Genomic DNA, 144,179 nt, shown 5'->3' on the forward strand with positions numbered 1-144,179 from the left:
GCATGAAGGAAAATATTTCTGTGTCAAAATACATATAAATAAAGGGGGTTGTTTCTGTTCACCTGGTGTTTGAAAGGAACAGGACAGCAGAGTGCCCGCGAGCAGCACTCAGATAAAATCTCTTCTGAGTGAAATAAGCATGAAGTATGTGGTGGGAAAGTTATTCTGCTGAAGCCAGTTGATGCAGTTCTGTTGGCTGCTCTGCACTACGAGCCATCGGAGACCCTGTTCGGAGGCTAGCAGGCATGAGAGGCTACACAAAGGTGAGGCAACTCTGTATGGGGTACAGAAAGGTGAGGGACCTTGCTTATCGCTTTCTCTGAGGCAGAAAGCTCAATCAGTTTTCAAAGTTGTAACTAAATAAATAAAAAGACACGGTAGAAAAATTGCTCACAAAGCAATTACCGAAGAGTAGTTGGAGCAAGAGAGAATAATCCCAGCTTCACAGCTGGGATTTCGAGTCTAAGCAAATATCTGAGTAATCGTCTTTAGCTGTGTACACATTTTAATTCACACCTTTCCACTCACTTATTGCTTCTGTGCTAGATACTTTTAAAAAAGTGAATCAATTGCCCATAAACGGTGTCAGATTGTCAACAATGGAAATGAAATCCCCTGCTTACTGAACAAACAGACTCGGAGCAGCCCCACAAACTCCCACTCACCGCCCAGGCAATTTCCCTCTCGTGTAACCTGGAGGGTCTCATTATAACTGGTACTTGGTCCTGGCTTGAATTGCTCCAAGCACTTCTAATACAATCTGATCCCTTCAGACCCTGCTTTACTGCCCTTGTTCAAGCATGAAGAATTCAGGCTAGAACAGGTGCAGGGCAGGATGATTAATACAATCTGGGAACAGGGAGTCTTTCACAAGCAGAGCTGCCAACACTATCAATTTATGTGGTAGACAACTGCTTTGGGCAGTAACCTACTGGATTTCCAGTATCTGGCAGCTCTGGTTTTTGGACACTTGGAAATTCAGGAGAATTTCACAGAGCACTCACAAAGCAACTTGCCATGGAATAAACAGTGAGCCTGACACCTCCCAGCTCCCTGAAGTGGTACAGATTCGTGTTTGCCACTTCTGGACCCACAAAACCATACGAGGGCAGCTTGGATTCTGACACAGAGGCTGACTGCCCTCCACGCTCTTCTTGGGATGGGAAGGAAGAAATGCCACTTACGCTAAGAGATAATGTCAGCACGTAACAGCTAACAAGGATGGATTGGCCTGGGATACAGTCAGGCTGCAAACTGGAAGATCTCACGTATCTTTGAGTATAGGGATGTTGCACCATAGCATTCCTGGAAGGGAGGGGGAGGTAACAGCCTTGCTAGTTCTAAAAAGAAAAAAGAAAAAAAAAAAAAGAAAAAAAAAAAAAAAAACAAACTTGAATGTTTATGAAAGGATTATAAAAAAGTGTCTGTGACATTAGGCGTTAAATCTGATAAGTCCAAAGATCCTGTTCTGTTTTCACTTATGCAGTAGTCCTTAGGTGTTTTTGTCATGTAAACCTTATCTTCTCTTTTTTGTCTAGTATTTCCTCTGTGTTCTTACCCACCGAGCATCAGCACTAATATGACTATGTGTTTTCCACTGCATTTTTCTTATTTAAAAGTGTCCGGTCTTTTTATTGGCATTAATTTCTTTGTTTCCTGCTTATTATGTCTTCAAGTCACAGAAGTAAAAAGCCAGAGATCTTGGCATCATTCAGCTGAGCTGACAACATGATCATTGAAAGAACTGTCTTGAAATTGAAAGACTCTCTTCCCCGTTTTCTTCTCTCATGCAACCCTCATTTTTTTTTTAAACTTTACAACATAATCATAATTGTAGTGCTCTGAAATCAGCGATGAATGAATTTCTTTTGTGTCCATGACATCACGAAGTCACTGGAAAATCTCCTGCAGATCAGAGGCTAAATTTCCAATTGAGCTTTGAGCTGGTACACTGTGAATAAAAAAACTATATAAATCCTATTAATTTCACCCTGTGAAGGCCACAGGTAATATTCTTTCCTGCTCCAGCATTCCTTGTAAAAGTACATTTGAATCTTTAATACTAAGCTATGAAGAAAAGACAACAACCTAGAACTTAAAAATAAGGTCTTTTCAATTAACGATTTAGAAACAGGGGAAGGAACCTTATGTACCTTTTTCTTATCTTTCAGATAAAGACCTCTTGGGTAAGCTTGGTAAATCCTTATCTGCTAGATAAAGGACCGCTATGATGGGCCTTATCGCTTAATTAAATCCTAGTACTATGTACAATGAAGTCAATAATTTGTTATACAAGATAGCACTTCCAACTGTGTCTGCATTGGCTAATGCATCTCTATCGGTTCCCTGTACCACAGCATGCTGAAATGGGTCATGTTCCATAACCTGCTCCTGGCAGCAAGGAGCTCATTACAGAAAAGGTGCCCAGCTTAGTTCGGACAGGCTGTGATAAATAAATCTCTTGGATCAGCTAGATAAACTGAGGTCCCAGGACGAAACTGATTTGATATGTAGGGCCTAATTCTGTCCGTGTAATTTCCTTGTAAGGAAATGAGTTGAATGTGAAAGATTTGTGGATTTTAGCCCAAATAAAATACTGATAGCGTAGATCACTAAAACAGAAATAAGGTATAACCAAATTTAATGTTAAGAGATCTTGTGAAGCCTGTGGAACAAACTCAACTAGCAGAAAAACACACGATAAGACCTAAATCCTGACCATCCTTTTATTCATTAAGGTTCACGTCACTCAATGCATTTACATCCACACATATGGGGGTGAAAAAAAGAAACTGGTCAATAACAGCTATAGCAGCTATCACCAGAGTTCGTACTGGAAAGGTCTTCCTGAATACTAAACTCAGTCCAAATTTCCACACAGACAAACATTTGCATAAAGAAGTCTAATACATGCAATGCTTCATTTCACTAATTGGCTTACTGGTAACTTGCTAGAATGATCTGTTCCTGAGCTTCATTGGCAACAACAATTTTGTACATATGGATAATCCATAAAATGAGGTATATTGTACCTCATTTCTCTGAAGGACTCCGTTATATCCTAAAACCATTACCCATTAGGCACAGCAACACAAAATGTTTTGGCCCTGCAATATGAAGATCTGCAAATCAGGAGTCTTTTCCTGGTAAATTTGTCAAATTTCAGACCTGAGATCTGCTACTGCCTTCAGCTTTGCTCATCCCTATCAAAATACAGACTATATGACTGGGATTTTTTTCCCTTCTCTTTCATCACAACAAATCTCCCGTAGCTAAGATTCACCATTTAGCCCATTTAAAGTAAAATGAGGCATCTAATGTTTAGACAGGTAGAGCTGGAGAACATTTATCCTTCCCTTGGGAAGAATCCCCGAGGAGTGCCTGAGCACGCAGTTGAAGCAGTGCTATGACACTGATGTCTGTCCATAAAAGATGGGACATGAAATTCTTGGGTGTTCAGCAAGACAAAGATCAAGACTTGGATCTTGTTCATACCGAAGATGACAATAGCTTTGAAGTGTGTTATCTTTACTTATTTCTGCCAATGATATGCTCAGAACTACACTCTCAATGTTAAGCAGAGACAACCCCTGGCCATGGGAGTAACTTGCTACTTGGATAAACAGAAGTAACCATAAAACTACTCCAGATTATGCCAGTCAAACCTGCTAGGGCTATTCTGTAAACTCAGAATAGCCTTTTTTAAATCTGAGGGCAACAAACCTGCTTCCAGGAACCACAGGTATCAAGGGCAGTCTAAATACACCGTGAGTTGCTAGAGTCGTATTCAGGAGTGCTTGGATTTCACAGCTGGGTACTTCTAGCAAATTGTACTCCTTTCTATGTGTAGTCCCTAAGGATTTCCCCATAAATGCATAGACCCAGTTCTTGCATGTCTGGCAAACTCCTCCTGTATGCTTGCCAAGTTTTAAAGGGCAAAGAATCAACAGCTGATAATTTATGCCAGGAACCAACAATGATCCAAATTCACCCCTTGTGTAATTCTAGAAAAGCCAGTAAAGTTCCAGGGGAGAAATTGTTGGCTTAGCAAAGTAAATTTTCATTGACATTTGAGGAATACACAGTATCAATTAAAGCAGAGCTAATTATTGCTACTATTATTTGCATTGCAGTAGCTCCCGGAGGCCCTTAACAGGATTATAGCCTTCTGGTATGAGGAGTTTTTAGGAACATAAGCTGTGATCTGGAAGTTCACGTATTAGAGCTAACATTTGGTACCTGTGCAGAATGTCTCTAAGTTCAAAGGGGCTCCAGAGAGCACAGGGCTTTGCTCACAGGTATGGGCCACAAGATCCTGGGCCACTAACGCTGCTTGTGATGCTTTGAGGTTTGCCTGGAGTTGTCATTTGTCTTTTCACTCCTTACAGAGTGATGTAGGCCAGCCTGGGTCCAGAGAAAGAAAGTCCTTCCAAAACTCAGCATTTGGGCAGGGCCAATGATGACTTACATTGACACCTTGTCAGGAAACCTCAAGAAACACTTCTAACCATCACTTATTCTGATGAGTTTATCATGGCGTACAGCTCTCTTGCCTAAGAATGGGACATTTTAGACATTTTACACTTTATTCTGAGTCATGCTTGTGAGGCAGGACTGCCTTATATGTGTCAGCTTCACTCTGATTCACCTGCTGCCCCTGACACCAGATGGCTTCTGATAAAACATAGCAAAGGCTTCATCAGTAAGACTTACAGGGTCCAAACTGAAAATATAAATATATATATATACAAATACAATTTATAATACGTTTCACACCTAGGATCCTCTGTAGTTTCTTGACTTCTTTTGTCCAGATCACTAAATATTGCAAAAACTGATGCTCAAAGCAATACCAGAACCCAGAGCTACAGCCTAAAGCTCCCTGTGTATGCAGATGTCCTGCTGCACCTTCCCCTTTGGTTCACAGGGAATCAGCCAAGGGATGCATATGAGACAAATGTCACGCTGAGTTAAATTTGTGGCTGTGCTTCTTGGATATCTGGAGGCCAGTATTACTTCACTCCCCTTCGCCTTGCTTGCTGGCTGCTGCTATCAAGCCCAGACTGTAATTTATATCCTTCTGCCTGGGCTGGTGCTGGTAATAATTTATATATTTTACAGCCTACTTCAACAGTGCATTCATTCTGTTGAGATTTGGATCTTTGGTGGCTGACCAGCTTTCCAGGGACTCCACACAATACACATTAATAATACACTTGACAGACACATCGCTTGTTTAGACCATTTCTCAGCACAGAAGGTCTCCTATTCTCCTCCCTAGCAGCTGTTTCAGCAGTCCTTGGGTCATGTTGCTCTGAAGAAATCGTACCAAAATAAGATGCGTCAAGTAGATTGCAGTCAACAAGGTAGATAAGCTGCAACAAGTGGGTAAATAAGTAACAAGGAGGAGGAAAGAAAACAGTGAAAATTACAGCTATAACAAAAGCTGATCTATGTGAACACTGGCTGCAGTTCTGAAACCATATCTGGTTTACACTCTAAAAGTTTCTGTTCACAATTTATCACCTTTTTTTTTCTTATATTTTCATTTTAATCCTCATACTATTCTCCTTCATGAAGACATCTATTTGTTTTCAACGTCCTTTCTATTTCTATCTCTGCTTTTGCCCTTCTCTGGAGTATGTTCAAAGAAAAGATTTATTTCATCTGCATATATCTTTGAGGAGGTACTGCAGGCTCTGAGGGCTGCTGCCTTTGCCAAAAGGTCTTACACAAGGAATGCACCTATAAGAGAGCAAATATGCTTTCACATCCCTCATTTGAACACTTTAAATGCAGAATTTCCTGTCAGGTGCAATAGAACATTTGTTTCGTTACAGGCTGAAATAACCAAACACCAGTTCAATGTCTGATTTGGAAGAATGAGTCTGAAAACAGGCTTAACTTCACACAGAGAGAGGTGCCTCAGAATTAGACACCCCTTTGGGAGGCAGGAGAGGCTCAGCACAAGAACACCACTACCCAACGCTACAAACCCATCCTCCCACACTATGGAAACCACGATGTGCAGCCTGGTTTTGCCACAACAAGTGGAACTAGAATGAAAGCTCATGAAGAGATCACTGTGGTAAAAGATAAGCCAGAAAGATATTTTCTCTAAGGAATTAGGAGCTGTTTGCTGCCGATAACACTGTTCTCACTTTCTTTATATTAAGTGTTTAATAGAATTAAACTTGGAATTGTGCTTTACTAGATTACTGACTGATGGCTTTTTAACCACTTGAGTATGTGTCTAAAAGTAAGTAAATAATTTAAATGAAAAACAAACAGATCTAAAATAAACCATCTGTTCCAAAAATAAGTTATTGAGTGTTTTGGAAAAAAAAAAAAGAAATCTCAAACTAGTGTAAATAAAACTGTTAGCATGTACTGCAATTGAAACAGCAGTTTAATATAGAGAAGTTAGGACATGCACACAAAAATAATAATTTGGAAGATTTCAATCAGAAAAAAAGAATAGTTTGGCATTACTCTCCCCATTTTTCAGAGGAAAATCTCTTGCAGCAGATGCAAGGTAACCTGCCCCAGTAATGCAGCATGTTAGTGCAAAGCTGGGTTTACAGGTTTCTTGAGTTCTGGCTCAGTTGTTTACTTAATCCTCTTGCAAGACAATCTGTAGGATTCCCAATCATAGCTGGAATTGCTTTGGAAGACATGCTGACAAATAAATCATTTTTTTTTTTTTGTAATAAATCTTCTTCAGAAGTATTTAATAAACTGATGATCAGTTCACATGAAGTCACTTTAATTCATGGATTTAAAACTTCCAGAAGGGGGCAAGAATGTCAACCCCCCTAACAGAAAGGGCTCTGGCATTTTATAGCACAGGTTAGATAGTACTGAGTTGGAGTTTTTTAAGCACAATTCAGAGCAATTATGGCACCTGGAATTTGAAAATTCACAGAGAGGAAAGTCCTGAGTGAAGAGGAGTACAGCCACTATACTTGTTTCTGTCATTGTAAGTTGGGTCCCCGTTCCACATCTGCTGATCAAACATCTGGAAATGACCACTGTTTTTTGTACCAGAGATGTACAAAATTATTTAAGGACCCATATACTATCAAATAGCTATAGTGAACTATCCTGTTATTCCTCTTTAATAGCTGTGTTAAGCATATGCAAGGAAATGTATGGTTTGATTTGCATTTGGATTGATAGTCACAAAAAGTCAAATCAGCTATTAAAATAAGCATAAATATAGAGCATTGAATACCTATCAAATATACTTTTACATATCTGAATGTCACTCAGATGCTCACTGTGCATACTGCTTACAGTTAATATTTCATTTCCTAGCCTCAGCCAGAGAGAATACAGAGAATTATGACAAGAGAGTTGTGAATTGCAACAAATCTACTTCTGAGACTGGCTGATTCTTGCCATGTAGCCTTTAAAGAGACTACAAAACTCCCTCCCATGCCAGGGAATCCTTTTGTTTTGCAAAACAGATACCCAAAAGAAAAATGGATACCAAGACGTGATGGCTGAAATCCCAGTCCCACTGAAATCACCCTAGTTTTTACCACTGACAGTAGTGTTCACATTTCACTTACTACCTCTATGTAAGGCAATCAGAACTGGACAGATGGACTATGTATTAAATTACCAGCAACTACTGATGGTCTGTTTCCTAAATTAAAGTCAGAATTTGGCTGTGAGTTTGCAGTAATATATAAAGAATAAATCTCTAGCCATACAGTTGTGAAGCAAAGCTAAAAAATGAGACCAAATGCAATGCAGAGATGAGTCCGCAGGGAGCCTGGAACAAAGTGACATGAGAACTTCTCTATTCTCATAGCGTGGGTTTAATCAGATAATGTCGATAATTTAAATACTAACATTGTTAATTATTTCCATGAGGACTTATCCACCTGGGAAAGTTTTGCCGGTTACTTGAACTAGTCTTGTTATATGAGGCTCCATTAAATTGCCTTAGTGCAGATCGGGCTTCTTCACAAGGAGTATAAACTAAGTTTGTTGTGTATTGAGGCACATTTTTATACTGTGTTTAGTGTGGTGTGTGGGTAATGCTGTGAGTTCTGTTGCCCCATTGGGAAGAAAACGAATGGCTCCTTTTGGTGGCTTACTTTCCTTTGGGATTAGGGAACTGATCCGCCCTGTAAGCACAGGAGCGCTAGGCCTTCGGAACAAGGGAGAGCACGGTTAAGCCAAGAGGGGAGCACTCAACAGAAAGGGTGTCAGAAAAGGATGTTTAGCCTGCGATTAAATTGGATTTAGCGTGTTATGACATTGAACGTGCAAAGTAAGAACACGCACAGAGGTGAGGTGTGAGTGGAGATGCAAGCAGGACCTACATGAGTGATCACTCTGTTTAACCAAGCCTAGCTTCCCCACACACTCAAACCCTGAAGGACAGAGAACCACTTGCAACAGGAATCAACCCTTTTGGGGTGTACTTCAACCCTGTTGCTAATTATTTTTCCTCCTCATGTAACGGGCAGCTGCAGACGGGGTGTCAGGCAGAACCTCCAGCCTACTGAAGCAGTGGTGTAACCTAACACAAATGTGGCACTTCAGCGATACCCCACACAGTCTGAGCAGGCCCTTGTGCCACAGAGCCGTGTGCGGGGCGAGGAGCAGCACCCGCCCAGCCGCGTCCCCTCAGCCCTCCCCACGCCCCAAGCTCCCTGCGCGCCTCGCCGCCGCCATGACACCCTCCTCCCACCCAGCCCCACCACCCGCACTGCGCATGCGCGCCCGTCCCCTCCCTGATCCTCCCCCTCCCCTCTCCTCCCTCCCTCCCCTCTGCACATGCGCACTCCCGCCTCCTCCACCCGGCCGGCTGAGCCGAGGGGAGGGAGCGAGGCGCATGCGCACAAGGCGCGGGGCTGACCAACCGGCGGCGCCCACCGCCCTCCGTGTCCTCCCCCGAGGGGGCAAGGCTGGTCCGCCGCCGTCCCGGCATGCAACGCGGCGGCGGCGACAGCGGCGGCGGCCGCCATGTTGTGGTAGTTTGTTGTTCTCCTGCGGCCGGGCCGCGCCGAGGGGCGGCCGCCGGGCGCTGAAGCCGGGCCCTTCCCCGGGGCCTTGCCCCCGTCCCAACGCTCCCCGGAGGGCGGCTCGGGGCTCGGAGGAGGTGTGGGGAGCCGGCCGGGGTGAGGCGACGAGCCATGGCTGCCGCCCTGGGAGGAGGCGCAGGTGGGTGGCGGCGGGGCCGGGCCTCGCCTCACGGAGGGGTGAGGGGGTGCGGGGCCCCCTCGGCTCCTTTCCCCTCACGAAGGCTTTTCAGCCGCCTTTTTGGGCTCGGGAGCGCCGGGTGGGTGTGTGGGGTGTGTTTTAGGCTCGTGTTTATTTAGAGGTGCAACGTATCGTGGTTTCATGCTCACCGTGAGTGTGTCCCCATCGAATAATTGATCTCTAAGCTAAGAAGTAACGAAAATTTTGTTTCGCAGACGATCCCGAAGCGGAGCATCTCGGTTGGAAGGCGTAAGGTGAAATCAGTGCTCGGTCCTAGGGTTCTTGGGTGCGCCACTGCTCTCCCGTTGGGCTCCTGCTCGCAGTATTTAAGCGACAGGCAAAAGCCAGAGCTGTTCTGGGTAGTGCAGTAGGTAGACTTTAAAATTAAAACACTTGATTGAGTGATTTTAAAGAAAAAAAGACTTAGATTGCCCACGTGACCCATCTTCAAGAGGGATGTAGTTTAGAGAACGCATCTGTTTCAGGTGCTTTGAGCCCTCCTTTCACAAGGACTAACAGGTTAGTTAAACACTTGTTAGGGTTAACAGCATCTGTCCTTGTCTGTGCTAAAGCTTCTGATAATTTTAGTTAATTTTTCTTGTCAGCAGCTATTACAGAGAACAGTGTGGCTGGTCCTCAGGATCACTTGCCAAAGTGGTCAATCCGCTACCAGTTAAGCTAACAGTGGTGAACAAAGTGTGTAAATACAGCTGCTGAAGGTAAATGTTGCGAGGAAATCCCCAAATTTCAAAATGGAAAACTTTGGGAAGAAGGCTAGAAAGGACAGCAGTAATTGGTAATATTTTGAGGATATTGAGCATTGGTTTAACGGTGTTAATTACATTGTAGTGTTTAAGTTAGTTTGCAAAAGGATTTGTGCTATTATCTGTGGTTCAGTTACTTTTGCTGTGGAAGTAAACTTTGCATATATGTTCTATATCTAGAAGTTTTTTGCTAGTACTACAAGGAATGGGTGTTTTAAAGGAAACATCACTTTCTAAGCACTTGAATTTTTGTGCTTATAATTGCTGCAAGTTGAGTGAGAGTGTTTACTTGTGTAAATGTGCATGCAACAGACAGCCTTCAACCAAGGGGTGCAGTTGCAGTTTCTAGTTTATTTTGTTTTGTGATGGAATATTGCTCATGTCTAACTGAATTAGGAGCCTTTTGCACTACATGGGTGCAAGCAGTTGTTTGTTCAGAATTAACGCTGAGCTCATCAATAAAATAGCAGTCAATTAAATATGATCCTTGCTCCATGTAAATAGTGGCGGTTTTAACCTGCACGATCACTGTGCAACACTTATCTAAATGAAGAATACAGAGGTGTCACTTCATGTTAATCTGAGTAGTCAAGTAAAATTTCTGGTGGAACTTGTTAAATACACTTCAAAACCCCCCTAAAAATGGCAGTTACACTACAATGGTACGTGCAGCTCTATTTGGAAAGAGGCTGCTATCTAAAGTCAATAGCAGTAGTAAGTGGGGGAAAAAAGGAATCCAGGAATTTGTGGTTACTTGGCTGAAGTGGTTTTGGTTAGTTGAAGTTCTGGCTTTCAGAGCTTATGTTTTCCATTTAGTCCTCAGGGTTTCTTATTTCTGTTTGTTTTTTTTTGGTTTTGGGATGGGCAAAGACTTTTAATTATTAACGTAATAGCAATAGAGCTTTCTTTTAAAAAATGGGCTTACAAGCAATTGGAAAAGAAGTGCAAAATAAATGGAATGTTAATTTGACATAATTTCAAGGTAATAGTTGTCAAAGTAAGAGTTTTGTGGATGAAGATACAGCTTAAATTTAAAGTCTTCTGTAAAGAGATGATGCAGGACTGAAAAATGAAATGGCTTTGTCTGCTGAACATCTCAAGCACATTTGATGCGATGGAAGGATTGTCTATTGGACAGAGTGTGTAGGCTCACTGGCCATTTATGTATTTTTTTTTTTAAGTTCTTGGGAAGTACTGGCTTGATTCTTAATAACAGAGTATTCGTACGTACCTCTGTGACCAGATACTAAGGACGATGATTAAGGCTATTGCAGCGATAGATTTCACAAACATAAACTGGAAAGCTTTCACCTGGTGGCCTGTGAGGTCTCTGGGAGTGATTCACAACTTCATATGAACTTGCAAGTTCCTTTGCCGTGCGGCCTGATTCAACCTGCTGCTTATTCTGGAGTGCCCGTATCGAAACATGTACATTCAGGATGCCTCTGGTAGTGATGACGCGAGACTCTGAGGGCTGATAGTTGCTCATTAGTCCATTGATATGGTTAAGGCAGCGATTCCCAAGCTTGATGCAAACTTGCGTGTAAAACCAGGACCAGAGCAAACATGTTGAGTGTTGAGTCCAACATCTGCTTATAATACACCAGCTGTGTCGTGTAGCTGCTGGATTTTTGTGATATTTAAAATGTAGCTGTAAATTGATGGTAGTAATCTTACTCAGTGAGAGGTGCTTACAGCAAAACTAAACAGCAAACCCTCAGTAAAACAAACTCTTGGTTGTCTGCCATCTGATACCACTGGAACCCTTCCAGCATGAAGCAGGGGAAGCATCAACCCTCCCTTACTGAGGCAAAGGGAAGCTATTGTAACTTATTTTCTGGTTAATTTGCTTCTGATGAACTTTCCTCTAGACTACTTTGAGTGCACATATCTTTGGAGTAAATCATGATGGGCTGTGATGGAATGTGGGAGACAGCAAAACAGCTGGAGAGAGTCCAATCCGTACGTGTCTTTCCCATGTTCCTCAGAAGTCCTATACCAAGAGGAGCCGAATGGGTGCTTCTCTACATCTGGGCCTATTATTTCTCCAGTTTGAACTCAAGCTGTCATTGGTTTAATTTCATTCAACTAATCTGAAGGCTGTTGTTGCATTCTTAGCAATGTAGTGGCTATAAAAACCTCCTGTGCTGCTGTTAATAAAAATTGCTAAAAAGCTAATACTGCTAGCACAGCAAGCACCTTCCCCTGCATTGTGGGGTCACTATCCAATTTAAAGACAGTAAATATCCTGCAGTCTGAATGAAATTGAATTTGTTGTACTTCAGGCTACTTGACAGCAGCACGCAGGGACTGGAAACAGATTCTACATTTATGCCTGGATGGAAGTGGGTAGAGCGTTGGCCATGGTTGAGTTTCTGGGTATTGCACTTGCTAGGTGGACTGATGCAACTGGGTGCTATAACTTGCTTTTGTATTGGAATGTACACACACAGACTCCAAAGTGACAAAGGCCTCCACAGTTTGTGAGATACAAATACATGGACTTCTGTATCAGCTAAGGACTAGTGCCAAAAAAACATTACTTGAGTGAGCTTGTGACAGCAGACTTTCTTTAAACATGGCAATTTAAAGCATTTTAGTGCTTCTTTGAAAAGTTTTCACTAAGAGCTACATTTTTTCTGAATATTATCTCACCAAAGGTCATCTAAATTGAACATAACCATAGCATCACTTGTTTTTAATGAAAGCCGAAGCTGAACCGTGCTTTATTGCATCAAATACTAAACCTCAGATTTTAGGTCTGATGCAACTTACTGTCTAGAATACTGAAGGTGGTGATTGTCACAGGCTCAACCCAAAAAACCTCCAGATAAGTAGTGGATTTGGTCCTGTGTTGCGTTTATTATGCGCTGCTGTTATGCAGCCTCAGTTCCAACTGTAACATTTGGTGGCTATGAGAGATGCTGGAGAGTAGACGTTTCTCATCAGTGTCCAAAGCCATTTGGGAATCAAGCTCATGTGGATTTCATTTAAACTCTTGGCCTTCATTTGCTGTTCAGTGTGCTCATGAGGGAAGGAACCATGACACTTTTAAAATGTATTTCCAAAGCAAATATATTTTCAAATCCAAGAGGGCTTTGGAAACATTTTTTGTGTTTAGATGAAGTTCTTTTTTATTTCTTACTTTCAGTTTAAGATATTTTTTTCAAGCACTGATGACAGAACTTAAGTTCCCGGTGGCACATTGTTATTAGTTCTGTTCTTGCTTATAGTTAGTGACTTGTTTTCCACCATTACAAACACTGGAAAAGATTTTTAAGAAGGTAAAAATAACTTGACTCCTGTAGAAATTCATTTTTCTACTTGATTTGTTTGAGAAACCAAACCACTATTCTATACGAATAATTTGGAAAGAACTCCTGAAATACAGTAGTGGAGGGCCGTGTTGTGCAACTACTATATTGTTACAAACACTTAGTCACTGAATTCTTAAGGCTTGAATGAGTAATTGTTTACCAATATAAAGACTACATGATGGCTGTCCCCGAACACACAACCCAAAGTGTTGGTGTTTGTCTGGTGTATTTCTGCATGTGTTTTCTTGTGCACGAGGCAGTCCAAGTGGATATGATTTTTATGATGGGGTAGTGATCTGGACTCATAGCTTGCTTCAAAATGTTTGGCTTACATCACAGGCTTCAGTTCAGGAGTTCGTGTTGACCTTGAGTTTTTACTGCTAGATGTTGTGATTAGTTACCAGAAGTTTTTGTTCTGTCAGTGTCAATAGAACTGTTACATCTCTGTCCTGTGCTGTAGACATTTCTCCGTATGACACGGCAAGATACTGATGTTGGCTGTTAGGCTTTGCATTTAAGTGGTGTACTCAGTTCCTGGAAATCTGGGCTTCACAATACCTGTGTATTGGGTAACATCTTGCAGTGAAATATGAAGAAAAACACTCTGAACAAATAAACTGCTGCATAAAGAAAGGCTGGTAAGCTGTTCTTAACCTGGGGACTCGTGCCTGTAATGCTGTTGAGCGTTTTAAATACGATGCTGGGAAATGGGACAGATCAAGATGAAATGATTGCATTCAGTGTTATATCTAGGCATAGAAAAGTGTTATACCATGTGGTAAATGACTTTTCCTTTTTTCATTTCATTTCCCCCCCCCCTTTTTTTTTTTAATAACCCCTTCTGTTCTGCCCAGAAGCAGTCCAGCATAGTTACTTTAAAAGACCTGTTGGGTAAGCAGCGTGATTCTTTTTTTTCCATTGAACTATTGGATCACTGTTGCAAGAAATAGCTCTTCTCCATCTTGCTTAGGTTAAGGAGACATCTTTGATGCTTTCTCAGTGCCTATAAGCAATAGTAAGTTTGGTATTCGTGGTAGTGAAATACTGAAGTGGGCCAAGATACAAAATTTTGAGCTGCTAAGGAGGTTTACGAGGTGTAGTTAGTGTTCCGGAAAGCGTGCAGGTGTATTTGTAGCAAGAGCAGTGCAGTCATCAACTGTTTTTCCTAGTCGAGAAGTTTTGGCCATCTCATTGCAGTAAAATACTCCATCTTAGCAACAGTTGCTATGTGGGACTACCTTTTTAGGCTACGCTGGTACCATTTTAAGATGTGTAAGAGCTCTGCTCTGCAGTGTTCTTGCTGATTCACCTCCTACGCTTGTGAGACTTGACTGTGTAGCTAAGGCTTCCATTTTACATGGAAAATTATTAGCGTAAATTTTATTGAAAGGGAGACCAGGGAGCAGGAAACTGCCATCCGTGTAACCAAAGAAGAAATAATTCTGTGGATTTCTAGTGTGGATGAGCTGTTCTTATGAAGCAGGGAAAAAATAATAAAACAGAACCAACAAAAAGCAGTTCTGGTCATACATCATAAAAGCAGAAAATAAGCTGTAGAACAGCTTACAGCACTGCTGTTGCTGCAGTAGGGTAAGTACAAAGCAAACAGAAACCTTCTTAGTGTAGGGAACCGAGTGTGTTTGGCACTCTTTGTACTTAGGTTCGCAGCTGCCCAGAGCCTGGGGAGGCAGGCGGGTCTAACAAAGCGGGCAGCATTGGGCAGTCTCTGTTCCAACTTCTCTGAAGCTTCTAAAACAGTGTTTTTCTTAGTGCTGCAGTGAGGGAGAACCAAGTGTTGGATCATTTCTTTTTTCTTTTTTTTTTTTTTCCTGCATAACTGGTTTTTCCTGCTTCCTCGTTCAGTGCTTTTTTGGTATGTGATAGGCCTTGATTTTTTCCTTACAATGTTGCCTTGAAGTTGCCTGGGGGGACGCCAGTGTATTTAGTGCTCCTGTTTGAATCCTGCTGCTGATACTCTGCTAATCCATGCGCATCTTGGTGACCATGTTGCATTGAAACAAGGAGCCATAGCCATTGCATTGCAAATCTCACCAACGAGCTGTGATGTACAGCTACCTTCCTAGCTGCAGTGATACCACTGGAAGAAGTACAAAACATTTAATGCCCTGTGATGGACATTTTCCTGCTTAAAAGACTTACGTGCATGGATTTCCCCCCTTCCCCTTTTCTCACCTCCAACACAGTAGAACTGAGAATTTAAGAAAAAAAAAGTGTTTGGCTGTTGCTCTCAGTGGTTTTGTGCTCTGCCTGGTGATGAGTTTTCTGAGCACTTCACCACGTGTGACATAAACATTGACTTCTTCAAGGAGAAACATCCATACATGTTATGCTAATTGTTGATCACTGGTATATTCCAATGTTATTTCCTACACAGAACAAAAATACAGCTTCAGAAATGAAAAAAAAAAAAACAAAAAACCACAAACAAAATGGTGCCTCTGTGAGGTTTTATAGGTATCACGCGGCCAGCAAGGCCTTACACCTGTGTAGCTGTTTTAGTGCTTGCTATCTCACCAACCACGACGCTGGAACTGAATGCTCTTTGTAGGCGCATGACTACTGTAACCTGCTTTTCTGAAGGACAGGTACGGCCTGCTTTGGGCTCTGACAATACGCAAGGGCTTAATGGCGTAATTTGTAATGCTTGTTGTCTGCGTCAGCTGTCACAGAACAAAAAAGTATAAAGCCCCAAAAGAAAAGCTGTCTCCCTTTGACCCCAAAATCTTTGTGTTGTAAGTGGGCGATGAGACAGAGAAGGCAGCAAGGAGGTGGTGGGGACGTATGTGGAGTGGTTCTCAGGAGCCCCACTCACTGCATGGAGGTCAGCCAGTTATTTCGGAAGTCTTTGTATGCATCCTGCCCAAGGGGGCTTGTGAGAAAGGCTTTGAAGGAATGTAATGCAGCTTTGGATTTTGGTAGGAGTTGCTCTTAAATAAAGAGCAGAATGGGACAGTTTAGGACAAGTTACAAGAGATGGAGGGAGGGTGGAGGTTTGTGTTGCTGACTGAGTAGGAGTCTATGCCAGGAATTTGGTTCCTCTTCTGGTATTCTTTACTGCTCGTAAGCTGAAGCACTTTTATAGCAGTGAAACTCAACTATCAGGCCTGGAAGAGTTGCGTGAATTGTATTGAAGAGCGTTTTTTTTTTTTGCTGTAAAGGCATGTCAGCAAAAAAGGAGATTTTGTTGTGTAGCTTTGTCTGGGTTTAAATCTGGCAGAAGGTCCATCTGTGTAAGAGTTCAGTGCTGAATTGAGTCACGACAGAGCTAAGATACCATCCTCGAGTTGTATTGGTTTCTAATTCACTGCTCTGTACTCCTAAGAGTGGTGCCTGGGATGCAAAATTGCAATTTCTTTCCAAGGAGCAGGCAAAGCTTAAGAAGATACTGCCTTCCAGGTGGTGGTTGTCGTCTTGAGGTATGTTAGTGTGCAAACACTCCTGCTTTGAGTTGCTGCAAACCCAGTCACGTTACCTTAAACCACCTTTAGAGGTGGTTACATCAAGTCAGTTGCTGCAATTCAGCTGTAAGAACAAGGACACTGCAGGATATTTGTGCTCTTAAAACAGCAATAGCCAAATACAGTCCCTGCAGCATGTTTCTGAGTGTAAGGAGAGCAACGTGGCATTTTTTACAGACCACAAGACTGGATAATTTGGTGTTCAAGAGAAGAAAGTAAGTGGTTGTGTATCTGTCTGACTTCTCCCTATGGTTGGAAAAGGAATAGGAATTGAAGGAGGTTGGGATATGTAGATGTTTGAGCAGAGAAATGTAAGGTTACTGTTTGTTTCAGTGGTATTAGTCCATGTAGATTAGCAAACGTATAGAAGCTTTGTTAAAATACAGAATTATCTACAGGGAGTAAGGGGGGAACCTGATGGAGGGGAATTGTTTTTTATCTACTCTTCCAGAAGAAGTGAGTTGCCATACATGATTTGTATGGCATTATCATTCATATTGAGCAGTCTTATTTTAATATCTGTGTATGATAAAAAATAAAAAATTCAGCTCTGGCAACATCATTAAACCAACAGCTTTCAAAACAGAAATTTTAATTTTAATGTCTTTTCCTCCTTTTAATTTCTTGTTGACACTTAACACCTGCTTTTTGCTTGTATGAAATGAATAGGTTTGTCATTGCATGTGAGGAATATTCAGCAAAGGATGCTGCAGCTGAGTTTAAAGAACTGAAGACTTTTTTTTTGAAAGCTCTTCAAAACACAAAGATCAGTCTATCATTGGTGTTGTATTTAGTCAAAGATTTAAGTGCAAATTGAGCCAGGAGAATGACTGGATGTATGGCATCTAAGTGTTCATCAGTTCAGACTGTAAGGCTGGAAGGGCTGGGTAGTTTGGCTTCTTGTATTTTGGAGATCGTTAAACTGCAGACAGTTTCCCTTTGTCTTGAGCATAACTTTTATTAGTCTATTTATTTGACTTTTACAAGTCGTTAAAATGGGTAAAAAAAACTCTATTTCTTGTCTGTTTTCTCTGTTGGGCTGTAGCCAGAGAATGGGAGAGTGAAGGTTGAGGTTCTGAAGGTTGTGTTGCCAATGTGCAGGTGATGAGTCAGCTGCATATCTGCACAGAGCAGATGAACTTGGCATTTCTTTTGCAGATAAACGGAAGATTTCATCTTTTTAAGTAGTGAAATTGTCATTTAAAAACTAAGCTGCGTAAGAATAACTTGTGACCTGACAAAGTAAACTGAGGTTACTTGGTGAGAAAAATATTTGGAGCAGCAGTCTCATTTTGGAAGGCGTGTACAAACTTAGGTGTACAGGGTGACCTGCTTCCAGGTTTCTTAATGCCCCAGCTGAGGTATTGGTGGTGTTTTACACCTGACTTCCCTCTTCTTTTTTTTCGGGGGGGGGGGTGCTGGTACCACCCTGCCTTGTGCCAACCTGGTGGCTGCTGCCTTTTTCTAAGTACTTTTGCAAGAGCTCAGTGTGGGCAGATAGGCTTGTTGCACCCAAGATGAACAGAGGACTGGCAGACATAATTCCCTTCATCTCCAACGTACTTGAACTTTATGAGCTTTTACACAATTTTTTTTTAAATTATTGAAACAAGTCAGTATTTATCTGGTTCTCTCATGTTAAAACAAAGTGAAAAAATTATCATTGCATCATCTTAAAAATCAAACAAAACCAGACTGAGGTTGCTTCAGAAACCTCCTTGAATTTCAATAAGGATTATTTCATGTAGTTGCCTTTTATTTTTTTTTTTCCCCTACAGATGACGACTTTGATCAATTTGATAAGCCTGGTGCAGAGAGGTCTTGGAGAAGAAGAGCTGGAGATGATGAGTGGGACAGGTGGGTAGAATATTTTCATGTTTGGCTTCTGTATTACATCGCTGCGTTTCGCTGTTCTGGCATTTTGTATTCTAATATTTACAGTAGTGCACTTTCAGATACTAATGAAGATGTTGGTTGTTATGCATGTGTCAGCAGATGCTAGACTGTGCCAAATGTATATTTGTCTTGAGGAATTTAGAGAGCACTATGAAGAGATGCCATTTAAAATTAGATAAATATAAAGCATTTGTGGTGTGTAATTAAATTTACAATAAAAGCCTTGTTTTTCCTCTAAGTCTTTAGTAGGGTCTTAATGATTAGCTTAAATAGATTTTTGTCTGGTACTTGAATTTGAGAGGTTTTAATGTTTAAATTCTTATTCTCAAAATCTGAAGGGTAATTGAGCTTACATACAGGCTGCTATTGAAAAATACAACTGCTATAAAGATTTAGAAGTATGCACTAACTTGGTTATTTTCGGGGAGAATAAATGCATATCCTTTTATGTGAAGGCACTCTGACTGCGAAAGACGAGTCTAGCTGCTGGCTAAACTTGTCTGTTCTTTCTGGTAGGAAGCTTTTCACTTCTTGTTAAACTGCTTTATTATTAGTCCTTTTTAGTAGCAGAGAAGCTTGTTCAAACTTTGCCAGTGGTCAGTGTGTTTCACTGTAAAAAGGGGGAAAAAAATTGAATTGAACTTGTCTTATCTAATAATCGCTCCTGTGACTCTGGTAAACAAATTGTACTGTAAGTAGTTTTCCACTGAGCTGAGCCCTGGGAGTGAACCAGCTACTGTACGCTTATTGTCATTCCGGAGGGATTAGTTTCCTCTTCCATGCTTTCCTGCTAGGTTAAATAGTTTTCGCTGCTGTAGGAGGTGAGGAAGAATGACTAAGGAACTCAGACAATATCTTGAATGTACAGTTTGTTCTGCTGCTCTGGGGGATATCTGCTGCACTGTCATGCCAGCACAGTTGTTTGCGAGTTGGATGGTGAAAACTGCATCAAGGAACTGATCTGCTTTGAGAATGCAATTAAAATAATGTGTTCAAGCTAGGTCACTGTACTGTGCTGCCTCCCAGCCCCAGAGCTGTGGTGTCATGCTTGAGGTAGCACAGTAAACCCCAGAATACTAAAGCCTGTATCACAGGCAAATGCTTTTAAATTAAAATACGATTTTCTGAACTTTTTGCCTGTACAACTGACTTCATGGTGTGAATAGGTGGGCTTTTAAATGTTGGTTGGTCCCATTTTTTTCAGCTGCCTTACTCTTACTGCCATGGAAAATGTGGGCGAGTCAAACAACAGTTCTTTTGGAAGAAGCTGTAAACTTGTTGCTGGAGGTGAATGCCCTGTGACAAAGCTATTTTTATAGGACTTGAGGAAGGCTGTAGGGCATTTTCACTAAGTTGAGACTTTGAAGCATGCAGTTTTAGAAGAAAGTTCTTTCATTTATGTGCTTGTTTTTGTTGCTATTATTAGCTACGTGTAATTAGAAACGATGAATAATCATGTTTTGTTTATTCTTGAGTGCAGTTGTAAGGGAAATGGTTTTAGGTGCAGTGCTAGAGATTCCAGAGTTTCATCTTGCTGATCATTTGAGAGAATATTTTTTTTACAGCTTTATCTGATAGAATATCATTTAATTTGCAAATGTGTTGGGATTATTATTATTCTAATGATAGTTCTTGCTAGATTGCGAGGCTTTCTTTTGGACGTGTTAAATTCTGTGGTTGTCTGGGCACATGTAAATGCCTTACCCCCGGGTATGTTGTTGCCCTAATGTAATTTAATTTTTTCTAACTATTGGCCTGGTTCAGTATAGGGCACACCTTACTGAATATGGCATGGGAAAAAAGCTGAATAAACACAGTAGACCTTTTTGGTTTTTTTGGGCTCTCATGCTTTGTTTTGCAACCTAAATTTTTTTTTTTTTTTTTTTTTTTTGGGGAGGGATGAGGCTGAGGGAGTTAGGCAGTTAGAAAAGAGTTGATCACTGATGTGTTGCTTTTTAACTGAGTCCTGTCTCCCAGACTTTTAAACCATTTTGGATTTCCAGCTCTCTTTTGTTCCCAAACACCAGAGGGTGATAGCTGAGAGTTGGAAGGCCCATGTTATTTTGGAGTACAAATGTAACATTGTTCTTGGAGAATTTTTCCCATTACCCTTTTTTATTACAAATTCTTTTCCAAAACACTTGTTCTTGCTACTGCTCACGTTTAATGAGGCATGCTCATGAAATCAGAGGCCAGAAAGGGCCATATAGTCTGATGTGTTTATCACGGGCTGTTAACTTAAACATTTCTCTCTCTTAAGTAGCCCAAAGCTTGGGTTTGGGAAAAATGTGCTGTTCTGGTGCTATTCTGTGAGATGACAGGAGTGATTTAGTAGTTGATTTTTGTAGAAATTTCTTTGTTCAGACCCTCCTCTGAGATAGTTCATTTCTCTATGTTTGGAAGAAAAAGACAACTTCTCCCTTTTTGTTGTTTCATTTTTCATGTTATTTTCTCATCCTGATTTGATGAGCTGAATTTATTCAGTGATGGGAACATTGAATATTGGAGGTGAGGAAGGGCAGGCAATGGGTCTGTCTCTTCTGAGAGCAGTGAACTAGATTATTCTTGTCCCATTTTCCTAGAACTGCAATATTGGAAAGACCTTTGTGTCCTGATGATAGTGAGGATTGGTTGCCTTTGGAACTGTCACAGATGTGTACTTTTATTCCAATTTAATTTTTCTTGTATGGCTTTGCGTGGTATTGGCTTCCAACCATCTGGTTTTCTCTGCTAACTGAAGATCTCTTAGTAGCTGTCGTGGTTTTTTTGTTTGTTTCTTTAAATAGATCTGGTAGTTCTGGTCCCTCTTTTCTGATATATAACTTCAGATTTAGTTATGTTAGAAGTTTGAGATGATGTCTGCTTTACTGTTCAGGCTTTTCACTGTTACTTTAATTCAAGCAGTTACCAACATTGATTTTTCTTTTAAATCATCAGTGCAAATGGTGAATACCATTGTATGGAAAACCTGTTGACATGTTGTCATGGGCTTCGTTTATGTGATCATACAAACTTTTTGGTCTGCCATGTAGCAAGCCAAAGATTTTTAAAAAATCTAGAGTATGTATGCAGTTACTTCTATTGACCAAATGTCTTAAAAAAAAAAAAAAAAAGCATCAAAGATTTTTTTAGTGATATGCTGAATAGCCATAACTATATTTAGATAATGAATTTAGTCTTTCATTATCTTTATCATTCCTTCTGACCTGACCTTCTTCCTAGCTGAATTTGCATTTTGTCTTTGAATGTTGCTACAACAGAATCACAGAATCATCTAGGTTGGAAGAGACCTCCAAGATCACAGAGTCCAACCTCTGACCAGCACTAACAAGTCCTCCACTAAACCGTACCACTGAGCTCTACATCTTTAAAAAGATGTCTTTTAAAGACCTCCAGGGATGGTGACTCAACCACATCCCTAGGCAGCCCATTCCAATGCCTAACCCACACTCTTGCTGTCTATTTGAATTTTGTTTGTGCAGCTTTATTAAAAGCTGCCAGCGGTGGACCATAGTGCTGGGAAATTTTCTCAAATCTTTGTGCTTTTGTCAGTTTTTTTTTGTCAGATTACTGATTCCGTGCTGAAGAAATCAGTGTGCCTTTTTGCTACCTCAGGTTTGGCTAAAAACTCTTCCAGAACCATTCTGTTACGTACAGTTTTCTGTCTCTGAAATAAAGGACTTAAATGCTAGCCATTTTACTCTTTGGGATGTATGTGTCGTATGTCCCAATTTTTGTTTAATATTGCAGTGAACACAGAGCAGTTGCTGGTTGTTAATGTTCAGACATTCCTGGAATTGTTTGAGATCAGTATGGAGAAATACTGTGTGCTGCTGATAATATCCTATTCAGTGATGATGTGGAATGCAGTCAGTTCTCTCAGAGTATTTTTTTTTTTTTTTTGTGCATTATCTGTGCATTAGCTAGGTCTTAAAGACATGTGCCTATCAATGTCTAGTACTAATTTATGTTTTGAGATTGGCTTCCTCAGTTGCTCCTGTGTCATTCCAGGTATTCCCGTGTCATCCTCCTAAAGAACTCTTACACATAATTACAGCAGTATGAATTTCCTCTTAGCTGCTTTAAAAGAGTAGCAAATATGCTTTTTCTTGTGGACTCAAGTATAGTGAAACCTATCTTTAGTTCCCATTCTCACTTTGGGGTATTTAATTTTTACGTAATATCCAAGGCCTGTGTTGTTTTTCTTCTTTAAGGTCTGCCAACATATGCAGGTTAAAATAGGTTCCTGTTCTTGAATTACAGCTCATATTTCAAATCTCTGCCATCTGATTTCAGAGTTAGGATGTGTGTGCTCTGATATGAGCATTTGTCAGTAATAAATATTTTCTATAGAAGGGGGAATCTCTTTATTCCTGGCACTGGACTAAAGGCAAAATGAAATTAAGTAGTTAATATCTTAAATAGTGAGACTAGTTCTTCATGTTGGATCCTCTTTATGTAGGAGACTGTGTGTGTTGGAAGAAGTTTAGTAAGCCAGGTATTTTCGTTTCCTGAATTCTTAGCCACTCTCAAAGAGGTAGTGAGCCACGTATTTGGTTTCTGTGGTCCAGCAAATGTCTGACCTTTCCTCCTCCTGAATTTATAAAAAGCATTTTATAAATTCATTTATAAAAGATGGGCATTTATAAAAGATGTAGGCCTTACCACCTCCCAAGCCAGGTGGCCTCCAGATGCCTCCTTCCTGAAATGAAGCTGGGACCACTTAGTGGCCTGTAGGCTGAGTTATGCCTACAGCATGTGACTGTCCTACCTGCTGCTTCTGTGGGGAAGTGGGAAACAACAGTTTGGACAGTATGCCCAATGGCCTTGAGGAGGAGAATCTAGCTGTGTCTTAAATGTCTGCATTTTGTCTAGGTATATGTACTGTGTCAAAATCAGAGGGATATGGAAAGGAGATGGTCTGAAAATGAAGTGTTTGCACAACGGCAGTATTAATGTGTTTCGTCTGATGCATTTAACATCCTTTCCTGCTTGCTAAATGCTTTGTTAAAAGGAAAGCTTTGTGTGGAATCAGTGACAAATCTCAAGTTAGTTTTTTAAGTCATGTGTGGTGCTTATTTCTGTTTTCTAAGTTCAACTTTTCAAAATTTGTTATTATATTCCAGTGAACTTGATGATGATTTGCTTGGAGAGGATTTGCTCGCTGGCAAAAAGGTAAGAGAGATGCGTTGAAGTGAACTGTTACAGATATTGAAATGTGAATCTTGTTAAGCTCATCCACTCCAGTTATTTGATACGACCTTTTATGAATCATATGGTCGCCTCCCTGAAGCCTGAGCGCCACCTTGCTCAGGTATCTGATCTGCTGTCTTGCCAGACACTTTCAACCCAAGGCTCTGCTGCTTTTGTAAAATACCTCCAAGTGTGGTGATTTTAATAAATTTTTAGTACTTTTTTTCCTGAGGTGGCATTTCTCCTTGTACCACACAGATCCAAAAAAAAAAAAAAAAAAAAAAAAGGCTCTCGAAATCAATTTATCTGAAGCTCAGATTGACTTAATTAAAAATAATAATAATAATACATCTATATAAAAAGTGTATGTGTTTATATATATGCTTCCTGCAGCTGGTCAGGATTCCTGATAATTCATTTCAACTGCCAGTTTGCTGGCTATTAAAAGCTATTTGTCAAAATATCAGTACTGTTGTGCCGCTCACTCCCAGCAGTGTTATACCGAGATCTGTTTGAGGTGCTCTGGTACATTCTGGGTGGTGAGTGAATGAAAAAAGCAGTCAGTGGTGTCTATTAAAGATCCACCCACTGCACTTCATTTGCTACTTCTTTACATAACAAGTAGGCAGAGGATTTTCCTTCCTCCAGTAAAGGAAGGATGTGGGAAGAGCTAGTGTTGGAGAACATAAACGAGTTTCCGTACGACTGCTTTAGACTTTCCACTCTGTGATACGTGTTTCCAAAATGGAACTGCATGAGAGATTGGATTTGTTTGGATTTGGGCCTGTTTGGATTTGCCTGATACCTGCAGGAAGAGACAGGGAAATCAAAACTGGCTGGTCACTTCTTCCCCTTCTTTATCTGCTAAATGAGTTCAATTAGAAAGTAGTTCTTAAAGTTGTAGCTGGAGATGAATAGGTTTAAGAAGCATGGATCTGGTGAAAGTTGAGTTTTAATTGATGTAGCTTCACACTCCAAATGTTAGAAGCTAGCTTTGTGAAATTATTCTGTAAGTAATCCCTGTTAAAGATAGGAAATCCTGTTGACTAGTTTACTGGTTACAAAAATGTAAGCACTTAACATTAAATCTTTGTAGTTGAAACAAAGTTGATAAAGCTACTTACTAAAATTTGACTGTATGAATATAAAGCGATACTAGATTTCTCCAATGTATTACATGTTCTTTTGCTTTTCTTAGTCTTATTTTCAGTTTTCCAGAGCTCTCAGCAGTATCTCTGGGTATGGACTTAAATGGTGGAGTAATAATAGGTTTCTCAGGAAGTTTTCCCTGAGCTATTTAGCCTAAACTTGCTTTTACTTAATCTCATCCAAGTACTTTTAGATAAGTCTACCCTTGTGTAACCTTTCTGCCCCCATTACTTCAGGGGGATGGAAATAATGTTGCTGAGCAAAACTGTAGTTATCTCTTCCTACAGTGTAATTATTTAAAACAAAATAAAACAGAATAAATATATGAAGCAACTGAAAATATGGTTTGACAAATTAGGAGTTCAGAAAAAGGCACAATATTTTCTTCTTTCCTTAATTTGCTTGAAAACTACTTTATCAGTGTTCTTAATACCATTATATAAACACTTTTTCAGTGTTCTTAATATCATTATATCATTTCTCCAGGCTCCTAAGTATCTGCTCATTAAAAAGAAGAGCAATTCAAATTGTTTTTTCCTGACTTGCCTAATGTATCAGGGTCACAGGGCAGTTAAATAATGTTAACTGTTCTCTCATCCTGGTATTTCTTCAAGTGAATTGTCATCTTTGGCTATATTTGGAAAAACCTCAGTGAATAGACTTGATAGCTGGGCAGATCTGAGTTTTGGAAATTTATGTTCAACCATCAAACATTTATTTACAGATTTGTTATCTCGAGTGGTGTATTTTTCTTGTTGAATTAGTCAATTTCGTTGAGGATCCTCATTTAAAAAACAAACAAACAAAAACTTCTGAACATTAAGTAGTTTGTATAGTTTGTATCCATATTTTATGCTCATGATTGACTTTTTCCAAAACCTAGAATCAGTCAGACTTGTCAGATGAGGAGCTGAACGATGATCTTCTGCAAAGTGACAATGAAGAGGAGCACGAATTTGGGTACCTTTTCTAAATCCTGTGTTTTGAATAACTATTATGCTATATGTATAACCTATAAGTTTTTGACTACTGATAATAACTCTGTAGTAGTTACTAGTTATATACTTTTAGTTTTGCTTCTTATTCAATCGACTACTTACTATATGTATATATGTGTTCAGTGGCATTGTTAATGTGTCAGTAAAATGATGCTTATTTATTTGAATCTAATAAAATTAACATAGCCCAAATCTATAAAAAAAAAAAAATACCCAGAAAGCTTCAAGAAGAAACCGTATCATTTCCTATGCTATTTAGAACTGTTTGTAAGTACTTAAAGAGCTCTTGTTCTGTGCTTTTTCTATTGTTGTAGGCTTTCATCTCTTATTCTTTTCCTGCCATCCTGCATTTAGAAATGTATCTTACCACCTGAGACCTTGAGGAGGGGCTCTCCATAGTTTCTGAAGCATGAACTGTGGTTTAAATATTTGTGTACAATACACAGCAGGAAATTTGTATGGGGTCTGTAGGGTTGAGCAGGGTTTTACTTCCATGGGAGTTAAGTGAGGAACCTGCCCGGTGAATACTCTGTTTTGATACAGATCCAGCGCTTAATTATGGGCATTACAAATCAAAATAAAAGTTCTGATTGTTTCACATTTCAAGCTGGACTGAAAGGGATTAGAAGATGCTTGTGATGGAGAAGTGATGTAGTATCACTGCTGCTTTTAATGGTCTTTCTTTCCTGGCCGCTTTTCCTTGATGTGTCATGCTGTGCAGGTGTATGTTCTGAAGCAGTACATTCATGTCACTCTGAGATCTCCTTTTTATCCTTGGTGTGGATTAGGACAAGGGACGTCTCCCTGTATTGGACTGATGATGGCGGGGTGAAATACCTCACCATTGAGACAATCAGTCTCTTCACTAGCTGCTCTTTTCCTCCCTGGAGCAGTGAGAGTTGGAGTATTCCCTTCAATGTGGGGAGTTCAGTTAGTCCTTGCTGTTTCTCCTCTGGATTTCTTCCTTGTTGGGCCGTGGGCTGCAGGGATAGCCATATGACTGCACTAATGCTGAGGAAGTACCAGGAGTGTGGTACCCAGTGCGGGCAGATCTCTGCATTTTTAGCAGCTTTATTGCCAGGATATGAAAGCCTTGGTCCACTCCTCTCCCTTTGTTTCCATTGAAACTCATCAATTCCTCTGCAGCTGGGAGGATAATGATAATCCTGCATAATGTTTTGGTTATTGTATTACATCTTCTCCATCTGATAGATGCACATTGCTCAAAGCTGCCTGGATCTCGTGCCCCCAGACTTATGAAAATAGTAAATAATAGGAATGTAATTTAAAAAAAATAAATAAAAATCATTGTTTTCCTTGTACCCAGAACTCTCAAATCAATAAGAGCTTTTTCTCCCTGCTTTTATAACTAGTCTGCAGTTGGTGACTCGCCCTTTTATGTGTTGATGACAGTAGCTATTGTAAACAGTCAGTTCTGAGTTCTGCTTTTTCTCCAGATAATAACCTTTCTGTTTTTCATTTTGATTGCTATTTTCATTGTCTGTGCCAGTGCTGTTACTAATTTTAAGTCTTAGGCATACATATATATTTGTAAATTTGACTATATATTTTACATTAAGTAGAACATAAAATCTGTCGTAAAATATAAGTTTGGATTCAAAGTAATGAAGAAGGAGCAATATTAATGCATTTAGTAAGAAACTAATTTACCAGTTTATTTTGAGAGATTGGGAAAACAGATGCAATTACAGTAATTTTGTGGATTTTTTGTTAGTCTTGGAATTAAAATTAAATCCAGCCTGCTTTGGTTACTGAGCAGGACTTTTGCCAGTTTGACCTGTTAAACCATCTGGTTGGTTTGATTCCCCTGGTCAAATAGCCTGCAGTTCGTGATAAGCTGCAAGACGGTATGCATTATGAAAGTATGGCATGGAGTCAAATAGTGTGTGAGGTATAATTTTGTCTACCAACTTAGAGAATATGTCTGATGGCTTTGTTTTGCTAAGTCTTTGTGAGTACACTTGACTGTTATATTTCAACCTTTGAATCTTTTTCCCCTGTACTATAGTTCCCAAGGTGTCACAGTTAGCCTCGATGCTACGTCTGGCTTACTTACATCCTACGAACTCTCTGAGACCATCAATGACGAATCAATAGAACATGAGTACGACCAAGGGGAAGATGAAATTGGTTACAAATCTGAAGCACCTGAAGAGTATGCTTCAGAGTATGCAGAGGAAGGACATTATGAAGGCAATGATCCTGAACTGACAGAAGACCAAATAGAATATGGGGAAGAGCCTGGAGAAGATGATGAAGTGCTAGACCTTGAAATCAATGAACCCCTAGATGAATTTCCAGTGAGTTTCTTTCTATTGTATCTTCAAAGATAACGTTGCTTCATGTGCATAGGGTTTCAGACTGATTTGAAATCTGTTTACATCCCTAGGGAGTAGGGGAAATTAGACCTATTATCACTGTCTGCCAGTTTCTTTATCTAGGCTGTGACAAAGTTTGTGTTGACAGCTTGTTTGGCGGTAGGTAATGCTCCTTTGTCATGCTGGAAGGCAGTTGAGAATCATGACCTTGAGGATTGTATCCTTAAGGAAGAAAACAGCTTTGTGTGGTGGAGATACACTGCCAATTGTTAGAAGTACTTAATGCAAAAGCTTTTATCCAGGCTTTAGACAAGATCTGATAAAGTCCTTCGAAGGTGAAAAGATTATTGACCTGCTAAAGACATCTTTAAGGTGCTAATATCCCAAAGTGATTGATGTCCTGCTTGTTCATCCTTTTTGTAAGTGAGAACTGTCTAAACCTGAATAAAGAGATTGGAGGTTAGTTCAGAAAATGTCACCTGCATAATTTGGTATAATTTAAACTGTGTATTATTGAACACATGGTGCCTTTAATTGCTAGTTAAATGATTCAATTTTAATTAAAACTGTATGTGATCAGTGAGATGCCTTAAAATCTCAGCAAACTTTTTCTCTATTGTTGAGAATTTTACAGAGTTGCTCAGAGTTGTACAGCATGTAACTCAAATAATTGCACAATTTTATAAGAATATTTACATTTTTGATGAGCTAAAACCTGATATTAACATATATGTACTATAGGTTCATATTTCCTTTGGAAAGAAATTACTGCAGTTTTTGGTATATGAATTTGTAATCAAAGGATATGAAATACAGAAGTAGATGGGGTAAGCAGTAATAGACAGGATCTTTATGATGACATTGCTGGGATATGAAAATGTTTTGGTTATAATTTTGGTAATATTGCAATGGTCTAGTTAAAAGGCCTGGTAATTATACTTTATATGATCTGTCACTTATAACTGAGAATGTTGATAGATACAATACTTCTCTCCAGTTCTGGTAACAATACCAATGCTTACAGACACCTTTTCTTGACAGGTTTGTGTTTCTGTAAAGTTTGCCTATGTCTTTTCATCTTCCTGCATTATTCTTCTAGGATGAAGATTACATGCAGTCATATAATGAACAAGCAATGGAAGAACAAGAATATACAGCTGATGAGGAGCTGGAAGAACCCCAGACAATGACAAATGAATCAGAAGAGGTATGTGGTGAATTTAATGGACAATCAAATTAATGATTTTTCAGAATTTGATTTTCTGGAATTGTGAATATTGGTGGGTAAGAGCTGATGCAGCTTTGCCAATGTTGGATTATTAGTGGCATTACTCTTTATGTAGGATGAGTGGTGATAGCATGTGTATTGTTAGGTATTTAAATATTTGGGAAAAAAAAAAAAAGTGCCCCTTGGGCTGAAAATTGTAAGGGAGAGCTCATAGTGACAATATTTCATCTTGGCTTCAGCATTAGAAACTTCAGGGATGCTTTTTAGTAGGAGAATGATGGTAACACTGCATCATATTTAGGTTGTCTGTTAAAATCTCAGGTGGTTACGGTGCATCATTTTCCAGACAGATAATTCACTGCTGTTAAGTGTGTATAGCTCTCAGGTATCCCATTTTGAGGAGCGTGAACATAAAACGTTCTGTATGTCAGAAAGGCAAAGATCAGATTGTTTTGAAAGAAGTTGTATTGGGACAGAATTTCTTATGAAGTTAATTTTAGTTCTTTGATTGGGAAAGAAGATGAGTTCCATCATTTGCAAGAAGAAAGCTTATGCCAAAAGCTGTCAGGTATATGTTCACTCGGTATAGTCTGAAACAACGGCATCATACCTGTTAGTAATTTGCAGCAGGCTTTTGGTGTGGATTGCAAAGGGATTTTTTTTCCTTTCCCCACCAGGAATCTGTTTTCATATTACTTTTATCCAGTTCTTAATTAAATAGGATTGAGTGTAATACCTGCTGAGAAGTGTAGTCAGAGTGTGTTCCCTCTTTGGAGCCTGAGCTCATCAGAAAATTAATTCCTCAAAGACAAAGCAGCATTTTTCTGTAAGGTTCTAACAAATGAGTGTGCTGTGATATTCTTTAGTTGCATCAAAATGATAATAAACCATCATCCTTTGGTAGAGGAACAGAGACACCTTGAAAGGAACCCACCTATATTGTTCACTCTTTTTCTGTGCAGTCGTGACAGTCTATACCAAATATACCTTAAACGTAGTTTATTTTTTAAAAATTAAATTACCCTTCCAAAAAACTTTACAGCATTTAGAGATCTATTTTTTTTTTTGTCCATTCACTGGTAAATGGTTTCTTCCTGGTGTTTTATAAGCATTCTGATGCACTTGTTCTGTCTGCAGCCACAGGCTGTATGAGATGCTGGGAGCATGGTACATTATGTAAAATTAAGTACGTAGCTGTTCTGTCAAACTGACTGCTTCAAAAAAGCACAGCTTCATTTTTAGACTATAAACTAGTCAGTTCTGTAATAAGTGTTGTCTAAATTTGTCTAATTCAGAGTTAAATTCCTTTCATTTGAAATGCACCACTAACACATTTTTAATTGCCTTAGTTAATAGAACTTTTAGAGAACTTGTTCATTATATAACGTCAAGGTGCTGGCTGCGTCTTTATTCCGTTGATCTCCATTCTGACTTCATTCTTACGGCTTGCAGATTTCCACAGTTGTTTTATTTCCAAAATAGTACTGTCTTTTAATGCCTCTGTTATTCCAGATGTATCATATTTACCCTTGTCTTTAGGCTCTCAGTTGGAGTCTTCCGATGAGGATACCACAAAGAGAACCTTTGCAAAGCATGCACTCTTGTATGTGACGCTTAGGCCTCCAATGCCAATTGCTTTTATTTGAATGTTACATAACAGGGACTCTTCATTAAATCTCATAACATTCACAGCTTGTAAACAAGGGTAATCGTTGGCATTCTCCTGCAGAAAATATGGGCAAGAATAAAGCTGTAATAGATGAGGTACAAATAGACAGCATTGGTACTTTTTGGATGCAGATTTGGCATCTGAATAATGGAGAGAGAGCTGATAGAGAAAAGTGTTCTGCAGTGTTGTATTTTAAGCAGTTTCCACATTTCAAAAACAGAGCATCTGACTATACTGCATGAAGATTTATTTTTTTTTAAGTCAAGGGAAAAGCTGACTGGCCACAGGATTGGAACTTGATGGGGGAAACTGATGAAGCAGGAAAGGGAAAGAGACCTCAGGTGGGAGGGAGGGACAGGAAAAGTTTATCCTTGTCTAGATCAGTTTCAGGGCATAGTTTTTCACTTGATATTTCATTTGAAAAGGTGCTTAGAACTTGAATTATGTAGTAATAACAGTCTTCGTGGAGCTTCCTTGAAAACCCTAGTAGTGCTTTAGAAAACGTTTTTGCCTTTATAAGGTACAAAGAAAATCTCAATATCAAGATGTTTCAGCAGCAAATAGATTTGGTAAAACTGTCAGTTACATGAGTTATGTCCAAAATACTTTCAGGAGAATGATATCGCTAATTATTTCTATGATATATTCAAAAAAATGTGACTACCTAAAATCAAATTCGCGATTTCTTTGTCATTTTAATATTGGATCTAATCTTCTGTGAAGTCTATGATGGTGGGGGGGTTCTCATTGTATAAATTTAAACCGTGTCTTGGCTTGTGCTGATAAGAAATGACGAGGACTTTGATCAGGAACATATTTCATGAAGAAATCCTGCACACTTGTTTTTTTTTTTTTTTTTTGATAAAACGTAGACAAAAAAAGCCAATGTGTGCATTTGTCATAAGATTATTCCATCTATGTTTAACCAAAACTCATGCATTTTAGTTCTTTTGTTCAAGTTTGAAGATGTTTCAGCCTGGAAGTAAATGATGAAAAAGCTTAAACCAGAACAGTCCAATTTTAAACATTCAGAAAAATATTTAGGAACTCTTTGATTTGTTTTTTATTCCCATTTTGCATCTGTGAAACGGACTTTTCCTTGGAATAAATGTAACGTTATCTTACCTGCCCTGTTATCTCTTGATCTGTTAGGACTGAACGACTGCTGCTGCCTCGGTGTTAGCAAAAAATCGGAGGCTACCATAGGCCAATGATTTCATAGAAGTTCTTTGTTTCTCATTTGTAATGTTCCATGTGGAAAGGATCTGGTTTAACCTTATGACACTCAGCCTAGTTTGTGCATTTTAGCACTCTGGCAATAGCTTGCCAATCCCACGCTTAGGATCCTGTGCTCAGATCAGCATTTATCACACTGATTAGCGTTTTCTCCTGCTTTCCTTGGGCTTTCTATGTCTGTTATCAGTCCTGCAGCTGCATAGTAAACTGTTTGGGCAGGAGCATTCATTCTTGCTCTGTAGCAGATCGTAACCCAGCATGGGGAGTTATGGTGAATAACTGGGATTTATGGCATAATTATCTAATGAGTGTGGCAGAAAACTTTGACCTTGTGATAGGGGAAAGGTCATTGTTTTTTCCTCATAATGAAAAATCAGTAAAGCTCTTTGATAGCTTAGTACAAGGTGTCATAATGGGAAATGTTAAGCTCCCTTTGAGAAGAGCTGCTAAGAAGCCTTGGCTGACTAGTCCAGTGACCTCAAGTGGCTGTTCAAGGACTGTTGATGTATATGCAGAGATATTCATGATTAGCTAGTATTAAATAGAATCCTTTAAGTACTATTAATTCTGTGCCTGTGCTCGTGTCCTTTCCTGAATGAATTTTGTCTGAATTTCTATATATCTATATACTGTAATATTGGGAAAATAACTCATCCTGTTATGCTGAAGGATAGAAAAGATGATCAAAAGAAGTCTTGCATGCTACAACTATTGTACAAATCACAGGGGAAGGGTGTATGCTCCTACACAGCTCAGATAACCTTTCCTGTAGCTATATGTAGAGAACATATGGTTGGCTGTCAGACATGTTTGTGTCTCCATCGCAGCTAATATAAATCCCTCAATAATACGTATAATCAGACTTGGACATGGGTCAGTTAGCATTCTCAACGTTGCCTTTCTTTGGTGCTCGTTTTTTCGTTAGCTCCTTTGATTTTTTTGTCTTTGATATTTAACGCCTGTGTGGCTGTTGTTTGGTTATAGGTGGTATGAGCATTATGCTGGTGAATAATGTCAGATAACACCCAAAAGACTACAGAATTTATATAAGTGGCTAAGAAGAATAAAATTACACTGGTGTAGAGAAGTTGAATAAAGATTTTCTTTATGTTGAACAGGAAAGAAGTTACCATGTACTCTGTAACAACTTGCATTTTTTTTTCAGAATGTTTTTTTTTCCTCCAGAATAAATAAATAGTGAAAGGCAGCAGTTTCCATAGGTATTTTCTGTAGCATTTCATTAGACCACGTCAAGATTTCTCAGGACAGTGCAGACCACATTAACCATTCGGTAGTCTGAGCTGCACATAGAGCCTTGCATGAGTATGTTTTGCACTCATTGATGAAATTATGTAACTGAGACCTGGCTTTGATGAGTAAAAAGTGTAATCCCAGCACAGCTTTAAAGAGGCACAAAGGTAGGAAATGGATGTGTCTGGGGTTTATGTTCTAAAGTAAAAGCAAGAGGCTCAGAGCAGTGAGAGCTTGTGTCACGAAACAGCTGCTTCGATTCAGACTCCCAAATTGAGATCCTAAAGGGAGAATCCTTAAAGATGAGCATCAGAACAGTAAAATTGTGTTTTATGATATTTTAAAACAGATTTGATGGAGGTTTTGCTACTCCTTTCCCTTCTGGGAGTCTCTCTTTTGAAAGTAAAATTCTAACACACTCTCTCCCCCTTTTTAATTGTTGTTTGTTTTTATTAAACAAAGTTAACATATCTTCCCTTTCTAACATGATTCCTTTGTTCCACAAGTTTCAACTGCCTTTCCTCTGAGGTGCTTTGATTTTCCATGGATATGTTAATCAGACCAGTTGTTCTCAATTTGGGTTTGCTTTTGAGGCTTGCATTTCTTTCAGTCTTGAAGGATTTTCTTTGCCTGCGATCCTATCTGTTGTTTTTAACTGTGCTATTTGATGATAAAGTGTGTTTATAAAATATCTCTAACAGATATAATGCTTAAAGCTTTGTGTAAACTTAGGCTATTATGTTAGCTATATCTTTAAACGTTTTTACAGTCAGGAAGTACAATGCTTGGATATGTGCTTAGAATGGATACAATACAATCTGAGATAAAGAGATGGCAGGTTGAAAACAAGGTGGGATCAGTAGCCCATTAAACCCAGTAACTAAGCACACAGATTGTGTCTTTACCAGGTAGAAGCTGCTGAAGCTTTGAGCTTGAGTTCTTAGTTTGCTGTCTTCTAAAGCTGAAACTGTCTTGCCAGATCCTCTCTCTTCCTATATCTTGTTTCCTGTGTTTTTGTGAGGAAATCTGCAGTCTCTTCTATTATTCTACTATTTATTCTCTTTCTTGGTGTTTGACTTAGTATCTGTCTACGTGACTGACACGCTTTGCCTTTTTCATATAAATTACTGCACTGATCTGGTTAATTAGAAGATTAAACCATTTCTTGCGTGTTACATTTCACTCACTTTTTAACTGTCCTCAAGCAACATAGAAGTTCTGATCTATTTAGCAGCTTTACGAAGAATTAGATTGCATGTGTAGGCTCTAAGAAATGAGCAAGTAGGCTTCTACAAAAAAAAAAAAAAAGCCAAATCTACAGTAACCAAATATTTTATGGAAAATCATACTGTATTAGAACATTCCTAATTTTCAATTCTAGAAATCAAATATAACTTGTGTAACATTCGGAGCATTAATTTTATCTTGCCAGCACAGGGCAATGACATTTATTTATATATTTTAATTTGAAGGTGAGGAATCCATTTTCATTTGGGAATTTTCATTTGAATAAATGTTCTCTGTTACAGAGAGAATTGGAAAGTAAATGAGGACAAGGGAATAGCATTCCAATATACAAGTTTAGTATATTCAAATTTTATGCAATCCTTTCCTCTTCATCATTTGCTGAATTAAAACTGGGAAATAGTCAAGGAGTGGAAAAAGTGAAGACAAGTACAATTATGTGTACCTGGAGGAATAAAATTGAGAAATGTGAGGTTATCTGTATTTTTTTCTACAACATACTACTGGCAGTTTTTAGCAAATTAAAAAAAAAAAAAAAAAAGATTTAGTGTTTGGATTACATGAATTGGGTTGTGTCCCAGGCTTGCATCTTAGTCAATTCAGTGGTGGAATGTCACTCTGTGTGCAAAAGCAGCTGCTAATCAGGTGGCGGTCCTGATTGCAGATTACCCCTGCCCTCGACTGTTGTGTCAAAGTAAGCTTTTCTAGTAGATGTTACACAGATGCAGAACATATAATAAATTGTATATGTATATTTAAGTTGCTAAAGCTTTAATATTCATTGAGTTTCTATAATACATAATACCAGTAAAATTTGTACAAAGGGGCATTTAAAAATGCATTGTCTTCTGAATCTCACTGATCACAAGAAAGTAGATTTTTCAGTTTGCATATCCTCTGTATTTTGTGATTCAGGCAGCTATTGAATCTCTGGAACTTCAAGACCAGACAAAAGAGGAATCTGATGAAGAGGAGGATGATGATGAAGAGTCTGGACGATTACGTTTCAAAACTGAACGGAAAGAAGGAACGATAATTAGGCTCTCAGATGTGACAAGAGAAAGGAGAAACATTCCAGAAACTTTAGGTGAGATTCTGTGGACTATGGTGAAGAGCTATAATAAAATAAGCTAAAAGAGGCTTTCTAGAACTTCTAGGAATGAGTTCGATGGCAAAAGATAGAATACCCTTTTTATAACTTAGACTGGCCTATACCCAAATTGTCTAAAGTCATTTGTAGTGTCTGTCTCCTTCGTGGTAATGTTAAAGCTTACAATATTCTGAAAACTAGCACAGTGTTTGTTCACTGATGCTTGTGTGGTGTCTTTAAAAGCTTTCATGTTTTGAAACAGCAGCTGTCTGATCTTTGTTTCACTGCTTATTGTGGTGGAATGCAATTTAAGGAATTCCTTTAGACTTTATTGCCTGGAAGATTTTCACTTTGTAACACAGATCTTGTTACTTCTGTTCCACTGTAAAATACCTGTATTTTTTCAATTTTTCCACTTAGGAATGTGAGTGTGTTACAAACCTATCGTGTTCCCCCTGTTGGATTGGCCTAGAGAAGTTGCAACTTGCTGATCTGCAAATGTGCTTATGGTGTTAGAAAAATATAGAACCCCGTGTTCTCCTTTCAGGTTTTCTAACGTGGAACTGTGGGAGTGTCTCCTACTGACTTGATTCTATTAGGTAGCATCTAAAAGAGTAGCTTTACTTCGTATGGGAGTAGTGTAACATAAGCTCCATGTGACTAATGAATTTGACACTTATTTCCAGAAGACGCAGTAGATATTGAACTATCTTGCAACTGCCCTGTTTTAGTTTGTAAATAGCACAGTACTGGTTTGTTTTTTTGAGAGCTCAAGACCATCTGAGAGTTCAAGACCGGTTGTGTGTCTTGGGTACTTGAGTATTTACTTGATCCTGGAGTTTTTAAAACTCTCTGACATGTACTTGTCCTACTGAGGATACCCATGTTGCCCTTCATGATGTGCTTACAGTGGTGTGGTAATGCTCAAAAAAAAAAAAAAATCAAGTTAAAATGGTGAGATGAATAGAAGTTAAGTTTTGCTTTTAGAAGGGTGTGCTATTCTCATAGTTTTGGTGTTGAGCCAAAGTATCAAATTAAAAGGTCAGATCTTTTGAAGAGAATCAAGGTATGCAAGGTATGAACTGGTAATGAAGGCACATTGTCACTTAGTTTTGGCTAATTGCCAGATATCACTGGGAGAAGATAGCTTTTGATGATATTTTTAAGCTTTGCCTGGCTGTAGGCGTGAGTTCCTCACACGTGATTTCTGTAAGATGGCTCCCATGCAGCCCATACTTGGTAGCTGGGTGCTTCTGCTTTCTTTCCCGGTGAGACAGTGCCTTTGGGGCAACGGGCATTTTGAAATTACATTCCTGGAGCACCTATCTAGATTGCCAGGACCTGTCCTGATCAAATTTTCCCTTTCCCTGAAAAGGTTTGCCTTAAAATGGACATCATTTCTAAGGATTTTTCTCTGAGTTGCTTCTCTTCCTCCTCCTCTAATTTGCTTGCACAGTTTGGGCTTTTACTGTACATGTGAAAAATGAGGAGCCTTACCTCTAGAATAAAGGTGGTGTGGCTATGAGCAACAAGGAGTCAGCTGCAAAGGCTGAACCAGCCTTTCACAGCAGTATTCCTGTTGTGCTCTGAGACACATCAGCGCATTACTTTGAATCAAGGTCTTTTAAATCTGTTTTTTGTATTTATTGTATAGTTCTTGCAGTTTCAGGCAAAGTGTGTATTGTAGGCCTTCAGTTGACTTTTTTATTTTATAAGCAGGTATTGATACTGACTAAAATAAGCCTGAAGGGAACCATCTAGAACGGTTCAGACACAAAAATAATCTATATGGGCAAGGGATATTTTAGCAGAGATGCATTCAAAATGTGTTTTCAACCGTAAAACTGTGTCTGTACATGCCATGTACAGACTTTATCCTGTTTATACAAAAGGTGCTGGTGGTCTTACAAAACAGGATCATTTAAAAACATGTTGGAATAGCTAAATCTCAGCACATAATTACAAGGTAAATGACAGTTCCATGTATTTTCATATATCTATGGGTTTACTCAGCAGCGTAACGTAAAAACGAGACTAGGCAATGAGAAACTGTACCACAGAGCTCGATTGTTAATAGAACAGCGATCAGAACAAGACCGACTTCTGAGGGTGATCAGGGATGTTGCTTTGATGTAAAAGGTGATGCAAATGTAGGTGAATCTGTAAACAGCTTTTCTAGCTGGTCCTCGCAAAAACCTTGCTGTTGTGAAAAGATTTCTATTTAGTCTAGTTTTCTATGTTATTTTCTTGGTAAGAGACCAGATGACTTATTGCCTGGTGGAAAGTTAAACAGCAAAAATACCTTGCCTATAAATATCAGCTTTTGAGATTACAGAATAGGTTTTTAGACACTACTGGTTTAAAAATGAAACTTCATTGGAGAGCTACGTCTCCTTACTTTAAAATCTGAACATAGTTGGGAAAACACTTATAGAGAAATTAACATTTCAGTTGAAGTTACAAACGTAATTTCCATCCTGTCACATTTTGGTGACCTTTTGTGACAGCTTGTCTCTATTGGAGGAGTGCATTCTTACTTGCTGATTAAAGATGTCATTTGAAACCATTTTATTACCAGGGATAGTGAAATTAATCTTGACACTTAGAGACACTAGAAAAATAATTGCTGATTCACTGCATTAAATGTGTGCATGTGAGAGAACTGTACAGTCAAGATTAGAGCAAGTGTGTGCTGGTAAAACCATGCAAAAATACAGTGTATTCGCATAAATGTAGCTGAGATTTTTCCTAAATGTTCTGTTATCCAAGATACAGCAGTGCTATAAGGAATTTAAAGGAGAGGGGTTGTAGGACACCCATGCAATTGATTTTTCTAGAGGTGCTGAGTTTATCATTTTTGACGAGAAACGTGTAACTTTCAGTGGAGGTGATTGAATTGTTGTCGAGTTGGTGTTGTAATTAGGCTGTGGATCTACTCATAAAGAAATACGAAGAAAAAGAAAAGACTTTGGCATTGCCAAACTGAATTGTTCTCTCTGTAGCTAATTAAAAACAAAAAAGCAAACAAAACCCTACACTTAGGCAGACTCCCTTGCAAGCTGATAACAATGGTTCATGTATGTGCAATTATTTCCTGTTATGTTCCGCTTAGTTTACGTTTGCTGATACCTAGTGGCTGAGATTTCAGGCAGGACTAGGAAATTAAGGTGGGTGGTTTCACCGTTACCCTGTTGCGCTGTGTGCAAAAGACCAAGATGTAACCACGTTGTAAGTCTGGATAATGGGGAGAAAAAATAAATTGGGAGAAGAGTTACTACCCCTCCCAATTCGGATGGCACATGTGCATATATATGTGAATGTGTATTTTTTTTATGGCTGTAGTGGAATGTGATTCATGTTGTAAATCTGTGCGTTACCCAGAACAACAGGGATTCCGGGGTTCTGAAGCACCTGAACTGCTGTGCTCACAAGGAGCTGCCCAAGGCAGGTGTAGCAGCAGAGACCTTTGTTCAGGGCTGGCTCAGGCAGGAACTGGTGGCCAAGGGGGGACAGGGCTGCATCCAGCCTGGCCCAACGTGTGTTGGTGGTGATGCACACAAGCTCGAAACCAGGGAGAAGCAGTGGCCTTATCATGGGAATCCCTGAGTGTGCTTTGGAAGAGACTAGAGAGGGAACGATGATCTCTTCCTCTTTCTCTAACTTCATTTCTAGGCAAACATCTGATGTTTTCAAGGAAGTCATTTCCTTGCTCCCCTCTCTGCAAAACCCTCTTCCATGCTATTTTTTCTCCTAGGTCTTTGCACGTGTGGCACAATGCTCTGCAATGGGATAAACAGCCCACCTCATAACTGAGCTGTCTGTGCTTTGCTGCATGGTGATGGATAGCAATGTAAAGAGCTTGGGGTTTTCATGGAGAATGAGTTTGGTTCCCTGCAGGAGTCTTCACTTTTGTAGCCTGTCTCTGAGGTTCTAAACCTTCAATTTTGCATGTGAGCAAAATTGTTGACAGGTACACTGTTTTGTTCAGCAGCATGTTGTGGGGGGAAATATGCTTAATGAGTTAATGCAGTTTTATATTCCTTTGTCTTCCTACCAAGTGTTTATAATGTACTTCTGTGGTCAGAGATGTGCTGTGTAATGGTGCTTACTGTCATGAATTCATGGGGATTATGTTTTGGGTTGGATGTTTTTTTCCAAGTTCAAAGTTTTCATCTGGCAAAGTGGAACTGTGTGTAAAACTGGACACAGTGGTTCTGATTTGAAGACACTGCCTTTAAAAGTTTGAGAACTTTTGGGTAAAATGAGAAGGAAAATAATTTTAGTCTTCATTTTGAAGAGTGAAATGTACATATGTACATGTAAGGTCATTGAGGCTGACTTTGACCAGGATGCTCTCATCCCTTCCCAGAGCGTAATCAGCATCACTCTCTGTCATTTTGTTTGGGGCAACCCATTCTTCCTTCTGACATTGTTTCTACTCAGTGTCCTCCAGTGTGTGCTAAAGAGGTTGAGAGACTCAGACACGGTCTTGTAGGAAGCCTAGCAGTGTTCCTGGGTGTTTGCTTTCCTCACGTGTGACTTTTAAGCTGTTTAACAGTGTTTTGAATGAATAGTGATAGGTACTTGCTGCAATGACTGAACATTGCTTTCCAAACTAACATGAGTTCAGGATTGTAGTGTGGAAAATAGCAGGAAAAAAAAAATCCTGCTAGTCCTGTTCTTGGTGAAATAAGAGAAAACTTTCCAACTGGCAACATGCCCAGGATGGCTCTGCAGGATTTGGATCCCCTCTGGTTAAAGGAAGGAGAGCTGTTGCTTTGCAGTGCAGTGGCATTATTTCTGACTAAGTATATGGTAGTCAGTGAACGTTCATTCCTGCAGACCAACTAACAGCCAGTGTCAGCCCTTTCACGCTTGTAAACCTGTGAAGTTGCTTCAGGCATGGATGGAAAGGAGGCTTGGAATAAGAGCTCTGTTTTTTCCATTAACCTAGCTTTTTCCATCCCTGACAGCAAAGGATGGATAGGGTGACTGTTCTAGGCACATCCAATGCTTTAGATTGCATTGGATGAGAGGATGGTTATCTTAATTTTCCTTGCTAATACACAGTGTGCACATTTAATTCCATACAAAGACTTCAGGGAATGTGATTCCTTGCCCCTTGTCTAAGTATGCCAAGTAAGAGGTTTTCGTGATCGTCTGGGGCTCTGCTGATCTCCTGAGGCAGTAGTAGGGCAGAAGTAGCATCTTGTAAGAACATCTGATGCAATTGTAACTTGAGCTTTTATGTCACTTAATTCCAGTGTCAGAGAGGGGAAATGAAGGGAGGCAGAGAAACATAGCACCAACATGCAGAAATGGAACAGCAAACAGGCAGATCCTGGGATTTTAGGCAGTCTGTCATGTTTGCTGTGTTCTTGGATTGTCAGCAAGTTCTAAGCTTTTCTTTCAAGAACCAAGAAGCACCAGTTTTCTCTAGGTGTTGAACACCTCTGAAAAGTGGGACATGCAAATTGACAGCTTGCAGCTCCGTTGTGCAGGTAGTACCTGCAGGTAGCCAGGTAAGAACAATTGTGGCAGTAGGACTATGCTGTTCTTACCCTTCTGTGCCCTTTTGTCAATCCTTAGCTTCAAAGACTGACTGAGATTACTTATAAAGATATTTAAGGTGGTTTTTCAGTAGCTTTGGCTATTGCACTGGCAAGAAATGTTAATAATTTTCTATTTCTGTAATTATATATTCCTGATGGAGGATGTGTAGCTGCACAGAGGTTTCATAGTGTCTTGTAGCTGCCTTAGGAGTGCTGTGAAATGAGAAGTATTTTATTGATCTTCAAATGTTGTAGCTTTTACTTGTAGTATTAGCAGGTAACCAATCTGTCCTGAAAAATTGGTCTCTGTATCCGGATTCCTTTATGAGCAGACTTCATTTTAATGGAAAAACAGAATTCTTGCACTAATTGTTACTCATATGAATTCAAAATATGTTTTTATAGGTCAGGAACGTGTTTCTTGTAGACTAGTTTAATTTTTTACTGTTAACTGCATAAGTCAGTTCAGAGGTAACAAGGGATGTGGCTGGCACATGACAAAACGCTCAGCTGCAAGTCTGGGTTCAAGTTTATCCCCCTTAAATAACCAAAACCTGGTGAGTGGCACTGCTGCTAGTGCCACAGTGTGCTTGCTGAATTCTGCTTTGGATTTTCTTTACAAGTAACTCGATTACCTGGGTCTGTAACTACATAGTTTTCTCTTAATTTTATCAGCATTGTCCCAGATTTCAAACAAACTTGGCAGTTTTTGTGGGGTGCCATCTGTTCTCTGGTGTCTGCCTGTCGTGTGGATTGGGTGGGTGTTAGTGGTTATGTATTTGACTTGAGCTGAGCACACAATTTAAAGTGTGCTCCAAGTAGCATTATCACTTGTGAAGCACAGTTGGTTCTTCAGCCGCGTACATGAGAGAAAATAACAAGCAGTTACGGCAAAAAACACCTCATCGACCAGCAAGTCCTTCTTTGGAATACGCCCATGTGCAAAACATTCTGGTGGGTAAAATCTGTTTTTATGGAAGACTCAACATATCCTTGACAGTAGAGTTTGCCTGGGCTTTCATTTTGCTGCCTGACATTTCTGCGGCTAAGTGAGAGGAAAAACAAACCTTTTTGTTCATGTTTGTTTCATTCACCTGCCAGTTTTTGCCTGTGCACCAGACACAAGTATCTGCATGGTTTTTGCTGTTGAAGGTGTCTTTAATGAAATGTTAACATGCCACCTAAAGGAGATCAAAGTGCCTGCAAATTTTGTTAAGTTGCAGGGATGCTTGTGTAGTTTTAGTGTCCTGTGTTTTCAGCTTGAAACTAAAATATTTTTTTCTTTTTTAACAGAACTTTCTGCAGAAGCCAAAGCAGCATTACTTGAATTTGAAGAAAGGGAAAGGCAGCTTAAACAAGGACGGTATGGCTCAAGGAGAGGAGGGCGAAGAGGAGGCTCAGTCATGTGCCATGGAATGGGAGAACAAAGGAGAGACAATAATGATAGGGGAAGAATGAAGGATCATAGGCCTGCTCTGCTGCCAAACCAGCCATCGACAATGGTACCTTTTAACCCTTAGTATTCTTTGATTGTACTTGCAAGGAATTATGATGAAAGGCATTCCAAGTCGTGAATCATTATGAAGGTGGAATATGGGTATTCCAACATTCCCATTTTACTCTTTCAGGGCACTGTTAGGCAAGGTGGGCTTTGTGTAAGGTGATGATGATAAAAGTATGGGATTAGTCCTGCTACCAGCTTCAATTTGAGGAAGCTCAAGGCCTCCAAATGAAAAGCAGATTTTGACTTGTGCATATAATCAGGCTTTCTATTGCCTTGCATACACGTAGAGGAGTAAGATAATTCCTTTGAGAAGTCCTCTACGTGCAACATGTGGGACTGAATATGTTCCCATTACTATTTCTTTAAAAAAAAAAACAAAAACAGTTCTGTGAAATAATTCTTGGGTTTCTATTAAACTATTTTTTTTGCTGACACTTAATTTTAGTTTTTATTTTTAAAATCTGTTTATTCCTACCATACTACTGTGGAGGCAAATAGAAATGAAGGAAAGTAATCACCGCTAGATAAATCAGTTTCTTAGGTTTTCAGATTAAATTCAACTTCACTTTTTTTTTTGTTTTTGTGCCTGTGTTCTGTATCTCAGAATAGAAGACTTTACTTTTTCTGTCCTGAAACAAAGTGGGTTTAGGATCCAGAGGTATCCCAGATTTACTTGTTTTAACTGTCTTACAGTGTACTGGAAGCTGAGATTATAGAACAAAGCTTGTGAATGCCTTTGCAGGACAAGGTCATCTGTATTAAACAGTGGGGACTTTTTCTGACAGCAGTAACTCTAGGTGCTGATCGCTAGCAGGAGTTGGTGGCTGGCTCCGTGATTGAGAGCCCTGCAGTGGAACGTTTTAAAACAGTGAAGGTGGAATCATTTTTTCTGTATTGCTGCAGTCTTTGCTACTTGTTGACAACATTTAAGATCAAAATATTTCTGTACTCATCATAATATCTTGTGCATGCTTTGTAGCTGCTTTGCTTGATGTATGTGGCTGCTGGGAAAAAAAAAAAACAGATGTCACATCCTTGTTACTAAAAGGTTGTGTGCTTGGGACTCTTCGTGCACTACGATTTGAAAGTTACTGGCCTAGGGCTGACCCATAGTATCAATGAGTTCAGAACCAGAAAAATGAACGTGTCTGAAGAAAATCTTGATTTATTTTATTTAAAAGATATTGGCTATTCATGTTTGAGAGTTCTGAACAAGAGACTTGTTTTTGTTATGAAAAGTACCTTTCAAGGTATCTGTAAAGCAGCTTGATGATACTGGGCCTCATATTTCAGTGCATCGTATTGTGGTTGATGGCAGTTTCCATTGGCATATACAGAACCTTAACCTATGAGATTAGGTAGTTTCACTGTTAGAAGTACATGAAAAAATGAATGTGTTCTGGTAATGTTCTCTATGTGCACCCTATGCACTACTCATACTCAGTTGCAAATTTTATCTTTTTCTTGCACTTTGCCATCTTCTTCACATTATTGTTCTGGACTGATTGTTCCTTTGCTTTCCTGTGCTGATGGATCTTAACAGTTCCACTTGATTTAATGTTATAGGAAAGTTTTTTTCCATTCATGCTTGGCCTCAGTTCTCCAAAGGTGTCTTAATTTTGTTCTGGTTTATGTCAGGTTATTTGAACTTTAAAGCCTATTGACTTTATTCTTTTGTCTGACTTTAGACTCATTCACAGAGGTTAATTCCAACACACCAGCAACCTGTTAGGAGTCTGTTCCAGCACCAGCAGCAGCAGCAACAACAGCAGCAGCAACAGCAGCAACAACAACAGCAGCAGCAGCAGCAACAGTTACAATCTCTGCTTCCTTTACAGCATCAGCATCATTCTTCTCCTCCTCCAGGGCTACATATGCCCCCTCAGATAGAAACACCTAGAATAATGATGACTCCACCACCAGTGACACCTCAGCAACCGAAGAACATACACATAAACCCACATTTCAAGGGGACGGTAGTGACGCCTGTACAAGGTGAGCTTTCTGAACACATTCTCAGTCATTAGCATATGAGGCATCTTGCTCTTTGCCAGGGAAGCAACAGTTTCCTTGTTTATCTCTTGATGGAAATGTGCTTTGGGCTAATATTTTTTTCCTTAAATATTTTGCCAGAAATAAGATGTGAAAAAGAAACTTGTACAAAAAAAGACAGTGATACACTTCAGCTGAGTGCAGTCCAACAACAGGAGTTGTAAAGTCTTTTCCACTTTTTTATCATTACTGTTTGAAAGCCTTTAAAGAACAATAAAACTGAAAAGAGAATGTTTTTAAAAGTAGCGGGATGTTGGTTTTTAATACTAGGTTTAGAATCGATGCTGCAGTTCAGAATTTCCCACATCATTCTAGGTTCAGCCAAGCAGTCACAGAATGACCGCCCACCTAGTTCAGTGAGAATACACAAAGACAGTCCTTGAACTGTAAATGCTGTGTGAAAGGTACAAGCTGCAGTCCTCACTTGACAAGATACATGCTTTCAGTTCTCCTTTCAGTTCCACATGTATGATTATTTGATTCAGAGCCTGCAAGTACACGCTCTTTCTGTAACTCAATACAAGCACCCTTTGGGCTACAGTTCTTAGAGCAGCTCTCAGCAAACAGAGCTGTTAATATTACTACTTATTTGGGAAGTGTTTAATTCCCAAGAGGATAAAGAAAAAGCACCTATATATCTCTGACTCGTGATTCAGTTGGAACTAGACGAAGCAAAACAAGCGGATGTGTATTTACCATTAGGTTTTCTGTATTTTTTTCCCTCCTTTGAATCAGCAGAACTCTGAGCCAGTGTTATCTTTGCTTCATTTATTTGCCCACTGAAAGGTAGGAATTTGGCAGGGTAAGATATTGCCAGTTGATAGAAATCTGTTAGGCTTCTCACAGATGGGTTCACAGTAGCTGCTTCGTAGAGATTATTTCACTTTTTCCTGTCTAATAAAATCAGTGCTTCCCATCAAATTATGCATCAGGACAGATTATCTGGAAGCAGTCCAAAAGATCCTTTAGTCTTGGATGTATGCCTTCTGTGCATTTGACTAACATTTCCAAAGCAACAGTTCTTACTTTATGAAAAGCAAAAATAGTTTTTATACTATTCTAGATGCCTGTTCTATCCCGGTGAAACAATTGATGCATCTCCTTCACCTACGTGAACAGATTTCTTCCTAATGCTAGTAATGGCTACTGGGATTTTTGTTTTTGCCCAATGTCAGAAGTACAGCAGTGCGTCTTCTTTCTTTCGTTTGAGTTGCTTTGTCATGTAATTAAGGTGCTTCAGTCTTGTCTCAGTCTTACCACAGTGTCAGTGATAAGTATGTTTGGCATGCTAGAGACCTTGCTTTATCTTGGACATAGTCTTTTCTTTCTCTATTAATTTGCCTAATTTGAACCTAATTTTAACCAAATTGCATACCTGCATGTTAATAGATCTTCAATATTGGATTTGTAGGCTGCTGTATGGGTTTTTTTCCTTTTATTTTTATAATTTACACTTGCTGACTTTGTGTGCACATTCCTTGACTAGTAGTCATCCTCTCAGAACGAACAGCCCCAAAGTGATCTGTTTTAAAATGGTAGAAGACCTGTGTGGCAGTGAGAAAGGTCTTGGCAAAGGGTTCATATGAAATGTTTTTCATATGAAATAACTTAGTGCTGTCTGTTTTACTGAAAGGATCCTCTGCAAGACTACAGAATATTTCTGCTGCTAGGTGTGCAGCGTACTGTTCAGTGCAATTGTTAAAATTCTAGTGATTTAAATCTAGCTTCTTAATTAGTGAGCAGTCAGTCTTCTGCAGCGGCTGTTAGAAGTGGCTATCTCATCAAACAGTAGTAGAGTTATGTTAAATGAAAGTATACATTTACACACTGAAGGAAAATATGTAGGGCATCAGGTTATATTCTTCAGGGAAGATGAGCATAATTCTAAAATCATAACAGCTGAATTTTTAAGCATTTTCAGATGAATTTTTAAGCATTTTCAGTGTAGGCATGCAAATGGTAGACAGAAATTCCAGAGTAGAGATAACAGTTCTAAACTTCCTCTTAAAAAATCTTGCTGAGTTTAATTCTTGGTAGCTCACAACACCAGCATGTTTGTCACGCAGCAGCATTTATTTAAGGGTAACGGGAACTATGAAGGAGATGAGAGTAATTTCATGTTCTTGATGATATCCTGCCCCTTCGCAACCAAATCTATTTCCAGATACAAGGCTTTTTTACATATCAGAGAATAGAGTCAGATACAAAGTTTATTTGGATTCTGTTGTTTAGAATGTGATGCCTGGAAGTCAAAATGCCGTGTCTGGAAGTGCATGATACAGACACGTAGATTCCCTTATTTTTAATGGTGTGCTGTCGTATTTTCAGGTAGACTGGCATTTTTTACTTCTCTAATTTTATGGCAGGAATAAGTCCACATAATTTCAATTGTCTGCACTAAGGGCATTTGTTCTAACTTGCGAATCATAGAAATATTCCTTCTCAACATCCTTTTGGCCTGAGTTCATCTTGAAATGCGTTCAGTATATCAGTATTTTCTAAAATAGACTAAAACCTGTAAATTTTCATGAAATTTTCATTCGAATAAAATAGCATATATGAGGTCTTCTGTAGCCAGCTACTTCAGCCTGAAAGTGAGTTGAAACACTCTTGAAGAATCCTTTTATTGGCTTATTTCTTTGTCTCAGTGGCAAATCTCCTTGTATCTAGGTTCAAAAAAACCCACCCAGTAGTTGCTTTCTGTCAAGTCATTTTTTCAAACAAATTTCTAATATTTTTTTAGTCTTTGAAGCTTCATAAATGATTAAGAAGGACTCAGTCGGTCAGAAACCTTAATGGTTATATGAGTGTCTGTTCACACCTGCTGCAGATAGCGTTCAGTTAGTCTTCAGCTGTGCCTTTTGTGGCATTTGAATCCCATGTCTTTCTGTTGATTACCTGTCAAAATTTTCTCTTTTCTGTGTGTCCCATTTTGTAAATTAGTTTTGAGTTGTAAGAGGAGATTTTTGGCTGAGTGCACGTCCAAATTTGAGTTGGATCAATTTACAAATATGGGAGGACAACAAAGTGCAAGTAGACACACTATGAAATACTAGTACAGGCTGTGATTTAGGTATTGAATGTTTTTTCCCCTTGATGTTTACACCACAAATAACTATTTCAAGGATACTGTGGTGCTGCCAAAATTGACAGGAATTACTGATGAGCAGTTTGTGGCAGCTCAGTGGATTAGTGTGCCATACCTTTTTAAAAACTCGCATCCTGGGAAAAATTATAATTCTTCTAAATCATTAATGTGGGAATTGCTGCTCCATCTTTTCAGGTATAGCCTTGAAATTTACAGCTAAAATCAAATTAATCCTCTTAAAATGGCATTGAATAACATGTTGTGTTTGAAATATACCTTTCAAACCTGTGGAAGATTTCATGTTGAAGAAATGAATGCCTGTTTGAGAATTCTTTGCTGCTTCAGCAGGTGTCCAAGGACTGAAAGGGTGCTGAGTTTGAACTATCTTTCATGGGTATTAAATTAGTTTGTTTAAAAATATATAACTCTCTATATGCTCCTGCCACAGGCAGGATACTGAAATAGACACGACTGCACTGTATGGATGAAGTTTCTCTGCATTTCCCACCTTACGTGATTTTTCTCAGACTTGGCTCTCTGACCTGAGCTATTTTAGTCCTTGGGTCTGTCAAGAGCATGCTGTCAATTTTTTTAAGTGGTCATGGCTGTGCAATACTGACAGATGTTCGTTAGAAACCACAATGAGACTGACTAATTTTCTCATGTAACCTGATCAGAAGTTTGCACACAGTCCTTCTTCTTGCACACAGAGCTGAAAGATTGGTGCACGTAGTTTACCACTTCAGCCCATGAAGCAGTAAACTGCAGGTAATTAACAGTGGATAGAAGGCAGACGTGAACATGAGCTAAAAATAGTTGCTAATGCATTAGCTCTTGTGCCTGTGTTACTGAAGAAAAAGGAATTTTTTGAGGTATATTAGAAAATTGTGTTGTGAAGTAGAGCTAGTTAAGGGAGAAGGGTACATCTCTTAACACCTTTCCTGCTCTCAAGTGTCATGCAGTTGTCTACAAAGTCAGTGTTTAACCCTGTGTGGGAAACATTTTCCCTATTGTTTTCAAATGCTAAGCACAGATTGAAGAAAAATAGCCTTAAAGTTTTTGATAAATGATCAAACTCGTTCGGTGCTGTTTAATTGAAATGCTTTAGTTAACTTGTGCAGACTTTTTGTCTAAAATGGACGTATTTGTACTTCTAACCATTTGGACAATCCAAAAATTAAAAAAAAAAAAACAAAAAACAACAACAACAACAAAAAAAAAACAAAACACAAGGAAAAATGGAAAATCTGTTATTAGACTTAGTGCTGGGGATTCTCATAAAGATTGAGTTCCCAGGGTGATCCGGCTGTAGTTAATTTGTGCATTGTGCCATCATTTTAAGTGGTTGTTTTGGGACATTGCATTTCAAGAAAACAGACAGAAAAAAAGTTATGTGAACATGTCATCCATGTTAGTCTCCGAACTCCTAATTTTGGAGAAGTTATTTTTCAGGAAGAGTGTCACTATTTTTCATCTTTATGAAATACAAGTCTACCTTCTGAGATCAGCAGTTGCGATTACACAAACTATGACTGCGGTTGCATGCACCATTATAGTGACAAAGCCACATTAAGAGGATCTCGCTTGCTCTTAATTGCTGCTACCTGCCTCCTTTTACCCTTCCGTGAACAGTGATTTATGCCAGATAGCTTTTCTGATGCCAGTGTTTGCTATGGGAAGTAGGTGGTGAGACTGGGAGATACTTAGGAAACGAGGGGCACTAAGTTGAGAAGGTGAGTTAATTACGTGTCCTCCTGTTTGAAACATGAGATTATTGTTAAGAGTCCGTGTCAGCTTTGTCTGAGACATACCTTTGGCTGAATACATACTGTTTTTTTTTCCTTCCTGAAGCAAGAAGCAATCTCATTCTGGAGAATGCAGAATCAAATTATGTAAATGAACTAGGAGAATCCTAATTGCCCTGTTGCATGTTGTGGGGGAGGGAATGGTTGCTTAAAGTTAATCGTAGGAGCTGTGACATGCGAGGGTAAATGTAGCGGATTTTAATCGTGGCTTCTTACTGCAACCACTTTTGGAAATAACAGCAACAACTGTTAGGTAAAACAAATGGTGTTAAAAGGTGCTTCTTGTTTCAGTGCCCTTGCTGCCAGTTCCAGCCCAGCCAAGACCTGCCGTAGGACCCCAGAGATTTCCTGTGAGTAGCAGCTGTTTCTTCTTCTTTGATATGGATAAGCATACATTTGCAAGGAAATATTAATACAGCAAATAAAGGCTGTTCTAGTGAAATATAATTTTAAGAATTTGTAAATATTGACAATACACTCTGCAGTTGAAAATGTTTGTTAAAAGCTTAAGGTCAATGGATTTTTGAGAGTAGAATTAATTCTGTTTAACTGTAAAATTGTTGAACCAATCTCTCCAGTGGGAGAGGCGTGAATGCATCTTGTCTTAAGGAATATGGGCTCCATTTTATTACTTGAGTCTTTCTGTATAAATAGAATCCTTACTTTATTTGATATAATAAAGGCTATTTGGAAAAAAAAATCCCTAAGCTTAAAAAGTAGCATACGTTTTCATTGTAAAAATCAGCAAAATTGTATTTTTATTGTTACTTCAGGCATTTAAATGCCTTCGTATTTTTATATCAAAAAATGAGAATGGCATTGTATGACCTTGTTTTTTTCAATGTTCCTAACTTGCAAAACAAACAGGACATCTAACTGCTTCACAAGAAAAAAACACTTTTTAATTCTAATAATTTAGAGAAGCACCTTTCTAGATATTTTTTTCAAACTTTCACAATTCTGTTGTCCTGAATTTTTAATTCAGGTGGTTTGCAGATCATCAAAATAAGCAAAAAATATATTTATTTGTGCATATTATATTTATTTGAAGTATTTTCAAGTAACAACCCGCATATTATTTCCCAAATACATAAATGACAAAAATTATCCTCTGTTAATGCTTGCAGTGTTGAAGGGGGAAAGTAGGTGTTTGTGAACATCTGTGTGGTATCACACAGTAAATTATTTGCATAGAGGTCAGATGTGTTTGAAAAAAGCAGATTTTGGAAACCTGCTGTGACTTTTGATTGCCATGTGCATACCTGGCTGCTTTTGATGCAGAATATTTGTTCTAGATATCTAGCTAAGAAATTTATGTGCATGTTTGGTACAGTAGCTGATTTCTTAAATCTCCACATTTCTTCTGTGAAGTATAAAAAGTTTAAACAATATAACTGCAGTTTCATAACTAAATTTGTCACGTAATTTGTGTCAATGTTTAAACAGGAAATATTTTTCTGTTTAAAATTATTGTGGGTTAAGGGAAAGAGTTCTTTTCAACGGCCTTTAGTATTAAGTAAAAACAGTGTTAACATTTTAAAAGTAACTATTTAAAAAGCACAGGTATCTCATGTATGGTTTCCTTTGACATGAACTTGCTTGTGCCAATAAACCCAATTTGGGATTGAAAAGAAATAGAAGGACATGGAATATCTGTAAAGGCATTGTAATTGACATCTTTGAAGTGTGTTTACATCAGTGTAGAAAAATTGGAAATTAATTTTTTTAAATTGACTGTGAAATTAGATTTTAATTCTGTTCACTTTTGTTTTTGCAAGTCAAGAAGTACTGCAAACCTGACTAATCTTGTATGCAACAGTTTTTTAAATGGAATAAAATGGATTGAACATTTTCGTTAGGACTGCTCCTTTTGCCTGAAGGAAAATACAGAGTGCTTGCTGACTTTTTATGTAAGCAATGTACTAGCAAAGAGTCAGTGTCCTTTTTTTATTTTTTTTTTTCCATTAAGAGAAGGAAGGCTGTCTTAACTAAGAGGATGCAGTACTGTGATTTGGCTGCCCTGAGTGTTTTTTCCACTTCAGCTAGTAACCTGCTCTATGACCCTAAGAAAGGTGCTTAATCTTTCCATGACTCAATAATTTGTAAAATAGGTATAATGTGGTCTTCCCTCATGAAGCACTTTATAAATTTTGCATAGGTTATCAGATATATTAGGATTAGGAATTAAGTGTCACTGTGTACATATTGCGTGTTTGTTTTATTAAATGTAGTATGTTAGCTCTTGAGCTGAAGACAAATTTACTTTCTGACTTGAACGTTCTATCCTGTGGAGCTACCTTTTCTTGCTTTGTTACATGTCAAATGCCTCTGTGCTGTTAGAATTCACTTGTTTATGTATAAATGTTGACTTATAGCAGTATAGCAATGGTTGGACAACTTTGCTGACGAGCCATTTGAAAAAGGTCAAAGAAGTATTCCTGATCATGGTACATTCTTCCTTTTTCTCATTATAAAAGGAATCCGTAGATATGTGAAAACTTGATTTCTGGTTTTAGGATCACCTGATCTTAGCATAGTAGTCAGTCTTCTGTTTGCTTTGGTTCTTAAAAAAAAAAATAAATAAATCTGAGGTTAATATATTTAGGTTGCTTTCCCCTGTGTCTTTGAACTGGATGGCTTATTTTGCTTGAATGTGGCAGGGGTGCACAAACATTAAAGGTAATGACGTTCTCCCTTGTGAGAACCCTATGTTTAGCTAGTGACCTAACTAAAGAAAAACCACTTCTGAGTTCCTGTCTCATCTAGCAGAGACTTCTCAGCACAGAGAGCCCCTGTGTGTTACAATTGTGAGAAGAGCTTCAATCAGAGCTAATCAATTGCTAGTCATAAATCCATTGGAAACCAGGTGTTATTAATTTAGGGCTAATGAAGTGACGTGTAACCATGTAATGGTTAATTCTTACAACCTTTTGCAGAAGGATGTAATTGAAGAGTTGAACAAAGTTGTAATGAGCATGTTAGCATATTGGTTTCAGTTCTAAATTATAAGAAATAATGTGGTATTAAATCAGGGTAATGTTGATCAGGATCCAGTCTGCTTGGATTTGGGACTGATTAAATTCACTTAACAGCCCTGGATGTAAATGATAATGTTTCAGGGTAGGGCTTATTTCTGAATTATTTCCTACTTAAAGCTTAACCCCTTAAGCGTTTAGAGAAGAAGTTACAGAAAGGGTCTAGTAGAATTTATCCATTTACATTCCCTATTTGAAGTTATGTGAACATTTAGGGTAATTTTGAAGCAAACAAGGAAGTTGTCTATTTCTTACTCTGTAATTATTCGAGGTGACTTAGTGGGGATAATATTTGAGAGGTGTGGTCAGCTAATAAGGACTGAATGAATGGTGAATCTGAGGGTTGTTAGTAGTTGAGAAACATGGTAAAGTGGTGCTAACTGGAAGTTAAAGCCTCAAGTTGTGTAAAGCATCATTTAAGTATTCTTCAGGTGGTTGCATTTAATAATAATTCAGTTTTCAACTATAGTTGGTGCTAGCGTTTTTCCAGGTACTGGAATTAACCTGGAACTGTGCACGTGCCAACTGAATGTGTTTTCCTAAACTGTTTAAAGAGGAGATTTGGCTAACATCCTCGGGTCCTTCTGGAGGTCTAGCTTTATGTATCACCTGCCTTCCAGGTAAAGCCTTTCTCTGAGTTACTGTCCCAGTGTTTCACAAACAAGATTTTGGGGGGATGACTGATCTGTTTGAAGGAAAATGATTGGAGATTTATTTACAGGCTAGTTGCATGGATCTGAATTTTTACAAGAGGAACTGTTGTGATTATCTAGGCTAACGTCTCCTATAAAAAATAAAAAGGAAACAGAAGAGGTGCTTCTAAACACTATGTTTAGGTTGCTACTAACTTACTACTGTAGGGGCCAGACCTTTAATGTGAAACATTTGCTTTCAAATGGCAATTTTCATGAGCTGAGGTTGATGGTCCAAATCCTTTCATTCCTTATGTGGTTTCACCAGCACGTTCTGTGTTTGAAATATTTCAGCATTTGCCTGAAGGAAAGGTGAAGACCTTTTACTTTAACCATTACTTAATTTCATTTAACATCAAGGCAGTTTCCACATGTGGCACATTTGTTTGGGATTTTTTAAGGACATATGAAAGTGGAGCAAGTGTTGTCATGTCCGTTTTGAGAGAGTGCCCCAGTATTTTCATTGTCAAAACTCTTCAGACAGAAATTGTGAGGGGATCCCTGGCATATGCCAGCCCGAGTCTGGAACAAGATGTTTTGTGTGAAGAGGGAGTTGCAGAAAACTTTCCTTACACTGCCTGAGGCAGAAGAGAGGAATAGCTTCCTCTGACTTGGGGCCATCCGTTCCCCTTGTATCTCTGTTTGGGTTTGTCCTCTGAAAATGCTTCATAGAGAGTGGAGGCTGGCAGTGTATCTTGATTCCTTTTGCCGGGATTTTCAGGGAAGTTGGATGAAAATCTGTTCATTTGTTATCCTTAACTTAACGCCCTTGGTGTCCCACAGACAAATTTTCTTAATTTTGCGCCACTTGAGTTTCAGAGCTGAAACTAAGAATAGTCTGACGCGGTATGAAGCAAAAATGGCAGCAGCGCTGGTGTCTGCCTGACCAACCAGGAAGGCTTTGAGATGCACAAAGCTTTCCTCCTTTGATAGGACATCTGGTAGTGCACTGGCTGCCTTTCAAGTAACTGTTGAATTCAAATCTAAAAAAGTTGAATTGCATGACGTATAAACTGTTTTATTCAGTATAAAAATAAGACCTTAGTCGAGCAACTTGTCCTCAGGCAACTGAGAATATTCTTCTGAATATTCTACATCGTGTCTTTTCAATTCTCAGGAGTGTTTTTTTTTTTACATAATTTGTCTTTGGAACTTACCTTAAAATTTCTTTTCAGAATGGTCCTTATCCCAAAAGAATACTTGAAGATTTTTTTTTTCTTAAACTACAAAAACCTTACTGAGCTTTCTTTAGTGTCATGCGACATGCTTCAACTTCATCTCCAGGATATCAGCTGTTGTAAATGGATGCTGTGAGGGGGAGCTGATGAGTTTTGATTCTGGTTTTCTACCATTTCTGAAATACCTAGTTAGACAAACTTTGAGCTTTGAAGTATTGTTTGAAATTCAGACACTTCAAAATCACTGCTTTATGTTTTAAACTGCGTGAGGTTTTTGAATAAGTGCTCAATTATTGCTCAGATCATAGGTCGCTGTCCTTCATATTTGCCACTGGCTTGAAACATTTCCTTTAGATAAAAAAAGAGTATTAATGCTGTATTAAATTATTAAAGGTGTATTAAAATATGATTTGCCTTTTTTTTTTTTTTGTCCCTGAAGTGGTCCTTGGGCTGACTTGAATCAGCCTGTAGTACTATTTTAGCAAACTTGGGTAAGTTTAATGGATTTTAGGATGTACTTGGGCCTGGGGGTGTGTCCTTACATAAATGCCTCTTGCAGTCTGTGAAAGCAGAAATTTGCAGTGCTTTTGTAAATAAAGCTCATTGCAGTAGTGCTTCGTGATCGTTGTGGAAAATGTAAATAAGGGGTTATTTTTTTCCAAAATTTCTAATTCCATTAGGAATTGCTATGAATAAGTAGGGGTTTCTGAAACCCTTCCTAAGGTCTTGGCTCCTATTTTCCAGTGCCTACAGTATGGATGAGTTTAAACAGTTCTGCATCTGAGAATGTTCAGTCCTTTTAAAGTGATACTTAGCAAAAAATGATAGATAGTAACTAGTACATGTTTGCAGCAGTGTTCATGTAGGAGACAAACTGTTAATGGAAATAGAAAGTCACTTGTGAAAATGATTCTCCTACTTCCTCACAATTACTCTGCTTTAGCTATGGCTTTACTATAATGAGTAACAGTAAATGAAATTTTCACTCTATTACTGTGTCGCGGTAGCAGATCACAGGTAGTGTAGAAAGCATTTTGTTTTCATTTAACAGGATACATGGTATCAGGTGGTGTTGATTGACATTTCTTGGATAGTGCTTTATACAGCATTTCATGCAAATCATGTTTGAATGAGACTGCTGCATCAAATTACATTTCTTTCAGATTATAGCCCTTGCAGATGTGAGACGGAGCTTGTTCCGCAGCTAGCAAAAAGCTTTCGTTTTGAACACTTACTGTTTTCACAACTTGACTGCAAAGCCCTGTAATTACAGCACTTAAGATAGTGAAGGAATGATGGGCACTTTCTCTTATCAGATCTATAAGTAGTTGCAAGCAGATGCAGCGTGAGATCCCTCCAGCTGTCAAATATTGTCAGGCTGGCATAGAGGGAGTGCAGTTTAAAATGCAGGTGACATAATACCCAACATCCTCCATTTGCTAGTGGGCTTCTGATTAATCACGATTACCATACATTATCATACCATCAAATTTAATCATATCAATGAATTCCCATTTGCAGGAGGAGCAGCAGCAGCAAAACATGATGGTAACAGCTATTAAATAAGAGAGAAATAGATGGTTTCTAAATGTAGTAACCCTTTAACTTGTCCTTCTAGCTCCAGTGTGCACATGCTCTGTAGAAATGAAAATCAAACAGAAAACTTGTGCACTTATATTCCATAGTTTTTGCCATTTAACTTTAAGTAATTGTTATTTAAGACTGCTAAGAAAAAAAAAAAGAGTTGAAGAATTTTTTTTTTTGTCTTGTTGACACTAAAAATTTCTACAGTTCAGTCTCTGGTTTAGTACCTGCTAAGCATAGAGTCACAGAACGGTGAGAGGTTGGAAGGCACCGCTGGAGGTTGTCTTTCAACCCCTCTGCTCAAGCAGGACCACCTCGAGCTGCGTGTGCAGGAACATGTGCAGATGGCTTTTGAAGATCTCCGAGGAGGAGACTCCACAACCTCTCTAAGCAACTTGTGCCAGTGCTCCATCACCTGCACAGTTACAAAGTTTAGGTCTGGGTGTGTTTTTGTATGTGTATATTTTATATGCATGCACACATGCACCTATACACGTGTAAACACGTGTATTTATACACACAAAAATACTGTATTTACATATTTCTACTTGTAATAATATTTATATCTATTATATATTACTTGTAATGATGTATATGTATATATAAATGATTAGACATAAAATAGATTGATTCAGATATATTTGTATGAGTGAAGGTTGAACTTCTTAAGCTGTATGAGCAAACGATAAATTTTTATGAAGCACACGCAAACATGTATTAAGTGTATGGCTCTATGGCCATTAATTAGGCAGTTAGAGATATTTTGCTGATGTCAAGACTCCTCTTACAAAGAAATTCAATTACAGTGTACAATTGACTTCTTACTACAATGCAGTAAGACTAATCTAGTGCTTAAATGCTGAATGCAGAGCTAAAATATACTTGTTATAACCCAGGCTTTGACGCTAGTATAGTTCTCAAGCTGTTTTCACTGAGCTGTGAAACATACTTCTGAAAAACAGTGTATTTGTCATCACAGTAGGAAAAAAAGATCTTATCAATAAATGGGTATTTATTCACCTTCTGTACCTTGAGTTCTTGCTGTTTAGTATGTGAAATAAAAAAAAAAAAAACGCTTCATTATAAAATACTAAATTGTACTACTGATTATGGTAAACTGAATTAGAGTAATATTAAGTGTTGAATATGGAATACACCAAATGACAAATATATTCAGGCCTTCAGGCATGCGAGTAGAACCTGCAAGCACATTGGTAGCCCTGGGTGTGTAAAGTTCTTGCATCAAAGTGTTTGCAAAGTCAGAGGTACAGAACACCTCCAAAATGAAATTTCTGTACAGAATTATAAATAAGGAGTCTTGTAATTTAACTACTAAATAGATCTGAAATGTCACAGATCAAAGTCCAGTTTAGCAGCAATTTTAATATTTGTCTTCTGTAAAGCTGTCTTTTCGTTCTCTTTTTTTTTTGTTGCCATCTGAGCATTTTTAGTTGAAGGGAGAAGCATCGTCCCCAAGTCACATCTTTTGAGGTTCTCACATTGTTTTGAAATTAACTGTAAGTTCACTGTCAAACTTGGAGTGTAATGTAGAAATCCTGAATTTGGTATTCTATTTGATACTCATCTGAGTTTTGCTTCTAATCGCAGGTGACATGCGTGTCACCAGAGTGTGCTAGGTCAATAAACATTCTAATAATATTTCCATATAATGGTCTCTAGCCTCAGGATAAGGTGAGACTATTGTTATAATATATTTTATAGGTGTTTTATGTCAATAGTTGTGAAAGCAGAAGAGATACAAAATGTGCCATGCTTTTGGGTACCTAGTAATATACCTATTCCTAGTAAACTATTTGCTTTGAACACAAAAACATGCAGGATGATTTTTAGTGTCTTGAAATTAAAAGTAAAATTTTCTTCTATAACGTGATCCTTCTGGGTAGCATCAGTCAGTTAGCTTAAGTAACAAGGGATTCCTCTGTCTCCCTCCTTGCACCGTTCTTGTACTAGTTTTCTGTGATGGATGAATTCCATTTTGGGACCTTAAACAGTGACGCTGGGCATTAGTTATTTTTTATACAAATCTTTTATGTACACGATCTGCTCAGATCACAGGACTTGTGCTTAAATATCCCAATGTGTTTTACCTCCTGGAGCTGTGCAGTGTCAAAGAGAAGCTTGTCCAAGTTACCTGGTACATTTCAATATTACAAATTATTTTTGGCTTGGTTTAGGGAAATAGCAACCTTTTCTTTTTCAAATTGAATCTGCCTTAATGCTAGGATCTACATACATGAACTAGCAGTTACTATCTACTTGCATTTTCCCCTTAGAAAATGTATTCCAGAAATGTTGAAGACACGTGAAGGGGTAGAATACATTCACTCTCTCAAGTTTCATGATCTCTCTGAACTTTAATTTTTATCTCTTGACTGAAATGTATTAAAGGCATAAACTTTTATATAGGGCCTTTTTATAACATTGAATCCATGGGGAATACTTTGGTACCTGTTAAGTTTTAGCTGACCTTGATGGAATTATGCTTGTCAAGGGACATCGCAGGGAGCCTACAGGTTCATTTAGACTGCATTTGAGAAAATACCAAGTATGTTTTATTCTGAAATTTCAGAGAATCATTTGCTTTCTGTATGCTGTGCACAAGAATACTGTGAAACTGGCTTGTTTTGTGAGATATATACGTTTCTACTTGACAAATTTTAAACCATATTTAATTTATATGAAAAAGGGCTTCTTGCACAAAAGGATGAAAAGTCACTTCCTTGCACTGGAAGGTTGGCATTTTAGGAAAGCTTTTCAAAAAGTCTAGTAGCTACTGAAATAAGAGGATTAACATCTTGTGACAGATGGCTATAGTTTTAATTGTCATAGGTTACAGTGGTCATTATTCTTTGCATTTAAACCATATAAGAAGAATTAACTGAGTGGCCCTGCTTAACTGTCAATGGGGTTCTCCTAGCTCTTTGCATTTTAAGTGAGATTAATAAATGAAAACATGTTGTGGAGGCAGGGTGTAATTTATTGAAAGATTCATGAAGTTTCAATGACATTGTTAAGGTATTTAATTAGTCTCATGGAAAAAAAAAGTGGAGTGACCCTTTTAGAGAAGCTGATAAGTCATATAATAGCTGTTAGATCCTCTTTATTCCTTGCTTTATAAGATTAACTGTGTGCTAAGCAATTTATGCTAAGTTTTCCCTTTTATTGGTAACCAAAGTTATCTATGCTTCATGAATAGATTATTGGAGATAACATCATGTAATTAACAAGAGATGCAGAAAAGTAAAAGTACAATTTGTGTAAGAATTGTATGAGAGAATGTTAATTTCTTAACTAGGAAGGATATTTAAAGGGATAAAAGGAAGGCAAAATAGTGCAGTTCTTTGAAAGGATTAAAGTAACCTTATCTCGTGTTCTTTCAGAAGGTAGGATTGCCTGAGTGTGTGAAAGTCGTGTTCAATGAGCTATTCACAACTCTAATGAATTGTAGACACAAGTTTGCAATGCATTTTTTTTGCAAAAGTGATTGATAACATGTAAGTTAATTGAATAATGGAAGTTAGCAAAAGGGGAAATTGTATAAGCTGCATACACGTGGAATTGTATAAAAATGTCAGTCCGTGGTGCTCTAAATTATAGCATGTGGGGGAGAAAGTGTGGATTGACTTTTTTTTTTTGTCGGGGTAAACTTGTTAAAAATGAATATTTAAGACAGTAAAATATCTTGTCAGTAGCACTTCAGTGTGTGTTTATCTTCTCCTTTGAAGTATTTGGAGAATGCCTGTGGTTGTAGTCTCTTTGGAAATCCACCCAGAACCCCCCTTCCAGTGTAATTTCTGTCTAGACCTAAGTGTATTCAGAAAGATGATAAATCAAAATTTTCAAAGTAAAATCACACTAGGATAAACTAAATGCTAGAAATCAACACTTGCATTCCTTAAAAATACAGAAAAAAATACAGCACATCTTTGGTAGTTTGAGTAAAGTCTTGACCTTGCTATCGTTATTTGGGGCTTGACATATGTTTTAGTTTGCACACAAGATAAGAAAGAATGGCCCAGGCTAAGTTTTCACAGCCTGCAGATTCCTACTGAGAGGCTCGAAGGCCTTCCTGCACTAGATGTGAGCCCTCAAGTTTTCAAAAATAACAATTTCTCTCCCAGCTCTTTGAAATTCTCATGAATACCAGGGCTGCGGCTCATGGTGTAGAAAGAACTGCACAGTGCTGAGTATTGGGAGCAGTTTTGTAAGGGGTAAGTGTAGGTCGGTTTATGGCTTCCAGGCCATACATAGTGTGATGTGATGGGTAAGTCTGCTCTAGGTCAGGTGCTTTTTTCTGATTCTGACCTCTTTTTGCAACTAGTTTTAAATATAGCTAAAAGATCCATCTTAGGAGTCTTTCCTTGCAGCTTGGTGCACTTTATCAAATTGATTATTTAGTAAATGACACTATCATTGATTTAGCATCATTATTATCGATAATTTAATCTGATAGTGATGAAGAAGAGAGAAGACTGTTCCAGAAAGTTGCATTATGTGCTCTTCTGGGTCTTTCTCATCCAGACACTTGGTAACTCAATCTTCCAAACTACTGTCTGTACGAATCTGAGCCAGCTTTGTGGGCTCTTGCTGGAAAGGCACATAAATAATTTTATCCCTTCCCCCCCAGCAGCACAGTTGGCCCCAATCTGGGACTAAAAGTTAGAAACTTACAGCCTTGGCTGACTAAGAATTTGCAGTTCTCCTTTTTGTTCACTTGAAACTCATTAATTTGAAAATAGGTGTTTTGGAGAGCGTGAGATTTATTAAGTAGAGAAGTTTCCTGAAAGGTTTAATAATGATGAAGGAATAGTTAAAATCCCTTTCTGTAGGGAGTCTCGGTTGATGTGTGAACTGAATAGTTGCTTGTAATTCGAAACTGTCCGGTTAGCAAAACCATGAAAAATGGAAGTAACTACTGTGCATATAAAGATTTATTATGCATCTACGTTACAGTATGCTTATTTTTATCAAAATAGACCATTATGAAAACTGGCTTTTGCACCTGCTCTTCATTAATTTTTGGAGTTAAATAGCTCTGCGTGGTCTTTCCTACTAAATACCAGAAGGCACCTGGCAGTTATCAGTAGCAAATACTTGCTGAATGTAGAGTTTAGCAATAATGATAAAATAATCCACTCCTGGAATTAGTTTGACTGCAGTTAAGAAGGGGGAGAGGAAGGAATTAAACCTTAAGTAATAGAAAACTGTTATATTGCTTTGTACTATTTTTAGGACAATTAGCATTTGGCATAAGAAAAAGTCAAAGCTGTGGTATTAGTGTGTTCCTGGGGATGGGGTGGGTGTATTTCAGAATCATAGATGAGTATCTCATAACTCAGAAAAACATCCACCGTATTGTGCATGTTTTATTAAAAAGCAAGTTCATTTGTGCCTAGAAGTAATAACTCTGGTTGAAACTTAGTTTCACATATACTATGTTAAATTAATCATTTTAATTATTAAATCATTAATAAAATAATCAAATTTATGTTGGAGTTTTCCGAAAGCTTTTTCAGAAGGAAAGTTTCAGCAATGTAAAACCTGAATATGCAAGTTTCTTCCTTTCCATATTACAGTAATTTATGGGTAGAGTTTTATTTCACTTTTGGGGGGAGCAGAAGCAAAGCTGGTTTAGAAAAAAATTAGAGGTCAGTCTTTCTTTTACTGATGTGAGAAGGAAGAGAATCAAACTCATTTGTTTTTTTTAGAAGCAAATATTGGTAATTCATTTTTCTGCAAATAGCAAATGACTTTGCAATTAACTTTGCATGATTGGCCTTTGGTTATCAGCCAAGAAATGTGATTAGTCATAATTTTTTACTGGCTCTTCAAAATGCCATATACATAAGTTAAGATCTGTTAGTGATCAAATAAGTGGATATTTGTTAATGACACTCAGTTGTCTGTGCAGTTTGTTGCTTTACTGTGGTGTGTGTTATATCAGCCATACTTCTGTAACTTTCCCACTTTCAAAACTTCCAGATTTAATAAAAAGCAAAACCCCACAACCCTCAGTTCCATTGTGCATGGGATAAGTGCTCAGGCAGGGAAGGGTCTCATTGTTTTAGTAACCGTGTATGCGACAATTCAGCACTAATGAATTCTGTCAGAAACAACCCTATTCACTAAAGAATATGAAAAGGCTCCTCATGTTGTTTTAAATGTAAAAAGGCAGAGTTGGATTTAGGATTCAGAAATGTTTCTTGTCTTTAAAAAACTTAATAGCTTCAAAGTTTAACTAGAATCTTAAAAAAAAAAAAAAAAAATTTTTTTTTTACCCGTGAGGGATGAAAAAGAGCCTTTTAGGAAGAGGTGAAATTATTTCCTTCTTGCTCTCATTTTGTTGGACTGTTTATTTTGACCCAAACTTATGCTGTAGGATATCCTTTCTGAAATACACTATTAACAAAACTAGAGCAGAAACGAGCCTCGGTGCACCTTAGTGGAAATTTTTTTCTGTAACTGGGTAATGGCTTAAAATTGGTGAAACTATTTGGAGGAGACTAAATATTTGATTCTAAAATGAAGATGGACAGATCTTTGGAACTGAAGGGAGCTTGATATCAGTATTGTGTATATTTATAGCAGTAAAATACCTTGCTGATTGTTTTTTGTTTGTTTTTGAAAGTGGGACTTAAAGTAACTTGGCTCAGTTCTGGAACTTACCAAAGCTTATTTCATAAAGGTTTAAAGTTTCCCTATGATGGCAAGTATAAATCTGCTCTCAATGTGTGTGTGGTCTCAAACCAGATTTCTGTGATTTGAGCCAATATATTCTGCTGGTTGCTTGCCTCAATTTAAATCATTTTGGATGAAAAACTCTGAATACAGAATTCAGACATTAAAGCACTGAAGAACATCATTTTGCCCGAGTGAGCTATTCAGAAATTCACATTTTATTGTTGTTCAATTTTTCAAGAAAAAAAAAAAGTTTGGCTGAATGGGGGATGTTTCATTGCATTAAGATTTGTGTGAGATTCAACAGGACTTCCCGTGCATTTGCAATTCAGGGCTGCTTTGGGATGTAGTAGATCCAGGTGTAATAATGAGGGTGTGGGGTGGCAGGAGAGGGAAAGCTCTTTATTTAAAATATAGGTATAGAAACACATGTACACCTCATGCTTCTCCTTCAGGAGAAAAAAAACAAGACTGAGGAATGAATTAATATTGAGGAAAATGCTTGAGATTTGGTTGCAGATTCCAGGAGTAGGAGTGGAGACACCTGCTTGTTCCGTAACCTGTGTCTATCTAGAGCTTGGGAGTGAGGGGGAGAGACTGAAAAGGCTCTGTGACCTTCACTAGGGCAGAATATGTTGAGTTTGGAAGAAGGAAGTACAGATTATCATCACTGTGACACCATTTGGTGCTTGGAAACAAGCCCAGCCACGTTATTACTGCTGCCAGTTCTTCAGCTCAGGCGGCAAATATGTGGTGCTCACCATTTCTCTACCTATGTGTCACTGTTTCCACGTCATGTTTTTCGGTGGCCACTTTAGAAATAAGTAAGTTTTTTGTAGGCATATCTTGAGAACTAGGAGAACTTCAGAATTTCAAAGTTAAATCCTCAAAAAAATAAAAAATAAAAAAAAAAAGCAGGTTACCTGCCTGGGCTTCCTCCTCTCCCCAGGTGACATATGCTCATGTGAGGATGTGCTGTGAGTAAGATGTAAGATAACCACCTTGTGTGAAAACTGCCCCGATGAACTGGTTTTTCCCCTGCCTCCATTGGCAGTGACCTCATGCATTATCCAGTGACAAACTAAATGTGACTGCCTAAATAATGAAGTAGCTAAATGTGGGGTGGTTTGCTGGGTGCGTCCCTTGAGGCTGTGTGGCTTGCGGAAGCCCTGTGTGTTCCCTAGGGTGACCGATGGCTGTGAGAGCTGCTCTTCAATACGCTTTTATCCCCCAGGATGAAGGGATGCTTTTAACCTTAGTTTGAAAGTACCTCTGGCAGCTTCTACGCGTGGTGATGGTACAGGTGCATTTGGGGAACGAAGGGTCAGGATCCTCAAGGCTTGTGTTCAGTTCTGCTTTGGCAGGCAGCCAGCGCTGTCCTGTTCCACACCGGGGAAGGGCAATGCGGTTGAACCGCCTGGTTCAGCTAAACCTGAATGGATTTTGATGGGACGAATCAATGTCATTTTCTCCACCCTAAATACCTCCCTATTCCGCTAAGTGCCACTGGTTGCAGACAGCATTGAAATTCAAAGGTCTTGGTGTCTTCTGAGGTGGCAAGAATATTTTGTGTTGGTAACTGTTAGCTTAGAGAAGTATAGCAGCTCCTCCTGTAAATAGTATGTGTATTGTGTAGACTGTCATGCTTGAGTGTAAAATGATGTCTTTTCTCTAAATGAAATACCCACAGGAGACTGGCTGGCTAGGAAGGAGCACTGGAAACAGGATAGAGAACCTTTAATCTCTGATGATAAAGTATTTGCAGTTGATGGCTATATAATGACATGAAATACATAGTCGCAGTCTCGCTTCCAAATGAGAGCTCCTAGTTTCTCAGATAGCCCATTTAGGTGTTTCCGAGAAGGCCACAGATTTAGTAATGGCTTTGAGCTTCAGTGGTTTGCTCTCATCTACCTTTTTGGTTCTTGCAAATCCCATCTGTAGCTTGCTAGTAGAAGGGTGTGAAGCAGCTTTGTCTTGTGCTGCTTTGATAGTGAGCAGAATTCAGTTGCAGAGCAAATAACCTGGTTTTGCTGTGTGAGATTTTTTTTTTAATGAAAAAACTATGATTTTTTTTCAATACACATAGGATAGGGTGAGACTGCGTGTGTTGTTGGTTAGGGCAGCCCCATAGATAAATGATAATCCTTTGCTGATGGCCATAATTCAGTTTAGCAGGGAGTGTGTGTGTTCTGAAATCTGTTTTGAAAAACTTGTCTTCAGCAATGGCAAGCTTTAAGCTTTTAGGTGAACACCAGATGTAGATGAAAAAGATGCCACCACTAATTTCAGAATTTCTCTGAAGTGGAAAACAAGAATGTTCCTAGATTATTTTCATTACTTATTTGATCTACTCATATATAATAAGGAAATGTTTGTGAATATAGTAATTTATTTTAGGTATAGCTTCTCTCGGTTAGTTATCAGAGGTTGCCAACATACTTTGTTAACTTCTGATATAAAAGAAATGGTAATAATGTGAATTACTGACTTAAGTGTGTCTTCTGCAAAATTCTGCTTTTGTATTGATGTTCCACTTTCTGCAACGTGTAAGGGCTCAGTTTACATTTTAAAAACTTAATGGAGGAAATATAACTTTGTAGTCTGCCTTACAATGCTTCAGATGCTTGCATTCTGAATAGACAGAAATATTACCTTTTTATTTTTTGAAAGATGGTTCATTTAATTTTCAAATGCCACAAATTGTCGCATAGTCGTGTCCTGTCCCCCATCCCTCCCCCAAGCAGAGCTGCTTCTCTTCCGTGTGCTACGTTGTACTGAATTGATGGCACAGAATAGCATGGTTTAAGAAGATAAATGTCAGGAATATCTTCTAAAGTAGACATTCAGATTTTGGGGGGATTAATGGGAAAGAAGGTCAATAATTGCATGGATTTCAATAAGCTTTGAGAATAAATGGCATTCCTGTAGTGCTAGTGATTATTAAAACATTGTGAATTCATTTCAAAATGCTGTGCTCAGGTTTAATATCTCTTCCATTGTAAAAGGATGACTCAGTAAGAGCTGCCAATTTGTAGAGATTATAGAAGGTAACTCCATAAATCAATTACATTTTTAAGAGAAAAAAAGTTATAGCAGACAATAGATATTTTTTCTGGCTGGTAGTCTTAATCTTAGTTTTGTCTTATTAAATAGGTTCCTCCAGACTTTCAGCAGCATGCGCCTGGACCCGTTCCTACCAACTTCTCGCAGGCCCCAAGGCTGCCAATCCAGGACCAGTGGAGGGGGCCACCACCACCGCCACCACCACTCCCTCCTCCACCTCCTCAGGAGAGAGATCCCTTTTTTATAGGAGGTAAGCATTTTCATTTCAATTAATGTATAAGATGTACATTTTGTAAAATCAGTATGCAGTTTATGTATCTTGTAACATGAAATGTTGAGAAGAACCTGAAGACCAGAAGATTGATGTAACCTGATGAGTTACAGTGCCAGAAATTGCAGTGGTCTGGTATCTTTTCTCCTGTTCTAATGTAGTCTTCTGTCTACACGTTTAGCTACCATAAATCTGTGAATTTATACAAACGCAAAATAAAATTAGTATGTTAGTAATTGTAAATAAAAGTAAATGTAATAAAATTGTTGTAACTTGTTACATTTTACATAATGCACTCTCCGTACATTTTAGTTTCCATTATTAACACTATAAACTGTCTGGACTACGTGTGTTCTGTAAGCAATCTGTTAACGTTAGCTGAACTGCCGCAGCATAGCAAACAAAATAGGTAGTTTGTGTTGTATGTATAGATGTTTATACCAAATGTATGAAATATATATATGATATATATGTTATTAGTGAGTACAGGTAAAATGTGTATGTAAAGTTGCTGAGTATCTGGTTAGCAAACGTTATCAGAGTTTTGTGAGTTGTTGTGTACTTTAAGCACTAATCCCTGTAATCCTTTGCTGATTTCAGTAGAGTAGAATTTCTGAAAGCTATTCCTAATTCTAGGTAATGGTCAGTTCTGGTGGTCTTTCAAGCATCAATTCCTTTTAAACACAGGTGGCACAAGCGAGGGAAATGGATGTTGAGGATAGCTCTTTAAGATTAAAATGCCTCATATTTTTGCTTTCTACAAATTTCAAGTTACTTTTTTCTAAATCAAAACAACTTTGTGTTTGAAAAGCATGTTTGTTTCCCAAGGAGTCTGTCATTTAATGACTTTTTCTGGTTCCTATAGATCCAAGATTTCCAAGCCATCACTTGTTTGAGCAGCGGAGCCCCCCTCCGCCACCACCTCCCCCGCTTCTGAACAGCGCGCATCCTGTCCCTACGCAAAGCCCCATGCCGTTCAGTCAGCCCGGGCCAGCCTTCAGCCAGCAGGGGCAACAGCCGGTATTTCCCAGAGAGAGGCCGGTGAGGCCAAACATACAGCCTCAAGGCCCGGTGGGAATTCTCCATTTCAACCAGCCGGGTGCAGCAAATCCACGGCCCTTCATTCCTCCAAGACAGCAATTCCTACAAGCCCCGGGACAGCCCTTCCTCGCCGCACATACGCAGCCTAACATGCAGGTACAGATCTACAGTAGGAGCAGTCGTACAAAGAGGTGTTTGCAGTGTCCCAATACTGCACTGTAGCCCTGTTGGCTTATAGGAGTAATGTGAATAAAACGGAGTTATTCAAGATTACAGGTATGAGGCAGATTTGCATATAGTGCTTATTACTCTGTCAGAAAAAGTAATTATTTTTTTCCTTCGGTTGCCAGCACTGACTCATTTCCAACAGCAGTCTGCAGCCCAGTCCTATCTCTACAGTAAAGTTACAAAAAACACCGTGATTTATTTAACACTTTACAGCTAATGTAGTCTGAGAAGTTTAAATGCCACGTTTGATCCAGTGCCATGCAGCTCCTTTAGTTGCCTTAGCTCCGCGGAGGCAGGGAGAGCTGTCCCGCTGCCCCACTGGTCCGGGCCACCGGCAGGGCCGGAGCGCCCTCTGCTGCTCAGCCGCACAGCTCAGCGGGGAGCTGGGGCCTCCTGCTGCCCGAGGGGAAGCTGAGCTGCTTGCTTGAAGTGGGTAAATGTTCTGGGGTTACGCCGAGTGATGGAGAGGGCCCTGCCTGCATGCTTGGGTGTTCGGGGTCTTTTCATGGTGTCTGGGTTTCGAATGTGGGGAAGTCATGAAGACTTCTATGGACTTCTGTTTTTGGGGGGAGGAAGAGAAAGAACAGTGTTTAAGTCATTAAACAGAAAAGAAAAAGGAGAGCAGAAGGCCTTTCGTTTGCCTTTTTCCCAATTCTTCTGTTGTCTTACTCAGGCTTAAGCATAGAACTACATTGCACAGCTTCTGTTAATCTGTTTTTTAATCAGTGTGGTTTTGGTTTAGCCTGGGCAGTAGCTGCTCACAAATGTTTTGAGGACACAAATGTTTTGAGGACTTGTGAGGCTGGAGCTACTTTTCCAAAGATTACTACCTTGAAACTAAAAACAAATAATCTTTCTTGATACAAAGGGTCCTTTGCATCCACCGTTGCAACCTCAGCCCCAGCCTCAGCCTCAGCAGCACCATCACCAGCAGCAGCAACAGCACCATCACCAGCAGCAGCAGCAGCAACACCACCATCATCTCCAAGGACCACCACAGCCCTTGATGCCCATGAACCAGCCACAGTTCAGGCCTCACATGCAGGCCACGCAGCAGCAGCCAAATAACAACAGGATGCAGTGTCAGCAGCGGCAGGGTCCGATGAAGCCAAGACATGTGAGTACCACCTCCATCAGTGTTGTCTCTCTTAGCTCCGCGTGGATAATAAGCATATAAACACATTTCAAAATGCCACCGCAGTTTTTCGGTATCGCTTATTCCTTTTCTGTTTTGTCCCTTTCTGTTCTGTTCCCATTTTTTGCTCCCTTTTCTACTTTGATCATTTTATAATCTACATCCACAAATAGTACATGTCTTTACTTTTTATTTCTAGTCTAATTTTCTGTGTTTTTTGTGATCTGATTCCAAAAAGAGATGATAGAGTTGCCCAAGAACTGACAGTAAAGGGTTTGGTGGGAAAATTTGCATGATCATATTTAAAACTGCTGGTAGTCTGTGACTGTGTAGGAGCCCATTTCTGTGACACCATCCTTCAATTTGAAGGCCTCTCAGTAGCACTGTGGATAAATGTTCTGGTTCAGATGGTATCACTCATGTCTTGTGAGTTTGCTCCAATCCAGCATGTTCTGCTACTAGGTAGGTTGGGGTAACACAACAGTCCATGGCAGTGCTCAAGTTGATGTGACTGTAGTTCGGAAGAATCACTTTAATTAGCAAAATAAATCACAGTGAGGCCAATTTCTGAGAAATATGTTAAACCACTGAGATTGTTTGCTGTAGATTAAAAAATTAATGTTTTTGGTTTTAATACTTACATTGAAAACACTACTGTGTTTTCACTACCTCTTTGAAAAGTTCTTTTTGTGTTGGCAAGCAAGTCATGAAAATCTAAAACAGGGATCACTTCAGTCTGTCTTGGAGTAGCAATATCTGCATTTTTTTTTCTTTCTGCTTTTCAGAACACACCCTCACAAAATATTGTCAAGCGTCCAAATCAGCAGCTACAGCCAACTGCTCCAAGAAATAGTAACTTGCGGGAGTTGCCAATAGCACCGTCACATGCTCTGGAAGTGAGCAACAACAGGCGAACCTCTACCCCAGCTGCTCAGGTCAAACCCATTACCAGCACAGTGTCTGCCACCAAGACTGTAGCTGGTGTTGGAAACTCACAGGGACGGCCTGAGGTGAAAGCTAAAGCGATCACACCAGTGGCCCAAGCAAAACCAGAAGCAAAGTCTGAAACAGAGGTAAGGTTTTTTTTTTTTTTTGCTGTTTTTAAAAAGAAAACCCATTGGAAACTTTTCTTGTCTGACTGTAAGCATATCTAACATACTATTCGCCCAATATTTTTTGCTGCCACTAGAGGCCTCCCTTCTGAGTTGTGCTTTCAGTCAGTTTCCATTGACCAAAATAAAAAAGAAAAAAGGGAAGTCTGAAAGGTTGTCAGGGCCCTGGTGATCTTGTTTTGCAGGTGTAGGAATCATTCCTACTGTGACAAGGCAGAGGTGGCGTGAACTTCATCAATGATACAAGTCTCTGAGATAGTCCTCTGATAGTCCTCTGACCCACTGTGCCCATTTTGTATCTTGCAGGTTTACGATCAGTTGTCTTGTGTTGTGTTTTTTTTGTCATTTGTTTTTTTCTTCCCCTTCCAGGTAAGTACTTCTTCCTTGGTTAGAAAACCTCTTCTCTTCCATTTTGTGTTGCTATATGCCTTATATGCCCTAAATAGCCATTTTTCTTCCTCGTGCTGTTTGTCCTTAGACTGCCCACTCTACTCTAGGGTCTTGAGCATTCCTGCAGGAAATTGCAGCTGTATTGTCCACGGAATTTCTTCTTCTTGAGGAAGAAAATCTTTCTTTCATATAACCTTTTTGGATGAAGGAAAATAGGAGATGCTCTCAAGTTTTCCATTTTGGACAAAAAGATGCTGTTTGCTCTGCTAGTACTCTGCACAATCAAAAAATGAAATACAGGTTTTTGGATTCCACTGGGTTATGCATTGTGAACAGGGGACATTTTCCTGCACAGATTCTCCTGGAAGCTAGAGAAGACTTGCCATGAGCACTGTGTGAGAGAGTAGGTAGGATTGCACAGATGATATTGTTAATACTGAATGTCAGGAAGTGCCAGAGGAACACGATGGTTAAATGCACCCTGTACAATTCCTGAATGTCAGGTTATTCGGAACAAAACTGTAAATCTTTATAGTTCAGTCACCATGAAACTTGTCTCAAGGACCAGGTTTCCTTCAACAACTGTTGAAAGCTTTAATTGTGGTAATACTGTCTTCCTCTTAAGCTGCTGGTGATTAGCTTCTCATCTCGTTCATGAATTACTATGACCATCCCTAATTTTCAGAAATGTGGCACAAAAGAAACCCGTAGCTGGCAGTGCTTGACCTCTTCTGGACTTGCTTCTCAGTGGGAATATAAAAAACCCTTTTAATTGTGATCTTTTCTGAAAAAATTGCTTAAGTAATCTCTTTCACCTCAGTTCAGTTTCTTGGAATAATCCAAGTCAATCTGTCTTTCAGGCCAATAGTACAGGTAAGTTTTGAAGACCTATGCAAAGCAGTTACAGGCCTCCCCATCTAAAGCATTTTATAGTTTTTTCATGTTTCAGCCATATGGAACTTAGGACATTAGTCCTGAAATATCTCTGTCAGTGTCAGGAAAAATAAACTACTAGTTTTCACTCCTGTTAATCAAATGGAATAAAATAACCAGTACAGATATCTTGTTCTCTCCATCTTAAATATTATACGTATCCTAACAAACCTGTAACTTTAAGACCATCTAATTCAACTCATGTGATTTCTTGGTCCTGTAAGTCAAGCTTTCTTTTCATTTCCATGGTAAAACAGCTGTCTTCGAAAGGAGTTTGTGATACCTATTTCACATACGTCACTTTCTTTGTGAAACGGGAGGGAAAAAAAAGTTGCCCTTGAAAAATCGATGTCTCTATACTGTTTCCTATTGATAACCATAAAAGTAAAGCTTTCATAGGTACCCTTGTCAAAAATTTCTATGAACGTGCATGCACAGAATAGAACACTTCTTTTTTCAAAGTAGACCCAAAAGAGAGCCTTGCACCACAGTGCAGTAACAGCTGTCCCTTTTCAGCTGTGCCACTTTGGTAGTCATATTCACTGGTGCCACTCATCCTCAGTTTACAAACTGAGGATTGCTGTACTAGCAATCTCATTTCCAAGTACTTAATTATTTTCTCTGCTATTTTTGTAATGTAGGTTATTACATCCCCTCCTTAAGGCAGATTGTAATATTTTCCAGTCTTTTGTGTATTTTTCTTCTAATTACCAAACTTTATGCTGTTTTAGGCTTTCTGTGAAGATGAAAGAGTTAAATTCTGCCATCTTTTCTAGCTGTCTGGCTCATAACTGAATTGGGCAGGTTATTTTGCAAGTGTCTTCAACTGGAAAATTAAGACTCTTTTTCTGTATCCATCTTCCTTAAGAGCCAATGGCCATATTTATGAATGCCCTATCACTCAGGAAGCACAAAAAATAGCAATGTTGACTGTTAAAGGTTTTCCCTCATCTTCCAAATAGATATATAAAGGATTGCAACCTGAGTGACTAGAAGACTGAAAACTGTTTAAACTTTCTGAATGGTACACTTGTTCCTATGCAGCTGGAAAATATCGACCTTTAAGTGCCTCTGTCAAAATGATTTTTCAGACCGAGGACATGGAAGTTTACATCTGGGAGAGTAACAAAGAGACAATGAAATTGAGAGAAATGGGTAGTGACTGCGGGTCTCATTCTGCTCATGTTGAGGTCAGTTTAGGGAGGGAGGAATTAGGGAAACATTAAGCATTTTTGAGTTTCAAAACGGGGCAGAAAAATGTAGAAAGGTGATGTGAAGATTTTTAGAAGAAATGAAATATTGGATCTCAGAACAGGAGAGATATTGGTAAACCATTGCATAATCAGAGGTTTGCTGATATCACCACTTATATTGCAGATAACATCCCTGGTGTCCTTAAAGGCAACCTTTCTGTTCTTCCAAATCCAGTAAACTTTGGAGTTGGATTTTTGTTGGGTCTTAATGTTCTTTTCTGTAAGACTCAGAGTATAGAAAATATTCAATATTGAGGAAGTTCAGGTGATTATTAAGAAAATGTTTCTAAATCTGCATTTTTAGAAGTTAATTACATGAAAAAAATGTACGTTTTAATTTTTCTCCAGCTTGAGTAGGTTTGACTTCCAAATTTTAAAAATAATGCCTCCTGTCTTTGTGCTTAAATTCTTTCCAGCGATATTTTTCTAGATAGAAGATCATAAGAGGGCAGTGTGCTTTTCAAATTAATATATAATCTCATTCTTAATTTTCTGTTTCTCTGATATGTACTCTGCCTGTGTTTTGTAGGATGATTCATACCTTCATAGGGTTTAGGAGCCCCTGTCATTAGTAATGTGTGACGTTTATTTAACTGTCCTTATTGAACCCCAGCAGCCAAATGATGTAATTTGGATCTGTCCTTACCTTTTATGAAGAATTATTATGAATTTTTGGACAAGTGCTTCTAGTCTATTTTGTTTCTAATATTATAACTGATGGGGAAAAAATAACCTCTTGAATAAACTGATTTGTGTATATGCTGCAGTTCAAACTGTTTTGATTGTGCCAGTTTTACTGAGGGAAACAAGTGAGCCTGGCTGCATGATTATTTTTGTTTTTGTTCCTTTATCCTTCGTTGCAAGCCAGAGAACTTCAGTATCCAGCTCTTAGGGCTCTGCATTTAACTCTTAAAAAAAAAAAAAAAAAAAAAGAAACCGACCCACAGCCACAAAAGTGATTGTTTTGAATTCACTATATGAGAAGCAAGCTATTGGTACGAGGACTAGAGACGTTATACTTTATGTTGTAATTTGTTTTAGAGCATTTCTGCGTTACCCTACAAAAGTCTGCTGCTTCTCTTACTGCTGCTCTTGAGTTAGATTCAGAATGGCAGCCTGTAACTTCTTCTTTTGGCACTTTCCATTAAAATCTATGAACCTTTAAGGCAGAAGGAAAACCTATAGCTAAGGCTTGGTCTTCCCTCCAAACCACAATTAAATATATTGTGCTCAAGAACTTTTCAGGCAGATGAGAATCTGCATTTAACAACAGCAAAAACAAATGAACAGGAAAAAAAATAAATAAACAGCAATAAAAATGACACTAAGGGAACTGCTTTGTCTCTCTGGCTTTGTGCTTGTACTTTTTGTTTTTTTACTTTGTATTCCACCTGGCTCCTCCTTTTATGTACACTGTTTCTTCATGTTGTAGAATTTTCTGCAGAAAAAGGGTGACACATCTGGTTTATCTAGTGAAAAGGCTGCTCCAAGTTTTCTGCTGCTTCACCTGCAGATAATGTTGCTTTTGGTATTAAACCTCCAAATACGATCTGTGAAATTCACGGTATCTTTGACGGATGTCTACTTTCTCCCAGTTGCTTTTTTTGGCAACATTTTTATTTTTTTTTCTTTTGGCAGTGCAACTGCTTGTGAAGAAGTCTGTGCTGCAGTTATTAAGCTAATAGGATGAAAAGCATTAGCAGCAGTCATTGCATACCATTTCCATTTTGATCCAGCATACTGTCTTGCTTGTTCTTTCTGATGAAGCTACTTACAGTGTAGGGGAAGAGATGGTTTTAGAGCCAAGAGACAGAGGATTTAACTACCTCTGTTTTCATCCTGGTTGTCCTGGTTTCAGTTAGCACAGAATTAATTTTCTTCCTAGTAGCTGGTGGAATGCTGTGTTTTGGCTTAGAATGAGAAGAGTGCTGATAACACCCCGATGCTTTAATTGTTGCAGAGCAGTGCTTATACTAAGCCAAGGACATCTCAGCCTTTGCTCTGTCCTGCCAACGGGCAGGCTGGGGGGTGCAGTAAGAGCTGGGAGGGGACAGACCCAGGACAGGTGACCCAAACTAGCCAAAGGGGTATTCCATACCATCTGACGTCATGCTAAACAATATATAGGGGTGGCTAGCCGGGGGGAGGGGGGCCGGACTGCTCGGGGTTAGGCTGGGCATCGGTCGGCGGGTGGTGAGCAATTGCATTGTGCATCACTTGTTTGTACATACTATTATTACTTTCGTATTATCCCCATTGTATCATCATTATTATTATTGTTATTATTATTTTTGTTATTTTTTTTTTTCTTTTCCTGTCTTATTAAACTGTCTTTATCTCAACTCACGGGCTTCACTTTCCATTTCTCTCCCCCGTCCCAGAGAGGGAGGGGGGAGGGTGAGCGAACGGCTGCGTGGTGTTTAGCTGCCGGTCGGGTTAAACCACGACAGTCTTTTTGGCGCCCAACGTGGGGCTCGAAAGGTTGAGATAACGGCAGATCTGATCAGAGTGTGTTAAACTAAAATTGGTGTAAGGATTAGACCTGCTTAATAGTCACTTGTCATGATGCTGATTGCTTTAATCACAACTCTGCTGCGCCTGTTTTCCAAATTGAGTATTATAGTACATTATTTTCCGTATTTGCTCTCTGTAGTGTTGTTTCTCCTCTCCGGGCCCTGGTTTCAGACCATTATGGTACTAAGTGTTATAGCAATGGCTTATGAGACGATAAGATATCTGGTCATGACTCTAACTTGGTATTTATACTCAGTACATCGATGACATTATTGTGTGGGGTGACACAGCAGAGGAAGTTTTCGAGAAAGGGAAGAAAATAGTCCAAATCCTTCTGAAAGCCGGTTTTGCCATAAAACAAAATAAAGTCAAAGGACCTGCACGGGAGATCCAGTTTTTAGGAATAAAATGGCAAGATGGACGTCGTCAAATCCCAATGGATGTGATCAACAAAATAACAGCTATGTCTCCACCAACTAACAAAAAAGAAACACAGACTTTCCTAGGTGTTGTGGGGTTTTGGAGAATGCACATCCCAAATTACAGTCTGATTGTAAACCCACTCTACCAAGTAACTCGCAAGAAGAATGAGTTTGAATGGGGCCCTGAACAACGACAAGCCTTTGAACAAATCAAGCAGGAAATAGTCCATGCAGTAGCCCTTGGGCCAGTTCGAACAGGACCAGATGTAAAGAATGTGCTCTACACTGCAGCCGGGGAGAACGGCCCCACCTGGAGCCTCTGGCAGAAAGAACCTGGGGAAACTCGAGGTCGGCCTCTGGGGTTTTGGAGTCGGGGATACAGAGGATCTGAGGCCCGCTATACTCCAACTGAAAAGGAGATATTGGCAGCATATGAAGGAGTTCGATCTGCTTCGGAGGTGGTCGGTACTGAAGCGCAGCTCCTCCTAGCACCCCGATTACCGGTACTAGGCTGGATGTTCAAGGGAAGGGTCCCCTCTACGCATCATGCAACTGATGCTACATGGAGCAAGTGGGTTGCACTGATTACTCAGCGGGCTCGAATAGGAAACCCCAGTCGCCCAGGAATATTGGAAGTGATCATGGACTGGCCAGAAGGCAAATACTTTGGGATATCATCAGAGGAGGAGGTGGGTCGTGCTGAAGAAGCCCCACTGTACAACCAGTTGCCAGAGAATGAAAAGAAATATGCCCTGTTCACTGATGGGTCCTGTCGTATTGTGGGGAAGCATCGGAGATGGAAGGCTGCTGTATGGAGCCCTACACGACGAGTTGCGGAAGCTGCTGAGGGAGAAGGTGAATCGAGTCAGTTTGCAGAAGTGAAAGCCATTCAGCTGGCTTTAGACATTGCTGAACGAGAAAAATGGCCAGTTCTCTATCTCTACACCGATTCATGGATGGTAGCAAATGCCCTGTGGGGATGGTTACAGCAATGGAAGCAAAACAACTGGCAGCGTAGGGGCAAACCTATCTGGGCTGCTGCATTGTGGCAAGATATTGCTGCTCGGGTAGAGAACCTGGCTGTGAAAGTACGCCACGTAGATGCTCATGTGCCCAAGAATCGGGCTACTGAAGAACATCAAAACAACCAGCAGGTGGATCAGGCTGCTAAGATTGAAGTAGCTCAGGTGGACCTGGATTGGCAGCATAAAGGTGAATTATTTATAGCCCAATGGGCCCATGACACCTCAGGCCATCAAGGTAGAGATGCAACGTACAGATGGGCTCGTGATCGAGGGGTGGACTTGACCATGGACGCTATAGCACAGGTTATTCATGACTGTGAAACATGTGCTGCAGTCAAGCAAGCCAAACGGTCAAAGCCTCTTTGGTATGGAGGACGATGGCTGAAATATAAATATGGAGAGGCCTGGCAGATTGATTACATCACACTCCCTCAAACTCGCAATGGCAAGCGCCACGTACTTACAATGGTGGAAGCAACCACCGGATGGCTGGAAACATATCCTGTGCCTCATGCTACCGCCCGGAACACCATCCTGGGCCTTGAAAAGCAAGTCCTATGGCGACATGGCACCCCAGAAAGAATAGAATCAGATAATGGGACTCACTTCCGAAACAACCTTATAGACACTTGGGCCAAAGAACATGGTATTGAATGGGTGTATCACATCCCCTATCATGCACCAGCCTCCGGGAAAGTTGAACGATACAATGGCCTGTTAAAGACTACCTTGAAAGCAATGGGCGCTGGGACGTTCAAAAACTGGGATACGCATTTGGCAAAAGCCACCTGGTTAGTCAATACTAGGGGATCTACCAACCGAGCTGGACCTGCCCAATCAAACCTGTTACGTACTGTAGATGGGGATAAAGTTCCTGTAGTGCATGTAAAAAATATGCTGGGTAAAACAGTCTGGGCTACTCCTGCCTCAGGAAAAGGCAAACCTATTCGTGGAATTGTTTTCGCTCAGGGACCTGGATATACTTGGTGGGTGATGCAAAAGAACGGAGAGGTCCGGTGTGTACCTCAAGGAGATTTAATACTGGGTGAGAATAGCCCATGAACTGAATTGCACCATGTTAAATAGTATATTATACTGTATGTTATCACTACCATGATTACTATAGGTGACTAATTAGAATGTATGGAAAAGAGTGTAACCTGAGCATGACATAAATGGTATGGAATAAGGGGTGGATAGATGTCCTGGTTTCAGTTAGCACAGAATTAATTTTCTTCCTAGTAGCTGGTGGAATGCTGTGTTTTGGCTTAGAATGAGAAGAGTGCTGATAACACCCCGATGCTTTAATTGTTGCAGAGCAGTGCTTATACTAAGCCAAGGACATCTCAGCCTTTGCTCTGTCCTGCCAACAGGCAGGCTGGGGGGTGCAGTAAGAGCTGGGAGGGGACAGACCCAGGACAGGTGACCCAAACTAGCCAAAGGGGTATTCCATACCATCTGACGTCATGCTAAACAATATATAGGGGTGGCTAGCCGGGGGGAGGGGGGCCGGACTGCTCGGGGTTAGGCTGGGCATCGGTCGGCGGGTGGTGAGCAGTTGCGTTGTGCATCACTTGTTTGTGCATGCTGTTGTTGCTTTCGTATTGTCCCCATTGTATCATCATTATTATTGTTGTTATTATTGTTTTTGTTGTTTTTTTTTTCCCTGTCTTGTTGAACTGTCTTTGTCTCAACTCACGGGCTTCACTTTCCATTTCTCTCCCCCGTCCCAGAGAGGGAGGGGGGAGGGTGAGCGAACGGCTGCATGGTGTTTGGCTGCCGGTCGGGTTAAACCACGACACTGGTGAGGAGTTAGCACTGAATCAGAATGGGTAGCAGTTGGGTCATTCCCCTACTAATAACAATTAAAAGTGACTCCTAATGCAAATACTTAGCTAATGATCACAGCGTCTTTATATTGTGTGGTTGTCTTCTAGCTGCAAGGGTATTTTACTGAGAACTTAACAGTAATAGCAACTCATTTATGGAGATGAAGGATTTAGGCCTGTCTGTAGCCTATTAATGATCTGATTTGCAATTGTCATATAACCTCAGAGCTTTTGGCCCTTCATTTCACAGCTCCCCTTTTAAGAAGAAATTGACTTTGTATTGACTTTGTAGGAACCTTACTAACTTAGCATGTATTGAGTTGAGTTCCTGAAAGGAAAATTCCAGATTATATTTGAGATGGAGTAGCCCGCAGATTCTACTAAGCATTCATCCATCTTCTGATGTGTTGGTAATAGAGTTTGCCACTTGTCTTCTGTGTTTAATGCTAGTGCAGTTGAAGTCTGCCCACGGGGTTCTGCATGGACGTGTTGATCAAAGCCCCTCAGGATGTCCGTTCTTGCCTGCTGGCAAGACCCATTTAAATGCACCATAAAATACATCTCTGTGCTGCTTACGTGTAGCCTTTGAGTTGGTGTTTTGTACTTACCAGATCGGGATTTGTATCTTCCGAGGCTTTCAGAACTTGTTAGATGGTAATACAAGCAGACAGTTCCCTGATGATACAGCACAGCTGATAGAAAAGCCCAGTCTTATGCAGACTTCTGCTAGTATTGACACCCTCAGTTGATCATAAAAAGAAAAAAAAAAAGTGCTACCTCTAGAGGTAGACTTGGTACTGGCTCACTGGCATCTGTCATACCCATTTAAATAAAATACAGCATGCTCTGATCTAAAGCAAAGCAAGTGAATTAATTCATTAAGTGGAACAGGCTTTCTGTTTGGACGATTTGAACGCCATATTTACTGTCTCGGAAACCAACTGAAAGCTTCATTCATAACATCAGGTTCTGCATAACAGCATGTCATCCTCCTATCTGGAGCTTATCTTATTTTTCTCATCCTATGCAGGATATACTTGAGTCTTATCTTTTTGCTCTGTTTCTTAAGGATCACGTGTTTTTTTTTATTGTAGTTTTGGTGTTTAAAACTATAATCCAGCACCTCCAGCTTTCAGTCCAAGATTAACTACTTGACTTCCCTCCATGTTTTAATTTGTAGAAGTGTGTTCCTGTTGCCATCTGTCAACAAAGACCTGTAACCTAATCATTACAGTGATCAGTCATTTATCACTACAGTCGTCCTCTGAAAAGGATTGGGGAAGATCAGAACCTTGTGGTTTATGAAGTGTTGTCCTAAAAAGGATGGTGTTCGGATTCCTCCCAAAACCGTAGCCCATATTTATAAATAAATAAATCTGTTTTTGTTGAAATCTTATTTTAGTCGTTGTTTAGGCTAGACTTGTACTCTGAGACATGCGGCTACTTAGGAAAGGAGCAGTTATATCCGGAGGAGACGAGCATTCAGGATTTGTGCATCTGGATTCTATGAACACAAATACTAATGGGCTTTTGTATCTGCAAATCAACTTTATGGTTGGATCTCTTCTGCTTTTTTTTTCTTTTGTGTTGGAGATTCTGTGATGTACCAGAGATAAAAGCCCTCAAACACCAAAAGTTATTATTGCACACTTGGGTATGCATGCGTTTAAAAATAATCTTAAAAAAAAAAAAAAAAGACATTTATACTTACAAGCTCTTGCACCCCAGTTTAGAGCAACATAAATAACTATTAATTGCAGATTCAGTTTTTGAGAAGTGTTCTAACATTGTTTATGCTGTAACTTACCAAAATGTAGAGTATTATTACTCTGAGAGCCTGTTAGGGGTGATTAATGGATCTTATCGAGAGAATTTTGTGCTCATTAGCATTTGTAAGCAGTGTCTGTAAGTCTCTAATGTTTCAAACTGTTGAAAATAAAACACATAAAAGGTATGCTTTGTAACTTAAAAAAAAATGCATATATTTGTATCATAGGCTGCTTGATTTCTTTTCCAGGATGGTGAGAATTAACATTTTCCCAGCTCTTGTCTATTTTTATAGCTTTTCATAAGAACCCGTTGCGCCAAAGTTGAATAATCTTTAGAAAGGTTATTTGATAGTGTATAAGACTTTCAGACGGGTCTAGGGACGGAATATTAAAGGCATTCTCTATATACCATTAATATTCCAACGCTGCATTTGGCAACATTTTGATTCTGAAGAGAGTGCATGAGTTCAAGGTCAGAGAGATTGACTTGTGCTGTTCATTATAACCAATTATTGTGTGACAAATGAGTTTGAGATCAGGCTGAAAATTCTGTGAGAAAAATCAATAGTTCTAATCAGGGCCTTTCAGGTCATTTACCACCCTACCTTTTGTTAGTTTGTCAGAAAAGAGCAAGATAAAACCTGTGTGACAGTGGGTTGCCTTCGTATTGTTACTTTCCATTTGAAACATATTTTGATATCTCAAATTATATTAATAGTTTAATTGGTTTTAGAAACTTCTAAATGAGTTCCAATTTGTAAGACTTCATTTTTAGTATTATGATAAGATTTCTTAACTGGTATTAAAGCTTTTTTTTTTTTTTAACTGTCTTAGGAAGTAGTATTTCTAAGTCCTAAACCTGATTTGAGCTGTTTGTCTCTAATGAATAGCAAATAAACCATATTTGTGGATATGCTCTACTACTAATAGCCTTTCCTTTGTGTCATGGATAATTTCAGAAGCTCTACAGAGAGTTAGGTCATTATCACATCTAAAACAACAAAATACTGTTATTTTGACCAAACCGGGCAGATAGAGTATTTTATAAATTAATTTGTGTTTCCCTTTGTAGTATCCAGATGAAGATGAAGAAACTAGATTGTACCGTTTGAAGATAGAAGAGCAGAAGCGTTTAAGAGAAGAAATTCTGAAACAAAAGGAGTTGAGACGGCAGCAGCAGGCTGGTGCTAGGAAGAGAGAACTGCTTGAAAGACTGGCGCAGCAGCAGCAGCAGCAGCCTTCTACGCAGCAATCCTACATGCAGCAGGAGGACGACTCTTCCGAGTTCCCCACCAACGGCAACCCTTACATACCCCACTCTGGCTTACAGACCAGGCAAAATGTGAAAAACAGACTCCTTGTTAAAAAGCAAGATATGGTAGTCCCAAATACCCAGCCCAAACACACAGATTACCCACAGGTTGGGGGCAATATGCAGTATCAAGGACAGCAGCTGAAACCAGTGAAACAGCTGAGGCAGCCCAGGACAGTACCTCCAAGTCAGCCTCAGGCAGCGCAGAAAATATCGCAGACAAAACCTGCTGCAGCACCGCTGCCCTCACCACAGACTGCTCGAGTGGCTTCGGTACAAGCAAGGCCCCAGGAACTGAAACCTGGCGTGAAAAGGACTGTCATGCAGCGGACAAACAGTGGTAGTGGAGATGGGCCCCATGTCGGCAGCAAAGTCAGGGTGATTAAGTTGTCAGGAGGGGTAAGTTTCCGAGGCTCGTCTTGTGTGTGTCTCTTGTCATGGTTTGTTTGTGTGTGTTTCATTCCGTGCAATCCCAAAATAAAAAATGGGCCCAAGGTGAAGAGGGAAGTAGCAGATTTAGCAGACTTTACAATCCATATTTTAGATTTTCAGAACTGTAAGTTATTAGCTATTCAGAAGTGTATGTTTTCTTTACTGCTTTACTGCCAGGCAGTTACTGTTATCACATTGTTATCTAAAATAACACTCCTTTCCTTTAAATTCTTTGTAACTTGAGTCTCAGGGACTCCTCAACTCTGCTCATTTTGCTTAAGGTTGATAGGTCGAATAATGGGTCGGAGAAAAGGACTTGTAGACCTGTTTTCTAGGCTCAGTTAAAAATCTAGGCTCTACTTACTCATTAGTTGAAGCCACATAATTTAGTTGTGTGCCAGCACTGGCATTGGCGTGGTTTCTGTACCCAAGGGAAGATTGGCTTTATTTTCTTGGGAAGTGTGTTGCGAAACTAACTAAAGCAGTATATTGGAGAGGGATGTTTTCTGTTAGAGGCTGGGTTTAAAACATTACCATTTCCCTTCTGCATCTAAATGAGATTTCCTTATCTTTTGATGAGGGGTCTATTATTTGTAGGGCGTCCCCTGAGCTCCAGCGTTGTGGATGACTCTCAATGCTTGCCTCGATGGCAGCGTGCATACTTAAGATCTGGGGGGTTGGTTAGGAAGTATCTAGACCAGATTTCTTCAGTCTTAATGAAAAAGACAGGTTAATTTGGTAGGGCTCTGAAGAAACTGACGCGAAGGGATGCAGTGAGGTGATGGTTGCCCGTGTGCAATCTGTCCTTGGGTTCTGTGCTGAGGAGGAAAGAAGGATGTGATCTGTTAAAAACTGTGATACATTGGAGATGTCGGGGAGGGGGTTGAAGAAAATTTCTTAATTATTTAAGAACGTTAATTAGGGGAACTTGCAGAACTGCTCTAAGTCTGTAATGAAGTGAACATACTGTGTTAATGGGCTCAAGGAAGCCTCAGTGGGTAAGCTTTAATCTGTAGAAATAAGGGAGAAATTGAAATGCCAAAGCCTGAATTACTTTTTATAAATACTTTTCTACAGCTCATAAAACAAATATGCTTAAAATTTTGAATTGCATAATGACCACGTGATCTTTCAAAATACTAACATAAAGGACCTTGTTGACTAAATAGAGCTGACAACAACCTTGCTTGGAGGATGTCTAAATCCTCTGACACAGTAACAAGTGTAGAAGAAAGTTCAAAAGGTTGAAAGAATTTTTTTCTTGGGCTGAAAATAGTTACATACAAATATGTCTGCAGGAATCCCAGTGGTCTGTGAAAGGTACAGCAGGTTTGTTATTCCTGAGTAATTAAATAAAGCAATCATGCACAACTTCTTTTATTATGTGGTGAAATAAAACAATGCCAGTCACCACTGTATACAGCTCTTCATAACAAAGGTTATCATTGCCCAAACTGGCATTTGTAATGCAGTAGTTCTTATTGTAACTCTGTTTCAGGAAACCAGAGATGATTTGTTTCAGATGAGTCTCTTGGTAAGCAAGAGCAATTAGCTTTGTTAAATGCACCTGGAACCTCTCTTTTGATGTATATTCAAGCAGATTTGTTCTGTCTGTAACTTCCAGCTACTGAGGTGTTATTACCAAGGTAAAGCAGGTTTTTTACATGTAGCTTTTTCTGCCTTTTTTCATATAGTCATGAAAATTTTCGTTCCAACTATGGAAGAATAAGAGCAAGCATTGCAATTAGCTGCTTAACATTGATCAAGATAGTTAATTTTTAATCATTTAGTGACAGGCTGAATCCATATGACTTCATTTCTGAACCATGCAAGATGAAAAAACGGGGAGAGGGTGTGCAATCTTGTCTATTTTGACAGGATTTTAAAGAAGAATTGAAAGGTGTGGGCTCTGCCATAAAGATCACATCACATTTAGTTTTGTTCTCTCATGTTTAGCTCTGCCACCTGCTTCCTCTTCCCTCAACCCTAAATGTAAAGGAAAAGCCAAATCACTTTTTCCTAGCTGTTCTCCTTAGTATTTGTTTGTGTTTCCTGTAATTCCCTTCCTTTGGCCAAAGGGATGCTTGGTATCTCTTATCTATATGCATTGACTTCATCCTGCAGTTAGCAGCCCTGCTGTTGCTCTCGAGTCTAATCGCTTGTACCCTTTTTCCTTTCTAGAGCTCTTTTGTGCAGCACAGTTTTTAAGACCCGTGTCCAAGTGAGATGGTTTGTGATTAGACACAATGAGGGTCCCTTTCTGAAGCTCTTCATTCAGGCAGGTACAGACTTAGAAGGTCCCTTCTCTTTCAGCCTGCTGGCCATGGTACAGCATGGTAGTAGAGCTGTCAGCAGAAGAGCTGATCAGTTCGATGCCAGAGCCATACGAACTGCCCTAGACCAAATTAACCTAAAACAGCAGCTGGTGGCAAGGAGATTCCCCAAGATTCAGTAGGGCCATCAGTAGAACAGGATCAAATGAGGATTTGTTGCTGGCGCCTTGTTATTTAAGTTAGGGAGATGTACTGAGTACACCGGTGTCATTTATGGTGTACAAATGCCGTACACCAGAAGAGAAAGGTTTATTATGTGGTGAAATGGTTTATTTTCTTGAGGATAGTAAGTAACTTCACCAGTCTAAGCTTCTAATTATACTTATATACTTATATTGCTGGACACTGCAGTACTATTGAGGCTCTCTGACCTCCAGATAAAAGTAATCCTTGTTATTTAAGGTAAAAGAGCTTCTAATCTCTTCCTATGATATTCTCTCTTGAGAGGTTTTTACTTTTTAAGTATTTTTACCTAATTGTAAGAGTTACTAATTAAATCCTAAGAAATATGTTAGTTACTCCAGTTTATCTGATGCATAAGATGCCTTTATTTATGGCTTCTAAAGGAAATTAAGGTCATTTTCTACTTCCCTTTTCTTTATGTCAAAGTCCTCATACAAAGGTGATACGTGTTAGGTACCATACGTAATGTTTTTTGTTTTTTTTTGTTTTTAACAAATTGCCTTTTTTCTCCAGGAAAAACAAAAACTCACCACCAGATACGCCCATCCCTTTCTAATACTTCTTTAATTTATGCAGGAATGGCAGTACAGTGAATAGTTTTCCATATTAATTACTCCTTTAAATGTTATACTCTTGGAAAAATGAGATAGTACTAAGAGTTTAGCAAATGAATTCTGACTTTATTTTTTTTTCATGGAGGCCCAAAAGTCTTTTGATAGATCCAATCTGCTTTATGGTTGCTGTGTCTTCCAATTCAGCTTTCCCAGAAATCGCTCAGTGTACATGTTGGGTATTTGTACTAACATGTTCTGCTAAGAAAAAGTCTTGAGATACGCTTGGTTCCTTGGAAAGGAGCCTGTACTCAGTCCTAAGGATCTGCATAAGAATAAACTCAGAGAGGTTGTAGGGCGTTATTTGTCAGGCAGAGATACCCTAATAAATCTCTTATAGAAAATGGGTGAAAGGACCATTTGTTCCACCTTGAAGAGAGGTGAACTTTATAGCACTCCTGATGGATCTGTCCAGCTTTTTTTTTTATGAGATCTCATTTATGGAGATTTCTTGGGCCATCTACTTCAATGGTTAATGTGTACATTTAGGAGATTTTTTCTTAGTGACCAAACCATATTTTTTGCTGCAATTTGAATTCCACTATTTGTATTTTACCTCAAGAGACATGGGGAAAAAATATTTCCCTCTTTGTGGCTGTCTCTCATTTTGAAGATCTCTTAACCATTTTTGATCAGTCATTCCCATCACTACCTCTGGACAGGTCAGGTTTTCTGCCACCTTGCCTGTTGTGGTGCTCTCCTTTAGGCTTTGCAACCAGTCTGTCGGCAAATAGTTCAGTACGAAGCTCAGCTGAATTCCCAAAGTCAGTATATTAGGAGTATATTATGTCTTTAGTCCTAAAAGAACAGGTTTATACCAAATACATCCTTAAATATCTGAAGGTTTTATGGAGTGGGTGCTGAATTTAGTTTTCATTTTGTTTGAGGTTCTTTGGGAAGCGGTAATAAAGTCTTAAAATCTCTGTATCTTTCAGTCATCTTATGTTGTTGTTGGATGATTTTTCTCTAGCCAGAAAATGGTCTGCCATGGTTAAAGTGATATGTGTCTGTCCCAAAGGCCTGAAAATGCTGATTTCTTACGCTGCAACAAGAACACACCAATCTTTGTCTCTGTGGAAAGCCGCACAATGAGCTTGTTTCATATATCTGTAAACTACACAAAAATCTCAGTGTTTCCTATTGGATTAAAAGCAACATTATCTTATTAGTGATCTTAATCATGAAAACCTGAGATGCTTCATCTGAAAAGCTTGAAGAAAGTATTGGCAAGTCTTGTTTGAAAAGTCTGTTACAAAATTGTCCTTGGATTGTAAAAAGAAAATGGGAATGGAAGATAGACAACTTCATTCTTATTTCAAGTAACTGAGAAGTGAAATAGTGGAATGTGGAGTTCTAAATATGGACAAAGACACTGATTTAGATGATTCTTGTTTAATAATGTAACCTTATCAACCAACTTCACTTTGTTTGTACCTGTGTTTGCATGCATGTGTATGTTTCAAGTTCAATTAAAAGTATTTGACTTGAAAGCTCTATAGCGCCTTTCCTCTAAATATGTCAGGAATTACAAACACCAAGATTTCTTTGTTTGCATGACAAGTTCTGGAGAGATCTCTGCTCTTCTACCAGCTGTGAGAAACAGAACACAGGAGCTGGCACCACACACAGTGCGATTAATTTTTTAAGAAACTAGGGAATGGCATTGTAGTTCATTCAATCCCACTATTTGAAGGAGCTGTGGATAATGTCCATATTGGAAGCAGACGGAACAGGCTGAAGCCATCATATCTGAATGTCCAGATATCACTTAGAGTGATAATTGTGTCAGAATGGGCAAGACCTCTGCAGCAGTACTAATTCAAGTGTCATTGAAAAAGGACTCTGCCTGCCGCAGCCTGCAAGACAGTGCTGTAGAAATATTTCACAAATGAACGTGGATTTCTTCCCCACAGATATCAGGGTGAAAAAAAAAGGAAGTCAGGTACTATTCCTGTTACGAAAAAGGCATACTATTTTATGGAGTATTTCAAAACAAATTAACTGTCCTCCCAGACCTCCAACGAGGATGGGCCCTACAGAGGCAGAATACCTGGTGGCTCGGGGGCAGTGTAAGGGCACGTGTGGACATACTCAGCAACTAGAGGGATTTGAGGTGACAGCCAAACCAGATGCAAGCAGTATTTTTTATGGATTCGTAATAAAATCCTCAAAAAAGAAGGAGATACCTAACTAAATTGAATTTAGCTTTGCTGTGGTTTAACTTGGAAGCAAAGTGCAATAAAGTATTTCCTATTGAAGGCTGGAGAACAAGTTTCTCCTTTTCCTCAGGAGACTTTTAAATTGTATGTTGAAGAAGAGCAGCGTCCTCCTGAATACCCTGAAAGCAAGGCACTTGGTATTGCTTGTCACTGTTGTTAAGTCTCAAAGGAGAGTTTTTCTGCCGCTGTGTTACAGTGTGAAATTCATATTGATGCCATGTTGGTGTTATGGAGCATCTCATTTCCTGATGGGAAATGACTAAAGGCAGCTCTAACACCACTGAAGTATGTAACAAAGAGCCAGCTTTCAAATTAAAATTACTTGAATGCAATCAATGAATTTGGTGGGGAGAAACGCAGATTTGTCCAGTTTAAATTTAATAGTTCAAGGTGTCACAAATGTCTTTTAAATGGCATTTCAGGTTTGACAGTTTGGAATAGATCTTTAATACAGAGGTGGCTGTGAGTTGGGAGGATCACAGGGAATGTGAACTAGGGAACCTAGAAAGGAATCTAGAAATGAGGGAAGCTCCCACTGTACTGATTTCTGATAGCCAGTCCTCGTGTTTTCTAACATCTCTGGTGTCCAGCTCAAAAGTGCTCTTTGAGGAGCTTTGGAATCGCTGGTATTTTCAAACAGAAGTGGTTTCTCTTGGTAATTTCTCTGCCTGTCCAGTTTTCATTGTAATATTCTGTACAAAAATACCCTGGACATGAATACTGACAAATGAATAGGGACACAGGAAACTTAGCTCAAAAGCATATTTTTGATATCTACGTTCCGGTGATGTATATTTGTGGACAGAAATGTAAAAACAAAGGTGGAACTTAGAGTAAAATACAGGCCCAGTCCAGAATCTTAGAATCACAGAATAGCTTGGGTTGGAAGGGTCCTTAAAGCCCAGCCAGCTCCAACCCCCTGCCATGGGCAGGGATGCCACCTGCTAGATCAGGTTGCCCAGGGCCTCATCCAACCTGGCCTTGAACACCTTTAGGTAGTTCAAGATAGGGCATCCACGACCTCTGTTGTCTTTGCTGCAGCTTTGAAACAACACTTATATTTTTGTGATGGGCTGGTGGATGTTTGTACTAGAAGAACACACCATGGTTCAGCATCTGATCAGCTGTGTTTCTGTTGCTGCTGGTGAAACCAGCTTGGCACAGCTGGGTTTCTCTGCCTTTTGGCCAGTCCTTTTCCATGCCTTAGTTCTCTCAGACATAGGAGGAAATACCTTAAAGGTAAGGAGTCTGTTAGTACGTGGAATTAAATGGAATTAGCTGCTTTTTTATGAGGTGTTTGCTTCTGCTGTTCTGACTCTCCGTACACCATTAGGCACTATTAGAAGAGAAGTTTGTCATCAAATCATGCTTCACTGAAGCAGCTTAACAGTGTCTTGTTCATTTTTTTTTTTTTATGGGGAGGGAACCACTTCTGGATTTTATTTATTACTTAGTCTGAGTGCTCTTGTTTGAGGTAAGTTTGCCTCATGCCAAAGTTTTTGGCCAGGAAAAATAAACCACAGCACCAAAAGTGGCATTTTTCTGGTGTGAATGGGGAAGCTTTGGTAGTTCTGCATGCTCTGTAGGCTGATGCAGCGTATTTCTGCAGGTTCTCGTAAGTCAAAACCATACCATTAGTGTGTCTTAAATGTGTCATTAATAATGAGTCTATTAATTGAGGAGTGTATAGCAGCCTGGCTGGAGAGCAGGAGGGTTTTTTTTGTTTTGTTTTGTTTTTTTACTACTGCTGTTCTTGAATATAAAAAAAAGAAAGACTTTAAAAGCCTTCTAAGACCTTTCAGTAAAGGGTTTCCAGGTGTTTCTTATTGGCATTTGACAGACTGAAAATAGATTTTCAGCTGTTCACAAAGAGTGCTTGTTCATGTTACTGGTTTGTGGGGTATTTCACAAATGGTTGGGCTTTCTGTTCCCAGGTCCCTGGCAGTATCACAGTGGTAAAATGTTTGGAACACCAATTGAAGAGACACAGCTAATTAATAGCAATTTGCCTTTAATTTTGGTTTCTGGTTATTGTAATGAGAGATTATTCACATACATTTCATGATGGTCTTTCTTGCTTTCTATAATTTTTATTTGAACTCTGTTACATGGTGATCACAGCTGTCTGCGTAGTTGTCTATTTGACAATCAATTGAAGTATCAGTACAAAGAAAAAGTTTACATATGAAAATCCACATAACTGATGAAAGAAAACAGTAATTTGTTCTTGTCCTTGAAGTGAAGATGAGTTTAGTAACCTGGTAGGTGCTTTTTCCTCTGAACGACTGTGATACTGTAGAAGTACTCATTTGTAGAAATATTGACTCAAACTGGTAGCAGATGAGGAGTTTTTTGTAGAGGAAATCAATTACAAGACATTTCTGGATTGAGATTTTCCTGCAAGATTCAAGCCTTCGTCGTGTTACAGAGAATTTGACTTATAGTACGTCTGGGAAAAGATGAAAATATTTTCCTTCTACGGGTTATTTTTACACAAATCACCCGGAGTTTATTTCCTTTAAGTGCTTTATCCGGCATGCACATCCCTTTCCTATTGGGTGATTTTTTGAATTAGCTTTATAAAGATTACACGGATAGACACGGCATTGTCGTAGTTAATAGAAACCTGTGCAGTGAGGTCTATGGGCTGCAAGATCCCTAACAGTGCCGGTGACAGTGAAGTATGGCCTTATCGAGAGGAGAATTCATAAGAGGCTGCCCTGGGACACCGCACCACTGTCCTTCTGTGTATCCTGACAATGTTATCTGTCCTCTCAGTACGGAGTATCAAATGTCTGTCACGAGTGCAGAAATTAATTTAATGTCACCTGAAGACATGCAATTAATCTTTTCGAGGTTTTCATAATACCTTTACAGAAAGAGTTGCCAGTTTGGCGGATTTGGATTTTGGGGTTTAGCAGAAGATAAGGAAAATTAATTTTTCATCAGGGTTAATACAAGCTAGCAGGGCCACAAAGGCTGAGAAAAATGGTTTGGGAATTTGTCAAGTGTTGTCACTCTAGAATAATGCTGCTTAACGTCTGATAGGTGTAATCAAGAGTTGAGATTTCTATAGAGGGGGATTAATCAATTTGCTCACTACAGAATGCAGGTTGGTGATACCATTCCTTCATGGGGTTTAAGAATGAAAATAAGATTTGATCTGTCAAATTGCAGGAAGCTCTGACACTATCAATAGGCAGTTTTATCAGTACATTTTAAGGCGTTTGTTATAAATAAATTTGTCCTGCTAATGTTGGTGGCAAATAAACTTCGTCTTCATTACAAAACTGTCACAATGATTATGATGGAATGCAGAGCTTCAGCTTGCGAAATTCGGGCAGGATCAGAAAATTCTGGGGTTAGGATTCGTGATCTCCTATTTGGCAGGATGGTCTTTGTGTTTCTGAATGCACAGCACTGACAAGTGAGAGAACGAGTGTCAATATTGGAAACCAGCCCCGATTACTATCGGGGAACTGATTCTGAAATTCATGGCCCTCAAATGGCATTACTTCTCTTTTTTGTTAGTCTGCAGATTCTTACATAGTAATGTTTGAAAAATGTTCACCGTATAGATCAAATCCTTTCATCTAGATCTTTTGACTAGTGTTTAATTGCATGCAGTATTAGAAATTAACTTGTAGTTTTGGCACTGCTAGCAATCTTGCAGTATTTTCAATTTAAAAGACAGTTTTTGAGATTTGCCCTGAACAGAACTCCTGTCCCTTACTAAAGGTGCTTTTATTACTCCTGAATTAGGCAAGTAACTATAAAGTTTCATTCAAGAGAACACTTTCCTAGCTTCATGTTAATTTAGGAAGGTAGCCCTTGTATAAAAGTTGAGAATTCATTGCTTGAAGGTCAAAATGGTTTGTAATGCAGGAATTAAGCAGTAGGCAATAACTGAAAAGCATTTTCCCTTTATTGGTTTGCAGACACAAGATGAAATTCACCTATCTGTAGGGGACTTTAGAGAAATTGGCGTTATAAAATCAGAAATTGTAACAATCGGTCTCAGGTCTTAGCATAGGACTGTGGTGGGCTGAGAATTGTTCTACCTTGTTTCAGCACTTCCAGTGCATCAGGCTGTATGAAGCAGGCCATGATGATGGATAGATTCCTTGCAGAAGGATTTAGGGTTGCCCAGTATATCCCAAAAGGGTACTAAAAAAAAAAAAAAAAAAAAAAAAAAGAAAAACATGCTTTATCAAGAATTACAATATCTCATTCTATTTCTACACATTTAAATCTGAGGGGAAGAGAGGATATAAACTAATGAAAACTTACCATTAGAGAAATCAAGTCCTTAAGAAAAAGTGGATTTGAAATGAGGTAGAAGTGGGATGTTTGAAGTAGAGGAGATGCTAGCAGTTCAGTTTCCATCACTTAGATGTTGTATTGGTAGCTTCTGCACTACCAGTGTGCTCTGCCTGCCTCCTTACCTGTAGCTTTGCCATGTGTTTAATTAGCCTAATGGGTTCTGGCCGGGTGTTTGCCACTGGAGCGAAAGCCAGGAGTGAACATACAACAGTGTTATTTACAGGCATGCATCTCTTCCTCTGAGGTGTTAATATTCTCATATGAATGTGTGGCCCGTGAGCAATGTGTGAGGTTTTGTAGCTTTAAGGCCAGGCATTAAAGCTCTTCATGCTTTATTTTTGCTTGAGACTTAGTTCTTTATTTGCATTCCTGAAGAAGCCAGCAATTACCTTGCATGTAAGAAGTTTAAAGGGTGGTATGATGGTGAGTGCCATGTTTTAATTTGCCACTAAATAGCATGATGCAGATTTAGTTCCATTTGGCTCTAGCAGTGCTGGTCCTTGAACTGACATGACTTTGGCACCGATTCTTTTTTCAGCTGGTTAAAATTTGTTACCTGAGACTTTGTTTTGCTTGTTAAGTGCATATTGACCTAGTAGCTGTGTTTGTTTTTCATTTCCTTAAGAAAAACACCAACATTGTCTAAAGGGGAAGGCGGGACTGGCTGTACAGTGCTGCAACGTGCTGCTGAAGGTCAGTGAGCAGGGAGCCCTCTGCCCTTGCCAGCTCCAGTCATCTCCAGTGGCAGGAGGTATTCAGAGAGGTGTTATAAAGTTTTGATCCAGGTTGTCCTGTTTTCCTTTCTTGTTAACAGGAGCCAGCAGGCTTTGTTCCCTCCATTTCTTACCCCGTGGACTACCTTTGTTGTTATCTACAGGTTTTTGTATTTCCAAAATGTATTAACTCATAAAAAGTCCAGGGATGCTTCCACCTTTTCAGACTGGATCAGCATCCCAGGAAATTGTCAGGAACATCGTGCTAGTGCTTGAAACCCACAGACTGAGTCTCAACCCAAGACTGGGTCTCAACCCACTATAGACCCCAGCAGAGAAAAAGTCCCATTAGATCTTCCATGAATTTGAACCAATACTGTGTGTTTGCGTTTGGCTCTGTTCGAGTTTTGTGTGATTGTTTGTTTCCTGCATTAATCTTTACAGTTTTATTTGGTGATAATTGGGCTTGCAAGTTAAATATTAGGTTGTTGACTGTCCCTGCCTCTTACGGCAAATGGTTGTTTGCTTCTGAACTTTCAGTAATGAGCACATTGTGTACATGAGGGCCCTGCTCTCATGCTCTTTGTATGGGATGGAATAATTTTTGGTTTAGAAACAAATGGTTGCAAATACTTATGGCTGTTTTTCACAGCAGGCAGGTTGCATAGTTTAGATTTTAACTCCCCATTCTTCCATTTAAATTCCTCCTAGGAGTTTTTATTCGTTTTTGTTTCATAATCTTCCAGCTGCTGGAAGGTTGAATAAAGGAAATTATCTGACCAGAGCATAAGGCTTATGCTGATGCTCATAGTGGAATTAATACTAAAATGAAGAGGATTTAATACTGGGTTCTTGCTAAGATACTTGTTTGTGTGCATATGTTTGTTTTTTCAGAAGAGGAGAGCTGCTGCTATTTTTCCTTTTTTTTTTTTTTTTTTTTTTTGAGCAGCAGTTGAAGAGAAAACTTCATAATATCTTTCTAGTTACTGATCTCAAAGGTTTATGTACGAAATTTTCTGTGAAGCCTCATTCAGCATGGAGCCGTTCAGTTTAGCACAGAAAAAAAAACAAATTTGTTTAGAAGTAGGAAAAACAGATGCAGCTTTCTCTTGCTTTCTCACTGTGGGTAGCGTGGCAGAAAGCCCTTAAGTAGGAAGAGCTTCAAGATTTTCCCTATGACAGATTGTGCTTTTGAAATGTAGATGGTGCAAGGCAGTGATGAAGCCAATTTTGGGGGGTTTAACTTGTCTGGGATTTACGTAGTCGAGTTCTTGAGAACTTGTTGCCTGCATCTACTGGATAAAACAGAATGTGGTTTAGGGATTTGAATTGTGCACTAGTGGTCTTGAAAATATGAGAATATCGTAGATACTGCCTGTTCTGGACTACTTCTCTTCGAATAATAGTGAAAAGGTTTAGTAGCAAGTGGTCTTCAGTAGGTGTTTCTTTTGCTTTTGTGTAATCCTGGTAGAGGCGTAATGATTTGCTTTCTCAGTCGAGGTAATCTCACTCTTGGACCATAAACCTGCTCCTTCTGCAGCCTTGTTTTGTCTGCTTGTCCCCAAGAAATGTGCCAGTTAATGTGAACCTCTCTGGTTAGTGACCTCTGGTACGGATGCAGAAGGACTTTTGACTCGTCGATATTTAAGCAAAAAGAAAGAAACTGCGTAAATAGAGATGCTTTCACAATTACTACTTTTTATTCAGACACACCTTCTATTATAGGGCTTTTGCAAGGTTGCCTGAGGTTTGTCATGGGCTTAAATAAAGCCTGCAGTCCTGTCTGTGTTTATTCAGCCTGACTCTCAGGTGTTGCACTGGTCGGATTGGGGATTAATGAACTTCTTCCCCTGCCTGGCTCCCCAGTGGCAGTAGGTGATGGGGGGCTTCCTGCTGGTCCTGCAGCTGCATGCTCAGGTCAATGCTGGGTGCTCAGGCAGCAAGCGTCAGTATTCTTTGAGCATGTAAGATAATACGAACAATGTTGACTAATATTAGCAGATAGGAGAATGTTGAATTCCAGCTAATATATACATTTTACTGTCAAAACCATGCAGAAAGCATGCAAGGATTTGAAGCCCTTTATAGATGCTGGTTTTCGGTATCTAGTCTGGAAAGCTAGACACAAATTCAGGAATCTCCCCTCTGTTTGTACAAAGCCAAACTGCTTGGGCAGAGGCAGTGGAAGTGAATCACTCATCTCCTAGTGCCTTCACCTCACATCTGTGCTGTGTGCTCAGTGAGAGATGTAGTGGAAAGAGTTAGGGGTCATTGGATCGGAAAGGGCATTGTTTATTTGTGCTTGTGAGTATAAATATTTACAGTAAGAGCATTATAAACCAAACCAAACAAGAAAAACCTTGGGGAAGAACTGTTCTAACTGTTCCAAACGTGGACAGTGCTTGGGGATGAAGATAGCTTAAAAGGTTGTTGGTATGGAAGCAGGCAGCGTAAATATGCACTTCAAAATTAATACTAATTTCTAATTAAAGAGAGATTCAACTTTGAAAGATGAGCAGAGTACTTGTGTGGTTCTTCCAGCCTTCACAGTTCTCTGTAACGTGTACGTCTCTATGGGGGGAAAAAAATCCACCACCACCAAAAAGCAATAAGCATAGTTCATATGTAAACCTGGAAGGAAGAATAATTTGGAAAGAGAAGTGAAAATACCTCGCTGATTTGGGTTTGAAAAGATGTCACTGAACACAGCAATCGATAATAAAGTTCAAACGAAATAAGCTGTGCTTAGCTACTGTGGGTTTGTTTTAGACTAAAGCGTAATTTCCAGGCTGAGCCCTTACACACTTCTGTAACAGGCGCTGGTTTGTTTTAATAGGCAAATCGATGAGTGTTTGCTGTGCTCTAACCGAGCTGGATGTCACAGGAGGTTTCTCAGGGCGAGTGTTTGCACTGCGTAGACATTGAGCCGCGTGTTGTGTTGTTGATTTCAGCAGGGGGGAGAGGATGCTGGCTTTTTTCACCCAGAGGGCCAGCCCCAGCGGCCTCAACAACCTCTGGAGCCGAAACAGCAGCCAGTGCGGAAGGTCACATTGACAAAGGGAATGCAACAGCAGCAGCACCAACAGCAGCAGCAGGCACAGATCCATTCACCAGCTCCTCAAGGAGTCAAAAACATCCAGGGAATCCATCAACCTAAAAAGGTGATTTTTAGATGCATATCGCTGCTAGAAGTTTTACTGTCTAGCTGTGTTGCTATATTAATAACTAGCATTCTGTTTGTCAATTACTAGCACAGGGCTGCATGACCCAGGAGATGCATAATTGCATATAAAGCATTTAATCTATAGAGGCCTGTTTGTATCCAGCACAGAGTGGTGATGCCTGCAAGTTGTTTCATCCGATGACTTTCTGGCCAGCACAGTATTCCCCATGGGAAATGCTTGCGTCTCAAGATAGATACTAGAGGAACGGCATCCAATGTGCTTTCTGGCTTAAAACCCAAGAGTTATTCTGAAGTTGTGCTTCTGATTGTATTCAGGCTGTTGGCTGCACACGTAGGAGCACGCAGCAGCTGTTTCAGGATGCTCCTCGGGTGGTTCTCAAAGCTGGTGTTGCTCAGAACAGTCGGTGAGCTCAGGATGAGGCTTTCGCACTGATCATTCACTGGGAGGAGGCAGGGAGAGCGTTCAGGTTGCACTGGTGTGTGCTTTCTGTTCATCCTCAAACCGAGATGCTCCCTGAAAATAACTGGGATTTTGGCTTTTAAGTTAATGGTTGGTTTCGAACTGTTAGCAGTAACCTTCCAGCTTCATGGCAAGCTAAGATTTCCTTGCTGATGCGGAGAGGAAAAGTCATTACCTAGGCTTCTCAAGTAGGAATCCTACTGAAGAAGAGAAAGTGTTGAGTGTTATCTCAATGTTAAGTGTTAATTGTTTGATGTTTGTTACTGTTTCATTGTTGATTTTTCTCTCCCCAACTGTTCGACCTTTAATTTACAAGAATGAATACATATTGTGGGATATGAATAAATATTGTGGTTCCAGATCCTACAGGATCTGGGGGAAAGGAACTGTAAAACAATTTATTTTTTTTCTCTATGCATAAACACTCCATCCAGATAATGGACTAGTGGTTGCAAGCAGCAGAGACTGGAGACACTTGGAGCAGTTTGCCCATCTTATGCATATGTTAAATATATCTGTGGGTTAAGAAAAATGAGAGGGATCACTTTGGATTTTTTTGACCAGACTCAAAATATGGGAGCTAAATACATGCCTGATAATGTGATCAGTGTTGAAAACTAGGTTATACAGTTTGGTCTGGGACCTTCCACTGCTTGATCTGTGCTAAGGCTGAGGCTTTAGTCTCAATATGATCTCTAACTCGCTGTCCCTTTAAAATAGGTTTATATAAGCAATAGAGAGATATGTTAATGTGTGGCCTTTCAAATAAGCTAACAGCAACAAGCTGTTTTAAATCAACACGTGCTTTAATCAAATCTTTAAGTAAATTGCTAACTTTTGTATCATCTGTCAAATGCGGTTAGCAGAAACACTAGGTAAGTAAATCAAAATACTGTTACTTTTGTTGTTGGCAGGTCATTATGCATGGGAGAGGCAGAGGAGTAGCAGGCCAGATGGGCCGAGGACGCTTGATGCCAAATAAACAGAACCTGCGAGTGGTGGAGTGCAAACCTCAGCCCTGTATTGTGTCAGTTGAAGGGCTTTCTTCATCAACTACTGATGTCCAACTGAAAAACCTGCTGATGTCAGTGGGACCCATTCAGGTAGGTCAACCTTGGTTTATAATTTTTGTGCCAAAAGTCTTTCATTCCGGAAAGCTCAATTAATTCCCTGACACTAAATACAATGTGTGTTTATTGGTAATTTATGTTTGAAGGTACCCCCACCCACATGCACCACACCTGATAGGAAAGACAGGCACGATTACATTGCGGCACGGGAAATGCAGTAGAATTTTGCTAACTGTCACATTCTTGCTGCAAAAGAGTCTCCTTCATTTTGGTGTTCTTGTACAATCTCTATTATTTCCATATAGAATACAAGCACGTCCGTTCTGTGAGGTTTTGTTAAAGCCAAATTATCATATCAAAGCAAATACATTTTTCTTGCTGTTTTTATTGTTGGCTTGCACCTACACTCTTTTTTGATTCCTGTCATTGCAGTCCTGGGTTATTTAATGAACAGTATTCATTTGAGGTTTTATACCATGTAGCACTGCCTGCTTTTTCAAATGAAAACATATTCTGCTTTGAAGGATTTTTAATTTACTTTTTAGGAGGTTCTCTTCAGGAGGGGCCTGTGAGCAAGGTTATGACATATGTGCTGGTATATCTGCTGCAAAGCTTCTGTTCTAAAACTGCCTCCTGGAATTGGTGTATCAGTTAAACTGGCTTTAAGCAAAACAGGAGGCTTTCAAAGCACCAAAGGGCTTAGGAGCCCATGTCTGAATTTTTAGTATATTTGAAAATATCAGTCAGCAGATAATGAAACATGCAGATTATGATTATTTTTCTCCTTTAATTTTTCAGTTTTGGGCGCTGATTTTGACAGGATCAACATTTTCAGACAAATGCAATGCATTAATTGGAGCTATTTTGTGGCTTGGAGACTTGTTTATGAATAGGATTATCTCTGTTGTAGAACACAGTGCTTTCCTAAAGATGTGCTCTCTGCCTCACTTTTTCCCAATTTAGTAAATGGAATAACGCTGAATTATTTATGTCGTCAATTCAGAGAGGTTTAATTTGTTTGTGAAGGCAAAAATACTCTCACAAAATACTTTCTCCCTTCGTGTTCTGTAGTACTCGAGGAAATTATTCATACAGTTCCAGAGCACATTTAGTCAGTGTTTACTTGTTAAATCTTGCATGAGAATATTAGGAGGAGATTAATAGAAATCCTGCTAGGAAATATTCATGATTGAGAGAAGATATTGAGAATGTGCTAAAAAATTTATTCAGTACTTGCTGTTTCTTAGCAGACTCCAAACGGTAGTATCTTAATGTAGCGTCACAGACCAGTTTCGAAAGTATGCTTATAGGAAGAAACCTGTGACTAATTTTCCAGTGGGATTTGATATATGCATGTCCCTTGTGTTCTTGCAGCTCAACAGTGTCAGCTGTACCCTTGGAAAGTTGTAAATCATCTGCTTTCACCTCACCAGATATCTAGAATTAGTACTTGAAAAAGAGAGTTGAATTTAGCTAATGATGCAGAAGGCATTTTGTGCTAATTCTACCCTTGAATTTCAAATCAGGCTTATAGAAGGCTAGACATTTCTTGGCTTGCTTGCGACTAAGCGATGTTTTAGAAGTGTGGATAGTGACATGTCCAGGGGAGTAGTCTGCTTATAACGGTCTTTTATACATCATGTTTTCATTCTTTAAAATGCACTTCATGTATGTAATTTGCAATGAGGAGTACAGAAGTGAGCCACTGGAAGAGATCTGAGTAGTGAATGGAAGGGCTCCTGGCCATGTGGGGTTGGCATATTTCATGCATCGGGTATGGGAATGACCTGAGCAGAAGAGCACCTTTAGGTAGTGCAGTTCTGATCTTTTAAGATGAAATCGAAGTGTTGAAACTTGGTGAACTGGAAAAGGAGGAATGCAGAAAGAAAAAATTACCTCCAAGAAAAGGGCGGAGTCAGAAATTCTAGCTGCTTTTTCAGAAATGAATTCAAGAAAGCTCAGGTTTTTAGCTCAGCCAGGTGGAAGTCCAGAAGCAGTAGGAGAACAGAAAGATGCACTGGGCATAAAGGAGGTTACACTTTTTCTGGATGCAGAAGGTTTGGATTTTTACTTTTGCCTTTTTCTCGTATCTTTGAGGTATCATTACCTTGCACAAAACTGTCTTAAGAAGGGAAGTTCAAAAATCCCCTCAATTTATGATGTTCAGTGCTCCTAGCTTTGCAATCAGTTTGCATTGAGATGATGGTTCTGTAAGTTGTAATGTGGGAACAGCTGGGCACTCAAAAGATGGAGATTTTTTACAGTTCAGAGGTGGGAAATTTACAATTTTTCCTTTCCATCCCCTAAAAATGGAGAAAATTGTCTTTTCCTGTATATGAACTTTGAAAATTATGCTCTGTTGACTATCACTGTAGACTCCTTATTTCTAATCCTTGATTCATTAAAGCTGCTTTGTTACTAGAACAGGAGAAAAAACACTATTAAGATTCTCAGATACTGAAGAAAATTTTCCAGGCTTCAGGAACAGCCCATTAGTCATAGCTGCACCTTCCAACTCAAACATGATTAAATTACCAGAAAAACCACTTCCTTTCAGCATATGGCTTGCTGTCCTCCTCCTTCTGGAGAGGATACAGATACAAATAATGTCCCTGAAGTAGAATCTCAGTGATGAATCTAAAATGATTATATACTATAAATAAAATCATGCAGTCCAAAATACATTTGAAAGTATAGAAGCTTTCTGAGCACGCCACTGAAATACAGCCTCCTGGGGACTGCAGTGCAGCAGTGACATTCAGTACACATCTGTCCAGAACCACTTCCTGAAGGAGATTACTAATAATTATAGAGTATCCCAAGCTAGGAGGGACCCACAGGGGTCATCATATCCAACTCCTGGTTCCACACATAACCAGCCCAAAACCAGACTCTGTGTCTGAGAGTGCTGACCAAACACTCCTTGAACTCCTGCAGCTCGGTGCCGTGCCCACTGCCCTGGGCAGCCTGTCCCAGTGCCCGACCACCTCTGGGTGCAGACCCTTTCCCTAACCCCCAGCCTGACCCTCCCCTGTCCCAGCTCCATGCCGTTCCCTCGGGTCCTGTCACTGTCCCCAGAGAGCAGAGCTCAGCGCCTGCCCCTCCACTCCCCTCGTGAGGGAGCTGCAGGCCGCCATGAGGCCTCCCCTCAGCCTGCTCTGCTCGGGGCTGAACAAACCAAGGGGCCTCAGCTGCTCCTCACACATCTTCCCCTCCAGACCCTTTGCCATCTTTATAGCCCTCCTTTGGACACTCTAATAATTTTATGTCTTTTGTAAGAAGTTACAAAAGTAATTAAAAACTTAGCTCTTTTTTGTATGCTATTGAATTCAGGTTTAATGTTCATGCTGTCTTTTACTGTTTGCAGAGGTTTGTATTCAGCCGTTACCACCACCTTTATATATTTTTTTACGGTTGGTGGCAGGTACAGAGAATCATTTTCTAGGTCTTCAGGTGATGCGAGTACTGCGTGATCATCCTGTGGAGTTGTTCCATAATTGTCTTAAACCATATATTTAGATGTTTCCAACTGTAAAATGTTAGTGCAAATTCCCTATGTTGCTTTAAAAAGATTTAAGATCATGAATTCTGATGTTAAAAAAGGAGGGGGGAGCAAGGCATTGTTATGTATCAGAGATGATTAGAATGCTGCAACTGTATTTTGAGTGCATTTATGAATATAAGTTATACTCTGATAAGAGTCATTTATTTTCCAGTCTCAGAAAGGGAAAACAATTGCCTTGTCGATGTGCTTCTCTTTGCTTTCTTAGAGTGATAGTGCTACCTAGTGCCCACTTGGGGTAAAGACAGTGTCTGCACTAACACTACACCTAAAGTTGATGATTTTATTTTTAGCGTAAAGGCTTATCAGTGGAAATGACAAGCACATGTAGATGAGCGCGCCCAGAACATGAGCGCTCTTCCAGGATCAGCAGGGTTCTTCTCCGTGTGACATGGCACACGGGGTGCGCAGCGCCGCTTTGGTGACCTGTTTGTTCTTCCTGCCTGTAAAAACATTTTCAGCTCTTGCAGCTGAGAGTCTCTCCACAGACTGTGGAAGAAAGCATGGTCAGTCCTGCCCTGTCCTTGGGCTGGGGGAGAGGAGAGCAACTCTACAATGAGCCTGTCCTGTTCAGCTGCACTACAGAGCAGTGCCTGAGCGAGAGAAGCTCATCTCAACCATAGGTGATTATCCCTTTTTTCTTGTCTCATCTTGCATACAGAAGCTGAAAGTTGAGCACTTTTAAAGTGTAAAAGCCGGAAGGAAGGGCAGGAGGGGCGCAGTCATATGCAAAAGCTGAGGGTAAAATAAATACATTCTGTTCCAGCCTCTGTGCCTGTTGGCAATGGCTATGAAGTGTCACCTACAGAAAGATGCTTCAGCTGTCAGGGAACTGTGAGAACAATAAAAATGTATCCCCATGTATTGAAGGGATGGAAGAACAAATAGAATCTGATTTTCCTTTTCAGAAAGTACCTGCCATGCTGCTGTTCATACTGTTGGAGAACAGATTGAATCACACACTAGTAATGTTATTATTTATGACAATTTACAGTTTGTTATTGCACAGACCCTTTTTAGCAGCCGTGTATGGACTGTCACCCCCTAATCCTAAATTCAGCAATGAACTGAATGTACAGTCTATTATTTAGAGGAGGAAACTTTTATTTCCCATGTGTCTATTGTAATTGAAACGAGCTCTTGCTCCAGTCTCAATCCCTGCCTGCTTAGTTTCCATCTCTCAGTACTCTTACTACCTCCCTTTTAACTTCCTTCTCTCTGTGTAACTTCTGAGAGCTTTAGTGTCAAAGACACTTGGTTCCTACAAGAGATCTCTTGCTTTCTACTCTTGGTTGTCCTGTTGCGTGTGTCAAGGTAGTGTTTTTCAGTGAAGCTTAACTAGAGATCATTGTGCTGCTGATATGCAGGTTATTTCAAAATTATTTTTCATTGATACTGGAAAAGTGTAGATGTAAGGACAAAGCATGTGTAAAGGATAAATTTGAGCCCAGTGTAGGTCTCAGCCTCTGCAGAGGGAATGGTCTTTTTACGATGTTCGTTCTTTAGTCACTGGTAATAGTTCAGTTGCAGAAAATGTCAGACCTGTTTTTTTTTTTAAAGATGTTGAATTAAGTAGTGATTTAAAACAGTTGTAGGCTAGCTCTCAACCAAAAGCATGAGTGTTCATGAAATCCTGGTTGTTTGAAACTGTTGCATTTTCCATTCTACAAAAGGTACGCATCTTCCCATGGTGGCACCTAAAGAAGCAGAAAAGGGAAATAATGAAGATCAGTATGAGCTCTACGCTTCCAAAATCACCTCTGTATAAAAAAATAAAAAACTCCTCCCCAGCATAAAACAGTTCTTTTTTTCTTTTTTTCTTTTTTTCTTTTTTTTTTTTAATGCTAAAACTGTGTCAGGATCTAATCTCTTCTGTTACTCCGGAGTCGATTGGGGAAATGCATAGAATACCTCTGATCTCAGGCTGATCTCCAGGAAGAACTGTATGGTAGATCTGTACGCCCTAATCTGTAAAGTAACAAGTCAATGAAATCCCCTGGAAGTTATTGCATTGTCAATCCTTTACACCTGAGCGGATCCGGGAAGGGGTTTTCATCCTCTGGTGAACGTCTGACTAGGTCAACTTAAAGAGGAAATGTGAATGAAGTTGTTTTTTCAGAGCTGTGACGGTTGGAAGGATTGTGATATTTCAGTTTAGGAATTGCTGATAGAAGGAGATTCTTGTGAAGTGCAGTGTGGCAGAAATCTCCTGTTGAGGAAACTTCAGTGTCCCTGCATTATATGAGAAGTCAAGTAACTCTTGGTAGAACCAGTGCATGTCCAAAAGCAAGGCTGTGTAGCTGGTCCTTACCCAGCCTCTCCTGACTCTCCTTTGGCATCCTGCAAAATCAGTAGCTACTGGAATAATGCTAAATTCAGATCAAATTCATAGGGCAGCATGATATTTTGTCAAAGATAAACTCATTTTTATTGTTGTAATGGAGATCATAAAGCTAAGGATTGTTTTGTGCTATGTATTCTTTGAAAATGAGAGAACAGATCATTAGTAGTATATGAAGACCTGCCTGTCTGATGGTTTTAGCTTCTTTTTGATACTACCTCAGCTCTAAAACCATTTTTCTTCCATAAATGTCATTCATCTGTGGTACTTGTGTGGTATCTGAACATTATTGAAGGAAGCATTTAATATAGATTTGAATGTGTCTAAGCAACATACAGTTATGCATTTATTATCATGTTACTCACAATTTAGAGTATAAACAAACCAAAACTCATGTAGAGTTTGTAAGAAGAAAAAGTCTTATCTCTAATAGCATGCAACACATTTATCTTATGGCGGTCTGGTTTCAGCCATAGCTGTTACAGACTTGAACCTGGAGCAAGTCACTGGCATGGTCATGATCACTGTGATGTTTTTGGAAATGTGGTGTTCCTGGACAGCTAGCACTTCTTACAAAGGACTGGTATTTTTGCAGAGACTTGCAGTTGGTCCAGCTGATTAAATGTAACAGCTTTCTAGGAGGTTATTTTGAAATGACCCTGTGAATGTGCAAGCACTTGGCCTGTCCTAAGAATGTTATGGGTGCTAAAAATACTGAATTTTATCACTGAAAATAATGACTGCCCAGTTATTCTAAAAGGTGACAAAAATAGGGGTCTTAAAATAACGAGGTAGTGTGATTAAGTTATGCAGAATTAATTTTGTGTGTAATTTCCTAGCACGTAGGAAAAGCTGGTAAAGTCCATAAGATAATGCCTTGAAAAAAAATGTTGAGGTGATAAAATTCCACAGGTTGCATGCCCAATCTGTTTCTTCAGACAACATCACCTGTTAACTGAAGCTGTTAACATCACCTAAGTGCAGGATCAACTCTAAACTACATCTCACCCAGAATTCAAGGAGACAGAAATAATCCAGTAAGATGAATATGCAGTTATTTTATTTCAGGTTTCCACTGAAGTGGAACACTTGTTTGTATTCCCAGCCGATAGCCCATCTGTTCAGGCTCAGGATAGCAGCAGGTCAGGACCTACACACTCCAGCAAAATTGTACTGACTTGTTCGGTGCCTGACAGTCAGCCTCGTTGTTCTCTTAACAGTGTAAGCATGAAGTTCGGAGTTTATATAGTAGTACAAGTAAATGTATGTTGTCTCAAAATAACAGTAGACATTTTCAAGAGACTTCTGATAGCAAGCTAAATGCTCATATTTGCACGTTATCAATAATGATTTGTTTGAAAACACAATGTAGATCATGTCTCATGTTGTGATATTATAAGTCTTTGTCAGCAAAGGTATTTGTGATGGCATTTCAGGCTATGGTATTCATATAGTGAAAGTAAATTAGTAAATTCGTGTTAAAACAAGACCAAAAACATTTTTTTTGTATCTAAATGAGGCAAACACAAATCTGCACCGTTTTCACAACCATGGTTTGAGTGTAGTGAAGGTTGAGAAATTGTATTAAAGCTGTTTAATTGGAGCTTTTGAACAGTTTTCAATTAGAGGAGTATCATTTGTGTAGCGTTCGTTTATCCTTTTGTTGTGCAGTCCTAAATTCTCTCTTGCTGAAAAGCACAAGAGCATGTAACTGCAGTAGTTGAGAAGATTGATGCTGGAAGTGATTGTCCTACTGCTGGGCTCTGTGAGTGCATTACATGGAGCCTGTTCAGCAAAGGATCAGATGGATTGGCTTACTGCAGCCAGTGGAGATCCAGCGTGGCACACCGATCCATGCTGCTACGGTGGCTCCCATCTGGATTCATTAGCCAGATGACTGTGGGAAAATTTTGATTGTTAGAATTGATGTTGAGGCTTTGAAATATAAAATACTGTTGGGGGAATTGAATAAACTGAGAACTTTCAAGTAAGTTCAGGCTGAGTTTAAATGGTTGCTGCTTCCACTGAAAATCAGCTGAAAACCTTTTACTTTGTTTCACCATATTGACAAGTGAAACTGAATGTTATTAAGATGCTTTTCAATAGACTTATCCAAGAACAGATGCTTTGTTGCCAAAACAACTGAGCATTAAAATTAAAACTTAAATCAGAATTGTTTTGGTTACATTTTTTTTGCTTTGGAAAATATGACAATAATACAACACAAAGATGAGCAGGCAGTGACATATCCAAACTAGTCAGCCAGTAAGCTTTATTAATTCATGTGAAAGCACAAATATGTTGTCTACAGTAAGATTTAGATACTTTGCCTTTCTAATTTCACTAATAAGCCTCTACTACGCCGGAATGTCTTTCTTTAGTCAATCTTGTATGCTAATTACTGAGCAGCTTCTTAATAATTTATCATTACGGGTGTATGAGCTGCAAAATCAAATTTTGCTTTTCTGCGTTTCAAGCATACTAAAGTCATAATTGATCAACTATTGGAAAAAGAGCACATTTTATCTCTTCTGAAACTGATCACATCCTGTGAGTATCGGTTGTTAGCAGAACTAAAGGCAGCTCAGGAAAGGGGAGAGAACGAGGTGACAGTAGGACTTGCAGGGTACTCGCTGTTGTCCAACTGCTCTCTGAACTATTTGTCCTTTCAGTGATTCAGACAGGTTTTTCTTATATTAATCGTTTCAGGTTCTTTGGGTCGTAATCAAGGAAACAGATTTACTTCTCTTGTTTGTTTGTTTGTTTGTTTTTTAAATTACATTTCTTCCTTTTAACTCTTAAAAGTGTCTTCTTTAAAAAATGTTTTACTTAATGGCTGTAATTAGTTTTTAGTCTTTAAAACTTATTCTTTAGTCTAGACTGAAAAGGTGGTGGCAAGAGAATACAGTTCTGTAAGTTATAATAAAGGGACATCTGTAAAGGAGAACACAAACTTCAGTACCTCCCTCATCCAGTCCGGCAGATTTCTATACATACAGGAGAACTGAGCTTTTTTCCAAGTTCATTCTTTGGTGCTTTGTGCAATTAGATAGTATTCATGTTGGTAAAATGTGCTTAACCTTGTAAAGATCTTTCTGATTAAAAAACAGACATATTCCTATTTGCTTGTTGGTTTTTTTTTTTTTTTTTTTTTAGATAAGTCCTATTGCTACTAGCTCAGAAAAGAACAAATTCTAGTTACTTAGCTAAATCTTTCCCTTATTGCAAGACTTCCGAAAACTGTACAGTGCAAATTAACCAACTGGAACTTTTCTGCTGGTTACTTTGCTCACTTTTTTCTCAGTTATTTCAAATTTGAAGCTGATAATTTCCTCATCGTTTCCTCTGCTTTCACTTTAAAATTGTCAGAGTAATGGAATTATTAAACTTCTGTGATTTTCGTAGTGAAAGGGAAGTTTCCTGTCAATTACAAGGTAGTGCAAGGTAGCCAGTGCTAAAATTAATGACTTCAAAATCCACAGATGGATAAACTACAGAAAGAGCCTACAGCTGAATTGTCAGGCTTAAAAATAAAGAAATGCGACTATCAGGTACCACAGCTCTTGTTAAATAAATGTGTTCTCAGCCTGCTCCAAAAAAGATATAAGTAGGCAATTTTAATAGCAAATTTCATCCTGACGTTTGACATCTTGCTTAAAATGCTGCATGAGATTGAGCAAGCACTGCACACAGTAGTTGGATAAAAATCCTTTCACTGAGACGTCTCAAAGCATGTTACCCTTGAAAAATGTATCGAGTGTGGTTGTTTGTGGTTTCCCAAGGAACAGTTGCTTGTCTGAAGATATTTGGTATTTCTTCAATAGATGATATGAAGTTTTTGCAGATGGAATTTAAAATTTTGGAGACTGACCTAGAGAAGGCTAGAGTCACTGACAAGTGTGGGGATGCTGCTAAGTGCAGGCGATACACAGGAACAGAGAATTAAATTTATATGTGACAACCAGGAAATTACAAGGAAACCTAGAAAAGTTTTGAGGTGACTTAATACATATTAGGCTCAGTGCAAAATTGGACTGACTTTATGTGGAAACTTAGGCATGGAAAGCAGGAATGGTAGGTATATAATTTTGTATGCAAAGCCGTGAGAATGGTGGGGAGCTGGAAGCTGAATGACAACAATTGTCTTCAGTGTTCTGCAGCCTAGGCAATTAAACTTCAGAAACTTATCGTGAGATACTGGAATCGCTGTGACATTGAGCTTCAAAATTGTGATTGAAACTTTCAGAAGATGTTTTAACCTAGTTACTGTAAAATCCCTGTGGCCTGTGTTCAGACATCGGCGTAGCAGGATATTTCCATCCTGGATGTTCTGTCATGATGAATACCTCTCGCATGTTCTCAGGGATTGTTGGGAGTGCACATATTTAATTTGTAAAACTTAATTTTCTCGTATTTCTGAAGTGTCTTTTTTTTAGGGGGGGTGGTTAGACTGTTCTAACCCGAAGTATCAATTTCAACCTTAGTAAGGCTGTTAACTTCTCATCACTTGGTTTGTGAGACTGACGGGAGGCCTCATGGCGGCCTGCAGCTCCCTCACAAGGGGAGCGGAGGGGCAGGCGCTGAGCTCTGCTCTCTGGGGACAGTGACAGGACCCGAGGGGACAGCATGGAGCTGGGACAGGGGAGGGTCAGGCTGGGGGTTAGGGAAAGGGTCTGCACCCAGAGGTGGTTGGGCACTGGGACAGGCTGCCCAGGGCAGTGGGCATGGCACCGAGCTGCAGGAGTTCAGGGAGGATCTGGACACCACTCTCAGACACAGGGGCTGATTTTTGGTGGTTCTTTGTGGAGGCAAGAGTTGGTCTCTATGACCCTGGTGGCTCCTTCCAACTCAGGATATTCTTTGATTCTATGACTACAAAAACCACAGGGCCACCGGTCAACGGGGAACAGGGACATGACTGCTCCAGCTCCGTAGCTGAGGCGTTTTCTAGTTCTAGAGGCCTCAATACTACATATCTTTTGTTGAGTCTTACAGCATTGTGAAATACTGCTTTCTTAGTAAGAGAAACATATATCTCATGGACTTCTGCAGGCAAATGTGTTGCATCGTTTCCCATTACTGGGACTTGGATATTTAAATTTGTGTTCTAAATCATCTCATCAAGGTCACAGGATCATTAGTGTCTGTCAAAAGCTAACCATTTGTATTGAAATAGCACGAGGATACACAGTCCAGAGATCAAAACTTATAACTTTTTGCCCGTTTGCCACTTTTTCCCCGTTTCTGCTCTGGTTTGACCTGTGAAATGCTGTGATCCATTAATGTAGGTCAGGTGAGCGAATCCAGGTGCTTGTGTGTGAAGTGAGACTGTGCCCATCTGAATGCTTCGCAGTCAGTTGGTGGAAGTCGGGCTGCAGGGTTTGTTTCATCTGTATGGATCAGATTGAAGAATTGTGGTCTTTGCTTAACCAGCGATAGTCTAGGTTTTCCCTTTGGCACAGTTGCTTAACATACCAGCTTTCAGCTAGGCCCCTGACTGCAATCAGAAGTCTCTTTCCATTCCATAAACACCAGTACGTGTTTCTGAGAAAAGAAATAAAACAAAAGTTTGATAGGTTTGATGCAAAATGAGTTTTCTTTAAGTGTAATTTTAGTTGAATAATAAAAATATATTTTGACTTTTTTGTCTCTACAGAGTTTACAGATGCTTCCTCAACAACGGAAAGCCATAGCAAAATTTAAGGAGCCAGCACATGCTTTAGCATTTCAACAGAAATTCCACAGGTAAGTAAGCACTGCTGCAACCTTTGGTTCACTCCCTCCCTTCAAAAGATGAAATTAGTCTCCTCTGATCAATGTTTCTCTTAATCTATTCAAGCATCTATTTATTGGTGACCTTCATAGAACCTTCTTGTCTGATCTCTATCCCTAGAATAAGCTTGAGTACGAGTTTTACGTTTCTTTTAACAGGCACATGATAGATCTGTCCCACATAAATGTGGCACTGATAGTTGAGTGATGTCTGCTGAGAAATACATACACTAACAGAAGCCTATTGTGGAGCGACACGAGACACGGTGGCACAACCATCAGGTTCTGAAACCTTTCAGCTTACAGTCTTTAATTGCCATGTTGAACTACAGAAAGCAGCGAGATGTCCTCAAGAAGAGCAGAACTTGAGAGGGATCTGCAAAGGTGGAATTTCTGTTCAGTTTGTTCACGTTCTGTTGTAACCACATGGAACTACAGATTTTTTTCAAAATGCTTACAGTGCATGCGGACACTGTTCTTCAAGATACTACTGTGTGACCACAGTGACTTGAGAGAGAGCGTTTACACCGAAAGATCTAAAAACTTTCTTCATAGCAAAGAATATTTGATAATGGTTGCTCTTATCTTCAGTGCGAGGTATTTGAATGAGAACTCACTTTTCTAAACAAAACACGTTAGTTACGTTGTATATCTGAGAGCATAGAAAGTATTCTTGCATAGATTTAAACGTGGTCTACTTCACTGAATAGCAGTAAGCTGAGAAGCTTTGGAGGTGACACTGGAAAACTGTAGTTTCTATCTTTGTAAATATGTTAAGTCTGTCTTTGCATTTTCTATTCCAACACAGACTTCCACCTTCTCCTTCCAACTCCACTTGTTCCATAAAACACTGTGTAGGAATAACATTGCTGTATTTTCCCTTGGTTTTTAAAAACAAGGATCTTTGCCCTTCAGTAGCATCCTGGGGTAGTTAACTCCAAGTTGTAACTAAGTTGTTTTAAATGATGTTGCCAGATACAAGGAAAAAGAAATATTTAGTGGCTCACTTTAAAAAAAGTTACACAGGAAGAGCGGTGCATTCCTAATAGTTCTTTTGGGCTAGTGTTTCATAATCGCCTTATGCTTTATTTTGATTATTTTTTTTCTTCCTTTGAGATTTACTTTGACTGAACCATAAGAAACCCATAACTGAAAGGATTTAGTTTGATGTGTTGTTCCCAATACATACAACAAGACTATAAGGACGTTGTGAATCTGCTGGTGAACGTGGCAGTTCGCAAAAATTATGTGCAAACATAAAGGAGCTTATATTTTATTCAAAGTAAAATTCATAATATTTCCTTTTGGTTAGAACCATTTAGATGGTATTGCCAAAGGAACAACTTTTTTCAGTTACTTCTGAATAAACTTATTAAAATGTCATCTTTATATTGGATTGAAGTTTTTATGAACATTTCCTTAGTTTTTAGACTGTGAGCTTTTGCTTCATCCTTTATTTTAGGAATACTATTAAGCCTTCCACCTACTATTGAATGGGGGGACTTAAAGAAGCTTTGTAGGTTTGTTACCTGAGCAATCACAGAAGAACACCAATGGAACAGCTGTGAATGGGGGCCAAAACAGAAGGATGAACTAAGCAAGTTTATAGTAGCATAGATTTTTTTTTAAAGGTTTAATGGTAACTAAGTAACAGAGACCCATTTGGCTTTTTTACGGAAAGACTGGTCCAGGCTTTCAATTAAGTAAAAGTTGCTTAAAAAATTATAACGATTAATAAATACTGTTGAGTCTTCTAGGTAAAACTGCTTTTATTCACTGAAATGATACAGAGTAACGTGGTACTTTGGAAATAACTGCACTGGTAAAAATTATAAAGAGTGCTCTAAGCCCATTTCCAACATAGTGACAAGATGCTATAACATCAAGAGAATATTAATGTGGAAGTGAGTTTTATATCTGTCTGTACAGTTCCCCATTTAAGCATATTTCTTAATTACATTCAGCACATACAGTGCTGTTAGTGCTTCAGATAGGCCTAAGCCCAGGACAAAGAACAAGTCTCAGGTAGGAAGTGCCCGGTGGAAGCTGACTCTGAAGACCAATGCCAGGTGATGGCGGTGACTGGCTCTGCCAAGGGCGGTGTAGTTCCTCACTTCCATGAGTGCTAGGACTGCTGTGCTACCTCCTCAGGTTATGTCATTTTTATTTTTAAAAATAAATTCTTACCTTTAAAATGAGTCATTAAACAGTTATTCACCCCACTGTTAGGAAGCAGCTTCTCTGTGCCGAGAAGGATGGGAAGACATCTAGGAATGGAGCACTAATAGTGTGTGTCTGGAAATCTGGGCTAGATGCGAATGCCAGACAGGCCAGCAGCTGAGTTCAGCAGTAGGAACATCTGCAGTTGATCAGCTGTCCTGTCGTAAGCATGTGTTATTGGGGTTAGAGGGTTTCTTGGAGCCTGAGAATATGGGTTTGATTCAAAAGTCAAAGAAGTTTGTAGAAACGCTCCTGCTTTGGGTTTTGAATCTATCCCAAAGAGGCTGAGGTTCAGCCAACTTAAACAAGTTTTAAGAATTTTTATTCAGTTGGGGTTTAAAAAAAAAAAAAAAAAGACAAAAATGGGTGGCTTTGGAACAAAGACGTGAAATTGCCTCAGATCTATTTAAATGTAGGAGGCAATGTAAACAATGCCTGTTTAATGACTAGATGGATCCTCTTTAAAGGTGGTTGCAGTAGATTGTTGCTTGTGCATAGACAATGTACAGCGCATTGCTGGTTATTTTAGCTGCTTATTGCAGTAGCTGGGTATCAGAACCACGTGTAAACGTACTCACTATATGTATGTATGTCTATATGCCTTTTAGTATACACATACATACATACGCACACCCTGTATTGTCGCCATATCTTACTAATACCTTAAACTCAGTAGCAAAAGTAGCAATTAGGTGAGTCACTTGTGAAAATGTTTGTGTTTTGTTAGTTCTCAAATTCTAACTTAAAACTGGATCTGTTGGCAATGATCAGTTTGAGTGGTACATCTCTTCTAGTTCTATTTGTTGTCTCCTCCCTCCCTCCCCCCCAAAAAAAACAACAAAAAAACACAAAGGAAGTAGAGGTAAAGCTAGATGAACGTGTTACATCCATGTTCTCTTTCAGCACGTAGTTAAATCTGAACATCTTAAGTTAACTTTCTTGGAAGATCTGTTGCAACCATTATCTTGTTCTTTCTTGATCATGCATTCAAAATACAATGCAAAAAAAAAAAAAAGGAACATTTAATGTAGTATGTAAATATTGAACTTTTAAAATTAAAATGTTACTCAAAGTGCTTACAGTCAAACACATCTTAGCTACCTGTTAGTTTTTTGTGTTGTCTTATCTAAGTTTAATGGATACAGTTCCATAAATGTTGATGTGTTTTTGTGTATATCTTCAAATTTTTATAAAGATGCTAGTAAGTCAATACATACATCCTGATCTGTGTATTATTTGTTCACAATTTTTATTAGCATAATTTTATAATGATTTTAATAGGCAATAGTAGGTGATTATATTGAGCCATCTTTTTTTTTTGGAATTATTTTGTTTTCATCTGTAGCTCTGGAGAATTCACTTCATAACTAATCATATTTTGCTTTGACTGAAAGATTGGATTGGCCATATGATCTGTGGTATTTTAGCAAAATGTTCTACATTAAAAAAAAGAGGAAAGGTTTTTAAAAAGCTCAACGTTAAAGGGAAAACAGAGTACACTGTCAGACTAAGGCATGGGTTTCTAGGTCTGTTTGGTTCTGCTGTACAAGCACAGATAGGTCTGCTTTGTAATACTGTTCTCAAAAGTTTGGGCTATTTTCGTTTTACACATAATTCAAGTTGGTCTTGTAAAACTTGCTCTCATCACAATGTTAGCAATTGATGTGGCACATAATGTACGATGAAACAATTTGGAGTGTTTGAAAAGCTCAGTACAATTGTTGCTAGGTAGGAGGAGGATGGGTCCGTAGCATTTTCACAGCTGAAGGAGCTGCCATGCAAATGTTTTCCCTCTAAGTAGTGGTAAGAGTAAATTTAGACAGGGTAATTGTTCTTGGTCCACCTATATATCACCAGTATGACTTCAAGAAGAATATTGGCATCCCATCTGTAAAGTATCTTCAAGATACGTAGCTTATTCCCCAGTTTAATTCTGAAAAATAACTTGAGATTTCCAAATTTCTGTTTTAAAAAAATACGGCCTTCCAGCCACTAAAATGCCAAGTAGACTGAGCATTTTCGTTTGATGTTAGGTTTCCACTGCAAGCGTTTAGATGAGATTTTATTTTTTTTTTTTTTTATAAAACTGTAGGTTATTTGAGAACGTGTGCCTTGAGGGTCTTCATAGTTTTTTTTCTCGACATAATCTAGCTACTTGGAATCAGAAACATTTTTTTATTTATTTTTTAATATTTTTTAAATAGTATTTTTAATATTTATATATAGTATCTTCTGTTTAGCTTTATATTGTGCAGTTACCTGAGAAATTGTTGTATGCACTTTCTATGGTTACAGAAAGTAACTGTGTGTATGTATGTGTGTGTGGGTGTGCTGCCCTTATACTACGGGTGAGAGGACGGGAGGGCGGGTGTGGGTTTTCATTTGCTGGCTTTTTTTTTGCCTGTTTGTCGTACTGGGGAGATTTCCTGGATTTGTTCTCTGGCATAGCATTGTGTTGTTCTGTCCTTCGCCTGGTACCATGTTTGTTACGTGGGTTGTGATGCTCGAAGGTAGAAATCTGGCTTTCACGTGCTCCCTGTTAAAAAGGCATTTTTGTTTGTTGAGACATGAACCTTTTTTAAATTATTTTTTGTGCTTTTTAATTTTTAGCAGCATGTTGGATGAGAAATAAATTTGAAGGAAAATGAACAGGTTGCATAAAGTTAGCTATGTTATAAAGGGTATGTATGGGTCATTTAGGGTAACATAGGGCTTTTGTTTCAATGTTACCTTAAATCATGCCTTAACCATTAATTCATAAACATAATTGTGGAAGTATTTTATCTTCAATTAGTGTTAAATCCTAAGGATTTTATGTAAGGTTTTTTTGTAACCTAATTTTTAATCACGAAGATGACTTATTGTCTACATGAGCACAGGGCCTTGTGTACAAAACCTGATTCATATTGGATCCTTACGTATACCATCTTCTGGTATAATATGGTTGGGAAGGATCATTTTGTTCTTTATAACACTACTTTTTGCAGGGTTGTTTTTTTGCTTTTTCTTTTTTTAATTTATATTTTATATATTTTTTTATTTTTCTTTTTCTATTTCTATGCTTATTTTGGTGGAAAGTGTGGTCCCTATTGCACTAGACAAAACCTCAAGGGGAAAGTTAATCTCACTGGGTCTTTTAGGTGCCTGTGTTGCTTTCTCACTTCTTGGTTGGATACACGTTTTTCTAACTAACAGGAAATGGGCCTTGTATACATACAGCTTTTCAACGCGTTGCACTCCTTGTTTCATGTAACAGCGCTCAGGTTAAGCCGTTTTTTACCATCTGAATAATTTTAATCATTAAGAATGTTTTTGTAAAGGCGTATGGTTAAATGGAGCTGTATTGCGATGTTGTGTGTAGTTACTTGGAAGATCACAGTTTAAACAGAGCACTGCTGTGTTAATGTTGCATTCGTTCACTGGTTCAAAATTATCTCTATGTACATCTAATGGTTTTTAATATCCGCTGTGTTTTTTCCTAGTGTTCCTCAGGCCGACTTCTGAATAGTTTTATTTCCATTTAAATAATATTTTCTTTTGCAGGATTTCTTTTGCAGGCAGCGAAATTCTTCAACTGTTTAATTTCTAATTTATACACATTTTCACTTACAGACACACCAAAGATGAGATGCTAACTCTAATTTATTCGCAGCTGATCTTCTATGCCACTGTGTATAGTTTTTATTGACACAAATTGCCCTTAGAATGAGTCAACTTTCTTTTCTCTTGTGGTGCCCTTTTCCTCTACCCTGTGCATTACCTCATTTCCATCTCATTTGCCCCTATTTTTCCATTCCCACAAGGATATTTGTATCCTTGTTATGTTCTTGATCTTTTGACTCTACGTTCATCCCTCCAGACTTCATCCTATCTTAGTGCATAGCATGCAATCTTTTGCTGTATTTTCTGTTCTGTTCTCACTTACAGCCCTTTTGATACCTGAAGACTAAATCTTCCATGCTGGAAGCATTAGCATACTGTATTTTTCTTTGCAGACTTCATAGTACCTGAATTTGAAGTTGCGTTTACAGGTGTCACACCTTAGGAGATGCTGCCCATACCAGAGCACTGGAGAAATACCACTTAACAGTTTTGCTTTGCAGTTTTACCTGTGTTGGAGAATTACAGCATTTTTATAGATGCTTTAGCATTTGTGGCAAGCCAGGAGGAACAGGATTAACACCTCTTTTATCCTTTTTACTTTTTCAGGAGTTCTGTTCTTGAATTCAGTGATAGTAATAGCGCTTTTTTATTGTCACTTAGAAATACAAGCACTGTCGACACAATTCTACCTCCTATTACTATTACTGAATGTGATCCTTCCTAACCTATAAAGTCTTAAATGCTGTATATATATTTAGGTGTTTTGAGAATCACTTAAAATGTATTGCTCTAATCTGGATGACAGAGTTTGTTTATTAGCAGTTCAGAATATAAATTCAACAGCCGACTGTATCATTCTGACTCCACTGGGGGTTCATCTGCCTCATGTTTTCTACAGCATCATCTGCACAAGCTGTTTACTTCATTTCGTGAATGTAACACTGAACTATTCCAAATCCTCCACTTGCACAAGAGATCTTTGTCATACCTCTTTAAGTGAATGTAAAAATGGCAACACAAAAATAATCTCATGCAAGTTTTTTTACATGTAATTCCATGTTTACAATGTCAACATGCAAATATATTTATTGTACCTAAAATATGTGAATAAAACTTTATTTTCCTCATGATTGCTTTGTTGTCTTTTGATGTACAACTTGAACTTCAAACTTGCCAGGAAAAGAGCCATACATACCATATTGTTTTACTGTGGTAGCATCCCTGGGCCCCTGCTTTTACATCAGTGCTGTAGTGTAGGGTTCTTGCAGAGCTGTACAAAGGCATCCTGAACAGAAAAACAAATGACTGAGGACAGGTGATGGTACATGAGGCTTGTGCTTGCGTGAACAGCTGAAAAGATCTTGAGGCTAACAAGTAGCTCGTAACATGAGTATAGGAGAAACACATGTGGGTTTAAAGCTTTTCTGTTTTTTTTCAGCTGTACTGACATGTCCAATAAAAGATCTCTGCATTCAAATACTGCTTATAGTTATGACATAAAGGAGCTCTGAACAAACTCAATCTGTTCACCATCAGTTATATTCTGAACACAATTCTATCACCATCAGTAAAGGTTAATTTCACTGGAGTAGTATATATTCAGATAAGAGGTCAGAAAATCTGCCTTTTTGCACTTAGGAGAAGCTTTACAATCTGTTAATATTATTCACAGAGGAAAATGTAATAAATCACACTATCACCCTGCTATCACTTGAAGTGGCTACCGGTGATCCAATATCTACGTTTTCACTGGAGCATTACTAGCATGTCACATCGTTACTGGGGGTAGATCTCAAGACAGCATCATGACCTGAAAAACAATCTTCCTTTCTAAGATCACACTTAGGATCAGGCATAGCAGTCCGTGTGATTTCTGAAAGTTTGTGGTGGTTTCACCCAGCTGGGCAGCTGAACTCCACCACAGCCATTCTCTCACTCCCCTCCTCAAAGGAGGAGGGGGAGAAAATATGATAGAAAGGGCTCAAGGGTTGAGATAAGGAGAGGGAGATCCCTCAACAATTACTGTCATGGGCAAAGCAGCCAATGTAGGGACTTTAATATAATTTATTGACTATTATCAACAAGATAGAGCTGTGAGAAACTAAAAACAAAAAACACCTTCCCCTATCTACCCTTTTCTACATCCTCCCCCCAAGCAGCACAGGTGATTTGGGGACTGGGGGCTGCGGTGAGCCCCTGAGGCTTTGTCCCCGCCATTCCCTCACGGCCCCCCTCTGCCCCTGCTCCACGCGGGGTCCCTCCCATGGATGCCGTCCTGCCCCAACTGAGCCCATGGGGGCTCCTCTCCATGGGCAGCAGCTCTTCAAGTACTGCTCCCACACGGCTCCATCCCACGGGGTCCATCCCCCAGGAGCAAACTGCTCCAGCACGGGTCCCCCACAGGCAGCAGCTCCCCCGAGACCCCTGCTCCTGTGTGGGCTCCTCTCCATGGGCTGCAGCTCCGGCCTGGGGCCTGCTCCTGTGGGGGCTCTCCATGGGCCGCAGCCTCCTCCAGGCCACATCCACCTGCTCCACTGGGGGCTCCTCCACCCATGGGGGGGCTGCAGCATGGAGATCTGCTCCAAGTGGGACCCATGGGTGCAGGGAGACAGCCTGTTCCACCAGGGGCCTCTCCACAGGAGAACTTGTGCTGCATGCCTGGAGCACCTCCTGCCCTCCTGCTGCACTCACCTTAGGGGCTGTAGGGCTGGCTCTCTCACACTTCTCACTCCTCTCCCCCAGCTGCTATAGCACAGCCTTTTTATCCTTTAAATCTCCCTCAGAGATCCACCCAGCATTGCTCATGACTCAGCTCTGGCCAGCAGCGGGTCCCTTTGGAGCCAGCTGGAGTGGGCTCTGCTCACAGAGGCTGCCCCTGCAGCTCCCTGCTACCAAAACCTTGCCATGTAAACCCAGTACAAATTTAAAATCTCCCACCATCGAACGTGTTATTTTTTAGGAACCTGAATGCAGTATTCATGCAGTAGTGTGTTTTGAAGACTGGAAAACTAAACCTTCAGCTGGAGGCTGGCAAATGCAAAGCTGAAGAGGAAATCAATGGGACTAAAAACTAGCTATTGAAGGGATAGAAAGGGAGTGACCAAGGGAGGAATAAGTAAGCCTTTAAAATTAAATTTTGAGATGCTGAGTGGAGTGCTTCAAAAATTGGTCTTGATTGACCTTAATTAATTTGTAACGATTTGGGCATGAAGAGTTGGGAGTGCGCTCACCAAGCGTGCTGGGAGACGCGTGAGGGAGGGCTTGAGTGAGGAGGAGGAGGAGAACTGGAGCATCTTACAGGAATTGGATGAGCTAGAGAATTAGAATAATAAAGATGAGATTAAATTAAATCTTGCAAAGTGCAAGAGCATGCACTCTGGTATTAATAAGTAAGGATTTTTGCTGTAAGCTGAGTGTTGCCAAGAAAAAGGAAGAGAAAGAGCAGTGAATTAATTGCAGATAGCTGATCTACAGATGTGGTGAGCCATAGAGGGGGGAAAAAAAAAAAAAAGCCTTTTCAGGATCAATGTGTCAGGCACTTCCAGAACTGAAGTATTAGTATGTGTATGTATAGGACGAGGAATTAGTGCTGGACTTCAAAATACAAAGCAACTCCCTAAGTGGAATCCCCCTGTGAATAATGATTTTAGAGGATGTTTATTTTGAATATTGATTTCAGGGGGTGTTTATTTGTTTGGTTATTTATTTATTTATTTTGAATGGTTCAGCTGTCAAAGATTTTCTCTGCTTTTGCTCTGCATGTTCTGCCTTTCAAATACCAGGGCTTAAACTACAGAAAACATCCGCACATTGCTTCAATGAGAATTGACTGGTCACACAGCACCACTGCTCCTTGGTTTCAAATGCCAGTTCTGGTAACTGCGGGATGTATATTACGTATTTTCATCCACCCATGTTCACTGTTTTGCAACGATCACTGAGGAAAGGTATGCCTTCAGCTGACAAAAAAAAAAAAAGAGAAAAAAAAAATAGAGGTGCTGACCTGGGAAAGTCATTCTCTGGAGATGTGCTCTGCATTGTGGAGGCTGTGGAGAGGACACACGAAGTGAACATTTCCAATTCTTCTTATTCTAGTGCTCTATTCCAGTAATCGTTAGTTGCTAATTAACAACCAGTTTTCATGAAATTGCTGATAAAAAGAGTGTACTCCCATGAGAAGGATTTTATGACAACAGAGCAAGAGCTGCCCATCAGCCCTTTCCAATCCTGTTTCCTTGGGTTGCAAACAAATTCATCTGTCTTCCAAAAAGGGAAACTTTGGTATTCCCTTACAGCATCGCACAATCTTTACTTGGAGGAAAGTTAACGAGAAAGGAGGGATAGCGTTTTTGCATTTTTTTTTCCCTCCTACATGCACCTATATGGTGAATCAGGTGCACAACACCACGCTCAGTGCCTCGCACATCTCTCCTTAACCTGGATCCCATACTGCAGGGATTGAGGGTTTGTGGAAATGGCCAAGAGGTTAAAAGCAAGATGTAAAAAAAGCTCTTCCATGTATTTTAATAGTGGCCAAAAGGTATTCAGGGGGTTGGGATTCCTGTCTGCCCTTACAGCCCTCATCCCAGAGGAGGCTGGGGGCTTTTTGTTGTTTATTTTTCTAATGGAAGATAGGTTACAGGGAGTGTGGGCACTCTCTCAAATATGCGGTGTCTGTTTAGCACTGCACAGAGAAAAGTGGTCCCAGCTCAGGTACTTATGAGCATATGATGGTGCTCTTTGGGTAATACATATATTAGTGGTGGCTGGCATCAAGTATTCTCCACACAGGCAAAATTAAGTTTACTTATTGCATGATCTAATTTTTTGTTGTTGTTTTGTTTTGTTTGTTTTTACATCTTTCTGAAATCTCATTTCTTAAGAAAAGTTGATAGAAAATGAGACCAGAAATAACACTCCTGCATCATCTGGATCCTTACCACTTTGTGCTTGGGTAGATCTTCAATAAAACAGAAGGTCTGCTTTGGATTTGCTCTAGGATAGTTTTAATGTTCCCTCACAGGTATTCAGTGGCTCTTAAGTCAGCCTATTCTTTGTCACTTCCTATCATTTGCTTGCCTTTATTATTACTATTAACATTGGAACTGGGGCTTCTGCAAACAGTGGCTAGATTCAAAACCTTAGCCCCAGGGAAGTAACTGGGACTTGGTCAGGGGAGCCCAGGAACTCCTGGACCATAAAAACAGGATTTTGCTATTTCACAGTGACTACCAAATGCAACTTCAGCCTGGACTTTTGTGTCACAAAAGCCATCCTGGAAGCCAAATCCCATTTAACTGAATAAAGTGATAATGTATTGGTACATTCTCCATCTTAAGCGCTGCCACAAGCTGGTCCCTCTGCAAAGTGATGCCTCCCAGTTTCTGTTCCTATAAACCCTTCAGGCTGTTTAAGGGTGCTAGTTTATTGGAAGGGGGTCAGGAAAATCCATGGATCACATCGAAACGTGGAAGACACAGTTGTTCCCAGGTCTTCCCTGCGCTGCCGTTAATCAGCCGCACCCAGAGGGAGGATGCACTTCTCCTTTAATGGGGGCAAGGAGCAGGAGGAAGGCAATCAACCCTCATCAGCCAGACCCTCAATCACTGCACTTCACACAGCTGGGGGTATGCAACCTCATCTTCATTTGAAAATTTTAGTACCTTTTCTCTTAGCCACCTCCATTTTATGCTTTTTTTTTTTTTCCCCCCCTCATAAATTTTTATGATTTTTTTTTGAGGAGAATTTATGGGCAAAATGGCAGAGAACGCGTGAAATGTAGAACAGCTAAAAGGCTATCATGGTGGTAAATGAGGCTAAATGGTGATATACCACCAGCTGTTTAGAGTTCAGTGATTGAGCCTAACTGACAAGAAATAATTACCTCCTCTCTGAGAGGTGAAATGGGTTCTCACACTGTGAATGCTGCTGATGAGGGGGCTGTCCGGGGGGAAGGCAGGATCATTTCCAGCAGTTTTTTTTTTTTTTTTTTTTTTTTTTTTTTAATGCTTAAAGGCCTAACAAGCATCTTGTGCTGAGGCTTTTCTTGTTCGTGGTGATGTCCTTCGGTGACTCAGCACATCTTCAGCCTGGTCCCGGGGAGTTCAAACCCTGGTCTTGTAGGGGTGAGCTCAGAGCCAGCGTATTTCTGGCTTTATTGATTAAAACTGGTGAGTGTCTCTCAGCCCCTTTTATTTCAAAGCATGAACCCTCATCTTTCTTGCTGCTAAGAGGTGCTTTAGGATCTGAGATCTTCTTTTCTGATCAGTTGTGAGGAACAAATACCAGTTTTGTGTGTTTGTGGGCTGGAGATGGTGAATAACATGCCTTGGATATGGAGGGAAAGGACTTGCAGTGTTCCTATGCAAAACCTCCATCCTTGCAGACAACTCAGAAACCAGATACCTTTAAAAATATATATATATAAAAAAATAAAAATAAAGATTAAAAAAAAATCTAACCCTACATGTTCTGAGCATACAATAAACCTGAAATGTGACACAAAAATAAGCAGGATGGGGGCTTGAATGCTGTTACACCTCTAGCAGGGAACTGCTGCAAACACTCCTGTCCTCCGTTACCCATGGAGAAGAGCAGCTGAGACCTCCTGCTCCTGCCTCCAGGCTCTCTAAGCCCATCTCTATACTGAAGTGAAGTGAAACTGAAGTAGAAAATAGAGCAGAAAAGCAAAATAGGATGACACTAACAGCACGTTACTTGTTCCAAAGTGCAACCCAACAGCCAGCAACTGGCAGGTTCCAGGGCTTCAGCACAGGGCACATCCACACAGAGCCTGGTCACATCCTCAAAGCAGCCACAAATCTCTGGGCTTCACTAGAAAGGATCTGCTCGTTTTTATTTGCTGGGAAAAGGAAGAGTTAAGGAAGAGCTGGGAGCTGTCACACACTCACTTTTACCTGTCCTCCGCCTCAGCAAAGTGGGGTAATTTGGGCAGAGAAATACTTGTTTTATCCAAAGAGCACACCCCCAAAATACCCCCAAAAGAACAAAAACAAACAAACAAAAAACTCCCCTCCCCCCCAAAAACCACACACACAAAAAACCACCAACCTTCCCCCCAATCAAAAAAAAACACCCAACCTCACAAAAGCAAGCAAAAAACAAAACAAAACAAAACAAAACAACAAAAAAAAACCACACACACACAAAAGAAGGACTTCTGTCCTTCTATCCATCCCCAGTGCCATGTGAGCACATGGTCAGGGTTTGGACCATGATGCGCCCAAAAGACAGAGCTGGGGGGAACCACAGGCTCCAGTTGTTGCTGTGCTCCAGAGCATCCCTAAACCCCCCCTCGAGGAGCCAACATGGACCCCAGCCTTCCACAGGCTCCTGCCCATGGGGCCAAAGCCTTGGAAGCGAGGATTTTGAAATGTCAACAATCTGAAAGCAAATGAAAAAAAAAATAATAACTTCCCAACACACCAATATTCAGATCTCACGGGTTTTCCAAAGCATGAAGCTGCCAACAAGAGGCACAGCAGCCTGACCCAGTGGGCTCCCTGTGAAGGTGGTGTTTCGTTAGGAGATTTAGGTTTGGCTTTCTGAGCAAAGACGTGAAGTTACCCATGACATAAAAAAAAAAAAAAAAAAAAAAAAAAAAAAAAAAAAAAAAAAGCCAAACTTCACAGAAGTCTTCATTTTTTTGTAGACTACATTATGTTGGTGAGCGTATCTTAAAGGATGACATGCTTGCGTGAGAGGCAGAGCTCATAAATGCTGCCAGCTCTCTGAAAGCTACTCAGAAAGGTGATTTTTTGGCCCTGGCTGCAAGGACTCATGCCGGGCATGATGGTACAAGGGCTTTTCTCCTTCCTGAACCTCATAAAGTTAAATAATTAAGTCTAGTGTACGTCCTTCAGCCACACCTTTGCCCATCCCCAGGCCAGCCACTAATGATGCAATTCCCACCGCCATGGGGAGAAATTCTGCCCCGGGGACAGCCCCGACCCACCCTTGCTGAGCCTTCTGCCCCCTTTGTGCACCAGACCAAAAGACACCAGGAGCAGGGCGAGGACAGGGGATGGAGAGGCTGCCAGCCAGGCACGGCCCTGCCAGAGGCTTTAGGCTGCTGCTGTTTATACCAAGCAGCCCAGAATATTCTCTGGGAACTGGTTTTAACATGCAGCTTTGGAAAGGGCACAATAAAATCCTTAGGTCGGGCTGCCTGAGCCAGAGGTGTAGCTGGGCTTGAAATCCATTACAGGAACCAATTGCAAGGGCGTTGCGTGTGTGTATATAGATGTATATACATATATAAATATATATATATATATTTTTCAGCCTGGCATAGGCAACCCAGCAAAAAGCCTTCAGATAGAAGCGTAAGGAACATGCAAGGAAGCAAACAGAGCTGAGACAAGACCTTCGTGCAGCCAGGTCTCTGCAGTGGGGTGGCCCCGCAGGGCCAAATGAAGCTCCCTGTGGGGACCAGGGCAGCTCGGGCCCTTCACAGGGTGCTTCAGCTCTCCCCATCCTGCTGCATGGCCACCAGGTCACCCTCTCTGTCCCCATCCTTGTTTTCTGAAGACGGAGGGAGTGTGAACCCAGTCCTGTTATAAACAAAGCCCTCCTCCCCTCCTGTTTTTACATTATCTCAAGTTTTTATCAGTGTCAAGCGTCAGCCCTGACATTTCAGCAGAGGGAAAGGAAGGACTCCAACTGTTTTCAGTGGTGGCACAGGTGGAGCCGGGCTGGATGAGCCCTGAGAGGCACCAGTTGAGGGGAGGAGAAACATCTCCCCTTAGCTCAGCCTGCTGGAGGTGCAGAGGTGGGAGAAAACCCATCACCCGCCTCCCAGCCCTCCTCCAGGTGGGAAGCAAAGCAGCAGACACAGACAACAAACCCCAGATAATAAACCCCAGACCCCAACAAGCCCACTGAGACCACTTTTTCCTCCTGTTTGTCAGAACTGAAGACTCCAGGGCCCTGCCTCTGTGCTGTCTGCAGGCGATATGTCGGCAGGTGGTGCTCAGGGGCCGGGCAAGCGGCCCCACAGCCCATGCGGTGCCGGCCTAACCTGGAAAAAGTTCTCTGGTGTCAGTGGAAAGGGGCACGGAGCCCGCAGCGTGGGCTCCAGTAGGCTGGCTGCTGTTTAAATTAGCTTCATTACGCACTTAATTAAAGGAAGAGATTCGAGCGCTATTTAGCAGTGTTTTAGGGGGTATTAATTTCAAGGCTAAGGGCACCTGGAGATTAAATGAATTAACTCACAGCTGAATCAGGTTAATTGTCATTTTCTTTACCCGGAGTGAAGCTGAAAGGGGAAGTTTTTGATTCAATAATTGTATGCATATTAAAGAAAAGCAGATTCCTAACATGAAAGAAGCCCATCCAGATAAGCGGAGCATGGGTTGGGGCTGAGTTTTGGGGCTCCAGTCCCAGGTTTTGCACCAGAGAGGGTGATAGCAAGGCCCAGCAGATGGAGCTGAGCCCCCCCAGCCCTCCCCACGGCATTTTAATAGTTTTGAGGTTCCCAGTTTGGCAGTGCTGGACCCTGCCTGGGTACTGCCACACCAGGGGCTGGGTGTCTGTCCATCTCATGCCTCTGCTTCTACACCCATAGGGTGGGCTTGTCAGACAATCTGTCCAGTCACATTAGTGTAAGTTAACTCTGCTTTAAATAAACAAGTAATTAGCTATAGAGATAGCTGTACACCTGGTGGATTTCCTGTGGGGATATTATTTATTGCCGAGTGCTTATTTTTGCACTACTGGTGTGGCTGACTCCTGCTAAAGTGTATGAAAACCTTCATCTTCCAGAGCTAACAACACGCAGCATCCCTTCCGACCTCCTGTCATCATCACATCATCCTAATCCTGAGCGAGAGCACCAAGAAACTTATAACCTCTCCCTTCCTATGTGTAAGTCCTGCTGCCCAAAGCGTTCCCTCAAACCCTGTTGGAAATACCTCCCCTGTTACAACCAGCATGGTGTTAGCTTTTTGCACGGTCGTGTCACATTCCTGACTGTTACACGGGGGTGGCTAAGGCAGAAAGGACTCCTTTCTCCTCTTTTGCCTCCAGTAATTAATATGAGTAACTGTTTTTACTCATTAAGTGCACAAAGAACACTTCTTGCTATTCATTTTGATACCAATTCTATTCTTTCAGTCAAGGTCACCTCTTTGCTCCTGATCAATATTTTGGTCATCTTTATTGCTGATGGCAACTCTCATCTTGTCACCCAGCACAGGGCACACCTCAATTTCTTTCAGGGGTATTAAAATAGACCCATGAAAGGATCAATGCTTGACGAAAACCATTTGCCTCCTCCTCCCATTGTCACCGTGAGCCCCCATCAACCAGCCTGCAGCTCTCGCACTTGTTTCCATCGTCTCTGGCTTAGGTAGCATACACTAATGAGACATCATTGGAAATACTTCTTAGATCAATTGTTCTGTCTAAAAATAAAATAAAATTGCTTACAGTATCAAAGAACTATTCTGCATTAACCTGACCCAATCAATCGGGTACTATATATCTCATTTTCTCTTTGGCTCTTAATCTTTGATCATTCTTTTATCTAAAACTTGTTTTATTTTCTTGTGCAATATTGGGATCGAGACCTCTGTGATAGCTCAGGCCCCTTTCTCCACATTGAAAACTTGAGCTTCTGCCTTTGCAGTTGGTCAGTCAGATGCTAATGCAGCCAATTTGATGGATGTGTTTAAATTCCTCCTTCCTGGACGTGCCATCTCACTTGCTGTTTCCCTCCTGCTCTTGCATAGAGAACAGAAATGCTTCATGTTTTCACTGCCTTAAAGAACAGACTTCATTTCCATGGTGGATGCAGTCATTTCCAGCCCATACCCCTATTATCATTAACCATTTTTCTTGTTCATTCAGCATCAGCATCCTACTGAAAACCATAGCAAGGCACTTTTTAAGCTATGCCCTAGTTACTTTGAAGCCATATGCCTCCTCTCTGCAGAACAAGTGAAATTATTCTTGCACAGCTTCACCTTTATCAGGAAGTTTCGAGAATCTTTAGCTTTTTTCCTACACAAAACAAAGCCACAAAACCTGATTTGTGGCAACTGTCCTTTAGATTTTCACAAACTCCATAAAGACTGGGTTCTTTGCTGCTCAGTTCTTGCCATTTTATTTCTGGGAGTGCAATCTGCAGCTTACCTTAGTGTCTGGTTTTAATTTTGCAAGTGTGCCTGAAAAGGGTGAAAAACATATTTTCAACTTTCGATTAATATCACAAAATTAGCTAAAATGCAGACACATCCCAGAAAGGTATAACCCATAGTTTCAACACCTTGACAAGGCTTCAGGATGTGTTCAGGCAACACATGAGGATATCATCATCCCAAAGAGTAGAAGGGGATGTTTGCAGACTCTTTTTTTGGTTTTGTCCCCCCAGATCTGTTTTGAGCTTGCATGGGCCCACTGGAGCTAGGGGGCCATGTACTGGTACTGGATTATGACTCTCCTCTCAGAGCAGGGAAAATGAAGCCCTGCAGAGCATTGCAGCAGGCTTGCAGGAGCATATTGCTCTCTGCTCATTTCTCCAGGCTGTTTGAGTCGTTTCTTTTCCTGTATTCCATGGTTGCCTTCATTCCCAATAAATCTAGTGGGACTTTTTTTAAGGAACAGGTCACCAAGCCTACTTTCCTTAGGAAAACTTTCTTTCAGTCAACTGTGAATATTTTTTTTTTAAATATGAAACATCATCGGATTGCACTTCCTTCAAAAGAGGACCAGAGTGACCTACCATCCTGTAGATAGACTAAACTGGGCTGGCTGGTTTCCAGGTGACTGCTTCATACTTCTCCATAGCTCCCAGCATTGCAGAATGTAAATGTTCCACTGTGCTACTTCTCATTTGTCTCCCGATGCCAACTTCAACTGTGCAAACTTTACCAGGAAATAAATACAGGACCAAGCTCAAGGATTTTTTTATTTTTGCCTCCTGGTCTTCTAGATTTCAGGTTCTTCTTAATATTATTTCTGCAAATGCTGAAAGCTGGAAGCTAACTTGAAAAAAAAACACAACAGTTTAATCTGAAATTCTCATGCAATCACATGGTTCACAGAGTCAGAAATGTACAAATGCCTTTAAGTATTTGGATACTCAAAACAAACAACAAAGAGATTTAGTTAAAATACTCTGAAAAGTCCAAATATTATGCCATTGTTATCTGAGAAGTTCTGTCATCAAGATGATATTCTAGCAGCTTGAGACAGATGAGATTTCTAAAGGGGATTTCTAATTTGTATTTGTTTTTAATTTGGGGTTTGGATCACAGCAACAGCAGCAATTTGTTTTGTTGTGTATTTATGGCTGCACATGTTTAAAATGGTAAATCTGCACTGACCTATTAGACCACAAAAGTGAAACCAGCTTCTGTATTCTCATTCCTTAGCTGGAAAAATAAACCCGCAGCATGCATGTATAAAATAAATTATATTTTTACAGCTTTCAGGTTTGGGACTCAAAGGCTGTGCAAGTACTTCAGATTAGCACAGTTCTGGCTCTAAAAATAAGGAAAAGTTTCTTTACCAGAAAGGGGCTGTTTCGAGACAAAATGTGGTTTTCTAGCTGTTGCCTTTCGTTAAAATGATATCATTTTATACACAATGAATATAAAATGTAGAAGGAGCTTAATGAAGTGTGCAAGTGTCTTTCTTTGTGAAAGAAGTGAAACAAAATACAGAAACATGAATTTTTGATTATAACACCAATAAAGAAATCTAGACAATCCAGAGTTAGTGCCAGATCATCCTGCAATGAGCACCTTGCTTCTTTTTACCTATCTGTTTTTATTGGATTTGCTCCTCCTGACAATAATAATAATAGAAATAATGATAATAGCAATAATAATATTTCCATCTGTAAGCCCTAAAAACAAACACATGTCAAGCCACATTTTATTTAACACAGACCTGTGAGTAGACCTGGCACTTGCCACCTAAACCATGGCTCTGAGGAGAGGTTTCTGGGGCAGAGCAGAGCCTGGGCTAGGTCTCTCCGGTAGCTGGATTCATTATTTGATGACAAATCCTTGCTCTCTGGCTAGTTTCCAAGGCCTGGACAAACACACATGTAATTTTACTCATTCAAGTTGCTTCTTGTCCCCAGATGGAGGAGGCTTTGCTCAGATGTTCCTGAGCAAATGAAGCTGTAGGTTGACCATTAATAGCAGCCTAACGTCTAGGTCTGGCCATTTATCCAGGCTGCAGTTATCCAAAACATGGAAAGTTTTACACCGTGGGCACCCCAGAATGGCAGGAGGGTCCCCAGCATCCCTCGTGGTGTTGGCAGGTCCAGCAGCACCCCTTGTGAAATGCCTCATTCCCATGAGAAGTCCTTCTGCATCCTATCCTAGGAATGTCTTAACTAATGCTTTCTGGTAGGAGAGAAAGGCACTGACAAATCCAGGCCAAAAAAAAAAAAAAAACAAAAAAAACAAAACAAAACAAAAAAAAAAAAAAAAAAAAGGGAAGAAGAAGAAGGCGCTTCATTGCAAATGTGTGATGAAAGCAGTGCTGACCACAACAAGGGAGCAAGTTTCATTATGATGGCTGCGGCGGATCCTCCACAAAAATTACAGGGAGTGCTAGAGCAGCCCTGGAAAGGAGTCAAAATGCAATTTGCTCCATGCATGACCGTCACGGAGAGCTGCCAACAGGGGAAGAATTGTTCTTGTGCATCTTCCTGCAGATGTACAGTGATGTAGTCTTTAATGGTAATGTAACATGGGGATGGGGAGAGAAGGAATCGAAGAGGAGGCTGGAGATGAACTTCCAAACACAAATGAAACTAAAGCAGTCAGGCAACATTTCCTAGCAAAAATAGTGTCCTGGTTTTTGCCCGTTTCTGGTGCTGAGATTGATGCATCTAGCCTGCGGAGGATATATTTTATCAAAAATCTGCATTCTGAGTAATAGCATCTCCTTCGTGCCCATCCCTGCCTCCCATGCCAAAGGAATCGATTGTATCTGCTGCCCACTCCAGCCCTGACACACCCCTGGGGGATATTAGAGCACTCCATCATCTCGCTGCTGGCTGAGTTCCCTGCAATTGTCCCTGGAAGATTTCCTGCCAGGGAGTGACCCCAGCGATATCCCATTTCTACCCCCTTTTCTATTGATTTTCATGGTAAACCAACACAATGTGGCTCATATAGTTTCTCGCACAGCTGATTAACAGAAACATTCTTTCTCTATGATTTTTATTTAATTAAAAATATTAATAAAAATAAAAACATTGTTTGGGAGAAGAAGGATGACCTTGCCAAGGTACAAATCTGCCTTCTGTTGCCCAACCTTGCACCCCACACTCGCTGCACAACAACTGGTTATAATTTTGCCATCAGCCTGTGACTGTTCCAAAAAGTAGGAACAAACGAGTTAAATCACAAATCTAGCGCACTTCCTATCCTGCCTATTCCCAAAGAACAGCACGTCAGCAGTGCCAGAAGACACATGGATGATAAGTTACTAATAAATTCATTGTGTTGCTTATTTTTAATGGCCTAATAAAAACAATCCTCTTCTTTTAACAGTGTGAGACTTGCATGGAAAGAACCAGTAGGGCTTTGGAAAATACTTTATACTTGAATACTCGTGATGGTCATTGTAACAGCCACTAACTGCTATAATTTATCTTTAATCAGGTCTTGATGGTGTTTATACCAGAGGAGTGTCACCGCAGCATCACACTGCTCCTGCTCGGTGCTTCACGGCTGCACGGTTAGCAGCGAATCACTAGAGGTCACTTTGATTCCATCTAAACGAGGGAATCCTAAAAGGTTTGGGGCTTGGTTTCTGCTTTCTTCTGTTTTTCAGTGAGACATTGCTTAAAAGGGAACTCTCTTTGCACATGTGTACGGTGCTTGTTTATATAAGCTACTTGGGCTGGGTTTTATTCTGGTGTAAAGGGTGAAACTTTAAAGAAGTTTATAAAGCTGTGCCTATATTCATCAAGAGGAAAATTGGCCCCGAGTTTCTTTTTTAATATGAAACAGCTTCCACTGGATTTGATATTCATCACAACAGATGTCATTATTTAACTCTCAGTAAATAGTTCTGTCCTGTCAGGATCCCTATAAATAGGAAAAGAATAGCTCTGATGTATAAATCTGCAAGAAAATATTCTAATTTTGCTGCCTATTCTGTTGCACTCAAAGGTGTGATAGCATTTCTGTGTTTCTTTCCTAGACACAATTGATAACTGAAGTAAAGTCATTTCCTTTGTGAAAGAAAAAAATGCTAAAACCAAATTTCTGATCATGCAGAACATTTCCCTGTGACACATTTCTGTGAACAAGTCCAATGGGAGCCCAGGCTTGGCTTCTTTTAATTTTGTGAAGCAACAGCTTGCCTTGTTGGAAATGGATGAACTTATAGCATGAAAAGTGACGTTTATTTCATGTTGGACATCTGGGCTGCCTTGGGCCCTATCGTACAAGCTCTCTTGTTGGTGTGCACAGTGGAAACACCTGAATCCCATGTGAGCAACCCACACCATGGGTTGCTCAGTCACCAGCAGGGACCAAGACATCATCACCTGCAGCAGCACCCTGCCCACTGCTAGGTGCAGTTGGTTTATGCGTGTTCTGCTTTGCCCGTGAGGCTTCACCTTTTATCCTGCACCTGATCTTGTTCAGCATCTGCTGGAGGGCAGCGGGGGACCTGGTGGAGCAGTGGGGTGGCACCAGCTGTATCTGTCCCATGGCAGCACCACTGCCTCAGTGCCAGGATGCCCAGCATTGGAAAAAAATCACAGCTCTGGGAACACTGATCAGGGCAGCCACTTTCCCCGAATGAGCCCTTGCACATCCACACACCACAGAACAAAAGCCTGAATGACTTCCTGGTGTCTGGGTGAGTAACCTGGCTCTGTGGGGAGCTGCAGGCTGCTTTTGTTCTCCGTCTGAAGCCTGGGAAAGCTCCAGGTATGGGTCTGAGTCACCCAGGCCGAGCGCCGGTTATGTCATGGACATGCCCAGCCCCTTGTGACTTCTGCCATTTCCATGAGTTGCCCAAAAGCTGGGCTTCTGGAGGATGGGAGCCTCCCAAGATCCCAGAAGGTCCTGAGCATGAAGTTAGGTGGTGTCAGGGTAGGCCTCCATGCGTGCTACCCAGCCTTGCAGAGAGGATGGTCTCTGTTTTCTCTGCCAGGCTCACACCACCTCTTCCCTTGGGCAGCACAGGGCCTGAGGGACATCTCTCCCAGCAGACAGCCCTCCTTGCTCTCCACGGTGCTCTCTCAGGCCTCAGCGGCTTTATTTCTCTGCGGCACTGCCTGCCTCCCCCAGAAGATCGCATTAAGCAGTGCGACGAGCACCTCTCCCAAGTGGTTCCATCTCCTCTCCCTTCCTTCCCCCCCGGGGAAAACTGAGTGGGAATAGTTTTAATTAACTACACAGTACGTGCGCGGTGTTTATACCAACGCAGGCAAGGCTGAACAAGCGTGCCGCGCTCTTGGAAAGAGAGGTGCTGAGGTTTGTGGCCGCTCTGAAGTCCTGATCCCGTCCCGCAGTGCAGGGCCAGCCCCTGAGAAAGCTCGGTTTTGGGCCTACACCAGCTGTGGGTGCAGCTGGAGGGATGGCTTTGTCAACGCCCAGCCAGGACTACTGGAGGCAAGGAGGCCCTAAATGCAATCCAGCACCCCACAGGAGAGCCTTTGTGGAAAAGGGAGAGCAGGGTCCAGCTCTGAGTTAGGACAACTGGGTTTAGACATAACCTAAAACCCTCCTGTCAGCCAGAGGGTATCTGCTTCAGGAGGAGCTGAATTGCTCTCTCTGTACCCCAATGACACAACCAGAAGCCAAAATTTTGTCTTAGCCTCGAGCTGACTGCTGCCTTCTGTGGCCCCCTCATGATTAAGTATACTGTGCAAAGTTAAGCATCTTTAAAAAAGTCAGCTATCCTTTTTTCCAAAAGTATTTAGAAGGGACTTAAAGACAGCAGTTGTGAGAGATTTAAAAATCAAACACTATTTTCTAACCAGTATATAGATGGGTGGTCTTTCAACTAGGCTGTTACACAAAGGTATGTGTCTGTGTAGGACAGACCTGAATCTCCTTGGGTTTCGTGGTACCTATGAACTTCCCTCATAGTGACACAAAGTCAGCAGATGATATCTGAATGACCGTGTTTCTCATCATACAGACCATAGAAAATTATCCTCAGTGGTGTTTTTTCTGCACATCTCTGCTGAAGGCAGAGAGAGAAAAAGCCACTTGCTCAACATCAGGAGGAACCCCATCAAGGAGTCAAGGACTAAGCCCAGCTCACTCAAAGCACAGCAGCATTTTGGCAACATGTTTGTCTGCACCAGGGGATTTTTCCTGCTTTCTCCTTCAGCTGGCATTCCTATGGCTATTTATAGTTTCACTTCATAACCAGTGGTTAATATTCCCAAAGTAGCCTAGCATGTGGTCACCCACACAGAAGATGTGGCTGACTCTCCAGCGCTGCCTAAGAGGTGTTGGCCATGATATTCAGACTCTTTCTGCGAGGGACTGTGAGCAGCTGTTGGGCAGGAAAGATGCCTTGGGAAGAAGGTCTTGTTGAGGCCACCATGCTCTGCAAGGCTGTGGGAGACCTTAAATGCTGCTACGTTCTCTAGAAGATGACCCACACTGTGATTTCATGGATCTTTCTACTTTTTTTCTACAGAATGTAACCCCCCTTTTTCAAAGAGCAGCTCCACGAGTTAAACCTCATTGCACTCGGGATGAAAGACCAGTATTTCATGCCTTCTCCTGAGCTGCTATGTAGTGACAAAGTTTCTGGTGACTTAAGTGGGAGTGAGGCTGCGTCCTGGGAGACAAACTTAATTGAGTGTAATACCACAGGGCACGTAAAGTAGGACAACACAGCCTGACCTCATTTTGCCCATACATAACCCTACTGACATCAGTGGGAGCTGCACATATGCAGTCAGGAGATGACATTTGCCCACTCTTGGCTGCTCTAGGAAATTCCGACTTGCCTGATAAATTCTATTATTTAATTGTGTGATATGAAAGCGAGGGATACACTGAGCAAAGCTGAGCAAACACAGCTCAGCTCCCTGCCTGTTTGAAGTTATGGAAAGACTCCCTTTGACGCTGGTGGTTGTTGGATTGTTCCCACGGTACACAGTGATTCATAATCATTTTCCTCAATGAAAGCAAGCAGGCTGGTTTGTTGTTATTTGTGGGATCACATGATTCATTATTTGCAAATATTTGAATGTCAGTTGGACTTTCTGATGCCTGTGAACCCCGTAGCTTCCACTGGTGTTCGCACAAAATAGTTATTCATACAAATACTATGCCAGAACAGACTTGTTTGATACTGCACATTTATTACACTCGTGTTTCTTGAAGCTTTACAGGGTAGAAAGGGCATCATTTGGCAGAGCTACCAAAGCTTGCACCAAACCGGTGACTATTCCAAGAGAACTGTTCATTAGCAATCCTGAGACTAATATTTATTTGCATTCATCACAACCTAATAATTAAAAGCAGTGCTTACTGCTGTAGAAAGCAGGACTGGCTTACAGAGAGGAGGCTGGCTGGGCATGCTGTGCTCTCCCCAGCAAATGCTTCTGCTCTCTTTGCTAGGTGCGGGCTGTGGGAACAGTACAGTCCAGCAGACCTCTGAATGTCCCAGATTTTAAACCTGGCATTTCTTAAACATGATATCATTTTAAATCTTGGGTTTCTTACCCCCAGAAGAGAATATAAAGGGAGATTCTTGGTAGATAGAACATGGCACAGAGTATTCAGGCAAAATGTTATCATAAAGAACAATATCTGCTACCCAGAGGGGTGGTGGCTCTCCATCCTTGGAGATCCACCAGGAGATGGCCCCCAGCAGCCTGTCCTAAGCTGGCTCCATACAGGATGGGGTTGGACATGGGACCACCACAGGCCCCTTCCAGCCTAAACGGTTCCAAAAAAACTCATGAAATGTTTTAATGTTCTGAACTGGCCAAAGCTTGAGCTGTACCTTGCTTGTAAAATGAGCTTCCTGCACGCAGCGAAACCCTGTGACAGGTCTGTGACATAGTGACTCTGTGTGGATGATACCAAAAGGATGTTGCTGTAATTGCATACAGATTTATCATCCGCTCCCTTGCAGCGAATGTCATCAAAAGACTCCAGACTTGGAACAGCACAGTGATATCTTCCCTGAAAGCCAGGCATGAGTTTGGCGGCCGGGGAACCCTCTGCGATCACGCCACACGGAGCATCCCTTGTCACCTCTTCTCCTCGGTAATAGGAACAGACATTTCTTTACACCAAACTGAGCAAATCTAATATTTATTTCACATTTAGGTCACGGTCCATCAAAACAAATGTTTTTTTTTTTTTTCTTTTTTTTCCCCCAAACAGATTTCTTGACCTTGTGGTTTCACTCCTGATTTGCAACAATATTTGGCCAGAGAGTTGGCTTGCAAAAAATGGGAACAAAAAAGTTACACAGGGCCCTGCACTGGGCTTTAGGGTGACAGCACAGCTCCCTGTGCTCCCAGACCTGCTCTGAATGCCACGCTTGATTCTTCTGCAACCAGGACAGGATTATTAAACCCATATTTCCTACGTTTGCTCACTTTTTTCATCAATCAGTCCTGAAAACCAAAATTATTTAAATGCAAAGACTAAACACCTCAAAGGCAAAGCATTAAAAATGACATTAAATGTTCTTGGCTCAAACAGTGCCTGCTCCCACCAAAATATGAGAAAATCCCGTCTTCTATAAAGGTTCACTTTTTAAAAACGATTTATTTTTTTATATATTTTTTTCCATTTCAACCTGCATGGGCCAAGGATCACATTAACACAGCTCTATTGAAAGCTATGAAGTGTTCTGTATATGGAAAATAGACCTTTTTTTTTTTTTTTTTTTTTTTTTTTAGGTGAAGTTTGCACTAGTTTTAAAGCAGAAACTGCTGAAGAGAGAATTTCAAAAGCTTAGGAAATCTAGTAGTCCCTGATGGCTTGCAGTAATGAGTAAAACCGAATGCTAATTCTGATTTCCTTCCCCCTGTAATTGAAATATATGTGATACTGGAGCTGCAAAGCTGCTGCCCAATTATCACCAAACTCAGCCGATTTAAATCTTCCGTCCAACTTCAGCTTGATGCAAAATGCTCAGGAGGGCCACTGTAAACATATTTATAGCCCAGTAGGATATGCTGAGCTCTTAATATGTGGGTAATAATGTTATATATATGTGCGTGTGTGTGCATATATGTATATATAAAGATACAGCTAAGCAAACTCTTGTGTGTGACAACACAGAGGGCTACCTGGATGTGCAGGAGCTGGCTTATTTTTGTGCACAGCTTGGATTTTAATTGCAGAGTTGCCATGATCCTCCTTTACTGCCACATCCCTGCTTCCCCTCAGTTGGTTTGCCTGGCATATGAGCGTGTGGCACTATGTGAAAGACCGACCACATTAAAATAATATAAAATAGCCCCAGTCTCTTAAGGGTCACTTCTCATGCTGGTTTCACAGGGGAGGCTGGGAATCTCACACATCCTCCTGGGGCTAGCACTCAGAGATTCCCTTTGTCCCCAAAACTCCCTGCCAAATGAGCTGTCTTTGCACACCCACACGGTATTTGGCAGGTGAATACCAACCAGACCATCACACAGACCGGCCCAAGCAGAATTCCTGCCGTGGAAGCTCCTCCCATGCCAAGCCCTGCAGCCCCATGGGACTGGCACCCTGTGCCCCAGCTCCCATCTCAGTGTCACCAGGGGAAGAGCTGGAGAGCTGAATGTCACATAACAGACGTTTCAGGAAGTCTCTGTAATTTCTTTAATTATTCAGACAACAGAGCACAAGGATAATAGCTTCAAGTACATTCTGATACATTATTTTTAACAGTAATAGATATGTATTTAGTCATAAACTATTCTGTAGCCACCACTATGTGTACATTTTATACAAACTATTGCCATACTCAGACCCTGAAAATGGACGGTGACATCTCCTAGACGTTTTGCACAAGGTTACGACAGTACATCCTTCATACGAGAGCTGTAGCTAGAGGTTGCATTGGTCCATCTAACAAAGCACTTCTAACGCGTGCCACGGAGATGTGATCCAGACGTGACGCGCCGAAGGTTTTGGGGAGAGATGTAATAAATATACGATGAGAGGGAGGCGTACAGTCACCAGAAATGCGTGCGATGGAGCACAGCGCTGCGTTTCATTACTTGTTGCAACGGGTTGATCCTGGCATATGGCGGCATCCAAGCTGCTCTCACACTGCAAAGCTCTGCCTTTCGGTGGAGATTAAATGTGGTGGGATCTGATATCTTCTCTACTGGGGCATGTACCCTATCCTGACATGGGCTCTGCTCTGGCAGGTCTTTTTCACCTCGGTTGGACTGCGTTCTGCCACTGACATTCAATCCCTGAATGCTTCCACTGCACAACCCCTGGAGGAAGTTGCCACTTCCACATTGCCATTTTCTGAGAGCAAAGGCCTTACAAAATGATGGCCGCTGTTCAGAGATAGGGGTCAGAGAGCTGAGAAGCCCTGACACTGCCATAGGAAGGACAAACTCTTAAAAAAGCAGAGACTTATTTGTTCCATGTCCGTATTTTTACATCTGTGCTTGCAGCCCCCAACACACCAGCAGCCCCTGAAGACCCAGAAGTGGCAGAGTCCCAGCCCTGGTACCTGCAGTGCACAGTCCCCATGCCAGTGAGAGGTGACACCACTGCCACCACTGTGGTGGTGACCCAGGGACGGCTGGAGCACTGCAGAGGATGGCATTTACTGAGACGGAGTAGCTGATTGCAGCTGCAGTCTGCAGTCAGAGAGTCTTCAGGCTCCCAAATCACTTCTCACTTGCAAGCACTCCTGCCCAAGGGACAAATCCAGCTCCCTCTAAAGTTGAAGAGGTTCCTCTGACCTTCAGCAGGAGCTGCGTCCCAGTGCAGAGCTTCTGTACCCTGCCTGAGGCCACAGCTCTGCTCTCATCCCAGCAGTCCACATCCTGGCACAGCACTGCTGTGCTGTGAGCATCACCAGCATGCACACCGACGTCTGGCCACCACCAAGAACCATCCCAGATGCTCCAAGGGAGGATGTGGCCCTCAGCTAGAGGCTGCCAGCAACAAGAGAGACCACCTCTTTTCATCCATCTGTTGGAGGCTGCATGCGCGTCCAGGCTTGGCTACCACCTCCCTTCACTGCTCCAGAAATTCCCAGGCTGTGAGCACAGAAGAGCACACTGCTCCTCCACGCATCATCCCAGGAGGACATCTGGACACCACGGAGCTGCCTTCCATCCTGGTGGAGGACACGGCCACGTCTCTGGAGCACAGTGCTGCCTGAAGGGTGAACATCCTAAACCGGTCGAGTAATGGAAACTGAAGAAATGGTGAGAAGACATTCAAGGAAAGCTCCCTTCCAGCATGGTCTTGTCTCAGATGCACACACAAAATGTTTTGCAAAATTTTTCAAGGGATCCTGAAAAGCCTCCATGGAGGAGAGAGGGTCACACACAGCGCAGCAGAACCTCACTGATCAGCACCCCCAAACTGAGCTCCTGGGGGGCTTGGAGCTGTGCTCCAGTGGGAGGGCACAGGGGTGGCCTCCTCGCCCTCCTTCTAAAATATGTCTCCAATGCATTCGCTAATCCATGGCTGAGGGTCGACAGGGGTGCATTACGGCTAAGGCATGGCTCTCAGTATAAAAGAGCAATTTTTATTCCTTTTTTTTTTTTTTTAATTTTATTTGACCAAGGATATTTTGATCTTCTACTGGTGGCCCCAAGCCCTGCATCTTTACTCAGGCAAGGTGGCCACTGAAATCCGGTGGCCAGATCCTTCTTTCAGCTTCAGCAACACGAATTCCAGTTAATTCACCAAAACCAGTGCCAGCTCCCCAGGTAGGCATCTTCAGGGGATGCAAATTAAAGCTAATCAAACCCACAGAGGTGCTGCAATGTGAATGCAGCTGCCTGCCTTCAGGTTAGTTTGCTTCAAAGGGTTTAGCGCCCTTGGAAATCCATCAAGAGATGCCTACAGCATCCAGATCAGACCGGGAGGAGGATGAGGACCCAGCACTGAAACTGGAAGAGGGGAAGCATTGCCTGAGCAAGGACGGGGAGACTGGGTGCTGGTGAGGGAAAAGGGAAAAATCTGCCCAGTTGTTAGTGCGAATGAGTGAGGTTCTACTGTTAGTACAACAGGTTCCAGGTTACGAGCCGATGTGATGGATCTCTTTCCTTATTCAATGTACCAAAATTAAAAGTTATAAGCAATATATCTAAACAAAATAATGGGCACTCCTGTAGGCATTATGTTTCCAAAACCAATAAGCCAAAAAAAAAAAAAAGGAAAGAAAAGAAAAAAAAAAAGAAAGAAAAAATTAAAAAAAAATAAAAAAATGGGATGCACCAGGAACTCTTAGTTATTATATACTAACCAGACTGTGCATGGCACATTTTATTTCTATAAAACTATTAAAACTATTACAAAATATTCAAAAATACATTTTAGTAAATTTACAGCAGTTATTTCTCAATTTATTAATGCAAAACATCCTTTTCTCCCCTCTGTACAAACTACCGTCTCCATCGTCACAGAATTGCCGCCATGTGCGCTTTTAAAAAATATTATTTTCTAATAAACTTTTCTTGAAGTTAAAAATAACAAAGTTTCTTACGGTTTTTGCAAATAAAAAGTTTGTGTAACAGTCTTGACTTCCATGAACGTGGCCAAATGGTGTTTTTTTTACAAAGCAAAATATTTAAGAGACATGGAAAACAATACAGGAAATGACGTTACATTTGAAACTATTTAAATTAAAATAATATATTCTCATATTTTACACTATTTCAAAAAAATGAAATGTGATTCAGTTAAGTATTGATCTCTCAAAAAAATCTAATTTACAATTCTGTGTATAAAAATATAATTTACGGACCCCCATGAAGTTTTTCTCTTTTTTTTTTTTCTTTTTTTTTTTTTCTTTTTGTTTTTGCTTGCTTGTTACTCTAGACTCACTGAAATGAAGGAGCAATGTAATGGAGAGATGGGAAAGTACAGAATTTTGCTTTCTGAAAGTCAGGACACACATGACATGTAGAAAAATAGACTCTGCGCAGTTTTGCTCGGCCTCACAAAATAATTTTTTTCCCCTGTGAGTACAGTTCACATGATAATAAATTATCAAAGAAACTATTTAAGGCTCTTGAAGGTCCGGTTCATATCATTTAAAACATCTATTCAACATACCAAAGAAATAAATATCCAGGAGAGGAAGAAAAAAACAACAACAACAACAACAAAACAATGAACAAAACAAAAACAACAACAAAAAACACAAATAAAAATATATATATATTTATAAACTAAACGGAACAGAACTTCCCGGGGTCTTTGTTTCCCTTAAAGTCTACTTTGGACTGTCCTACTTTATTATTATTATTTTATTATTATTATTTTTAAGTCTTAATCCGTGCTCTTTTTTAAAAATATGCATTTTTTTCCTTTTTTTTTTTTTTTTTTCCATTTCATTTGGGTTATTTCCTTTTTTTTTTTCTTCTTCTTCCTTTTTTTTTCTTCTTTTTTTTTTTTTTTTTTTCCTCCTTCCCCTCCCGCCCTCCCCCAACCAAAACACCCCAGCCCCATTTTCTCTCTCTTTCTTCCTCCCGCTCCGTCTCTGTCCCTCTCCGGCCACTCTCAGCTGGCCGGCGCCACCATGCCCAGCGGGTGCAGTGCGTCGCCATCCAGCACCCAGCTGCCGATGCGGTAGAGGAGCCGCGAGTACCAGTGCACGCCGGTGGTGGCAGTGGCGGTGACGGGGGCATCGCCGCCGGGGCAGATGGCAGCCAGCAGCCCCTGGAGCAAGCGGAAAGGCGCGAAGGCCCAGTGGGCCCAGCCGTGCTCCTCGATGACGGCGTAGCAGGAGGCCAGCACCCGGTTGATGAGGATGGTGCCCTGGGCGGTGAGCGGGGCGTAAGCCCCCGACGCCTCCTCCTTCAGCGTGACGCGGTGCACAGCCGCCGGCAGCAGCTGCCGCCCGCCCTCGCCCAGCACGTAGACGCGCTGGCCCGGCCTCACGCGGCTGGCATAGAGGGCATGGCCTCTGGCAGGCCCCAAAACCTGTGACTGGTTGTGCTGGGGGGCCACGAAGAGCAGGTGGGCTGCCGTCAGCAGCAGCCGGGCCCGTGGCTGCCGCGTCTCGATGACATAGAAGAGCTTGCGGGAGCCGTCCTCGCGGTCGAGGAAGGCGAGGAAGTCGCTGTAGAGCAGCCGGCCATCAGCGTCGGCCGCCAGCACACGGTCCCCGGGGCTCAGGTCCTTCACCAGCTTGGTGCCGCCGTGCTCCAGGTGCACCGTGGCCGAGCCAGGGAAGCAGCCCCCGGATTTGGCCGCCACCGAGTTTTCTGCACAAGGAGAGAGGCACAGCGGGGTTAGAGTGGGCACGGGTCCCACCCGTGGGTCCCACCCATGGGTTCCACCCACCCCAAACATCTCCAGAACCTCAGCCAGCCCCAGAAGTCCCCTTCCACCAGCACAATGCTACGGCCGTCCGGGTGGGCCTCCCTTTGGAGCCCGTCAGTCGCGTTCGCCTCCTTGGGCAAACTGGCCCAAACACCTTGGCTGAAAAAGCTGTTCCGGAATAAATATTGTTCCAGGAGGAGCTTTTCACGTGGGTGCTGTTTGCCCTGCACCTGACAGCTGCTGCCAGGTAACACATGGGCCTGCAAAGCAGAGCGGCTCTGCTGGAAGGAGGTCGCTCCTCCTCCAAGGGGGCTGTTCCCCATGCTCAGTGCCCTCGGGGAGCTCATACTAAACAGCCCATCTCCTAGGCAGAGAACACCACGGGGCAGGAAGGTGGCTTGGACTGGTTTGTGCTTTATTCCCATGGAAAGCAGCAGGGAGAGACCCCCCAGATTTGCTGAACCCTCCTCCTATGGCCGGCACACCTCATCGTTCTGCCACTAGACCACGCTGCCCCAGCTCTCTCTGCCTTCCCCCTCAGCACAGCAGTTTTTGGGGTCCACACTCCATCCCTGGTAACACCCCTGCCCTGCAGTCCCCAAGACTTCTGTTCACTCCTCTCCCCAAACAGAAGCCTCTCCCTCACCTTCCCACCCCACCAAAAGCAAGGTCCTGTCCTGGAGCAGTGGTTCCAGGGCATCCCCATGCCTACGCCCAACACAAGCACCTCCTTCACGTGCTCAGTTGTTGCTGGAACTGCTCAGAGGTAGAATTTTGACACTACTAGTTTTAGTTTTGACACTAAATGTCATAGCCACCACTGCTGATTTTGAGTGTTAGCAGGAGATATAACTGTAGGTTTAAACAAATCAGAAATAGCGACAAGGGTTTAAAGTGTCTCCCGCAAATTCCCTTATGAAAGTTTAGCTTTGTGTGGTATGGTTGGAAAGGACCATTCCCATTTTCCAGACTTAGCCTAGGGACTGAGGGGTCTCATTTTCTCTACATTGGGCTGTAGTCCATGGTATGTCACTGCAGCAAGTGCCTTTGCTACAGTCATCAACATTCCTGATCCTTCCCTTGCCTTCCCTTGGTTTCTCCCAGTTACTCACTACGCCAGTTCAGAGTCCTGGTAATTTATCTCCTAAAGGCAGTCAGATTTTATATTTTGCCTCTGTGGCTGGTGCTGAAGCTATTATGATTTAAATAAACACTTGGAGTGTCTCCTAATGACTTTCTCAGGAAGGACAGGAAGGGCGAAAATTAGAATGTTATTGATTTGCTAACGACTTTATCACTTCTCCTTCAGAAATGAAGCAGCGAGATCTCCAAGGCCTCTTCAGGGAGGACATGGCAACAAACAAGCTATGTGCTTTATGCTGAGTCCTCCACTAGCAAACTACACCTTCGTACAAGCCCGCAGCAAAGGTCTGGCTTGAGCTTTGTTTGCATATTCAGGGACTTGATGAATAGATCTAGTAGTGTAGCAGCTCTACAAACATGCCAGTGAATTGGCAGAGGTGTGAAAATCTGCTTCTTTGAGCAGCGCTTGTTTGGGTTCTCTAATTAAAATCCAATAAAGGATCAGCATTGTCATTCTGATTCATGTAATAAATGCAGACACTCTTGGAAGAGAGGACACTTCCATTTTTTTCCCAGCTTCTTCCCCCCCTTTTCTCCCCCTCCCTATTTGTTCAGGTGCAGAAACCCTATGTGCCAATTCACACACATACTCTCCAAAAAACCCAGGACCTTCCAAGCACTATTTGCACAGCAGAGCCACTTTTCCAAGGCACTCAAGATGTGTATTTGAATTTTAAATGTAGAAGCTTGCTCTAAATACTTGCTGTAGCGCATTATCAATGTCCTTTTTACCACCCCTGCCTCTCCCTCCTCTGTCCTGGTGACAATAATTCAGGCCTTGGGGGAACTCTTCTTTGCATTCCAGTCTCCGGGATCATACTTTTTGCAAACAGAGATCTAGATAAAGAATCTTCCTGCCTGCCATTATGGGGGTTTAATCTTCTCATAAGATGCTCTGTCATGAAACGAGGTTTCCACAGTGTGAAACCAGACCAAGCGGGTGGAATTCAAGCCTGCTCCCTCGCAACCCGCGTGGTACAGTCACACGACCCTGCCTGACACGCACTAAATGTTACCCCAAAGTCCGCGTGTGCGGAATCTCAATGAGCAGCTCGGGGTTGCTCCTCTCCTATGAAATATACATGGAGGTGGATTAGGGTGGCCGCCTGCAAGAAGGATTTTGTGCGCCACAATCAGACACCTTGAGCTATAAAGCCCATCCTCGCTATTGAAAGGGATGTTTCATACCACCACAACCCTGACGGCTTTGAGGGGACCCCTTTGGGCTAGAAAGGAGTGGGGAGATGAACAAAAGCAGTGTCAGGCTCTGGGGACAAAGCCCTTATGGGCCTGGAGAGGTCCCGCTTTGGTTTGGGCAGCTTCAGGCTGCACCGAGAGGATGAGCCCCACTTACAGACAGGTATGGTGAGGCCAGCCAGGTTTCCCTGACATGGGGGCTGCAGGTTTTAAGGTAAATGGATATATTTAGAGAAAGCCCATTATATTCATTTGCGCCCAAGTGTTTCTTGGCACTCGCAGCACTCTGTTGGGCCAGAGGATGCTGTCACAACGCGCTCCAGCTGCAGGAGGTGGCAACAGTGGCTGGCACTCACCAACCGGTTCGCCCAAATAAATAAAAGTAAATAAATAGATAAATAAAAAGGTGCCAAACTGCGCAGAGAAAATGCAACTCGGCGAGCTGGGGATTTCTTGCGAGCTGTTCCCGGGTTGAGACAGCGTGTGGCGTTGTAAGCACAGGGGAGGGAAAAAAAAAAAAAAAGATGTGTTTGTATCTGCATCTGGGAATTTCCTAGCGGCTACCGGCGAAGGCAGGGGACCACGTTATGTATTTATTTTCCTGGCCGGCTCTCGCTCCGAGATTAGCGATCGCGAGGAAGGCGTGCAGCCAGCGGGGCAGCTGGAGACGGCCACCGGGTGTTTGCGCCGAACGCGCTCTTTGGATGGGGAAAGCACAAAATCCCACGGTGGGAGGAGAAGGGTGTGTGGCTGCTCGTGGGAAGGCTGGCCAAACAAACAAGCGAAAGAAAACGCTGTCAAAAAGTGCTGCAGCTGGCTGGGCTTTTTTTTTTTTTTTTTTTTTTTTCCCCTTTCTATTATACCAGGGGGGCTCGGAGGCGGGAGCAGGCAGGTGCCGGCGCTCAGCCTCCGCTCCGCACCCCCGGAGGACCTCGACGGGGAGGGCAGCACTGATGGGGACGGGGAAATGGGGGGCCTGGAGGCACAGAGAAAGGTCCGGGGGTGTCCCCCCCACCTCTTACCTGCTTTGACGGAGCAGTGGATGTGCGCCTTGGACTCGTAGTACACCCAGTCGAAGCCGGCCTCGACGGCGAGGCGGGCCAGCATGCCGTACTTGCTGCGGTCCCGATCCGACGTGGTGATGTCCACGGCGCGCCCCTCGTAGTGCAGCGACTCCTCGGAGTGGTGGCCGTCCTCGTCCCAGCCCTCGGTCACCCGCAGCTTCACCCCGGGCCACTGGTTCATCACCGAGATCGCCAGGGCGTTCAGCTTGTCCTTGCAGCGCTGCGGGGACACGGGCACACAGGGAAAGGTTGAGGGGGCACTGTTGCAGCCAAGCCCGAACCCCCCCCCACCCCACCTCAAAAAAAAAACCCTCTTTGCATCCCAAGGCCACATCCTGCCCTCCCTCCCTAGCCAAAATCGGCTGCAGCCCCCCCCCAAAAAAGAAAAACACCGCAGGGCGGGCTGAGCATCTCCTCCCCCGCTACCAGGGAGACAGGTGAGGAAGAGGAGGGTGAGACTTGGGGGCACGGGAAGAAGAGGGGGTGAAAAGCCAGGAGCGGGGGCCGGGATGGAGCCGACCCCTCCCCGGCACCTGCCGGGGGCTCCCCCCGCCCCACGGCTGGCTCCGGGCCGTGGGTGCGTGTATTCAGAGCCACCCGCAGGGAGCAGATTCCTGCCGCCTAGTGCCCTGTCCCCTTCCCGAGTGCAAAGTTTCTGCCGAGAGCAAACACTCGCCATCTCGAAGTCCCCCCAGAACGTCTCCCCGGGTCTTTTCAGCTTAATTCTGTGTGGAAAGGG

General features: G+C 40.6%; 2 protein-coding genes across 7 annotated transcripts in view; one reads left to right on the top strand and one right to left on the bottom strand.

Annotated features, from left to right (window-relative positions):
- Nucleotides 1–8,967: 8,967 nt before the first annotated feature.
- Nucleotides 8,968–113,327, top strand: RBM33 (RNA binding motif protein 33). 6 transcript variants are annotated; one of them, XM_084281834.1, is made up of 19 exons: nucleotides 8,968–9,180; nucleotides 18,558–18,636; nucleotides 23,802–23,850; nucleotides 25,901–25,977; nucleotides 28,045–28,336; nucleotides 29,454–29,561; nucleotides 35,899–36,070; nucleotides 42,919–43,127; nucleotides 44,818–45,124; nucleotides 50,366–50,424; nucleotides 66,419–66,578; nucleotides 67,465–67,796; nucleotides 68,737–68,985; nucleotides 69,789–70,076; nucleotides 81,323–81,961; nucleotides 95,328–95,537; nucleotides 96,935–97,123; nucleotides 108,650–108,738; nucleotides 108,925–113,327. In XM_084281834.1, exons 1-19 carry the CDS (start codon nucleotides 9,153–9,155, stop codon nucleotides 108,971–108,973), a joined length of 3,585 nt encoding a protein of 1,194 aa, XP_084137960.1. In that variant the 5' UTR covers nucleotides 8,968–9,152; the 3' UTR covers nucleotides 108,974–113,327. The 6 variants fall into 6 exon arrangements, with proteins under 6 accessions (XP_084137960.1, XP_084137961.1, XP_084137962.1 ...); XM_084281835.1 differs by having other exon boundaries at nucleotides 95,331–95,537; XM_084281836.1 differs by having other exon boundaries at nucleotides 44,968–45,124.
- A 25,944-nt stretch (nucleotides 113,328–139,271) lies between these two features.
- The window catches only part of SHH (sonic hedgehog signaling molecule), a gene marked incomplete at both ends in the record, with an annotated part of 9,313 nt that continues 4,405 nt past the window's right edge, over nucleotides 139,272–144,179 (bottom strand). The window contains 2 exons of the mRNA XM_084281364.1: nucleotides 139,272–139,978; nucleotides 143,399–143,660. Coding sequence (XP_084137490.1) covers nucleotides 139,272–139,978; nucleotides 143,399–143,660 — 969 coding nt within the window. The remainder of the gene's footprint in view (nucleotides 139,979–143,398; nucleotides 143,661–144,179) is intronic.

Source organism: Netta rufina (assembly GCF_964035555.1).
Source record: "Netta rufina genome assembly, chromosome: 2".
Lineage (NCBI taxonomy): Eukaryota > Metazoa > Chordata > Aves > Anseriformes > Anatidae > Netta > Netta rufina.

Bases quoted from the DNA above. Each gene is read 5' to 3' on its own strand.
- RBM33 (XM_084281834.1), top strand. From the start codon at position 9,153: ATGGCTGCCGCCCTGGGAGGAGGCGCAG. The intron at 36,071-42,918 runs GTGAGATTCTGT...CTTTTTTAACAG, and splicing joins AAACATTCCAGAAACTTTAG to AACTTTCTGCAGAAGCCAAA. The intron at 81,962-95,327 runs GTAAGTTTCCGA...TGTTGATTTCAG, and splicing joins TGATTAAGTTGTCAGGAGGG to CAGGGGGGAGAGGATGCTGG.